The sequence below is a fragment of the Abrus precatorius genome, unplaced genomic scaffold (assembly GCF_003935025.1).
Source record: "Abrus precatorius isolate BTA unplaced genomic scaffold, Abrus_2018 Scaffold5, whole genome shotgun sequence".
Taxonomy (NCBI): Eukaryota; Viridiplantae; Streptophyta; class Magnoliopsida; order Fabales; family Fabaceae; genus Abrus; species Abrus precatorius.
Window position 1 is genome coordinate 10,988,583 of NW_020874395.1, and position 123,496 is coordinate 11,112,078.

The window sequence follows — 123,496 nt, forward strand, 5'->3', positions numbered from 1 at the left end:
TTTGACAATACTTAATAATGATTAATACATATATGCATGCAGTTTCCAGCCCTATAATCTAAATAATAATTGTATCATTCTTCTTTACAAGCAATAATTAACAATGTTTAGTTCCAAATCATTTAATTTGATTTATTTTAAAATTAAACAAAATATTATAAAACTCCTCATATATTTTATTTTCGTGACTCAGTTATCAAGAATAAAAAAAACTTTAATTCTTTGAAAATCACGAAAATTAATCTAAACCGTTGATCGAACATTAAAAAATGTTAAATTGAATCGGGTTACTACAGAAATTGCAAAGTTATTGTGAGATTGAATAAATGAAACGACGTGCGAAGAATGATGTAATTGCACAGTGAATGCCCGTTTCCAACACTGTTTAACATTACCTGAAATTTCAACGTAAACACTAGTGTTGACCCATGACTCAGTTACAAACTTAACCATTTTACACGCATGTTAGGTGATGTTACAAACCCTTTAACGTGAAAGATGTAACAAACCTTATGCTTTAATAGTATTAAAATAAATATTGATATATGATTATTCAAACTTAAATTCAAACACGCACTAAAATATTAGCAGTGGATCACTGGTCACTCCAGAGTTGATATAGTTTAATCTAGTTCTTGTTTTGCTTAACTTCGGTTTAACCTTATATTTTGATGGCACATGAAATTGGTTTAGAAGTGTGTAATTATGCCAAGCAATAGGGAATGTTCATTAAGCATCCAAGAAGTGAAAATTTGATTTTAAAATATAATTTTGAGAGTATTTTGCATGATATTTTGTGCCCGAATTGCGTTTAGTTTAAGAAGGGAGGTATTTTCTTTGCAAATTCCAATGTAGAAAAACTCTACATTGGCAGCTATTTATGCCATTTTTCCTTTTTTCTTATTTTAAACAAAATCTATTTCAAATATAGCATAAATTAATTTAAATTGACAGTTTATTTCGCATTCATGCAATTTTTTTTATGATTTCTCTAATAATCTTAAAAAATAAGTAATTAATTGTCATTCAATCAGCTTAGTTAGGTTAACTCTGATTTGCACAGCATACTTTATTCCTTTCTCATTCTCTTTTCTTTATTTTTCTTGTTTAATTTTTTTTATATAAGTTTTTTCTTCTGATATATTTAAGAGTTGAGCGTTGAAGGAAAAAAAATGAATGCTATTTTTTAAAATAAAAAATTTATAAAATATTTGTAAAAATAAAATAAAATATTAAGACATTAAAACTTAGTAAATTGAAGAATATGTACTAGAATAAACAAACTCATTCTCTTTTCTATTATTTTCCTAAACATAATTCATAAACATAATTAAGACTAAAATTTATTATTTTTTAGGACTTTTTATTCAGGTTTATTGATCTCCTTTTTTTTTTTCACATCAGCAAAATATAATGAGTATTTAACACAGGAAGGTTGGTAATTGCTTTTCTTTAGTAGCAATAATATACTAATTAGTGTGGAGCTTATTTTTTTAATTAGGTTAATGAACCAATGTTACTACAGAATAAGTTGAAGAAATCTATTAATTCAATATATTAACTTTTTAATCTATACAAAATTACACATAATAAAAATTCATATATAATTTTTTTCAAAAATTTATTGAATTAAATAAATTTAATATATTAATAGTATTAAGTTCTATACTTACATTAAAAAACTATTATTTCTTAATTTCTTATTAATATTTATTTTTGCACGGATTAAAAAAAATTGTTAATATAAAAAAGACTTTTACGTAACATAATAATTCATAGTAACTTCAAAAAAATAATTAATACTAATTTTTTTTATTCAGGTCTATACGAAATATTACTAAATATATTATTAGTTTGGTATAGTACATTTATAGTCGCTCAACATTTACTTTTGTTACTGTGACACTTAAATCTGATTTTCAATTTAATTTGAATAAAAGTATTAATTTAAAATTTGAAGTTTTTAGTAATGACAATAAAATAATTAAACTAAATAAGTACATATTATATAATAGCTATTTTGTAGAATTTTTATTGCAAATCATAACATTCAAATACAAAAGTATTTCAAAATATAAAATCTAATTTAGTTTTTGCACTATTATATATAATATTAAAAGAGACAATATCTAAGTGACAACTATACAGTGCATACAATTTTTGTTTTAATAAATTAACACTAATAGTCAAAATACAGTAAGCATTAATTTCCATTAGTGAAGCATCAATATTACTCTAATTATCATTTATGATTCATATAAGAATATAGTAACAATTAGATTATCTACAATATTTTTATAAACAAAAATATTATCATTAAAATACTTTGAGTTGCGATAATGATATTGGGAAATGATTAAACAGAATAGCTTTGGTTGGTGTCTTTGCGATAATGATATTGAAAAATTGTTTTAGTGAACAATTTTCTGTTTCAGATTTCGTTTTCCATTCGACCGTCTAACCTGAAAGATTCAACAATTTATTCTTATGCTTTAAATGAATTCCTTCATGCCTCATATATTATTGATTCGACAAAAATACCAGAAATGGCCAATGCATCACTCTGAAATTGATATACTTCAATCTAATTGTTGTTATGCTTAACTTTGATTTGATCTAACATTTTGACGGCATGTTGTGATAGTCCAAGGTTATGCTAAGCAATGGGTAGGTTCATTAAAAATTCAAGGGGTGAAAGTTTGATTTTACAAGGGCTCTTTGTCAGCTTGTTTCCTTTATTGTACATTTGTATACTTGTGCTATAAAATCTCATTAAAAAACTCTGCTTAGATTGAACAGCCCACAATAGATATTTTATTCATAATCTCCAAAGTGTTCTGAGCAAGGGATCCACTTACCTATTTCAGTAAACATGAAGCAAGGAAAGACCACAGAAATTAATCAATTCATCTACACAATGTGAATTAATAATACTTATTCAATGTCATAATTTTATTTCCCACAATGTAAAAGTGTAACTAGTACATGACCAGAACATTTCGCAGTTTGAACCAAACATTGTCAACTAAACGAAAATAGGCAAACCTATAGGATCGATAAATGAACAAAGGAGCAACCACCAGCCAGAATCCTATTACAAATCCAAATATCATGCTAACAAAAAAGCCATTCACTCCATGCCCATCACTTTCTCTGCCTTTATGATCATCATGAGGAGCTTGCCCATTCAGACTGCAATTGACTGGCAGTGGAGGACCGCATAGATTGTTGCCAATAAAGTTGGATGCTTCAAATGTTTGCAATTGAGGTCCTGTTGGAATTTCTCCCTTCAGATGATTATACGACAAGTCCAGCATGCTGAGAAAGGTCAACTTGGTCATGGATGAAGGGATTTCACCCGAAAGTTGATTCCTAGAGAAATCAATGGACAATAATGATCCCATAGAGCCAATACTTGGAGGAATATGACCACTTAATTGGTTGTGGGACAAGTTCAAAAAATATAGTCCTGACAAATTTGTGAGTTCTCTAGGTATTTCTCCTGATAATTTGTTATTTGAAAGATCAATGCTTGTTACCAAACCCAGATTGTTTCTATACCGATCTGCTCTTCCTTTCAGCCATAGAAGGACACTGACTACACAAGCATCTCCTGCCAAGTTAATTACCTGACAATAGATAAATGAATCTGTAATTCTGTTGTTTAATGCCATTGCATTCAAGTGGTTGAAACAATTAGGTATATTGCCAGACAAATTGTTTCGTGCAAGGTCCAAAACTTGAAGAAGACTCATCTCACATATTTGATTGGGAATGTGACCCCAAAAGTTGTTTGCATGAAGACAAAGAATTTTCAAATTTAAAAGCCTTTTTCCAACCCATTCGGGAATAATTCCTGTTAGTCTATTTTTCCCAAGGTGCAAGGATATTAACATAGTATTGTTCTTCAAGCTGGAAGGAAATTCTCCAGAGAGCGTGTTGTTACTAACTTTCAAAGCCTCTAGCCAAACTAACGAACCCATCGATGGGGGCAAGTTCCCAACAAAATGGTTGCTTTGTAAATTTATGACTTTTAAAGCTGGCCACAATGTCCAACAATTTGGTATTTCCCCTGATAAATTATTTGATGCAAGGTTGAGAAATTCTAAAGATAGCTTTGGGCTGTCTAGGTTATTACACAGGAAATCAGTCATCGATCCTGAGAATTTATTGCCTGAAAGATCTAACCATTGCACCGTTGTAGAAAGACAAGGTAATTTTCCATGTAAGTGATTCGAGCTTAGATCTAAAGATTCAATAGATATTGGTTTCTTCAATGTATTTGCAAGCTCACCATGGATATTATTACCAGAGAGGTTCAAATAATGAGCCTGAGAAAATGGTTCCCAAAACCAAGTGGGAATAGAATCTGAGATCCCTGCGTTAGAGATTTCCAGATATTCAAGATATTTTTGTGACTGAATCCACGATGGAAATTTGGGACCCAAGTTCCATGAGCTCAGTATCAATTCAACAACTTGAAATGTAGGACGCCAATTAGGAGCCACTTTTAAAGAGAAGTTGTTCCCTCTTGCATGAAATTTCTGTAAATTCGTAAGATTTGCAAGATCATCTTCCTTCACAGCTCCTTGAAAACGATTGTGACCAATAAAAAGAAATGACAATTTAGAGAGCGATCCAAGACTTTCAAATGGATTTCCATTGAATTGATTGTTGGACAGATCAAGAACCCTTAATGATGAGAGTTTTCCAAATGATCGAGGGAGTGCACCGTGAATTGAGTTGACGGAAAAGTCCAATAGCTCAATATTTTTGAACATCCCAATTTGATCTGTGAGATAGCCTGAGAGATGAGAACTTCCAACTTCAAGAGTTGTGAGTCCGTGGGAAATACATGGAGCCATAATTTCCAAGATTTCACTAACTCGTTGTTTGAGTTTGAGATGTGAGAAACCAACTTCCCTTATGTCGCAGAGATTACCCAAAGAAGTTGGAATTATTCCTTCAATCTGATTTTCAGAGAAATCAAGTTCAACCAGAGAAGTCAAATTTCCCAAGGCATCAGAAATATTTCCACACAAGTTGTTGAATGCAAGGTCTAAGAACTTGAGATGACGAAAACTATATATCCAATCAGGTAAAGAAGATGAGAATGAATTGGTATGCAAGGCAAGATTTTCAAGAAGCGTGAGGTTTTGAAGGCCATCAGGAATTGGACCGTTGAAGTAATTATCACTTAATTGAAGAGAAACAAGTCTCCTCATTCCAAATATCCACTTTGGGACAACAGAAGAATACTGGGTCAAGGAAAGGTCGAGAGTGAGAAGAGATGAAAAGTTGAGTAAGGATGGTTGATCATGATCATAAGGATGGAGAATACATTCTGCTAAGTGTAGGTCCGTCAAAGAAGGAAGAGCACTCAGAGTTTGTAGCCAATCAAATGATTTGGATAGGTTTGCACCTTCCAAATCAACATACTGAAGATTGGAAAGACCCGATAGCCAACGAAGATTTTCAGCGAACAGAAGTCCAGAGAAATTACTTGCAAGGCGAAGATGAACCAAATTTGTGAGGTTTCCAATTTGGTAAGGAATTTCTCCACTAATGGCATTCGATCCAAGGTCGAGGTAAAGCAAACTTGTGAGGTTCCCAAATTGAGGAGGAATCTTCCCATTGAATCCGGCATGAGAGAGGTTGAGGTACGTTAAGGAGGTCATTGCCCCAATGAAAGTTGGAATTTGCATACCTCCAAAGTCATTGCCGCTTAAGTCCAAGTAATTCAAATGCTTCAAATCAACCAAACATGGATTTATCTCTCCACCAAACCTCGACTTCACAAAAGCATCATATCCGACATCGTCGTACTCATCAGAGGGAGGTGAAATACTGAGGTGAAGCTCAACAACATGGGCAGTTATATTACTGCACACAACTCCTAACCACTCACAGCAATTGGTATTAGCAGTTGCATTCCAAGAAGAGAGCCTGTTTGAAGGATCAATGAGATGATCCTTCAACTTCACAAGTGTTTCACTCTCACTTGGTATGCACACTACATCTCTCGATGCCTTGCAAATTACTATAGGAAACGTCAACAAGGCAAGACAGACAAGGTTAAGTACAGAAGAATTCATGATCACACAATGCATTTCATACCATGTTATTTAAGTGATTCTTGCTTCTGCGTATTAAACCTCCTTTCAAATATTTATATTCGCTGGTGCCGTGCCTTTTTTATTTTTAATTTCTTCCTCCTTTTTCTTTAAGTAATTTTATTATTGAACAATATTCTTGGACTGTGAATTTTTATATATATTTTTATCTCTCTCACTGTTTAAAATTCTTGTACTAAATTATTAAAAATTTGTCACGACAAGAAGTTATCAACTTAAATAGCCATGTGCATGATCGCAACATAATTTTAGTCCAAAATTTGAAATACTGTTTAATATATTTATACTTAAGTAAAGAATTTGCAATAAAACTATGGAGATGACTTTGAACATTCCTTAACCCAATTTTTTAGCTGGGTCTGTGCTTACCCTCCTTCAATACAATCTTTATCTTCGAATGGGTGCAGTCTTAATTATCTTCTTGACAAGCAATAATTAACATGCTTAGTTCCAAATCATTTAATTTCATTTTTCTTTTAAAATTAACAAAATATTATAGAACTCCTTGTATATTTTATTTTCGTGACTCAGTTATCAAGAATAATAAAAAAAAAACTTTAATTCTTTGAAATTCATGAAAATTAATCTTAACTGTTGATCGAATATTAAAAAATGTTAAATTGAATTGGGTTACTACAGAAATTGCAAAGTTATTTTGAGATTGAATAAATGAAACGTGCGAAAGAATGATGTAATTGCACATCAAATTGTATTCTACATGCATAGTGATGAATGCCGTTTCCAAGTCCAACACTGTTTTGGGAAGTTATGTATAGGTAATTCACTTTTCCGTTACCTGAAATTTCAACGTAAACACTAGGGTTGACCAATGACCTGGTTACAAACTTAACCATTTTACACGCATGTTAGTTGATGTTACAGACCCTTTAACTTAAAAATTTGATTTTAAAATATAATTTTAAGAGTATTTTGCATGAGACATTATGTATTTTGTGCCCGACGTATAGTTTAAGTAGGCACAGGTATTTTGTTTGCAAATTCCAATTGGAAAAAGGTAGCATCGTAGAAAAATTCATTTATGAGCTTGGCTCTTGATTTGACATCCATAAATGGTTTGAGTGTTGTTATTTCATTGACCGAAATTAACGTGTATTAAGTGAAAAAATCTTCTGATCTTAATTCCCTGTGACACATTTTGGCATTTTTCTTATTTTAAATAAAATCTATTTCAAATATAGCATAAATTAATTTTAATTGACAGTTTATTTTGCATTCATTCAACTTTATTTTTATGATTTCTCTAATAATCTGAAAAAATAAGTAATTAATTGCCATTCAATCAGCTTAGTTAGGTTAACTCTAATTTGCACGGCATACGTTATCCCTTTCTCATTCTCTTTTCTTTATTTTTCTTGTTTTATTTTTTTATATAAGTTTTTTCTTCTAATATATTTAAGATTTGAGCATTGAAGGAAAAAAAAATGAATGCTATTTTTTAAAATGAAAAGTTATAAAATATTTGTAAAAATAAAATAAAATATTAAGACATTAAAACTTAATAAATTGAAGAATATGTACTATAATAAGAAATTCATCCTCTGTTCTATATTTTGTCGCTGGATTGTATTAGTTGTTGTCTGGATTGAAGATACATATTTTAGAAGTCTATTATAAAAACAATGAAATAAGATTCATGATGATGTGAGTGTTGTTGTTATTGCAGCAAATCCAACGGCGATAAAAAAAAAAAAAAAAAAAAAAAACGACATGACCAACTGATTATAATTCATTTCTAATGTCATCTAACATATATAGAACAACAACTTGTTATCCCAAAACAAATTGCGTCAGGCTTTCGAAATTGAAAGAATGAAACAAAGTGAATGCATAAGGCAATGAGCCATTTAACTTATTTTTACAAATAAAGATGGGAAAGGGCAACAAGATTGTCTAACCTGACACTAACTTAATGTAATATGATGAAAGTTTTATTTTGCACAATATAGAATAGTATTGAAAAAAAATGAAACATGGTGCAAGAGTAAGAGAATAAATGGGCCATATAACCTATTTTACCAAGACAAAGATAGGAAAGTCCGTATTAAATTTGATCAGCCAAGTAATATTGTGAATCAATAGCTTCATCATTATTTGATAATTTTAACTTGCAGAAATATAAAATACTAATTACCATATTACAAAGATTATAATTTAGACCACACATAATTAATAATACAAAAATAGACATAGCTCCATGATTTATACATGAATGAAGGAGCAACCACAGCCCAGAATCCCACCATAAATCCAAATGCCATACTCGCAAAAAACCAATTCACTTCATGTCCATCCCTCTCATTGCCATTTTGATCAATATTAGGAATTTTCCCATTTGAACTGCAGTTGATGGGCAACGGCTTGCCACATAGATTATTGTCTCACAAAGTTTGATATGGTTGTGGGGATTTCACCAGAAAGTTGATTCCTTGAAAAATCAATAGATTGCAATGAGCGCATACTACCAATGCTTTGTGGAATATGACCTGTTCATTCATTGTGAGACAAGTTCAAAAAATTCAATCCATCCAGATTTGTGATTTCTCTGGGTATTTCTCCTGTTAATTTGTTATCTGAGAGATCAATGCTTGTTATCAAACCGAGAATATTTCTATACTCGTCTCCCCTTCCTTTCAGCCACAGAAGCATGCTCAGAAAACTAATTCCAGAACTGTTTACTGATAAACAATAGACAGATGCATCAGTACTTCTGTTTGGCAGCTTCATGGCATTCAAGTTATTGAAACAATTTGGGATATTGCCCGATAAACTATTGTTTGCAAGGTCCAAAACCCTGAACAGTTGTTATTCTAAATTATATTTTTTTAAAGTATTATCCATAATGATATTTACTGTGATTTTTCTTCTAATTTTTCTTATGCACCAAAGTTTAAAATTTGTAGCATCAAACTCTAATTTTTTTATTCATCTCATTTTGTTCCTTAAAATTATATATTGTTAATCTTTCTACAAATTATGATTTTCATAACTTACAAAATCTTCTCTATCAAGTGCAATATTTTCTAAACAAACTTAAACAAACACTTTTAAATTAACTTTTAGTTTATTTAATATTATACTTGAACCATACAATACATTAATTTCAAATAATGACTTTAATGCCACGTCAAAATTACCCTACTAAAAAATTTGCTTCATTTTGTACTTGGAAGGTGGCGAGAAAAGGGGATTAACAAATCATCCAATAGTTGAATAAGCTATTGACTAAAATTACGGTCTGTCCAGATAAGGGGAGAGTTCTAGAGTTTTGAATTGTAAAGAACAGTTGTGTATGCATGCACTAAGTAATGTCTTTGCAACTGTAAATTCACCTTGGATTAACTTTCTACTGTTGATATGAATATATGATGATCACACGACGTAAATGCAGTTTTCTAAATGGCATCTCTATGGTAAATATTGTTACCCCAAAGAAAAATAATTTGCAAAAATAAAAAATATTAACTCACTTAAGAACAAGTAAAGAAACCAAACAATAAATTATAAATTATATTATACAAGCATTGTTAATATTTACATCTCCGAACTAAATAACAGCAGCAAAATATACACGATATATAGGTATGCCGACTACTCTCTTCAATTTTCAGTTGTTACATTTTCTAATGCTGAGTGTAATTTTGCTGAAAACTTCAAGTATACTTAGCACTTGTTTGTTGATAAATGTACACGTTGAATAACAGTAAAATAGTTCTTAAATTAAGTTCTCAAAATATTATTCTTTAAAGATTATTTTTAATATCAAAACTATTGTAATTTAATTATTTAAATTTAAATACTGTGTAATGAAAATAAAGAGAAAGTAATTAAAAGGCAAAGAAACAATGTAACTTCTAACAAAAAACTATTTGAAATAAACTTTAGAATTTGTTGCTTCACCTGTCATAACCTTTTTTTGGGAAAGATTCATGACATACTAGTGCAATTTATCATGTATAAAATTTTTGTATTTTAGAAAGATATGAGATTTATTCTACAAAATTATTGAAAAAATCACATATCTCATCTGCTCACATATCACCGTACGGTCATCGCAGTACACATACAAGTACAACAAATGCAAAGGTGAACTTATACAATAAACAATCATATTCATAAAATTGATAGAAATGTAATACATGTATATACAACTTAATACGTCAAAATGCTCAGCAAAACTGTAACACCTTAAATTTAATTTCAATAAATAATGATTTCACAAATTCGAATAATCAATTTTTATAAAATACTTCGAAATAAGGAAAGGGTTACGAATTAATATCTAATGACTGCTATAAGACTAGTTCAGTTACAACAATTTTAAAATAAAAGTTAAGTCCTATAGCAGTCCATCCATCCCTTCATTGAGTCCGATACTGATCGTCTTGATTATCTAAAAAATAAATGTAAGGGTGAGTACTCTACACTACCCAAAAACACATAGTCAACATAGAGTCTCACCTCTAGCACATTTTCAAAACATTAACAAATACAATCACAGGCAGCATTATCACATAGTTCATGTCCATTTAACATTGATGCACTCACAGCATCGGCAGCATTTCACATTTATAAGTACAATACACAAACATGTGCATACGCACACCAGCCACACCCACTGTGGCACTGTGATCACAGATTAACACCATAAATGGTCGTCGGTTACCCTCGCCTCACGGATACCACGTGGGCAGTCACGGGTTGCTCAGCAAAGGTAGTGGTTAGAGGTCTAGTCAGGAAGAGAGTGTGTGGCTCATGGTGCACCCGTTCCGCAGTCGGTGTCACAACCACTCCTTCTTCCCCAAGATATTTCTACCGTCCTCATCTTCCACACTCCAGTGTATCGCTAAATCATTCACAGCATATTACAACGGCGCTAACACGCCTATTCACACATATTTCATTAACACATGCAATAATCATGCTTGCACACGGCACATAGCCTATATTCAATTCGTATTACATGGCACATAGCCCATATTTTATCCACAACAATATTAATTCACCAATCAAAGGCATTCCATCACACACAATCACCCACACGGAGTCTAACTATTCCAGCACATATCATATTATACACTAATTTTTATCAACACACAATTCCTACTTTCTATTTTAGCCACATTGCATTATTCATTGAAATACACAAGAATTACAATACATTGGGATATAGTAGAGTCTCCTCTTACCTCGAATCGAAGTCTCACTTGCTAAATTCGCCAAGAAACGCTCTCCCTCATGGATTTCATCCTAAACACACGGAAAAAGCCTATGAGAACCCAGGGAATCCACGAAAATAGGGAAAGAGGAAGAAAAACTGAAACCCTAACCATTTAAACTCACCTCCAAGCATTTCCCACTTAAATCCAACCTTCAATCAAGCTCCTGAACGACTTTGGAGGCAATGTAATTAGTGGAAAAGGGTTTGGGAATGAAAAGATCGAAGGGATTTCAAAGGGAGAGGGAGAAATAACTCTCCCCGAACTCTAACCCCTTTTAAATCCTTTTCTGGTCGCGACATTCTCGCTACAACAAGATATTCTCGCTGCAGCGAGGTACACGCCATCACACTGCAGCAAAAATCTCAGACTAAACTGCACTCTGATTTCTACAGAATCTCGCTACAGCAAGACTGCACCCAGAAATGCACCCCAAACTGTTGCTTTGTCACTACAGCGAGATGTCTCTCGCTACAGCGAGAAGGCGATAGTTCTGGTCCTTCCTCGCAGGGCCCTCTCGCTACAATGAGAATCTTCTCACTACAGCGAGGACAGCCCAGTGTTACACCCTGCCCTTAGGCACTTAGCCCATTTTCAGCCCTATCCAGTCATTCATACACATATATATACACATATCCATAACATATATCCAAAAATACACACATACATATGCATTTAGATTTATATAAATAATAACAAGTAATATTACAAAATTCGGGGCGTTACAAAAACAGCACAGCAATATTAGCCAATCAATGCAGCATGTTCAACCCATTCCCAGCACATCCAATATATCAGTTTATCTTCTGATTTGAGAGCGACCCATCTCGATATCTGCATCCAGACAAAACACAACTCAGCTTTTATCGTTACACCTCTAACTATCTAAATATGTAACTCACATCTTATCATTACATGTCTAACTATGTAAACATGTAACTTGGCTCTTATCGTTACATGTCTAACTATGTAAACATGTAACTTGGCTCTTATCATTATGCGTTTAACCACCTAAACACGTAACTCAGCTCTAGAATGATACAAATTCACACAAGACAATACAACAATATATAAAGTATTTCAGCACAGCATTTCACAACACTTATCAACCATTCTTAGCAATGCAGCCATAGATATTTCTACAACAAAGTCAAGCATTTCAGTACATATTACACATTTTCTCAGCATGTTATGTTCCACCACAACATTCAAATATTCATCTCAAACGGAGATCATTTCCTACTCTTCACAAAACAACATAGATTCCATTCAGTCAAACATACTCTAATTTCTACCATAAGATTTGTTCATACAATAAAATCTTCCCAACTAAGATGAAATTATCTATATAAACATCTCGGCATCTATTGAATGAATAAGGTCAGCTCAGGTAAGCTCTCCTTACTTGGAATGAGTTTCTAATATTGTACTTCTCATGAGTCCCAAGGAGATAAATCTAATGTTCAAATATGTAGTACAACTTAAACAATTCAGATCTACTCAAAATGACATGGTATAAAACTCTTGAGAAAGAGAAAATAAGGAACAAGAAGAAAAGACGGAGAACTAGGCTCTGAGAACTCACTTAGATATTGATGAGATAGATGTTTACACTTGGATCAGGAAGAAATTCGGCTTCAAGAAAGCTGTTTTTCTAAAGGAAGGAGGTGAGAGAAAAAAGAGAAAATGAGAGAGGAAGGCTATCTGATAAAAAATGAATGTTTCTCCAAGTTGGGGTTCCTTAAATACCTCTCCAGGCCTGTGCGCTCTTAGTTGAGCGAGCCAACTCTCGCTTGGGCGAACTTATCCTCGTTTGGGTAAACAAACCAGACAGTGGAACCTCTCAAATTTCTGCTACTCTCACTTGAGCAAGAGACATCTTGCCTGATCGAGCTACACCTTGCCTGAGCGAAATTGGGTTCAAAGAACTATCCATTTTTCCTACGATTCCTTGCTTGAACGAGCTTCTCTTGCCTGAGCAAGGTCGCTCCTTGCTTGAACGAGATCCCTTGTCACTTGGGTGAGGGGACCATTTGGGCGATTCTATCTGATCTCGCTTGAGCGAGAACGCTCTAGAATGCCTAATTCTGCACGACTGTTCTCGCTTGAGCAAGAAATCCTGCATCCAAAGCTCTATTTTTCATAAAATAAGGCAAAATAATGAGGGTTTTTGCAGCGAAAAGGGCTCTACTATACTCACACATTAAAACACACATATAAAAAACTGAATATCCAATCAAAACTCTCGCTACTAGTTTTATTCAACAAACAACCAAACGACACTACAACACACAACTTTCATCCAATAACCACATAGCTCACTCATTCACATTCCAACGTATGAAATTTCATATAGTCCAAGTACATGTAGCATAACTTAATAGAAATAATACTATTATAACTATAATTCTTCCCCTAAAAATAAATTTTCGTCCCTAAAAATTCACTAATCCGGGAAAAGATAAGGGTATTGTTCCCTCATCCAGTTCTTTAACTCCCACGTCGCATAGTTGGTAACCAAATTCCAAATGACTTTCACTAGTTGGATGGTCTGCCTTTAAGTTCCTTCACTTTAGTGTCTTCAATACATGTAGACAAAAGCTCGGCTGATAAGTCATCTCATATCTGTATAACATCAAGCTCAATTACAGGAAAACGATTTTAGAATATACTCTCTCAGCTGTGACACATGAAAGGTATTATGAAGTCTTGCGAATTGATACAGTAAAGCTAACCCGTAAGCTACTAGTCCTCTGCAACATAGTACTGGATATGGCCTTATGTGTCAACCTCTTACTTTCACAATGTATCCAACACCCGTGGTTTATAACAGTCCCAAGAACATGTGATCAACCAGCCTCCAATTCCAAAAGCCTTCGGCATCGATCCACACATAACTTTTGGTAACTCTAAGTCATTTTTTTAGCTTTCTTTCATAAGCTCAATCTTGCTCTGTGGTTTTTTGAAGTATCTCAGGTCCAAATATCAATAAATCTCATCTTGGAATTAACAAATGAATATTTGGTATGTCTTGCCACATAAGACCTCAAAAAAGCCATGTCTAAACTTGCATGGTAGCTATTGTTGTAAGTGAACTCTGCTAAAGAAAACATATCTTTCCAATCCCCTTGTGATATAGAGTAACATAAGATCACAGCAGATCTTCCAAGATTTGAATAATCTGCTTGGGTTAGTCATCTGTCTAGGGTAGTGTGCTGCACTCCACCTCAAATGAATATAATGTCCATAGTTCCTTGGAAGCTCTGCCAAAATTGCGGAGTGAAATAAAAGTCTCGGTCAAAAAGGATATTAGAAGGTTCTCCATGTCGCTTAACGATTTCCCTGACACGTAGTCTAGCAAGTTTCTCCAAAGTATTCATCATGCTGACCGACAATAAAAGCGTACACTTACCCAAATAGCTTCATGAGTTCTAGCAGTCTTGGGCAGATGAAATACAGAATCTTTGAATTAAAACTTCGCAAGTGAACTCTGACACTCTAACTTTACCTCTTCATAAGTGAAACAGGTATTATCAAATTTCCCTATCTCACCTCTCATGCTCGGCCACTAGAACACATGCCATAGGTCCTAATACATTCTTATCACTTTAGGTTGAATGTTTAGGCTGCCCCTAAGTTCTTCATCCAAGGTCTTTCTCTTTAACTTAGCACCTCTAGTATTATCAATTCGAGCTTAGTATCTAAGAATGTTATCAGCAACTCTGCTAAAGTTTATTGCTGGGTCCGTACCCTAAAAGCACAATCTACCCTTACTGGGATTCCACAGTTGTTTGTCCTAATCTTATGTTAAAATTCGCCAGTCACAACAATCTTGCCACACTGATCTTCCCAGGAGATAAGGCCATGTGTAGGTTCAAGTCTTGAACTCATTCCATTAGAATGAATTCACAAACTCTTAAGGAGAAAGCATGAACCACACTCTTAGTCGAGGTATCTGTCATCATATTTACTTTGCCAGGACGGTACTAAAGTTGGAACTTGTAATATTTGAGAAATCTAGTCTAATACCTTCGTCTTATATTCAATTCTCTCTACTTAACAAGTATTTCCATACCTTTGTGATGACTGCAATCATCAAATTATCTTCCATAAAGGTAATACTCCCATATCTTTTGAGCAAAAATCAATGTGGTTAACTCAAAGTTATACATAAATGTTTTGCTTAAGAGTTTTCAACTGGCGTGATATGTAAGCTACTACTCTCCAATCTTGTATTAAGACAATCATCCATCTAAAACGGTTGTCCTCAGCAAATCAATCGTGTCAAAAAAGAAAAAAGAAAAAACAAGCTCTACAACTTCTTTTATAAAATTTGGGTAATATTCCACTGAACCCATGAAACTATGAATCTTCGTATTGTCCTCAACCCCTCCCATGGTAACACTAACTCCACCTTCTAAGGGTCAACTGCAATTCTTTTAGTGGAGATCACATGACCATGGAACTTCACCTTTCCAAGCCAAAATGTACTCTTAGATACTTAACATACAATTGTCTTTCCTTCAAAATTCTTAACGTAATTCTCAATTGTTTCGCGTGCTTCTCTGGCGAACTAGAATAGATAAGGGTGTCATCAATTATAATTCCTACAACTGATCTAGGAAAGGTCTATGGCTTCGATTCATGTGATTCACAAACAATATTGGGGATTTGATGACTCCAAAAGGTATCACCACATGCTCACAACTGCTTCACTGAGTATGGAAAATTGTTTATGATATGTCCTCATCCTTAATTTGAATCTAATGGCACCCAAATTTTATATCATTCTTGGAGAACTTAACACCTCTCAACTGATTCACCAGATCATCAATCTACGGCAACAGGTACTTGTCTTTAATGGTCAGCTTACTTTACTGGTGGTAGTCAACATAGAACTTATAACTCTTATCCTTTTGCTTTATCCGAAAAACTAATACTCCCCAAGATAATACATTCTGTGTAACATCCCTAATATATACAAAAAGACTCACTTAGGTGCCTCACCTTTTATACACGTGATAGCTTATATGTATGCTTAGGTAGATAATTTACATGTGGTGAATAAGAGAGTTAACGTGCACAACCCATTTGCACTTAATAAATGATCTTAGTATTCATGCATACAATGTATATATTTGTTGTATTGGTATACGACAATGGTCATAAACTATAAATCATACATATATATATGTGTGTATAGACACTCGACAACTCTTATCATTCATAAGAACACATGAAAATCTTTTTCTTTCTCAAACATAAACCATGGTTTGAAAATAACACCATAATAAGTAAATGCGTAAATAATTATTTAATACAAATTAATCTTATTGTCTATAAAAAAAATACAATAATTGATACTTATAGAACACAAGGTACAACTCAAAATAGTTTTTAACTCTATTTAAGCCTAAGAGCAGTCCCAACACTATAACTATACAAAGACAAAGCTCACAAAAGAAAACAATTAGAGGGAGTGAATCCCTCTATAGAATTCGACCATATGCCTTCAAGGACTCAATGAGTTGGACTCAAGGTGTTTGGAGGCATTACATAATCCAAAAGACATTACATTGAAAAGTAACGGGGGCATTAAATAATCCAAAAAGCATTCATTTATATGCAAAAGTACTATAGGAGAAGTGGTCCTCCCAGGTGGCTTCATTAAGCTTACTGTAATCGATACACATTCTCCACCCAGTTACCTTTCTGACGGCAATGAGCTCCTGCTTCTCATTCTGTATGATTGTTGATGAGGACATCCAGGCCCAGGCCCAGGCCCAGGCCGAAGCTGGATTGAATGGAAAAGGGAAATTCAAATTGAACAAAAATTAAAGTGTGAGATTTTCTCTCAAGGCTAGGGTTCTTCCTTGCTTCTAGGTCTTATCAAGAATTCGCATTCTTGTGACGATCAACTTAGGCTTATCAAACAATTAGGTTTGTGGCACCTATCCTTTGTTATTTCTTTTTCTAATCCTTTGTTTTTATATCAAATACAATGAGAAATCTTAATCTGACTTAGGGTTTAAAAATATGAAAAGTTTCATGATAATCCTAAAATTTCATTCATAATTAACTCAGATCATATCTCTTAAAATACAACTCCTTTTTTGGTGATTCTTGATCCAAAATTGCAGTTTAAAACGTGAACTTTCTTCTCATTTTGGAAACACTATAATACAAATTTTGTAGTGTGAGATACAACCCAATTTTATTCTGTCTGCAGCTACATAATTGTGTTCTTGTTCTTGTTTATCTTCTTTGCTCAAGTCAATTCTGTCCTCCCCAATTTCTAGAGTTCAAGGTATACATTAAAACCCTAATTTCCTCTTTTAATTTGAGTGTTCCTAGTCCTAGTTAGGTCCTTTTTTCTAAGGGGTTTGAGAAACCTCATCAATTGTGGTCCCTCCTTTCTTTGGTACAACCTGTACAGGACTCACCCAAGGGCTATCAGAGATTGGAAATATGATATCAGTATCTAACAACTTAATTACCTCATTTTTCACTACTTCTTTTATATTGGGATTTCATCACCTTTGGGGTTGCACTTTTGGCTTGAACTCTTCCTCCAGGTGAATTCTATAAGTGTATATGCAAGGGCTGATGCCCTTGATATTATTAATGTTCCAGCCGAAAGCCTCCTTGTTCTCCCGCAGCACTCTCAGAAGCTTCTCTTCCATGCTATCTGTCAGATTGGCAGAAATAATTAAGGGTAAGTCAACTGTACAAAAACCTAAAATTCTGTGCTCCAAAATATAATAATAAAAGTGCAATAAAAGATTATGTCTTTTTTTTAAAAAATTATGCTTTTATATGCTCTGTCAGGCTCATGTCTCTATAATAAAAAATGTATGTACCCACAAATATGTACTGTAGCAATTCAACTTCTGTTCGTTAATTCCAATTGCACATTTTCTTCCAAATCTTTCAAAATTCAAATGCCAACTATAACATCCTTTTTTTTATGTAAATAATTTTCTTTAATAATGTATATTACTAGAAATATAATTAAGGAAATTCATAAAAACTTATACAACTTTGGAGAAATGGTACAATATGGGAATATAAACTAATAACATTTGACAGATTCGTAAGCTTTACGAAATTAAAAATTTCACTGTCAATGAAATAAAGATACATAAATAGATTTATACATCTATTACATTAAACTAGTTATATCTGAGTAGTTCTTTCTCATAAATTCTTGACGAGTATGACTCTAGAACGGATCAACCATCTCCATCTATTTTCTTTCATTACCTGAAAAATATTAGTAAGGGTGAGTATTTCTTGCCACATTAAATCTCTCCTATTATAGATTATCTTAAATGAAACTAAAGTTATGGCCTAACATTCTATTCTAACTCGTTACCAATAATAAACAACTTACATTACCAACCATCATATCAAAGCACAAGACAACCATCATGTCAAAGCATATACAACAATTTAATCATTCTTGGCCCATGCCTATGACATACATTTCTATATTAACATGTATGTTATAATACATGTATCATATTGTCTCAATTAATATGTCACAAAATGTGTCCTAGTTGCACCTGTCGATGTACTCCAATATATATATATATATATATATTATAATCATACAAATTCTATACTATTTCACATCTATAACACCTTCATATTTATCATACTTTTATAGTCATTGCCCTTAGGATACCTTGAGGACTTCATAACATAGATAGTTGTTGGTTAGCCGCAGTAACACGGATACACGTGTGCTGACTCGACCTCTTTTAGCCAAAGTATAGTCAAGAGTTTTGTCATGAAATGAGGGTGTGGCCTGTGAATGCTCTTATTTTTAGCAAATCATTGTGCACTCATTTATAGTTAGCATTCACCATCCTCATTTTCCTAAGATTTCTCAAATCTTCTTCGAACTCTATACTCTCAATGTATCTCTGTAACTATCTATACTTATTCTCTTTCTCTTTCTCAATATTTCTCATTTTTCAGTTTCATATTCTTTCTATCGATCAGCATGTCATAATACGTGAGTTAGTGGTTTATATATATATATATATATATATTGTAATCACACTTTTCAAGTTATTTTGACCCATGCATCATAATCATGCATCTCATTCTTTCTCAGTCATATTCTATTTTCTCTTTCATATATTACATACTTTCGTAATAAATCAACATTTCAATTATTCATGTGAATTTACCTAATTTGGACATATATCCGCTATCAAATTATATCTATACTCATTGCATCATGCCAATCTAACATAAAAAATTATCACACAATATCACACCATACAATCAGTACAATATGCCGAAGGTCAAACACCTTCAGACTCAGTTCAATTCGTACAATCTCAATATGGTCTTCAAATCTAAAGTTCAGTATTTTGTGTATTTAATTACTTAACTCGTATACATCCTAGGTAACTTAGTCCTAAAACTTCTTAAGGTTTTAACCTATAACTTTTTCTAAGAATCTGATTTCATTAATTTCAAATAAACCCAAAACCTTTCTTTATACCAAAAATACACTTTCACCATATGATTTCATAAAAATTTATAGATTATTACTAAAATAGGTTTCTCAGTTTCTCACAGGGTCACTATATATATAAAACTAAGGCTCAAAAATGAGTTCTTTGAGAGATTTAATAGAGAAGTTCTATGATATCAACGAAAATATGGTCCACAAGATGAAGTTTTCTAAGTATTTCAAGATAGATATCTTAATATGAGAAGAAAACTAAAGGAAAGGAAAAAAAAACTAGAGATCTTAGCTCTGAAAAACTTACTTGGATTCGAATGAAATGATGTTTGAGCTCAGATCTAGAAGAGATTCAAAGTTTGAAAAAGTTCTCCCTTGAGAGAGGAAGGAGAAAGAACAGAGAAAACAAAAAGAGAAGATTATTTGGTGAGAAATAAATGTTTTTGAAGCTAGAGTTCCTTACATATCCTTACAAACTCGCGCGACCTCACTTGAGTGATAAGATTCTCACTTGAGCGAGATCCACCCTTGCCTGGACGAGACAACCAGACAGCAAAACTACTTATCTTTCTGATATTCTTTCTTGAGCGAAATACAATCTCGCCTGAGCAAGCTCTACCTAGCTTGAGCGAGATCGAGTCTATAGTGCACCCTATATTTCCTGTGACTCCTTATCTAGGCAAGCTGCTCCCAGCCTGAGCGAGACCCCTTTCTCGCTTGAGCAAGAGAGTTCCAAAATGCTTTATTCTAGAAATTCCTACCTTACTTAGCAAGATCTACCTCGCTTGAGCGAGATCTACCTCGCTCGGCTTGAGCGAGATCTATCTTGCTTGAGCAAAATACTTTTTTATCCAAATTTCTATTTTTCCTATACAAGAGTAACAAAATTGAGGGTGTTACACCAATCATCAATATTTGAATAATTCATCAAATTTTTAGCAATCACATATTTCATTGAATATTCTAATTAATTATATTAACTTATAAATTTAATTCAATGAAAAGAATAAAAAAGCTTTTAACTTTCTCTATGAGTCAATGACTCATCAAAGTACTCTGTAGGTAAACCATACAAAGTTATTAACATAAAAAGTGTTTATTGGTTCTCCAATTCCATGGCAGCAGTTGTAGCAGGAGGCAAAACTTTATTGAAATCATGAAGAAGACCACTTATACAACCTAAATAGGTTGACAGAGTGCCATTAAGTTTTCAAGCTGCAAACATTCATAAGTATTTGACATGTTCTATATAGACTATGTTTGTCATTAGTGTAAAGTGACTTGGCTTGTGACCAAATTGATTCACACGTATTATGAGAGCAAAAAATTTGCTTAATAGATAGATGAATAGTAGACTTGATGACATTACAAAGTTGACATCAATCTTACTTCATTTAGTACGTTAAGTTGCATTCATAATTTCTTCTGCAGTAGTGAGATGATTAAGATAATCTTGACTTTTGAGACAAAGTTTGATGTCAGAGGCTCAAAGATTAGAGTTACTATCATCCAACTTGTGAGTAGACAACAAAGCAGTGACAATGTTGGTGAATATCCAAGCTTCAGGTTTAGCAAGAGTTGGAGTCACCATAGATCAGCTTAGAACACAACCAAACAATGAAAAAATAGGGTAAACAACACAAGTCAAAAATCAAATAGAGAAAATAATTATAGACCCAAAACCAGCTCAGAAAAGTGAGTCTAGCTAACAAAGAAAGCGGTTAGAAAGTTGCTGATCGCATAATAGGCAAAAGTTTATTAAAATCATGAAGAAGACCACTCATATAGCCCAAATAGGCTGACATAGTATCATTAAGTTTCCAAGCGGCAACCAACCATGAGTGTTTAACATGTTCTATATAGACTTTGTTTGTCATTAGTATAAAGTGATTTGAATACTTGTGACCAAACTAATTCACACATATTATAGGAGTGAAAAATCTACCTAACAAATAGATTAATAGTGGACTTGATGACACTGCAAAATTAAGCATAAATTGTACTCTGTAATACATTAATTAAATTTTCAAATAAATAAATTTCACAAAATTGGGAATAATTCAGCTAGTTCCTAACACATAGTTTCAATAACATCTTTCAAAATAAGGATGGATTACAATTTGAAACAAGTAATTACTACAGGATTTAATTAATATATTTTAGTTCTAAAAATAAATATTTTAAGCCCTATAGCATTATCATCCATCCCTTCACTAAGTGTGATACTGATCGTCTTAGTCACAAATAAGGATGGATTACAATTTGAAACAAGTAATTGCTACAGGACTTAATTAATATATTTCAGTTCCAAAATAAATATTTTAAGCCCTATAGCAGTATCATCCATTCTTTTACTAAGCTGGATATTAATCATCTTGGTCACCTGAAAAATAAATGTAAGTGTGAATACTCTACACAATCACACACACATAAACAAGTATAGAGTCTCAATTTACCCATTCCACACATTTTCTAACATATTTTAAATCATGCATCAACAAGTACAAGACATTAATTTTAACATTTTATTCTCAATCACAAATAGGTGTGCTCACTGTACTATCAAACATTCATTATACAACACTTATGTGCACTAACTGCATGCTAACCACGCTCATTGTGGCACTATGATCACAGTTTCCTCAGCCCTCAACCTTAAATACTTACTCAGTTCACATCATGAATAGTCACCAGATAACTCCTGCCCCATAGATACTACTTGTGCGATACTGAGCCCCCAAAGCAAAGGTGTTAGTCAAAGGCTGAGTCATAAGGAGAGTGTGTAGACTGTGGTGCACTCATGCTCACTGTTGGTGTCACCACCACTCTCTCTTCCTCGAGGTATTTCTACCGCCTCCATCTTCCACACTCCAGTGTATTGCTAAACTAGTCATAGTTTTCTAACATTTCAAACATCATCACAATCACATCCAACATGTCATTCACACATATTTTCAACCATTCAAATTATTTTGCATAAAGCGATGGCATGCTAACACATAATTTCACCACGATCTCAATCACATCACAATATTCACTTTCATACATGGCACGTAGACCCACATTCAATTACATCACACTCAAACATCCAATTTTCATAGAGAGCCTACCATAGTCAAGCCATTTCATCACACACATGTTCAATATTCATTTCATTATGCTCAATAAAAAATCTTCTATCAAAACACGCCTCTCTCTAAATTTCATCTCAACCACATTATATTATCTATCAATATAAATGGATTAAAGACACAACGAGATAGGGTAGAATCTCCACTTACCTCAAATCGAAGACCCAATACAATCTAACGATAGAAAATGTCTCCCACGCAATATCTCAACCTAAATACATAGAGGAAATCTATGAAAAATCGAGAAATCAAGAAGAGGAACAAAAAATCGAAAACCCTAACTCACAAACTTACCCCCAAACACCCTAAACTCATTTTCAACTTTTAATCTAGCTTCCAAACGGCTTTAGAAACAATTTAATCGAAAAGAATGAGTTGATGGCGGAAAGAATTGAAAGAGAGATGAGTGAAAGGGCGAGAAATGAAGTTTCTCGAACCCTAAACCCTTCAAATACTCTCTGAGTCACAACACTCTTGCTTCAATAAAACTGAATCCAGAAATGCAACTACAACCAATATTTTCAATCAATTCTACCACATCTAATCTCTCAATACATAACCAACATCCATAATTATACATACATACATACATATATATATATATTTCATCTATACATATTCACATCATCATACTCATTAAATACCCAAAATTCACAATTTATATTAGTATATAAAATATCATTACAAAATTTAAGACGTTACGTACTCCATTTAGTATGTTCAATTGCATCCACAATTTCTTCTTTAGTAGTAAGATGGTAGAAATAATCTTGACTTTTGAGACAATTTGATATTAGAAGCCCAAAAATCATAGTTACTGTCATCCAACTTATCAATAGACAACAAAGTAGTGACAGCAAGGACTAATTCTTAATTTACCCATTTTATAAGGACTAATTCTCAACAAAAATATTTGTAAAAACTGATTACAAAAATGTCTATATTTATTAAGACCAAAAATATAATTAAGCCAAAAAAAATATTACACATGGACCCATAGAGAAAGGACAAATTAAAATTTCCTTCTTGTTAAGCTCTGAATACCATGTTAAGATAAGAAAAAATGTGAAAAAAAAATTACATGTATTTTAACTACACCACAAAATATATATTTATATTAATAGTAATAATAATAATCAACTACAAAATTAAGAACAAGTATATAATTACTTAATTACTATAATTACATAAATATTATTTCCCTAAATAACATATTTATGTATATTTAACATTACTTAAATTTACTTCACGTGGTACCTGGAAGTTGGCGGAAAAAAAAGAGACAAGAAAAGAGCAATAACAAAACATCCAAATCCAATAGATTACTTAAAGTATTGAATAACATCTCTACAGTAAAAATATTGCTCTCGCCAAAGAAAAATAGTTTACTTGCACAAAAATAAATGAAATAATAAAATAACTCATTTAAGCACAGGTAAAGAAACAAAATAAAATCATATTATACAAGCGTTGGTAATATTTACATCCCCGAACTAAATAACAGCAGCAAAATATACATAATGTATGATATACAAGGTATACTAACTACTTCTGTGTTGAGTTGCTACATCAAAATCTGCTGACTTTGGCTAAGAGGAAAGGGTTCTTAAGGCTGGCATTGTAAAGAACTGTGACAAATGTGTAACATGGAGAGAGAGGGTACACAAAAAAATTAAATGAAGATATTGAGCTGCTTTTTATTTTCCTTCCTCGACAATTTACACAGGCAAAAAGAGCGGTAGCTCCAATTTATGGCCCACTTTGATTAGCATTGGGCTGTAGTGGAAACTCTTCAAAATTTCCAGAATGGAAACAAATTAAACCGTAACCTACTTCATATTAGCCCGATGCAGGATCCGTCCACAGCCCCACGCTTTACCTTTCCCTTTCTCCATAGCAGACAGTAAAACATGTAACAAGTTGGCTGCATCTTCAGGGTATGCTAGTTCCAAGTTTGTCTGAGGAAGTGGAAGATGAGTTGCATAATGGTTCCAACGCACAGCTTTGGTTCTGCCAACGCTGCCTCTCTTGGGAGAATGTTGACTTTTCCTCAATAAGGAATCTGGCCTACTACCAACTATGTGTACCACCCCTTGACTACAGTCAGCATGTATTATACTCTCCAATCCAATCTCCCATTCAATTATCCACTCCAAATCAGCAGGGATGCCACAAAATTCAGGCTTGCCCAAGTTTATCAGACTTGGACTGAAAACAACAAGCACAAATCTTTCTGTCAAAACAACGAACTTACCAGCTTCTTTAAGGGCTTTGCAAACCACTAACTTCTCATCGTTGAACTTTAAGCCATCTTCAGCTTCCACAAGTACAGATGTTCCAACTGCTTCTTCCCATGAATAAGGTCTTAGAGGAAATTCACGGCATAGTGGCCTTCGAAACCGGACCCTAAAGCGTTGTGATCTTAATTGGCCAGGTTTACTACGGTTTCTAATACTGAGTGCAGTTTTGCCAGTAACTTCAAGTATACTAGCAGCAGGTTTAGCCACAAGTCCTGTAATCCCTAAAGCAACTCCTGCGGTAAAGAAAGAAGAAAAAGAAAGCAGTAAGTTGAAAGCAAAGTGACTATTCCTTCCCAAGCAATCATTGCCAATAACTATTCTTAAATTCCCTTCAAATTTGTAAGAAACTACAAAACAATTCATTCAAGTTGATTCACCAGAGAGGACACCAGGAAGACCATGCCTCTCAGCTCCTCTTACAGGTGACTGGAGAAGACCTGTGAGTCCCTATAAATAACATAGGAGAGGAGAAAAGACATTAATAATACGAACATATAAAAAATATTCACATAATAACGTTCATAAAAATATTAATGCATTGAAAGCATTATTAAATCTAGTAGTGGACAGGCAGAAAACAAAATTCAAACAAATGCATTAATACAAATTCAAGTTAGGTTAAGCATTACACTAGGATTAAAATGTGTTAGGACCCAAGGTGCAGTTATAGACCACTTAGTAGATGGTAGAAGGCATGGGCCAATCAGAACTATACATCAAGATTTGCTAAAAAATATTAAACAAACTTTCACAGAAATGGTCTGGAAACATCATTTATCGACACATCAAAAGTGGCAAGAAGCCTGCAGCATTAGTCAACCCAAAAGGTATTACTACAAACTCATAATACCCATCATGAGTGTGAAATGTGAAAAGCCATTTTGTGATATCCTCTTCTCTTATTCTAAAGTGAGAGTTGTGAAAATGAAAATGTAAGATGGATGAGTGATGAGTGATTACACAAGAAATGTTACAATAAGAAATGACCACATACAAAAAATTATTGGAGTATCACCAATTATGAAAAGAAGGCTACTGCAGACACCAATGAAGAGAGTGGATGACATGACCGAGTCCAGTGAAAATGGGTAGAAAGAGACCTAGAAGAACTTGGAAAAAATTATTGAAAGAGATCTTACGGTTAATAATATCTTAGAGAATTTAGTTTTTAACCGAGTACAACATCATGTAATCCATGTAGTCAACCTCATCAAATAGGATAAGAATTGATTGTTATTGCCTCTTCTCTTATTCTGATCTAGGGGTATCAAAATTTGAGGTCAAACTTTAGAAAATGGGATGTTCCATGCAACTTATCCACTATGGGCATAGGAAAACCCCTATACCATGTAAATACCCTTCTAATTTCATAGTGTGGGTCTTATAATTTATAAACTATTATCAGATAAACCAAAGAGCTCTATTGTCTTACTTTCTAGTCTCCTTCTGTACCTTCACCTTCTACCTCTGCGGCAACAATTTAACATGCTGTCAATGTATCATTTTCATCCAAAATTAACGGCCTAAACTGTTTTACAGGACAAGAATGAAGGGGTGGAATTTCTCACCTCAGCCAAAACAGAGACCTTTTGCTTGGTGCTCCATTAGCCAAGGGTAAGAAAGGTGATGGACCACTGGTTTTTTATGTCAAAAATCTATGTCGGTTCCACTCATTTCAATGCTGGCAGAGCCACTGAAAAGGCTGTTGTCAAATGTGAGATTCTCAATCACATGCTCTATTCTGATTCCAAACACCCATATTCTCTCCTTAAACCAATAGTTTCTTGTAACCCAATTCTTGCTTTGTCGTTTTGATTCAAAACACCCATATCAAAATAAAGCCATTTTTTGTTGCTTAAAAGAAAATCTCTTACTAGCAATTGTTGAAGTAGTGCCAAACATAATCAAAGGACAAATAGAAGATTTTAATTTTCATCAGTTCTAGATGTATATTATAAATGAACATTTCTATTTTGATTATGGAATGATATCAAGCTCACAACTTTTATTTATAATTTTGGTCTTTTTTTATTGGAGAATAATTGTATCCTGATTTTGCTTTGAATTCTCTACCTTTGTTAAAAAGAACAAGAGCCATAACCTTTCAAGTCTACGTTGGGTCTAAGCCAACTGGATCCCGTTAAAGACATATCAAAGGAAAAGGGGTAGAATAAGAAGAATGAGCCAGGAGGCCGTTATGCTAGATTCTAACAGACTAACAAATTAGCATACGTGGCAAGGAGAAGGGGGGCGGGGGGAGAGGAAAGCAGCAGGGAGAGAGAGGGATTATATAGAGGTTGAACATTTGGCAAAAGGCAGGAATTATCTGGGAGGTCATTGGGTGTGCCTGCTGCCATAGGAAAGGTTCCATTTTGTCAGTTTCTGTTATTTCATCCTTCTATTTGTACTATCAGGGTATTCCCTGAGGTTTCTGTGTTAATTCCATAAATACACTCAGTTCCTGTCAGTCTATTTCAGTTTTTAACTGATGTTCCTCATGTCCACAGATTGAGCTTTTAAAATTATATATTTGTTATATTTGTTTTCTTGCTCTTGTAGGAACCTACATAGGTAAAGCATCAGCCAACCCATCAAATCTAGTGGGAGCAGAAGTGGGGCATGGAAGAGGCAGGTTTGGAAGCAGCAAAAAAGTTGATTTTAATTGCTTGAGAAATGTCCCTAAATTTTTGGCAGAAGAGAACTTGCATGAAATGAAAGAAATGTGTATTTAGTCAAGATGCTGCACAGCGAATCACAACTATCCTACATCCTCTTGTTTAGAACATCAATGGCCATTGAATTATTCTTTAGACAATGTTGATTGTTGTCATGAGTGAATCTCCTAAAATGTCTGATTTAACTTTTATTCATAAGAAAGGGAGAAACAATGACTGGACTCGAGATCACGTGGTCAAAGAATCTAAAACCACGTCAAATGCACATGAATGGTTTTATGCTAATCACTAACACACCCTCCTTTGGTTTTAAAGCATATATAATGCATAGTTCAGCTTATATTTGGTTAATGTCAAATTTTCTTTTGATTTAGTAGAATGGGACGACAAAGATCAAACTCAATTACTTGGTTATAAAATCTCTGATACCATGTCATTTCTAAATGCTTTTGCCTATTTTCCCAGAGGACAACCTGCACTATGAAAAGGGGAGAGACAATAAAAGCAGCACACATTTTTTGCGAAGATTAAAATATGAAATGATACCTCCAAGACTTCATTTATTACACCTTTGCTATCAGAAGCAACAAATGCCTGGTGTTTTTCCATCTTAGAAACTGCTTGGTCATCATATGTAAATGCAACAATACCCTAGGAAAAAAAAAAAAAAAAACAGCTACCAATGATTAAAAAAAGTTAATCCTACTAATCAAACTACAATTAAATCAAAGCATAAAACACCTTGCGTGCAGCTTTACTGAATTGAGAAGCCGCATCACTAATTGCATACACAGTGTTGCTTAAAAGACTAGTGGTGCCTTGAGCCATGCCCAAAATAAGTCCAGTAGGGCTCTGCACAAATTGAACCAATAATTTAAACTAGTTTGTTACATGATCATATTAAATGTCAATAAATAAGGGCCAACTTAGGACTTTTACCTGCATAATGCTCTTTGCAGGCACAGACAAGAAATCTCTGATGCCAAGCCCCATGCTCCTTGCAAAACCCAAGGGATTACCAATGACACCAGCCGAACCAAACAACTTCAAATTTAGGAAACAGTTCAAGGTTGTTAGATGTGGCAATTGTTTGTTTAACACTAAGCATTTAGCCACAATAGCAAGTAATAAATCAAGAAAGATTAGCTCAATATGTTTCCTTCATAGATAACAATATCATATAGCAACACGTAGTGGCCAATGCAGAGGAATAGCACATTGCAGGATGACTACTATTTAGAAGTTTTATATACAAATTAAATAATTTATACTATATATATAAATGCTCAAAAGTTTATTAAAAATACTCCAAATCCATGGTATTCAAAATTTAAAATAACAAACTCATAGTTTTAAGAAAAAAATAAAAGTAAATAACAATAAAAGTAAAAAATTCCCCAAAAAATGCTTTTTTTGAGAGCAACAATGAGTTTTTTTTCGAAAAGTTTCACTCTAACACCGCTATAGCAGAAGTAGAACTGCTATTTTTCCTGTTATTGTGGCCACTATTTAAGAACACTGCTATTTAAATTTTGAAGCAGCCTATGACCACTTTGCTCCACAGGTACAGTGCTGCTATTGATATCTATGGTCTCCTTTTAACCTTACTAGTGAATTAGTAAATATATAAAGGAGAAGATTGAAATATTTTCAAATATAAATTTCGAATCCCAATTCAAATTTATAAAGAAAAGAATTACATTAGCAAATGAAGCATAAACAACTCTCTTCTTTGAAGTATCACGGTGTTGGACACAATTTTTATACCAACACTTTCCAGACACTTGTTTGATATTGGACATGCCAAGTTAAGTGTCTAATTACAAATGTATTTTTTAGCAGCTAGGACACCTGAGCCAACACCTCTATATGGCTTGGACACTTGAGTTGAATATAATATAAAATACATTTGTTTTAGAGGAATATATAAAAATTAGCATGTTGGTTTACGAGTATACCTTTTTCGAAAGATATAATTTTATCTTCTTGTTTTGGGATTTTCGGTAAAGAAACCAAGTCTTTACAATGTAAATAATGCCTTTTCATATTCTTTTGTGAGGCTTTATTATTATTATTATTATGGTGTCCGGTAGCTGTCAAAAGTGTTCATGCTTTATAAATAACAATAGTGCGTCAATTGAAAAAATGATCATGTTACAAAATTCAATATAGACATTTGACAAGAGTTTGATGATTTTCGGCATGCATGCAAAATCAACATTTCTAGCCTGAATAGTTAAGAAACACTAGTTTGAGATATAAATCAACTTTTTACCTTGTAAGTCTCATGAAGTAGCTGGCGGTTGTAATGCCTAATTAAAATCTCCTGAATGGATTCCCAACTGGCCATATGATGTGCAATAGTTAAATCCTTTAGATAAATATGTGCTCCCTCAACATCAGCAAGAGCCATAATACCTCTCTGTTATTATTAATAATAAGTAGTTAAATAAACATTTTTAAAGGTGAGTTGATTATGCATTTTACATATGCGAATATTTTAGAGCTAGACACCTACTAGTGACCCAACATCAAGACTAGAAAGACTCCAATATCTTATTAGAAATGGACTATGGCCAAGTCCACACGATAATTTAGCTAAGACGGGGTGGGTAGAACTGCCCAAGTCTAATAAGGATTATTTTGGTCATATTCCCAACTGGTGTGGACAGATTGACAAACCAAAACTCTCATTTGTACTCCTGCAGTGCAATACTATTTCCAAAAGAAAAATGGAATACCCAACATAAAGACTAGAGAGACTCTGATATCATATTAGAAACGGATTATGCCTAACTCAATTCCAAAATTTAAGAGGGTGGGGAGAACTGCCCAAGTCTAATAAGGCTTGTGGATTGGCAAACCCCAACTCTCATTTGTACGCCTGCAGTGCAATACTATTTCCCAAAGAAAAATGGAATACCCAACATCAAGACTAGATAGAAGGACTGATATCATATTAGAAATGGACTATGCCTAACTCAACTCCAAAATTTAAGAGAGGGGGTGGGGAGAATTGCCCAAGTCTATAAGGATTAAATTGGTGATATTCCCAACTGATGTGTGCACAGATTGACAAATCCAAACTCTCATTTGTACTCTTGCAGTGAAATATTAATTCCAAAAGAAAAAATGGAATACCACTTACATGGATAAGAAATTCCTTGGATGTGAGGATCCTATTGTGATGCATCCAAGGGGCACTAGAAAAACTGCATGTGGATAATTTATGTCATCTGTCTGTGAATTGTATGCATAAAAAACTGAAAACAGCTGTCGGAATAAACATAAGAATGAGCAAGTGACCTTAAAGTCAATTTAATAGGTGCCAATTCAAGCATTTCAATATAAATTTTCTTCTGGGTTCTGGCCAACAGATAAATTTCCTGCCATGGGGCTCCAATTGGAATGATCGAAGGCAAAGACACAATTCTTTTAGATTTTCCATTAAACCTGGGAGCAATACTTAGCGGACATTGATCAGCAGTTAATCTGAAATTCTCCCTAGTTTGAACACATGAGGATGATTCCTTTAGTGATATTCCATCATAGTGATCTGAAGATGGCATGATTCCATATTGCAGCCCTGAAGTGACATTTGTAAAAAACTCAAATAAGCTTAATATGACTTCTTGTTCAATCTCAAGATGAAAATCTTCGACCCTGCAAGCATTAAGCATAATATGATGAGAATTGATCTCAAGTACATAACACCAGAAAAGAAAAATTAACAGTAAGATGCAACAAACTTAGAAAATAGAAACCTCAATTTTATGTATTCAAATGAAATAAATGAAATGTCTTTCTTCCTCCATTTTGATATTTCTAGGCAGAACACAGGAACAGAAGAGCTGCTCATCTGATTTAATTTTTCAATTCTTGTTCTTGTAACATCATCCCTGGATTTCATACTATCATCATGGCAGGATCTGTATCCACTATCAAATGACATTATAACTGGATATGGAGTAGAGCGCAACTGGTTATCAATTTGTATGAATGATATCACTAAAGAAAGACATTGCCGATCAGAACTTTGCAGTAGATTCATCTGTACATCCTTAATACAGGCAAAAAGCAATTCCTACAAAATAAAAGTATGAATAACAAATCCAAGAAATAGAAGAGATCCACCAAAAAAGTGTTAGACAGCTCACAGCTCAATTACCTGTGGGTATGAATCAATCAAAGAAATCCCAATATATGGAACAGAAATTGATATTTTCTCCTTGTAGTCTGAAGCCCTAAATAGATTGTGATCGTATAACCTTTTCTCTGCAGCAAGTGAGGCACTTGATTTCTTCACATCATCAAGGATATGGTAATTTGAATCAAGAACACTAAGGACCTGAAAGGGAAAATAAATCCATGAGAGCAAGAAATGTGAATTTTCAAGTCCGATACAGGAAATCAAACTACAATTGAGTCACCTTTGTTGCTCCCTCCGCATGCACTGATAAATAGAAAGTCCTTTCAGGCTTCTGAAATCATTATTTGCATAAAGCCACCATTAGATATCAAGGAACCTAGACTTAAGTGTAAAAATTTTGTTCTATCAATTCTACAGACTTCAACTTGTGTTTAGGCAAAGCAAAAATACTTATGAATATCACTCATGTCAACAGAAGCAGCTCCTTATCGCATGTCAAATCAGTAACCCAAATGTCTCTTCCAATTACTAAAAAAGAGTTTCTTAGCAACAGTTCTTTGATCTGATTTATTCATCATCGTTAAAAGATATTGCAAACAGAGGGAGAAAAAAGCTGAAGGAAAACTCATTTTAGCCACAGGTAATGCATTATAATTTTATATACATCATGTATTCTTAAATACAAGATTGCATTTCCATGATAGTTAATGGCCTGCAATTATACAGATTATTAAATTACGATTGATGACAAACACATGAATCGGCCATGATTTATGGTTAATCTTGATTTCTTAATTCAATTCTTGGTGTTCTTAATTCTTATGAACTTGTTAGACCCCTTATTTACATTACTTTAAATGTAAGGGAAGAACTGAAAGGTGAATCTCACCATTGGAACTCCCAATCTTGAATCTAAAATTCTAAACCATTAAAGTAGGCTAAGTTTCTAGAGGAATTACCAAATCATCATAAAATTTAATGGGTTTGATTAGATTTAATTATCATGAAAATAGTAGTTAGTCTAATTAAATATGTTATTGTATTGTAAAAGAAATAATTGCCTTAGGATAATACACCTTCAAGATAAATCAAGAATTAATAAAAGATCAATCTTAGTTAAGTTCATCAATTTTAATTTGGGGAAAACTAATTCTAAAAGTTTGTTAGAATAACTATTCAACAATATGATGTTAACAAAGTCGTTTTAATGGGGTCTTAGGTGAGAAAGTCTACACACAACAGCCTCTTGGTTTTTTGTCTATAGACAAACCTCTCGTGTGCAAATTACAAAAGACTATTTATGGCCTTACAAGCCCCAGAGCGTGGTTTGAACATCTTCAAGCTGCACTACTTGGTTTTGGGTTCATTTTTCGTGTAAATAAAGTCTTTTTGTCTTGGTATATGTCGATGACATAATTGTTACAGGCAATTCAGAACCTCTAATACAGCAAGTAATATCTCAATTAAATGGCTCATTGCTCTTGTCTCAAATCAAATACATTAGAGATCTACTCTCCAAAGCTCACATGACTGTTGCCAAGGTTATAGTCACTCCTACGGTGGGTAACAACAACTAACCAAATATGGTGTAAATTATGTATCAGACCCTACCCTGTATCGCTTCATAGTTGATGCCATGCTACGTAACCATCACAAGACCTAAAATCAATTTTGTAACAAAGGCTGTCAATTTCTCAATCAACATCTAGAAGAGCATTGGAAGGCAGTGAAAAGAATTCTCACATACCTCAAAGACAATAAAACCTATGGCTAGCTACTTCAGCCAGAACAACAAACCTTTTTCATTAACATCCTTTTATGATACAGATTGGGTGTATAATCCTAATGATCCGAGGTCAACTTCACGATCTTACATGTATTTTAGCCTGAATCTTGTCTCCAGGTAGTCAAGAAAACAGAATCTTGTAGGCCTGAGAATCGTAGTCTTGCAAACACTGCAGCAGAACCCATCTGGTTTCAGTCACTTCTATTTGAAATAAAGGTTGTTCCACCTCTGATGATCTATTGTGATAATCTTAGTCTGATATCTCTAAATCACGATCCTGAACTCCACTCTTGCACAAACATAGATATCTTCTTTGTAAGAAAAAAGGCTCTCAACAAGTTTCTTTATTCATTATTGTTAAAATGTTCCACATTGGTTAGGAATAAAGTTAAAATACTCCTTAAAAAGCCTAAGGTAGTCCCAGTGTTATCAATAGTGGATTGTGAAAAATTGCGAAAAAACAAAAAATTGCAATGACATATAGCAGATAGCATTGCGGACAAATAGCGGAAGTCACATAGCGGTTGAAATATAAAAAATTTAGTAATGCAGTAAGCTACATAAAATTTAAAAAGATGGTAAACAAAAAAAGATGACATAGGATTGATTCAAGTCAAAAGTTCAATTGTTCAAACTTCAAAATAAAATACTGAAAACACTAAACAAAGACAAAACAAATTCATTCATTCAGTCATTCTCATTGTCAGATAGTGAAGCATATCCTTCAACTTCTTCTAAATCTTCAAAATTAATATCTTGATTGTCTTCTAATTCTTTTTCTGATTCTTCCAAGACTGCAGTATCTTCAACTTCAACCATAAGCTCTTTTCCATTTTTGGATGAAGATGCACTTGCCAAACCTTTCTTTGTCTTAGATGCAGCCCCAACAACATTAAGTGGTCCCTTTCTTTTCTGAAATATTTGCTAGTATATGTTATAAGCTCTCCAGCTCCTAAAGCTCTATAAACATCTTCCCAAATAAAGACATTATCATTGTCATCCTCAAAGACCCTCTCATTCTCAGCATCATCTTCATCACCATCCATCTTCCCAACTAACCATTCATTACACTCATCAATATCATTGAGTGAGATTAGATCAATCTCATCCCTAAAATTGTATCTTCTAAGCAATGCTTGATTATATTTGACATACACTAAGTCATGTAGTCTTTTATGCTCAAGGCTATTCCTTTTCTTAGAATGTATCTGTAACAATAAGTTCAATAAAAATTAACAAAATTCTCCAATTGACTAAGTATAAAAACTATTATCTACTAAGAAAATTGTTAATTAGTAAATTACTTGCTCAAACACACACCAGTTGCGTTCACATCCTGATACATTACATGTCAAGCTCAAGATCTTTATAGCCAATTGCTGTAAATTTGGAGTTGATAGTCCGTACATTCGCCACTATTGTGCTACAAATTCAAAAAAATATTTTGCAATAATGCACGTAATGAAGGTTACAATTTAGAATAATAGAGAAAACTTCATAAAGTTTCTCACCTAGTGCAATTGTGTTCCTTTGTGAAATTGCAAATTTATTTCTAAACATACCACCAGCAGCTTTATAAACCAATAGCTCTTCAAGAATCTTTTGTTTCACTTCCAAAGTAAGCCCCAACCTCTCAATGCATACATACAACCCATTTGTCACCTCAAAATCAAATTCAATTGAGGGATTGTTGTAGAAGAATTTTGAATTTAGGAAGTAACCAGCCGCATGTAATGGGCGATGAAGTTGGCAACTCCACCTCTTATCAATAATTTCAAAAACCTCCTTATATTTGCTTTCATTGTTCTCAAAAGATCTCATAATAGTTTCTTTAGCCATTTCCATTGCGTCATCAATATAACCCATGGCTGGTTTTTTCTCACTATCAACATGGCAAAGCACACGCACAAGAGGAGCCATGACCTTAAGTGTGTACACAACATTATTCCAAAAAGTAGGCATGAGTACAGTTTTTGTTGCTTCTCTTACACTAGCTGTAAGCATGTCATGAAAACTTTGCAACTTAATCATGTTGAAGGATAAGCCAGCTTGATACCAAAGTCGAGCAATGTATTGATGAACTCTTGTAGTAGCCTCCTTGTCACATGCTTCCCTTATGTTTGCTTGTCTTAGTTTATCCTTCTTTTCTTAATTATAGTTTCAGGCCTTTTGAAATAAAGATCAATAGGACCCTTAGAAGCACTCTTTTTTCCAATAGCATTATTAGACACTATTTCTCTAAACTCTTCATCAAGAGCACGTTCTTCATCACTATCACCAAATTCATCAAGATTATTGCACATCCGTTGAAATGCTTCACTATCTTGCTTCTTCTTATCTTTCAAATATTCCCATAATTCTTCTCTGACCTCTTTTGGACATATGGTGCAAGCTGCAACATTACCTTTTTTTCTCATCAAGTGTTCTTTGGCTCGGGTAATTCCTCCTTTCGTGACCTTACCACAAAAATTGCAAACAAAACTATTGGTGTCATTTCCTTGTGCTGGATGACAATATTTCCATCCTAGGTCAGTCCTAGAACCAACTCTAGAAGAATTTGACGATTCTTCACTTGCCATACTACGAAAAATAAAAAAAGAGAAAACTGCAGCAGTAGTTATCTACTGTACTCGCCGGAGACAACAGTGCACGTTGGGGACTCATCGGGAGCAATATTGGTTGCTACAGATGATGGCTGCAGGAAGAGCACTGCACAGGGGTGTGAAATAGATGGCACTGTTATACACTGTTTTTGTATTCAAAACAGAGGTGCTGATCTGAAGGAAGAGGGAAGAGCAAGAATCAAAAATACTTACAGGAGACTTGCTGGAGGCAACAGTAGTTGCTGGAGATAAGAGACAGACAAGAAGAACAAAATGGGTTGAACGAAATGGACTGCAATATTGCTCTTCTTTTTGTTCAGAAAACAGAGTAGGTAAAAAACCGTAAAAGAACAGAAAAAAATACTGTTCATCTTCATAAGCAAGTGAGAAGTGATGGGTAAAAAAAAAATATATTTAACAGTAGTCACGTGGGGTAACGTGACTATTCAGACCTCTTATTAAACAAAAAAACAAAAACCAAACCTTCTGAATCTGCTATTTCCACTTTATTCACGCTTTCCGCTACATGAATAGCATCCGCGATTTCGGAAATGGCAAAACCGCAAAGCAATAGCTTTTTCATAGCGGCAAGCCCAAATTCCGCTCCGCAAAAATGTTATAATAGGGCAATAACCGCTATTTGATAACACTAGGTAGTCGTCCTCATATGAACTAACTTTTGAAAGTGAATTAGGCCCCAGTTTCTTAACATGATATAAGAGTCTATCTAGGTTAAATGTTGGGCTGCCCACAGATGTCCAGTCTTGTTGGTCCACCCGTGCATATGTCTAATCCTATAAATTTCACGCACCAGATGTCCAGTAACTCAGGGTGTTTAAGAAGTTGAACAGTTCACCCTAGGGTTATATGAGGGAATTTTAGTGCATGTGTGTAGTACAAATCTGTTATTGTTATTCTGTTAAATGATAGTTGTGTAACTGAATTAGGTCCAACAGTTGGTCTTTTCCTTTGTGTATTTTTCTATAAATAGAAGAAGTCTTTGATCTGAATTGTACTCGAGTTTATTTTCACAAAATCAAAGTTTCTACTTTCTCTCAACTGTTTTTTTCTTCTCTATTCACTGCTCATGGATTCTAATAGATTTAGAGGGTCTAACTTGATCTATGATAAATAGTCTCCATATTTCCTAATAATAATTTGTTTTCTTGTTAGGATTGAGTCTAGTATTTGAATCATGTATCAACACAGTTTGGTGGGTGCTTTTTTGTAATACATCATTATTACACACGTATCAACCATAGTCATTAATCACAGATACCAACGCTACCAACTGACCCAAAAATCAATATAGCAGGATGACTGTTATTTTAAAATTGTTGTATAATGCTCAAGAAATACTCAATGAATAATATTTTGAAGTTGTTAGGGGTGATAGTATAACATGGCTGGCCAGAACGTCTATGCAATGTGGTTAAAATGACCGCAAAAGCACATGGCCAGAAAGCAGTAAGCGATGACAATGGGTGGTTACTGATAAGACTATATTAGAGAGAAGATGTGGTCTTACTGATCTGTTCTATTGAGAAGATGGCAGTACTTCACTTCTGATAAGAACCTTGGAATATCATGATTTGTTTCCATTATTCAATTTGGTACATACAATTAATCTACTATTATTTTATGATAACCTGCCATCTGCCATACTATTATTTTTAGTTATTCAAATTGGTCATACTATTATTTTTAGTTATTCAATTGGTCATACTATTATTTTATTATGAATAAAATTGAGTGTGACTCAAGTCCCATGCCTTGCAAAGAGATGATATCATCTCTGGCAAAGATGAGTGCACAGAGATGTCCCACGGAGAATAGAGACAAAGGGTATCGACATTGTGTTGAATTGTACATATTTTAGGTATAGAGGGAGAGAATAGGGAAGGAAGAGACACTGAATAATATTTTACTCCAGTACCATGATGTACTCCAATAGGATGTAATCTGATGATAACATAATATAATACCTTCTATACTACTAATCCAAATTTAATAATGGAAACAAATCATGAGATATTCTAAAAGGAAATAGAGAAACTAGTACTAAGAGATATTCTCTAAGATACCCTAAAACATTCTAGAATAAAATTTAAATATTGTTGGATACTTTAAATAATTCTAATATATAATGAGATATTCAACATACACTCATTGTTTAGAAATTAAGAGAGACCATCACCAAAGATTTTGTAACAAGCGAAGATGTAAGAAACAAGCATAACATGAACACAACTTTTTAATTAGGAAAATTTAAAATGTTATACCTCAGAGGTTGGTGGCAAGTAGACAGGCATGTATTCTTTAACATCATCAAGGGCATATGATCCCAAAACTCGCTCTCCAGGTACCTTCAATTATGGTAACCAGTTTTAGGTCGTGTAATTTGAAGTTTCCATTTCGCTAATAGAAAAAAGTTTTACCTCCACAATAAGACGATGAGGATAGCAGGGTTCATCCCAGGTGTAAAGGTAAGATGCGTAGGAGTGAATGACTGTATCAAACATTTCACACCTCTGCTGATATATTCTCAATCTCTAGAAATTAGCAAGCAAAACACATTAAATTTCAATCAACAACAGATTAAGCATGGTCTGAAAGGCTGAAATTCTTTTCAAGCATGGCTTTAGTAACTGTACAAGGTATGTACAACCAGTACATTCACGATTTATCAATTATCGTCCATCATTGCAATATAAACTGGCATTTGTCAAGGAACAATTGGTGCTTTGTCTTCAAAATGAATGAAACGACTTTTGAATTGGGTTTTATAAATTAAAATTAATTTTACATTTAATATGAAGTAATCATCCAATATTGATTTTAGTATGTACTGGTACATATTTTTTCTAAAATTAACAATTTTATTTTTTGCTCGAAGAAGTATCTTTCATGGACTTGAGATAGAAAAATAATTAGGGTAAAAACTGTATATTCTTTCTTGTGATTCAGAGGTTCTTATAAGGGAAATCTGTACAAAACTAGATCCCTTGATTATAGGGATTGACTAGGTAATTACAGCAGAATCCTAATTACATTATTTACATAATCAATTAGATTTCTATATAAAAGGAAAGAAGGTAAATATGGAAATACAAATATTCTCAACACTCCCCCTCAAGCTGGTGCATATATATCATATGCATCAAGCTTGTTACAAATGTATGTTATCCTTGGACCTCGAAGTGCTTTGGTAAGCATGTCAGCTAATTGATCATTAGAGTTTACAAACGACGTAACAATCTCACCAGAAAGAATCTTTTGACGAATGAAATGGTAGTCAATCTCTATATGCTTGGTCCGTTCATGAAAGACAGGGTTAGAGGCAATATGTAAGGCTGCTTGGTTATCACAAATAAGTCTCATAGGTCCTACCTCACAAAACTTTAACTCAGCAATAAGCTGTTTTAGCCATACAAGTTCACATGAGGTATTGGCCATTGCTCGATATTCAGCTTCAGCACTTGATCTAGCAACAACATTCTGCTTTTTACTCTTCCAAGCAATTAGGTTGCCTCCAATCAATACACAATATCCTGAAGTTGATCGTCTATCGCTTGGACAGCCAGCCCAATCCGCATCTGTGTATGCAACAATATCAATATGGTCTCTGTTTTCATAGACTAATCCTTTTCCAGGGGAACCTTTAATGTATCTCAGGATTCGAATCACTGCATCTCAGTGACTATCACGAGGGGAGTTAAGAAATTGGCTTATAACACTGACCGGAAAAGATATGTCTGGCCTAGTCATAGTAAGATAATTCAATTTTCCAACTAGTCTTCGGTATTGATTTGGATCTGAATACAACTCTCCCTGATCCGGCATAAGTTTGACATTTGGATCCATAGGGGTATCAACTGGCTTACAACCTAACATTCCTGTTTCCTTCAAAATATCAAGAGCATATTTTCTTTGAGATATGGCGACACCAGTTTTTGATTGAGCTACTTCAATCCCAAGGAAATATCGCAATCGACCTAAGTCCTTAGTTTGAAAATGTTGAAACAAATGCTGCTTGAGCCGGATGATACCATTATAATCATTGCCTGTGATAACAATATCATCCACATAGACAACAAGATAAATGCACTGGTTAGTAGAAGAATGTTTATAAAACACAGAATGGTCTGCCTCACTACGAGTCATTCCAAACTGTTGGAGAACTGTACTAAATCTCCCAAACCATGCTCAAGGACTTTGTTTAAGGCCATATAGAGCCTTACGTAACTTGCAAACAAATCCTTGGGACTCCCCCTGAGCAACAAAACCGGGAGGTTGCTCCATATAAATCTCTTCTGCTAGATCACCATGGAGAAATACATTTTTGATATCGAGTTGGTAGAGAGGCCAGCAACGTGTGGCAGCTATGGATAAGAAGAGGCGAACTGAAGTCATTTTTGCAACAAGTGAGAAGGTGTCGCCATAATCAAGGCCGAAAGTTTGTGTATAGCCTTTAGCGACTAATCGGGCTTTAAGCCGATCAATTTGTCCATTTGGACCCACCTTAATGGCAAACACCCAACGACAACCGACAGTAGATTTCCCAAGAGGAGATGGAACAAGTGTCCAAGTCTGGTTAGACTCTAAGGCCTGCATCTCATCAATCATAGCCTGTCGCCACCCTGGATGAGAAAGTGCTTCCTGGACTGTTTTAGGAATAGTAACAGAGGAAATAGCAGACACGAAGGCACAATGGGAAGAGGATAAACGATGATAACTCAAGAAATTATAAATGGGATGAGGATTTCAAGTTGAACGTGTACCTTTGCGAAGGGCTACTGGCAAATCAGCAGGTGTGTCAGATGGATCCGGAGTAGGTAGAGCAACTGGCGTAGGAGATGGGCTGCCTGAATCTTCCAAAAATACGTCTTCTAGCGAGACAGGGCGAGGTCTACGCTGGTATGTAGCCAGGGGACGAGGAATAGTAGGTGAAGAGGGATTAGGAGGTTCTGGCACATCAGAGATTGAGGGATTAGTGACAAGGGGAATATAGTAAGGAATGGGAAGAACTTGAGAAACTGAGTTTGAAGAGACTGATGTGGTGAAATATGGTGTGTCTTCAAAGAAAGTGACATCGGCTGACGTATAGAAGCGATGACTGGATGGAAAATAACACCTGTATCCTTTCTGCACTCGAGAGTAACCCAAAAAGAGACACTTAACAGCACGAGCAGATAATTTGTCAAGTCCTGGAGTGAGATCATGGACAAAACAAGTGGAACCAAAAACACGTGGGGGAACCTTAAACAGAGAGTCATTAGGGAATAAAAGTGAATGAGGTACTTTGTTATTTAAAGCAGAGGATGGCATCCTATTTATTAAAAAGGTTGCTGTAAGGACAGCATCACCCCAAAATTTTAAAGGTACATTAGCATGTAACAAAAGAGTTCGAGCAGTTTCAATAATATGACGATGTTTTCTTTCTGCAATGCCATTTTGTTGTGGGGTGTGTGGACAAGTGGATTGATGCAACATGCCATGAGAAGTCATAAAATGATTAAAAGGTGCAGAAAAATATTCTTTGGCATTGTCACTGCGCAAGATTCGAATAGAACGACCAAACTGTATTTGAATTTCATTGCAAAAATTCTGAAAAATTGTAAATAATTCTGAACGTTCTTTCATTAAGAAAATCCAAGTACATCTTGAGTAGTCATCAATAAAAATAACAAAGTACCTATGTCCTAAGATAGAATTAACACGACTCGGACCCCACACATCTGAATGGACAAGATCAAATGGAGATTTTGCTTGACCATGGACAGCACTTGGAAAGGAGGCTCGAATGTGTTTACCTAATTGGCATGACTCACACTCCATAGACTGTAAATGAGAGAGGTGAGGAACCATGTGCTTCAATTTATTTAGACCTGGATGACCTAGGCGACAATGCAAGAGAAGGGGGGGATCTGCAACAGTGCAGACAACTGAGGTAGTGGGCTGAAAATAATAAAGACCATGCAATTCAAATCCTACTCCAATCGTCTGTCCCGTACTCCGGTCCTGTAGAGAGAAAGATTCAGCAGTAAATGTTATAGAACAGTTATGAGTGCGAGTAAGTTGACTTACTGAGACTAAATTAAAGGGGCAACCAGGTACAAGAAGAACAGAATTCAAGGATAAATTAGGAAGAGGAGTAGTTCGTCCAATGCCAATGGCATTAGCTTTTGAGCCATCAGCAAGGGTGATGCGGTGTGCTGTTTTAGGTTGTGACAGTTTTGAGAAAAGAGAAGGATTACCAGCTATGTGGTCAGAAGCCCCAGAATCTAATATCCAGGGTCCAACAGACGACGAATGAGAGAAGCAAATTGTAGAGTTACCAGATTGAGTAGTGGCAGAGGAAGATTGTTGTGATGCTATCTTCAGCTAGAGGTACTCCTTGTACTCCATATCTGACAGAATATTTTGGTTGTCTCCTTCATGGTCAATTTGCTTTTTCACAGCGGAAGGCTGAGAATACGTCACATTGGCTGATTTCTCGGGAAACCCAATCAAAGAATAACACTTATCTTGAGTGTGGCCCACACGTTTACAATAGGAGCACTGTGGACGATTTCCAAAACTGAGACCTCCTCTTCCACCACCTCGACCACGACTTCGACCTCCACGGCTGATCACATTAGAGAAGAATGCAGAAGACTCCAAACTTAGTTGGGAACCATTTCCTATCATAGTTTCCGGAGAGGGAACACGCAGCAGACGATCAATGAGATTCTCTGCTGTAGGTACATTGGAATTTGTCAAAATTTGGTTCCGAACAGATTCAAAATCTTTGTGAAGGCCATGAAGGATGAAGACCATGCACATGTTATCAATCTTGTCTAAGACTTTTTGAAGGTCATCACCTGTCAAGACCAATTTTACTTCATCAATGGTGGACTGTGCTCTGTTCAAATATGATGGGAGATCATGATCTGTCATTTTAAGTGCAGCTAAATTATGTACAACATCATAGAGACGCTGAACATCATTTGAATAGACACTACGAGCTTTCTTCCATATATCGTAACATGTCTTATAAGTGCGAAAGTGGACTAACAACTTCGGATCAATGGACTGCCATAGAAGTGAAACTAACTGATAATCAGCCTTCTTCCACTGATCTCGTTCAGTGGAATTAATGTCACTTGTCGTCTTAGTCAAATGGTCAGAGAGACCTTGACCCAAAAACCATATTTCCACTGCAGCTTGCCAATCCATATAATTTTTTCCATTAAGTTTCTCTGAAGTTATGGATGGATTTCTAGAGAAGACAAAAGATACTGGATTTTTGTTTAAGGGTTCAATGCTGTCAGGGGTAGAAGACTTAGTTGGGTCAGAATCCATGACTAAGCTTGGTGAGAGTCGGAGGAGACTAAACACAGCTCACCAACAGGGAAAAGGACACCCAGAACAGACAGAGGGTGTGCCGACGAACTGAACGGGACCAGCAGCGAGACGAATGGAGTCGTGTAGGGCGGCGCGTGGCCTTCACGCGCCGACAGTCTGGTTTTCTGGTAAGCGGGCGTGGCGGCGCGTGGAACACCGGGAGATGATGGCGATCGGTGGGACAGCCGATCGGAAGCTTCTCGAGCTAGTGCCGAAGTCTCAGGCCAAACGGTGGCCGGACGTCGGGACAACTAGGGTCGGCAGTACTGTGCAGTACTGTAGATGATTTTATCAGGCCCACAGAAAGTGAGCTCTGATACCAACTTGAGATAGAAAAATAATTAGGGTAAAAACTGTATATTCTTGCTTGTGATTCAGAGGTTCTTATAAGGGAAATCTGTACAAAACTAGATCCCTTGATTATAGGGATTGACTAGGTAATTACAGCAGAATCCTAATTACATTATTTACATAATCAATTAGATTTCTATATAAAAGGAAAGAAGGTAAATATGGAAATACAAATATTCTCAACACATGGAAATATTTGCTTAAATCAGCACGGCACAACCAACATAGAATGGAGAAAATAAAAATTTCTCAAATAATTTTCATTAACTAAAAATTAGAAAGTGCATTTAAACATACTAAAATAGATGCATTCAAATGAAAATTTAGGGAAAACTCTACATAAGAAACAAAAAAGGGGAAACAATCAGAAATCTGATTATAAAAGCAGTAACTCTTTAGGTATCAGGCGGCAGTTCAAATATTTTGCAGTTCCAATACTGCAGTAATGCAAGTGAAAAACTAGAGACTAACCTCCTTTGAGAAATTATCAATTCTGTATGGCATATACCCCGTATCATCATCTGACAAAAGAATCAAGTTGGTCCCTGAGTTTCCTTTGATGTTTCCAACTATTTTTTCACCTCCCATTGATATGTCAGCATTTTGCACTTCAACTCGTATCATGTTTGAAGTGCCAAAAACAAAGTTCCTCATTTTTAGTTGTGTATCACCCAAGTGATCTGGTAAAAAGCTACCAGACCACTGCCATCCAGATTCATTATAACAAATTGAAACAAGCAGCTCCCTACATTGCATGTTAGAATACAAACAGTATGAACAAAGCGGAAGAATGAGATAAAGAAAAGATAAAATGTTATAAGCTATAAAAAATGTGCCAGAATGTAACCTTCTTTGCTATCAGTGGCAACTACACTTGTCCAAGATAAACACACAATACAAATATCCAAAATAAATACCTTGTTGTATCTGTCCAGTGAAGATGAGCATGTTCTCCTATTCCTAAATAGAACATGACATCAGTACCCTTCTGCTTATAAGATATTTCCTTGCTGCATGCATTGCTGATCACATATCTGCATATTTAGACAACATCAATTAAAGGACAGAACTACAGCAATATAAACAATTATATAAATAATTATATATATCTGTCTAGAAACCTGTTATCCTAAAAGTGTTTAGGACAAGGAAAAAAATTGCTTTAACCTAGAGCACACATCCTCATATGAACATCATTTGAATGGCAGAGTGAATAAAGCAGGCCCATACACTTACATTTTACAAAAGTTTAATTAAATTGAAAGTATGATCAGACTCGAAACCATTTTCATCAAAGAGACTTTAGTGCCATGTTAAGGAACCAACCACATCCAAACGTTATGCCTTTAAGGGGAGGTCCAGAAATAGATTTCATCAATAACAATATCTATGAAGACCAATATATTACCTAGGCTGGAACGTGATTGCATTTGTCCTCCCAGCATATTGTTCAGCAACTGAGTTAGATGTCATAGCTAGAATGAATGCAGAATTCGAAGCCAACTGAGGAACAAGGATAGTACTTGAACCACTTGGTGGTAGCAGAGAAAATGGATTTGACCACAAAGAATATGGCAATTGTTCCTTAACATCTTGAGGAAAACATCTACTAACTTTTACAAAAACATCATTTACAGAGGAATCAGGGCTTGGAGAATAAATGAATGGCTGAACCTTTTCATGCTCATTATTACCAGAACCTGAAACCTTCCAAGTGGACTGGATCCTTGAGTTCAGAATACTCTTCAATCTTCTTGAAGAAGAATTTTGAAATATAGAATCACTTCTTTGATGCCTTCGCAAATTTTCATGGTAATTATCAAAGAATATAGAGTTCCTTAGAAAACTAAAAGGGTTTGCACTGCTATCCTCTCTGCAGGAAATGGTATGATTCTTCATATAACCCTTTCGGTTGCAAGGAACTTCAGCACGTAATTCATGACTGGTAAGCAAAGAAAGACCATCCTTTTTATAAGAAAATGTTTCATTTTCACTTACGTCAAAATAAGAAGGGATGACATAACCCCTTTCATTGGTTTCACCAGTGGCTTCCGTTACACACAGGGGAAAACCTATACAGTTATAAAAAATAAAGGGAACAAAAAAGATAAGTTCCCTACTACCAGAATATGCATCCATCACCTTCTCCACAGTAACATACAGAGGGCCTACAAGTGAGAGAAAGAGAATACTTTTCAGGATGCGTCCACAAAACAATACAATAAGACAAAATTTTACAAATAAATTGATTACCATTTGAATTATTTGGTTCAAATATCAAGGTTTCAGATAATGAAAACTTGGTTTCACTGAACTTCGCCAATGAGCAGAAAGTTTCTAAACGAGGAAATTTTAAATTAGAACATTTAAATCCATCAATGCTGATCTCCAGTCCTAGGTCATGCGAGGGATCAATATGATACACGGAAGTTTCCACCTAAAAGGGAAAATATGTTGTTAAGTCTTTAGACTATTGCACCACTGTTGTGAACAGATGTAACACTTGCGCACACACCAAAAGAAAAAAAGGAAAAACAAACAAACTATCACAAACCTCTGAAACTCTCACAGTATGATCTACCCCACCACTCTCGCTGATCAACAAAATTTCCTTAGGAAGATAATTGTTAATTAATAGTGGAGCACTAAGGATCAAGTGATGAATATATCGCTTCTTTAAATCATCTGCAGGGACATTATTTTTCGACCAGCCAGATGATGTTAAGCTGATATTCTTAACCGATAGACAACACCGAAATGGCCGACTACTTGGGTGAGAGGGATAGCACATGAAAGATTTAAAATTGCCAACTTTACTATTTACTGAAAGAAGATTTGAGAGGTTATGAGCTTCACTCCACAAGTAAGAGTTCCCCATTGGCCGCCACCTGACACAACCAGCTTCAGCCAAATGCAGTGGAAGTGGAAACTGTTGACCAGGTTGTATTGGACCTAATATCTGAAGTAATAAAATGATACATCATTCAAGTAATATTAACAATTGAAATTGTGGAAGAGCAGGAGAAAACATGTACCGTTGGTGACACACCAAATGGAATATCAAACCGCAGCTCAAGAGGTGTAGTGGTTGCATTTAAAAGTACAACCTGTATATCAAAAAGTTAACTTACAAGGAGAAAAAAATGGATGGAGTAGATGGGAAGAAATAACAAATTGGTACATACAGTTGAATATATTCGTATTAACTTGCTATAGCGCAGAACTGAAACATCAAATACAACAGGTACAACAAAAGTAGGGCCTGTATATATTCTACCATCCTCGATGTTTTCATTGTATGTCTTGGATAAATTAACCTCAAAGCATGTCAGTCCCACTAAATCCATTGAAATTGGATCAGATGATCTAGAAGTTCCTTCAAGCTGCACAGTAATGTAATGATGAGCAAAGCCATTTGACCGTTGATCATTTAGACTATCAGAAGAATAAGAAGGCCTGAAACGTAAGAGCTTCTGTTCATCATTTTCATTCACGTATATTGGAATTGAAGAACCTGGCTGCACATATTTTGCATGATTCTCATCAGAATCAGAGTGTTCATTAGGATTGACAGGGCCATGATATACACGATATATAAGAGGCACAGAAGTTAGGTTTTGTAGAATATAAGGAGCACCATATTTTCTGGCACACGTGTATTCAGCACAAGGTGAACGTGAAAGTGTGTTGCCTTCGTGATCTTCTAATCCCATTAAACCCATGGCATCAAAGAACATCTCAGTAACACGTGATAGACACTGCAAAAGACACAGATCACAGATAAAATTTGGGTAAAGCTTCATGTATAAACAGACAAAACTCAAGGTAGAGAATGATAAATACTAGTATATTTAAAACCATCAAACAATGCAGAAACTGTAGAGAATTAAGACTGAAATCCAATTTCACACAGTAAAAAGCCTTTGAAACCTAAGCCAAAATAAAAGATGAAAAACAGAAGTCCCCATGTTAACTTGTAATCTTATTCTGAGCACATAACAGAAGTATAATGTAGGGACCACAACTATCCCTTTTAGCCAATTTATTCAATCATTCAAAGGAAAAAAAATCAGTTTAAGAGAAAACAAATAAAAAGCACAATGTGCCAATAAATTATATTTTATACTTTAAAGCAGAATAACAAAAACACAATTGAACTATTATATTCATAGGGCTAATGGATAAGCCAATACTTCAAAATAGTTTTCCATTATCATAGATAAGTATTAACCACGGTGTTATAAGAACATCAAAATGATCACCCACCAAATAAAAGAATCCAGTCTAGTTATTTCCTTAGGACACATAAGCTGACAGAAAAAAGATATGTCAGAGAGTCATATCAAATAATAGGTTTCTATAAAAGGAAAAACAGAGAGAGAGAGAACAAATATTCATATACCTCCACTAAAGACTCTGTAATATTAATGTTCAGCTGAGTTGTAGATTTGAGAATGATATCTGTTGAAACGGACCTGTTCGGCAGAATACTTGTTTCCTGTTCCCTGACTAAAGTCAAAAGAAACTGCCAAGGCTCAATAAAAGGCTCCCACGACACCTTGAATTTTGCAGCAAACAACCACATCAGCAATTCGTTAATGCAAGAGAAATAAAATAATAGCCATGCTATGTATCAGGCTGGAAAAAACAAAGGAAATTTCATTAAATACACCTTTTCAATGTTGTTGTAGTTTACTTGGAGATTGCCATCGACAGAACATTCTATGTGCTTTCCACTTGCAATTGTATGAAACAGGATGTTTCTGACAATAATCTCAAACTGAGGTCCATTATAGCTCCACTAAAAACATGAAATAAATTAATAAGAAAAAAAAAAGATGAGGAATCAAAAACACTTTGTCAGAAAGTCATAAGGTTTGCTATTTCCCCCTACTCTTTGATGAATATACTAAAGTATCAACTCAGTCCTACACTCACATAGGCAAGACACTGGCCTTTCAATTCCTACCTCTTTTAAGGAAATGGTATAAGTGCTCAATTGATTGCTATCAAGTGTCATTTCCTCCTACTAGTAAAGACCTATGTTGGAAACGCAGGTTCAACATATTCCCCATGTGAAGTGTTATGGCAAACTAGAATTCTAGACTAATATATCATCAACAACAAAAAATCCCTCCTCTGAGAAAAGACTGAAACAGATTTGATAGTAGATTGGAACGTTGACAGCACACTCATGAAACCAAAAGGCCTGACAAGGTATGCATAAGAGTCTTATCGTATGAAAGAATGTTAGAATGATAAACCCAAAACCAGAAAAATAAAATAAATTAGTAATTGATGAACAAAATGTTAAATGTCAGCAAAACGTACTATAAAGTACTTTGAATATAAAATACTATCAAAATACCTTTCCATCTGTCAGTAGAATAGAAACTTTCCGTATCCTGAATTTGCAATTAATACCACTAGTTGAATATTGAGAAGTTCCTGATTTGGGAACATCAAATTTTACAGCACCCCATAAATGAAAAGCAGGATGCGAAATCCATACACTTGAATGATCACACATTATCTCCACATTGAGTTCAATGATGTTTGTATGGTTCTTACACAGTACAGCATCCACTTGAACCTGAATTACATCAAGCAGTGGCCAAGATGTGTGCCTTCCATTCTCAACTATCATTATTTCACTGCTTAATTTTTCTAAATTGGACCTCAGTTGCATATCTCTGCCTCTTAAGACTAATTCAAAATCATTCATGTTCAAAGAAACAGTAAGAAATTTTGCATCTTTTTCTTCAACCATATCCAAAGATACACTTAAAGGTGTCCCATTGTGACCTTCTGCATGCTGAAATTCCACACATGGTTCTTCGCTAGCCCAAACAGGGATGTGAAATGAAATACAAACATTTTCCGACCTTATAATTAATAAGACATCATTCTCAATCTCTTGAGACGTAAAAGGCGCTGAGGTGCTTTCAGAATCACTGGAAACATTTATTTTTTTTACGGAGCTAGAAGCATAGACATACAAACTATTCCTTGTTGGATTCACAGGAGTTCTTTCCATGTGTACACAGAAATGATTAAGGAAATTAACCACCTCAGTCCACTCAGCCAAATGAAGCCAAAAATCAAGAGATGAAAGATAAAGTCTGAGTTCATTCCAGCCTTCAATAGATTGAGAAAAAGAGATACCAAGTACTGATGTGGAAAAGGATGTCGGTGTGCATTTTGCTAAGACAGAATCATGTGGAGAGAAAAACACTAATGTAGAGAAGCCCAAATCTAACCATACCAAAGAATCATTTATTATGGATGCAGAACAGATAAACCTTAAATCACCCTTGGTTATTAATTCCACAAAATCTTCTTTTCTATGACAGAACCTTATCAATAAAGACTGAGTGCAACATTTAACTTCTGTTGATATAATAGTTGAGGCTGTCATAGTTTGGGTTGCCTCTAGGCTTCTTTTTGAATGAAGAAATTGCAGAACATCGGATTTGAAACACTTCGATTGATCATCAACTGAGGAGAGTTCCTCAATAACATCTCTTATGGCCATACATCCATCAAAAAAGTAGCTATCTGTTTGTTAAAAGAAAAATTCATTATTACAATTACATGATTCAAGAATATTAATATAGAAGTAGTGAAGTACATGAATATGAAAAAAAAAAAAATGGTAATACCTTCAGCAATAATTTGACAACTGGTGATGCTTGTCATGAAACATATTGATGAAGTGTTTTTCCAATTAGACTCACCTCCACATGGAACTCTCACCCAAATATCAGCATTTATGGGTGCAATTAGGGCACTTGTTATAAATTCTGTATTCCATTCAATTGTTGCTAAACCAAGCATATCATTCTTGCTTAGAAGGAACGATATGAACAAGTCTCGCCCAAACACATTTAAACAATTATTTCTTTTGGCAAGCTTATGAATAGGAACTGAAGCTTCAAGAGGGATGTTCTTTAATACATCATCAAAACCAGAATTCTCATTGAAACTACAATAAAGCTGCGGCATTTCAATCTTTATAAACTGATGTTCATTACATTTCACTGGAAAAATAAGGTTAGAGTCCAAGATTTCAAACTTATAACTAACTTTCATTTCATTTTTTAAATCAATATCACTTTTCTCTTCAGAGGAAAACCTATCAGTCAAAGTGCCACCCCAATCAGATAATGAGAAGTAACCAATGATAATGGACAGATATTCAGAAGGTAACATGCAATAGACATGCTGAATACCGATGCTTACTTCCAAATCAGCAGTTGAAGATATATTTTGTCCTTTCCTGACCCGTACATTTACAATAGGAGATAAATTTGCTGCAGAGGGACCCCATAGATAATCTTGAAAATTTCGAGGCCCCCAAGATGTTGTGAGAGTCAATCCCTCAAAAGAAGACAATATATCCACACTGTCTTCACAAACTAATAGAGAAGACTTAGATGTAGGCACCATGATTGTTCCAATAATGCATGATGAGTCATGAAAATGCATTCTTATTCCATTCAGAAGCAATTCAGTTGAAAAAATATTTAAGGTGCTCTCGATCCCAGATTCTTGAAAAAATCCACAATCAGATTTGGATTTTGCTGGAGAGACTTGGAAAAATTTGGACCCTCTTCTCATATTTATTTTGGAACTTTTGATTTTACCATCCCTCAGGGTAAAATATTTTCTCCAGTCGGGAATGGCATACATGAGTGCACTCTCCAGATTACCAAGCAAACCAAAATTGTAAATTGTTACAAAAGGAAAACGATCCAATGGAATGCATGCAGAATCAGTGGCACCAAATTCAAAATAATTTGAGAAGCCAAACTTCTGTAACCCAAAACTTGAGAAAATTTGTGAAATGTCAACAGAATTACTAGTAGAGGATTTCTCAAAACTGCTACTATAGACAGATAATTTATCAAAAAATCCATTAAGCAGTCCAGCAATATGTGGGTAGAAGTGGATATCAGCATTACTTAGGTAAATAAAAAACTTATGACCAACTAACTCAGTTCTGGGAGATTCATAATGCATAGCAAAACATGCCTCAGCAAATATAGCTGCATCAGAATATTGATCAAACTCAATATTTGGTCCAGGAACAGAGTCTTCCCCAACTGCAGCACCAGGAGAGGATGAATTCCCTCTTAAAAGCAAAATATGGCTGTCTTTTTCCTCTTTCATTTTATAAGCACAGATCATTAAAGACTTCACACAGACAAAAAACTCCTGAAATTCTGTAGAAGCGGCCCTGCAAATAGTAACACAAAACATGAAGAATTGGTTTAAGTGAACATCAATATTCAAAATAAGGAATTGGGGGCTGGGGTAATGATAAGCAATAAGACAAGTTTCCATATTCATCCGAACAATTGGCAAATACACAAACCAATCTAATGAACGCACTGTAATGGAACTCAAAAATCTTGTTAGAGTTGAATTCCTAAATCACGTATGTGATTAGGTGTTCTACTCTGCTTTCAGAATAGATTGGATGAATCCAAACACCATACACTGGTCCTTTTCATAACCCAAAAATACGATCCTAGCACTCATCTCTTTTAAATACCACAAATAAGCATTATAAAGACTTGTACAAGAACGGCCCCACCATGCAGAATGGATTAGGTGAACAAAGTACAAGTTCAATTATCACCACTTGATAAAATGGAGAGTAGTTTTTCAAATTGCACATCTGAAGTCAAAATGTAAACAACAGTCCCCATGGAAACAGGCAACTAGAGGGATATCTGAACATACCTTACAACAATTTCTTGCATGGAAACCATGAGCTCTGAGCTGTTTTCTCCACTATTTTCAAGATCAACTTCCAGATCAACTGAATCAAGTTTTGAAACAATGGATATGCCAAAAGTAGAATATGTTGGCACAACTGAAACAAAAGCGGGAGGATAAGGACAGTTCAAGACTTCAGATTCACCTCTTACATCCAATGTGCCCAGATGAGTCATCAATTCTATTAATGCACCATATATTGAAGGAGAGAAGTGTGCTTTAAGAGATTCTATGAGTACATAAGCCTGAAATTCAGAAGTATTAAGCAAGGTTGGTAAAAATCAAGTTTCAAGTTTGGAATAGAAGAGTGGTGTCGTAGGTGCGGCGGATTGTAACACGACTCATAAGAGTCAACTAAAATGCTAAAATATATTTAAACACATACATGCAAAAAAAAAAAAATAGCATAAAGAAGAAAAATAACGCTTATATCATGACAAACATTTGATAAAACTAAAATTAAATATACATAAAGTCTTAATAGTCAATACAACGTAAAAGTCATCACAAAGTCTCATAACATAAATTTTTTACTAAACAAAAATAATGCATAACTGAAGCATAAAAGAAACTTGACACTTTAACAACAAAACAGAGCCCACAGTGGGGTGTAGTGTAGCAAACACCCAATAACTTGCTGTTTTTGATAAAAAAAAAAACAGCACACTACTAAATCACACACAAACAGAGAACTAGAGCAGAAAAGAGAAGGAAGAAATACAACTGCAGCACTGCAGAGTGGGAGACAAGTATGATCAAGTTATTTAAATAGATATATATGAAGAGCTAATCACCTCTAACTGCTTCAAAATGGACTCGTCTGGGACCACACAAAATGCCAATAAGAATGACGTGCTAAATTTCTCAAGAATAGAAACCTTTTGTAACTGGTCAGAATTCATCATGGTGATCTGCAGTAACAAGCAGCTATCCAATAGTTACCACAATCAAAAGGATGGATAACAACTGTATAAATCAAGCAAGAATCATACTTGAGTAAGAGCCCAACCTTAAAATCATTAAGCGCAACATTAAAATACTGATATAGATCTTGAACTCGGATGCCTAAACAAATACCAGATGAGGACATTGAATTTAAAAAGCTCTCCATAGAGTAGGGTTGTTTCCCAACTTTTGAAGAGAAAGACTCAAGACCAATTGTAGTTTTAAAGCATAGAGACCTTGACTGCATTACCTGTGGAAATAACATCAGTAAGCAGCATAATGAAGAAAAGAAAACAAATAAGAACTAAAATGCAATATAAAAATGTCAATGAAAAAATTCTCAAGGGAATGAGGTTAATAAATAAGTAAAACTGCAGCCTGTAGCCATATCTCTAGCACCACATAATGTTTTCTTCATGAAAAAACTATTGAAAAATTCACCATTTGAAATATGAGAGATTTATTTTTCCAAACTATATTAATAACAGTGATTTACTTCAAATTTGAAGCCCTCTAACCACTTTGTCTCTTGATTATTGAGATATGTGCAGATCAAGCATGGAAAATGTTTCTCATCCATTTTTTGCATAAAGATTGGGTCTGCCCACAGTTCATAAGAACTTTTGCTGCTGATTTTAGAGGATTTGGCACCAATATAAATGCTTAAAGGCTATGGGTTGTTCTAATATTGTAGTTCTTTGGTGTATCAAGTCGAAAGAAATGCTAGAACTTTTGTTGGTTGATTGTTGACACTAGAGTTCATTTGGAATAAGTTGTTACACTCAACTTTAGGAGTGTTCTGCAAATAGTCTTTCTAGGGGTTGTCTTTGGTTGATCTAAAGAGAGTTTGGCATGCTGTGTTAAATGTTGTGTGTTAACCTTTTTCTGCACTCCAATAAAATACACTAAATTACAGCATAAACAACACATTCCTACAATTTTGGCTCCTTTATGACAAATCATTATACCAAACCAATAAAAAATGCCTCAGAAGTTGAAGAACACACCCAATGCTAGCCATGGACCACAAAAAGGTTGTTCCAAAGGAAAGTAGCTGATTCATAATGAAAGATACATGGCATAACTCTTTATTTTGAGTTAAGTTAATTTGTCCATTGAGGTCATCAAACCATAATGAACACAAATAAAACACATAGTTAGGAATAAAGAGGAGTTACCAAGTTGCTATACAATGATGCTGCATTTCTCCAAGGAAAATTAACAGAAACATCAGCAATAGTCACATCCCACATAACGCTCTTACGGTTTAAAAATATATATCTGCAGATTAGACCCACAGTTACCTTTATTGTTTGAGATCATTTGACATAAAAAAAATGTTAATTGTGAAAGCACAACTTACTCTGCTTTGGATAAGAGCCGAATATTGTCATCTTCAATTCCATTCAGAGACAACAGAACCTGCACTTTGACGGAAACAACAGATATTTAACATCTTTTAGCACCAAAATACAAATACAAGAATATATTATCCTTGGATGGGAACTACAATAAGATCGATAAAATATAGACACTTCTTTCATAGACTACAGCCCTCCATGTCTATGCTGTTCTATCTTATAGAGCGCAATGGGGTCATTTAAACCATGTAGCCGACCCCAACTAGGGTGATAAACTTTAATTGTTATTGATGTAACCAAAATGCAAAAATTTACTACATAAGTGGTACTGTACAGCATTGTGAATGCAAAGTTACCCTAACTTGATTAGTTCATATGTTTTCAGCTAGTTCAATATCTTGTCAATGAATCAGTAGTAGTTTGTAACAGAATCTGTTAGCTTCTAAGAGAGTAACTTCCAATCATAACAATTGCCACCAACTGTTGTAGGCTTGTAGCCGTGTATAAATATTGTAAGCCACTTGAACATTAACCGAAAATAGAAAACAGCTTTACTATAAATGCTCTACAATTCCCACATCAGCTACCAATTTTACTTTCCCCCACTTCCTTGCATTTTCTTTTTCTTGTGATATGATATCAGAGCTGAGTGAACCTAAATGACGATACCACCATCAAACATTCTTCAAAATTCGTGAGAAGATAACCCTACCACTACCTTAGTTCATGTCACTTCTACTTTGCAACAATATCTTTTTCTCACACGATAGAATCATTTTGATTTGGAGGCAGTAAAGTGAAGCTGTCATTAACGCCACAGACTCCATGGGTTAATGATGAATCCAGAAATTCCACACATGTCCTGACTGAAAAAGAGTAGGATATTGAGATCATCCATGTGTAGTATCACTGTTACAAGATCAAATATTTTTTTTCACAATAAGCACTCATGCAATCTCCCCAATCCCATATCAATCATCGGGATGCAGTGGTACAGATTCTCATTAAAATACAAAAAGCTGGTTATTGTGATGCAGATTGGCAGGATCTCCAATTGATATAAGTCGGCATGCAATTCATATAAGCCACTTATGCAAACTCAAATACCAACCATGGAATTGTATCTTTGTTGGCAGAAATATTATCTTAGGAAAGTGACAAGTAAAATGTTGCACAGTCTAGTGCAAAAGCTGAATATAGCCACTTTAAAGTTAATTTGGACTAAGGAACTTCAAGAATTGAAGTTAGGAGAACGGACATAACCAATAAATGGAAGATATGTTGAGATAATCAAGCAGCTCTGCGTATAGTTTCTAATCCTGTTTCAAGAAAGAACTGAGCATATAGAATTTGATTGTCATCTAGTCAAAGAGAAAGTCCATTCTAAGGAAGTCACCATAGAGACTTTTAGTTCAAATCACCAAAGAACAAATAGCTCATCTTAACAAAGGCACTTATAATATTTGGGTTGATTGATTTTTAGGACACAACTTAAGGGAGAGGGTTGAGAGAGTGCACTACACATGCAATTAATGTGACGGTGGGTCCTATGCATTTTATCAGTCTACATTGCATTGCAAGCCTAATTTGCCAAAGTCCCTCAGGGGACCTCAAATTCAGTTTATGTGTTCAAAGCTTGGAGCATTTGAGTTGTACGCTCCAGCTAGAGAGGAATGTTAGAAATAGCAGTAAGTAATTTTCAATTTCATGTCCATAGATAATATTATTCATGTACTTAAGGAGTAGAAACATTATTTATAGACTTGTAAATGTAAGTTGTAATTATTTCTTAGTGTAAATAAATATCCAGTCTGCTTGCTGTTATTTGCTCAAAAAGAACAGACTAGTATACAATGGACATCACCAAAGAACAAATAGCTCATCTTAACAAAGGCACTTATAAGATTTGGGTTGATTGATTTTTATGACACAACTTAAGGGAGAGGGTTGAGAGAGTGCACTACACATGCAATTAATGTGACGGTGGGTCCTATGCATTTTATCAGTCTACATTGCATTGCAAGCCTAATTTGCTAAAAAAAAAATAGAGTCCTGCACCTACAATCAATACAGTTTCCTCAAACAACTTCCCATCTTACGAAGGTAAAAGAAGATAAAACAATCCCATGTCAGATTGAAATATCATTGCCAGCCAGAAAAGCAATATTAAAAGCAAGGAGCAGGGAGCAGGAAGCAGGAAGCAGGAAGCAGGGGAGCACAATAATAAAAACAGGACATCGATAAAAATATTGCATACCCTTTCATTATGAAATTTGAAGGATGTAAAGACATCATAAAACTCCAACAGATTTGATAAAATGTTTGCATCAAATGTCACTTTAAGTGGTTGAAGCATTCCCTGTTAACATAAATTTGGAAAAGAAAAGTCATATAACATGACATTTCTGCTTTAACTTCGCATGCCAACATAAGCATATCAATGCTAGAAACTCACTACGCAGAACTTGTTATCAGTGACACGCAGTCAAATACCTTTACTGACATATCCACATCTCTGTGAGATGAAAAATTTACTTGAATGCTGCATGAATGATCCACAACATCCTGTATATTGCTTTTCACAATGGGCTGCAAATCAAAGAATAACCTTATCAGTATCAATAGAAGTGAAGAAATAATAATAATAAGAGTTTTGTTAATCTCAGCCCTTAAAGCTGAGAATAAGCAGCTAATAATAGTAAAATTTTATTTAAAAAAAAACAATATTTCTTCTATTTTTTTTAACTTCAATATAATAACTGTACTTTTTTTCATAAAAAATTTCTATTTGTAGATGTTAAATTCAGCTCTAAAGGCTAAGGTTAACAAAATCTTAATAACAATAATAAAAGTAATAATAATAATAATGATGATGATGGAAAAAAAAACACTATCTATGATAATACTTGAGACAGAAAAATAATTAGGGTAAAAACTATCTTTCCTTTCTTGTCATTCAGAGGTTCTTATAAGAGAAATCTGTACAAAACTAGATCCCTTGATTATAGGGATTGACTATGTAAATACAGCAGAATCCTAATTACATTATTTACATAATCAACTAGATTTCTATATAAAAGGAAAGAAGGTAAATATGGAAATACAAATATTCTTAACACTCCCCCTCAAGCTGGTGCATATATATCATATGCATCAAGCTTGTTACAAATGTATGTTATCCTTGGACCTCGAAGTGCCTTGGTAAGCATGTCAGCTAATTGATCATTAAAGTTCACAAACGATGTAACAATCTCACCAAAAAGAACCTTTTGACGAATGAAATGGCAATCAATCTCTATATGCTTGGTCCGTTCATGAAAGACAGGATTAGAGGCAATATGTAAGGCTGCCTGGTTATCACAAATAAGTCTCATAGGTCCTACCTCACAAAACTTTAACTCAGCAATAAGCTGTTTTAGCCATACAAGTTCACGAGGTATTGGCCATTGCTCGATATTCAGCTTCAGCACTTGATCTAGCAACAACATTCTGCTTTTTACTCTTCCAAGCAATTAGGTTGCCTCCAATCAATACACAATATCCTGAAGTTGATCATCTATCACTTGGGCAGCCAGCCCAATCCGCATCTGTGTATGCAACAATATCAATATGTTCTCTGTTTTCATAGACTAATCCTTTTCCAGGGGAACCTTTGATGTATCTCAGGATTCGAATCACTGCATCCCAGTGACTATCACGAGGGGAGTTAAAAAATTGGCTTATAACACTGACCGGAAAAGATATGTCTGGCCTAGTCATAGTGAGATAATTCAATTTTCTGAATAGTCTTCGGTATTGATTTGGATTTGAATACAACTCCCCTTGATCCGGCATAAGTTTGACATTTGGATCCATAGGGGTATCAACTGGCTTACAATCCAACATTCCTGTTTCCTTCAAAATATCAAGAGCATATTTTCTTTGAGATATGGCAACCCCAGTTTTTGATTGAGCTACTTCAATCCCAAGGAAATATCGCAATCGACCCAAGTCCTTAGTTTGAAAATGTTGAAACAAATATTGCTTGAGTCAGATGATACCCTCATGATCATTGCCTGTGATAACAATATCATCTACATAGACAACAAGATAAATGCACTGGTTAGTAGAAGAATGTTTATAAAACACAGAATGGTCTGCCTCACTACGAGTCATCCCAAACTGTTGGAGAACTGTACTAAATCTCCCAAACCATGCTCGAGGACTTTGTTTAAGGCCATATAGAGCCTTACATAACTTGCAAACAAATCCTTGGGACTCCACCTGAGCAACAAAACCGGGAGGTTGCTCCATATAAATCTCTTCTGCTAAATCACCATGGAGAAATGCATTTTTGATATCGAGTTGGTAGAGGGGCCAGCAACGTGTGGCAGCCATGGATAAGAAGAGGCGAACTGAAGTCATTTTTGCAACAAGTGAGAAGGTGTCGCCATAATCAAGGCCGAAAGTCTGTGTATAGCCTTTAGCGACTAATCGGGCTTTAAGCTGATCAATTTGTCCATCGGGACCCACCTTAATGGCAAACACCCAACGACAACCAACAATAGATTTCCCAAGAGGAGATGGAACAAGTGTCCAGGTCTGGTTGGATTCTAAGGCCTGCATCTCATCAATCATAGCCTGTCGCCACCCTGGATGAGAAAGTGCTTCCTGGACTGTTTTAGGAATAGTAACAAAGGAAATAGCAGACACGAAGGCACAATGGGAAGAGGATAAACGATGATAACTCAAGAAATTATAAATGGGATGAGGATTTCGAGTTGAACGTGTACCTTTGCGAAGGGCTACTGGCAAATCAGCAGGTGTGTCAGATGAATCCGGAGTAGGTAGAGCAATTGGCGTAGGAGATGGGCTTCCTGAATCTTTCAAAACTACGTCTTCTAGCAAAACAGGACGAGGTCTACGTTGGTATGTAGCCAGGGGACGAGGAATAGCAGGTGAAAAGGGATTAGGAGGTTCTGGCACATCAGAGATTGAGGTTATGGATGGATTTCCAGAGAAGACAAAGGATACAGGATTTTTGTTTAAGGGTTCAGTGCTGTCAGGGGTAGAAGACTTGGTTGGGTCAGAATCCATGACTAAGCTTGGTGAGAATCGGAGGAGACTAAACACAGCTTACCAACAGGGAAAAGGACACCCAGAACAGATAGAGGGTGTGCCGACGAGCTGAACGGGACCAGCGGCGAGACGAATGGAGTGCGTAGGACGGCACGTGGCCTTCACACACCGACGGTCTGGTTTTCTGGTAAGCGTGCGTGACAGCGCGTGGGACACCGAGAGACGACGGCGATCGGTGGGACAGCCGATCGGAAGCTTCTCGAGCTAGTGCCGAAGTCTCAGGCCAAACGGTGGCCGGACGTCGGGACAACTAGGCGCGGCAGTACTGTGCAGTACTGTAGATGATTTTATCAGGCCCATAGAAAGTGAGTTCTGATACCAACTTGAGACAGAAAAATAATTAGGGTAAAAACTATCTTTTCTTTCTTGTCATTCAGAGGTTCTTATAAGAGAAATCTGTACAAAACTGGATCCCTTGATTATAGGGATTGACTAGGTAAATACAGCAGAATCCTAATTACATTATTTACATAATCAATTAGATTTCTATATAAAAGGAAATAAGGTAAATAAGAAAATACAAATATTCTCAATAATAATAATAATAATAATAATAATAATAATAAGGTATCCACGGGATGTACACTTAGGAATCAAACAAGGTGGATGAAACAGAAAAATGTTTCAAATGACATTTGTGACTGAGGCTATTATTAAAACTTGAAGAAAAACTCTACCCAACATCTATCAAACTAACAATCCTCTTTGGCTGTAAATGTTGGGAGTAAAATGCCAACATCTAATCCCTCATAGTCAAAATTGAGATTCTACATAGGATCGGAGAAGAGGTCAAAGATCATAACTCGTAGGATCGGAACACTAATTGTAAAATCCTACAAAATTGTATGTATGCATATAAAATTGTATAAATAGGAAGAAAACAAAGAAATTAAAGAACCTTAAACATAATCCAAAGCAAATAAAAAAATACTTGAAAAGTACAAATTTTAAAGGATGAATCTAAAACAAACACATGATCTAAATCAAAGTACAATTTTTTTATATTTGTTTTATCATATCTAAAATATTTTGATAATCAAAAATATCATAATCAGTTTCATCTTCATTTGGTTCATCATCTTTTTCACATATAAATTGTCTATATTAAGAACATTACCAACATCTTGATTTGAACCTTGGTCTAAATCCAAGTCCTCATTTTCATTTAGGGCATTAGCATCCTCCAAATTGTCTTCTAGGCCCAAAACTTCAAAGTTTCGTCTATCATTATTTTCCACTATCTACTCATTGTCAAATGGAATATCATCTCCATTTATGTCAAGATATTTCACTCTCCTAGCTATCCTTTTTTTGGCCAATTTTGAGTTTTCCATAAAGTACAAAATCATTTATTGTATTTTGCTTCAAACAATTTCTTTTTCTAATATACACCTAAACAAATAATAATATATTAGATTATAATTTAAGAGAAAAATAGTTGACTAGTATATAAATTTAGAAAAAAAAGATCTCTACTAATTATCTCAAAGGCACTCTAGTTACGTTCACCCCCCAAAAGAACTACATGTCAACTTTAATGTTCGAATAGCAAATCTTTGAAGCTTAGGATCCTCATCTCCATAAGACACCCACTAATTAGATGGCAAACGCATATCAATAGTGATTCTAGCCATGTGAAGACCAAAATTACCAGCTTGCTTTCTAAGTAAATCAAATTGACAAATAATCATATAGCCTACGCTTAACTTCAAGATCAGCCTTAAATTTAGAAGTATAAAGTTTTTTAGGGGTTGTTTAGGAAGGAGAGTTTTAGAGAGGAAGGAGAAAGGAAGACAAATTTTATATTTTAAAAAAAATATATTTAAAATCAATATTTATTCAAAATAAAATATAAAAATTAATATATTCACATAAATTTAATGTATTAATCATGCATTTATTATCATAAGTTATATATAATAATTATAATTTAAGATTAAAAAATATGACTTTCTCTCTTTTCCCCTCTAAAACCCCCCTTCCAAACATACTCTTAGCATGAAGAAAATAGCTTGCAGCATGCAAAAGCCTATGAAATTGTTTGTCCCATCTTTCATTTATGATATTCCATATAGGTACAAAACTAATAAAGAGCAAAGCGTAAAGAAGAAAATAAATTGAATTAATTAACAAGATTCAATATGCAATACAATCACAATTCACAAAATATCCACTAATTTAATTTGATAATAGTTACCTTTTCTTAACCCCATTGAAAACAGTTTGAATATTCTTTTTATCTTGATTCATTCCCTCATAAATAAAGCTCATAGTTTCCTCATCTAAATCAACCATTAGAAGTAATACTTAGCCTCACCAAATCTTTGCCTTTGGTTAAATTTTGCAATGAAGAAATAAGACCCATCCTTAAATAAATGTAAGTTGTAATTTTTTTACCTTTTGCAATTGTCTCTTCATGAATGAGTATCTCCTCAAAATCCTCCAACATCAAATCAATGCAATGTGTCACACAAATAGTCCAATACAAGTATTTCCTTTTCTCCATCAAAATCTCCCCTATAGCTTTGTAATTTGTTGCATTACTAGTCACAACTTGGACTACATTTTTCTCACCAATATCTTCCAAAACATCAAACATTTTAAAAATTTTATCAGTTGTTTTTTCTATGAGATGCATCTGATCCATGGACTTCAAAAAGAATGTTCTTTTAAGACTATTTACCAATAAATTCAATATTGTTCTCCTTGTCAGTCCACACATCACTCATTAATGTGTATTCAAGAGTATTCTATTCAGCTTTATGTTCTTCCAACCTCTCCCTTGTCAACTTTATTTCTTTCTTTAAATACTTTACTCTAATCTGATGAAAGTTCGGTAGTTTAAATATGGGATCATGACTAGCAATTAAATCACACGAAACATGAAATTCACCACTTCTTGCCACACTGAATGGTATGGCATTATTATAAAAAAACCTTCAAATTGCTTGGCATGTCTCCTCTTGTATAGTCATGTTGAACATGTTGATTGTTGCTTGGGTGGTTGCACCCTTTTCCACAAAATATTTCCTCCTCTAGACACATCATTCTCACTAGATTTTCTTTTATTTCCACTACTTGTATCTAAAGTCTTCCTCTCAATCGCCCAGACACCACCATAGTCAGCACTAGAATTTTATTTTTTATTCAATTTTTCTTGCATACTTACAAGTCTGTCCTACATTTCTTTCCTCAACTCATCCAGAATAGATTTGCATGCTCCAAGTGATACTTCAGCAAATAAGCACATCCGCTTACTAACTTTTGACAATATTTGCATTGAATTCTTCTTGCACCTTCAATTGCAATCCCATGTTATCATGCTACATCACTCTTGTTTCCTAGTGCATTATTTGGTACTGGCTTAGAAGGAGCTTGACTAGAACTAGAACTACCAATTGCAATTTACTTTGGAGTTGAAGTCATTATGTCAAAATAAAAAGCACAACAACCACCAAACAACTCTCACAAACACAAGCACTGACAGAGCAACAGAGCAGAACTAACCCACCCATAGAGCAGCAGAGCAAAAGATAAAGAATACAAATAGAGTAAAGAGAAAACAAGGCCGTGCTACAGTATGAACATGCTAGAGCAGACAAGGATGCCAGCGCAAAGCAAAGTTATAAGAGCAGACAAGGTCACCAAAGCAAAGCACAGTCGCCGAAGCAGAATGAGGTCACTAGAACAGAGCACTATCACTGGAGCAAAACAGGATTGTTGAAGTGGAACAAAATCGCAGAGCAGAGGAAACCTTTAGGAAAGCAAGTTTTGAATCGATTTTAGGGTTTCAATAGGTTTACAGCAAACCAGGTCACAAAGTGGGTTGCGAGTCATTGGGTAAAAAAATGGGTTTTTTAACATGGGGTGATCATCCATGCTTACCAATTTCACAGTCTAGCATAGCAATCCCACCCGATCTCGCTGGTTCGCAAGATTTTAAAACCGTGCTATTTTATAAGACAGCACATGATTTTGACTACCATGCAAAAATGAGAAGGTTATGGAGGTTGAGTGGATATAGAAGACAATTTAAAATTGGGACAGTTGAATTCAGGAGAAAGTTGGAATAACAACTAGTAAGGAAAAGAGAGCAAAGAAAATCTCCAAAATTGATTTGCATTACATGTTCAATAAGGAAGAAATTCTAAGAATGATACATACCCCTCCAATATGCAGAATGATTTCCCTGTTGTTTGGATCAACCATTTTCCCAGATTTAAATTTGGATATAACAATTCCACGTTCCTTGTAGATATTAGACTCAACAATTCCACCTTCAACAATTATTTCCGCAAATTCTTTCCGATGCATCCTAGAAAACGAAGAGAAAGTTGGCTAAATAATAATAATAATTAGTTGACTACTAAACAATAATAATATATGGATACATGCTATATTTTAAAATGCAGATAACAATCAGTACAAAGAGATAGAGATCAGTAAATGTGAGATTTAGTAGCATCTTAAAAATTGAGTTTTTTTCCTTAATAAAAGTCACTGCAATGGTATAAAAAATGTGAATTGATAGAAATCATGAACCACAAATAAACTGACAGAAAGAATAAGAAAATGGGGTAGGGCATAGAAAATTAAACAGGGAGGATTTATTACTATAAAATTGTAACAGAATGAACATCTTAGCAGTTTATCTTAAATCTATGGTTAGAGAGGTCACTCAGATTCCTGACTGAGTTCAAACTGAATTCTAACAATTCTAACCGCCTGCAGATAGGCTAACAGCTGGGCAAACTACATTACATAAAAGAACATAAACAGTATAGCACATGGTGCAGTACTGCACTATTGAATTGAATATTACTCTAAAATGAATAAGGTGACAACCTAGAAACCATTCCCTTAGCATATAGACAAAAAGATTCTCCTAAAATGCATGTGAACAGAGAACAGAACATAATACTTGCTACATAGAGTTGCAGAAATCTGGTGAATCTCAAGCTTGAATGAAAATATGCACAATTCATGCTTTAAAGCAACATCAACGCTGGATGAAACTAGAGGATGAAATTCAGTTGCTTCAGATATATCCTGCAATAAACCAGCAAACATTAATTGAAAAATGTCATTCCATAATAAAAATAACATGTGCTTGTTTGGTCCAGATTTTGGCTTTTGTAAAAGGAAATTTAAACAATGCAGTATGTGATGTTCATAATTCATTTTTGTTTGGTCATATCCTGAGTTAACAGAACAGCAAAGCAAACAAATTCTCTACAGCACACATAAGGGGATACTCATTCTTTTGAATTAGGATTAATACTTCAAAATTTTTACTTTATATTGATAGTTGCTACCCACTGATTATTTTGCAATCTAAACTATCTGTAACTCTGAAACCTATGCCAGCTGTTTGCTCCATCGACCTCCACTGAAAGTACATCAACATTATCCCCCTTGAGAGCAAAATAGAAACACCTACAGAAATTCATGCACCGATACCTTTGCAGTACTCCTTTCATTAAATCCCTAACACAAGCAAGATGCCAACTCACTCCCTGATTGGATACACTTTGGAGCAGTGCCCCATGGTTTAAACCTTGCAACAGTCTTGCCTTGTGGTGGTGGTCTTACCCATCTCAAAGGGACACAAAACTGAATGAATTCTTGCAGTTCTATGTTCATCAACCATGTCAAGTATGAGCTTAACATTCCACAGTTACTAGGAAATTAATTTCACTAATGCTTTCAACTCACAAAACTTGGTCCTAAACAGAGGGAAAATGTCAAGAGCAGTAAACACAGCACATCTAGCACCTTGGAACTTGGTGCCAACATACTGAGTATCATAATAATTGTTTGAAATGATGTCATGCAATTAGTGCAATACAGCAAATGATATTACCGATCACAATTGTATTTAATCTTTCATGCATTAAAATATCAGTATGCTGAGTGCAACCAAATCAAGCAATTCATAGTTGCATTCTTGATCAACTCCAAAGTTTCATAGCTTAAACTCAAGCAGGTATTAAAGTGGACTTGATTTCACCTCTTCTAGTGCTGTAGGTTTCATCTGGATGGCCAGCATCCCAAAATTCTAAAAGTCAGTCACTGTCATTCGTAAAGTCTTACAGATCAGAGAACCCAGTTCACTTTTCATTACTGTCAAGCGTGGGTGTAGAGTGGAACAACTGCCATGAGGCAGTTGTTGCTAGGAGTTTCAGATTATTATGACAGTAAGTTTCAGAAAGAGTGTTGTAACTTCCATGAGGCGGTCTTGTTAGGAGTATGACAATTATTATGACAATAACTTTCAGAATGCAGAGTGCAATAACTGCTGTGAGGAAGTTATTGTTATTGTTAGGCAATATGGCAGTTTTTAAAGCGTTATTGTTATACAACATACAAGTTAGGAAGTGGGGAGGTAGATTTCGTACGTGTAATATTCTGAACTTCAGAGCACAGTCTCTTGTAAGACATTTTGTGGGAGCTTCATGCTCTGGATGAGCTTAGCTCAATATTTACTAAATAAATTAACTGTTATTGTTGTAGTATTCTATCAAAATTGGTGCCATTCAAATAGCCAGCCACCACTGTTGTCAAATGGTGGTCATGGCAGCGCCATGGTGGATGTCAGTGGCTGTTTTCACCCAAATTGCCACAACCATGAAGGAAAATGGCAGATATAGACCATGGTGGCTTTTACTCATCTGCCGACCATGGCAGAAACTGCGGCCATGGTGGGAAATGTTGGATTTCAAGGAAAAAAGTGAATTGGGCCTCTGACCCAACCTGGTCCAGAATGAACCGCAAAAAGAAAAACCCTAAAACCTAGGTTTGTGTTGCATTTCATTGTCGCAGCCATCGCAGACACTAGCAGTGGAACTGGAAATTGCTTTTCATCGACCCAAAAATTTCCTAAATTTTTAACGTTGCAGAACCATTTATGGGGGGTATTTTGGGGTTTTTGGGTTTAAAAAAACAGGTTGGGGGCCTCCTCGCATTTTTGCACCTCCTTTTCTCTAACCTTTTAGTCTTGTGCAATTCATCAACCCACTGCTCTCTAGGGGCTTTCCAGCGAGTTGCTGGTGTTTCCCGGCCAGTTTCTGGTGTTTCTAGCAAACCACTGTTCTTTTACCTATGTCTTGTATTTTCGGCTAAAAGCTCTGATTTTCGCTTTGTTTTGCTATTTTTTGGCAAGTTGTTGTCCTCTCATTGTCCCTTTCTTCTTTTGTTCTCATCTTTTCTATTTTTTTATTGGTTTTATTTTCCAGCTATTTTGTTCTTTTATTTATTTATTTATTTTGTACAGATCTCTCCTCATTCAATTCTAATTTTATTTGGTTTTCAATGTTTTATTACCTTAGAGACTTTGAGTTAGATGCTTAAACTTGTTTATTTCCTTGACTTATATTTATTGTCTAAACCTCTTCATTTCAGCTTTCCTTGACATTCCCTCTTTTTTTCTCAAACCATTTTCCCTTTCTTGGTTTTATTCTGTGTCTTCGTGTTTATATTATTTCAATACTGCCATGCTTCCGCCATGGCATCAACCATAACTTTATGGCAGTTTTTTGACTGTCCACCATGACCTACCTTCCACCATTGATAACATTGTTAGCCACTACTCTTTCTTTACTAGTGGCAGTTTGCTCCAATTGAATTCTACAATATACTGGTCCAAACAATACAGCATCTGGTTACCCTCCACATAACAAGCATGCTAACTTTTTCTATCAAATCAAAGTGTGAGTATTAAACAGCCTCTATTTTATTACCAAGATATCTTCAAATACATTCAAAGTCCAAACTTAGTGTTTAACTGTATGTGTTGGGAACTCTAGAATTTGAATATCTCTCTAGTTTAGGAGAAGAGAATGATTTCTTTCTTCATTATTCAATTAAAGAATTATAGTGAGAATAAATAGGCAGAGGCAGAATCAATTATAGAGATTCTCTCACCCAAACATATTACAAAATAAATTAAATAAGTGAAAACAAGGAAAAGATCAAATCAGAATCAGAGACAAATTCAAACCTGATTTTATCTATCCTAACTTTCTAAAATAAAGTACTTACACAATCTCATCACTCCCCTCCAACATATATATATATATATATCCAACATGCACACTTACAAGAAACTCAAAGTTAGGTCTAAACAACCCTTTAGTAAAAATGGTATGTCAACTGTTGTGATGTTGGAAAAAAACGGCATGCAAATAACTCCATCAACTTTTTCCTAAGGTGTCTATCAATTTCCACATGCTTGGTCCAATCATGCTGGACAAGGTTCTGAGATATACTTATGGCAGCCTGGTTATCACAATATAGTTTCATAGGGAGAGTCAGAGGAAGCTGCAATTCTTCAAGGATTGTTTTCAACCACAATTTTACACACTCCTTGTTCCATGGCTCTACATTTAGCTTCAAAACTACTCCTTCAACCTACAGTTTGATTTTTGCTTCTCCACGTGACAAAGTTCCACCACACAAAGGTACAATACCTAAATGTTGACTTTCTGTCTATAACCAAGCCAGCCCAGTCAGCATCAGAGTAGATCTCAATTGTTTGTTGTTCAGTCTTCTTAGAAAATAGCCATTCACCAGAAGCATTTTTCAAGTATCTAAGAATTCTGCAGACAGCATTGAGGTGTTCTTCACAAGGAGAGTGCATAAATTTACTTACCAAACTCACAGCAAATGCAATGTCAGGACATGTATGAGATAGATAAATCAATCTTCCTACTAACCTTTGGTACCACAAAGTCTCAACCGTTGCACTTTCCTAGTTATTTCCAAGCTTCTGATTAGGATCAATTGGAGTTTTAGCTTGTTTACATCCAATTGGATTCTTATTTTGTATTTATTTTGTATTGAATTAAGTTTTGAATTGTGTTTAAGATGGTTTGGTCATGTGCAAAAAAGAACTTTGGATGCGCCAATAAAAAGAGTGGATTGCATGACTCTCTGTCCAGTAAAGGGTCGAGGGAGACCCAAAATAACCTTAAACAAAGTTATTAAAGAGACCTTTCGATTAACTAGATTTTTGAAAATTTGGTTTTTGACCAAGTTCAATGGCATCATGTGATCCATGTTGATTACCTCACCTAGTGAGATAAGGCCTGGTTGTTGTTGTTCTTGTTCTTGTTCAGTACACCTGGCTATTTTTAATGAAAGGACATTCTGAATTACTGTTAAACTTTACATCCTTCTGCACTGAAACTCAGTTAAGTAAAACAAGTAAAGTCTTTTGCCATCTTTTATGGACATTTTAGATCAGATTATGTGCCCATTAACCCAGAGGAACTGCTGGAGATTCTTGGAGCAAACTCAATCTTCGTCAAAAACACCAAACAGGTTATTCCAGAAAAGGAAAACTGCCAAGCTATGCCAAACAAAGGAGCTCCAGTTTCAGACAATAATCAGAAGATAATGCAGCTAGAGGACATCAAACTGGAAGTAAATTATTTCTGTTCATACTATTTTAAAACAAAGTCCATACAAAGGATTTTCCTTAGAGGGAGCAATTAATTTCAAAATAGACTTGTCTAAAAGGAAAAATAAGGAAATGATGAAAAAGAAAATAGGATTAGCAGGAAAATAAAGACAATGTATCAAGAGACCAAATCCAATCTGGATTAGAGGAAAGATAAATTGAATCAAGTAACAACATAGGGACTCCCCATCATTCACATTTCTAAAGTGAAAATCTAGGAAAATTTTTTAAACTGAATTAATGGATCTTTGTGTGAAGAAGAGAGATGAAAGAGTCTTGGAATAGCATCAGAAAGAGGAACATTACCCACCCAAAGGTCACATTACCACAGCCATCAACCAAACCCAAGGAAATAAGAGATGGAAAAGAAGCATAATGTTGAATTTTGGTAGACTGAGTTTTAGGAAAATTTGACTGAAGAGAGAGAATTGTTTAGATCAGAATGGTCTCCATTAGTTCAAAGAGAAAACAATTGTATATCATATAGTCAGGTGAATCCTAACTATCTATCTAGCAAATGCTGTCAGAAAACAGTTATTTGTTACAATTGAAATATTAATATTTATCAATTAAGGATTTGTACTCATAACATGTCACCTTGAGATATGAATTTATGAGGTTAGATGTGTATCTTCAACTGCTGATTTGGCATCCCACCCATTAGACCAAAAACCATAAATTACTCTGGATAACCTGAAGCTATAAATAAGCTGCTGTAGAGGAAAGAGCGAAAACAATGTTTTTTCAATCCAAATTTCTAAGTCCCAAATCTCCTTTTCTAAGTCTATAGCAAATACCCCAATAAACAAGATGGTCTCTAATCTATTAAACCCATTAACCTCTGACCAAAGAAAATCCCTCATGACTCATGAGTTTTGCAATCATTTAAGCAACTGCCACTGGAATAAGAAAAATAGACAGCAAAACAGGATACTAGATAGAGATCACTGAATTAGATACCAAAAAGCTTGGGCCACCTAGTAATCATTCTCATGACAGACTTGCAAAATGAAATGAATATTACCAGCAAAATGAATTACTAGATAATTAAGAGACCACAGGAGAATTTGATAACTGGCCAAAAAAAGTAGTAGTTAAAATCTGATCATCCACATAAACACCCGCCAAACCACTTTTAGTAAGGTTAATCATTAACCCAAAAGCCATTTTCAAATAACCTAAGAATTGAAAGGAAAATAATAATGAATTCAATTCTAAGAACAATACAGTATCATCTAGAAATTGAAAGGGAGAAATCAAAACATCCACAGAACCCAATTTAATTCCTTCAAAAAGTCATCTATTGTCAAAATCCCTGCAAAACAAATGGCTAAGAACATCCACCAGTAGGAGGCAAGTCATCTCTCATCTTAGACCTACTTCAAGTTCTCCTTCTCATAGTCAACCTGATTTGTTCTCTGCCTCATTATCTTCCCCTTCTGCTTCACTTCTCCTCCTCATTCACACCCTCCTCCCTTGGCTGATGCCACTGATCCAACTCCAGGTCCTTCGATTCATCCCCAGATCACACATGCCATGCAGTCAAGAGCAAAGTCTGGCATTGTTAAGCCAAGAATTCATCCTACTACACTCCTAACACATCCTCAACCAATCACAGTCAAGCAAGCAACGACAGATTCTAAGTGGCCTGCTGTAATGCAAGATGAATTTGATGCACTTATCAGAAACAATACATGCTGGTTTCCTGCTCTCCAAACAGACAACCTACAGGCTGCAAATGGGTTTATTGTATAAAGGAAAAATCCCGATGGCTCAATAATTAACACATATAAAGCCAGGCCGATAACTAAAGGTTCTTACCAAAGAGCTGATTTTGAATTTTCTGAAACTTTCTCTCCAGTTGTGAAACCAGTAACAGTAAGGACTATCCTTGCAATTGCCATTTCCAAACAGTCTATATTCAACAGATAGATGTAAATAATGCTTCCCCTAATGGCTTCTTAGAAGACATTAACATGCAGCAGCTGCCATCCTCTTCTGTTCAATCCTCCGTTCTCCATTCTGTCTCTGTATCCCTTGATTCCCTTCTTTGTTCCTTCCTTTCAGTGTTGGACTTGGATAGCAGACTCCATTGTGAAACAGGTCTTTCCTTTTCATCTCGTGTGTGTAAATTTTCATATTCTGACTTTTAATCATTTATTATGAACACAACTTTTTGGGTATTTTTTACTTTTCACTTTTCAGCATTTACATGTGCAATATAAATCACTTAGCATAAATCTCAAAACATCATAATAGCAATCATCCCACTACCTACCTGTCTTCCCACTATAGCAGTTTTGCAGTCAGTTGCTCCATAGTCCATGCTGCTATACAAGATTGATAACTACTGGCCAACCCACAATATAACGTGATAGTTTAATAACAAAGCACAGGTACCTTAACATCATATGACACAACCCCAGAAAATTGACTTGAATCATCAGTTCCACCAGCACCAAGCATACCACGAGAAAGCCAATTCAACCATCCCCGAGATTTGACTGCATGTTCTTCATTGCATGACTTCTCTGTAGGAATATCAGTGTGAATCTTGCCATTGTTAGGAGTAGAACACCTTGAAAGAAATTCCTGTAAGAACATAAAAACAAAAAGTGAAAATTACACATCTCAAAGTGCATTGCTTCAAGATAAAAGTTGATAAAAATATGCCAATCCAATAAAGAACACAACACCAAACAAGTGAATTCTTAGTTTTCATTAAATAGCTAATATCACACTCACCCGCATCTCATATTCTGAAGCAGATCGATAATTTAAAATATCATCGAGATCTGATTCTTTCTCCATTTGCTCCAAATCTCGAAGAACATCATCATCAACTGGCTAATAAACAGAAATCCAATAATCATCAGGACAGTACTAAATTATATGGCTAAATTATATGGCAGAGATTGAAAAAGATTTATAATACCCATATCATAGTAATCCTAATTACAGCTATTACACTATTTCATCAGCATTTACAATGAATATAAGTCATATTCAATTCAAGGGCTTCTTGAAGATTTAATCAACACATCTGTCAAGAAGTAATTTAAATTAACAAATCAACTGGTGATGTCTCAACATAAGATTACTATAATAAAATTGCAATCTATCTTAATGTGATTGGTCATTTCATGAAACACTAGATTCAAGACATTTAAGACAACCTCATTTGTCACCACAGTTGCTTGAACCAGTAATCCTGTAGCCTTTGTTTCTCAGTCCTCATCCCCATGGACCTTGGATCCTTGATTCTATTGTATCTAATTAATGTCAAGTAACAAATCTCATACTGTTGTATATCTTATCTGACTTATTCACCAAATGTTGCGTTCAAACATGTCCCATCCCTAACCTTATTTATATTTTGTTGTTTATGTTCCTACATGTCCTTTCAATTTAACTTCAATGAGCAAACTTACTCTGCACATGACCTTACTCAGTTATCTTTTCTAACAATTTTATTCTGGTCCAAGATAGGCATACTAAATGGACAATTGGAGTAGAACATCAGTCTCGAAGATTCTATCATTCCTCACCTCCAGTTGCTTGTGCTGCTGTGGAGCCTCAAGCCATTGTACACCAGCATTCAAATCACGGTGTCTTAATAAAATATATCTCATGATTCCTAATTTTTTTAAAATATTGTCTTCTTAATGAGAGTTTTGTTAGTTACAAAAGCAGACTCGATGTCAAACATTCCCCACCTACTCTAAAAATCCAGCATAGGCAATCTAAGATGATGTCAAACAATCAAATTACACCAAGGGTTCCAATGGAGCAAAATATACAATATTGGCATATCTGACTGCTTGTTGTACAACTTGTTGTCAAGCTCTAATACTTTCAAAACATGCAACTTAAGATTTTATGATTCATCCATGATCACAGCACAGCTTGTTGCAATGGTCACACTCAAGACAAGACTTGCATGACCAATGCTCTGGGACACGAGGTGCAAAGAGATCAACCAAAAGGATGAGGCATATCAGAATCAGGGCAACTTGGTTGGGATCTAGAGTACAGTGGCCAGTAGTGCTCAGCATGTGCAAAGTGGTTCAGTCTAAACACTTATTGTTGTCAGCAAAATATTCCAAAGACAAACCACTGATGACTAGTACAACACCCAAGCCTTATCTCACAAGGTAAGGTCGGCTACATGGATCAAACAACACCATTGAGCTCAGTCAAATCTGGTTAATCCAAAGGTCTCGTTTAATATGACCAATAGCATGAAAAAAATTGTTCTGTTACTCAAGTTCCTTCGGCCAATGTCACTACAAGTGCCAGCAATGACATGAGAGCCAGAAGTCTACTTTTGAGGAAGGATTAAATGATGGATAGAGTGCAGAGAGGCAAGCCCATCAGTGCAAGTAGTAGCCAGAACAGAGCCTCGATACACGGCTTGGGGTGGCAGCAGGCAGAAAGATCCGAAGAGTTCTCCCAGACAGTGGGGAAAGTGTTGATAAGCCATGGCTCAAGACTTCAAATGGCAAGCCAGTCTAGAAAGGACACATCAATTGGATGTGTCATCCTCAGTCAGAAATCTCCACGAATGACAGTGTATGCTTGTTTGAAAAATCACAAATATGGTTTCAAAAAAAAAAAAAAAATTGGCAGCCATTGGGTCCACCAATAGCTATGGAATAAGTTGCAGTTTGTCAAGCTCTAATGCTATCTTCAGGAATGAAATCATGGATGACATATGACAAAATCAATATGTCTAATCTTCAAGACAAAGCTGAGATATTTAGAAGAAAAAAATAATTGCATGTCACAGCTATAGTGATTACCATAACATGTTATTGGGTTATCCTATGCAATGAATTGAGACACTATCATCACATACCTTCAAACCCCATGTAAACATTAAAGGTATTTCTTGCAAATATAAAGGCAAATATATGAAGGATATTATTAGGCTTAAATATGATTTAAGTCCTTGAAAATAAAAACGATTTTTTGTCTTAGTCCCTAAGAAAATTTTATTTTGACTTTGTTCTCTACATGTAACAAAATCAATATGGCTTTAGTCCCTTGCTAGGGAATAATAGCATATTCTTTATAAATTTTAGGGACATAAAATGAATAAAACTTTTTACAAGGACTAAAACCAAAACACATTATACTTTTGAAGTCCAAAAATATATTTAAGCCACATTATAAACATATAGATCAAAATGTGTATGTTTTCAAAAAAAAAATGAGAAAAGAAACCACCTGCTCATGTTGGAGAAAATCCAACTTAGTCTTGTACAAGTTCATATATTTCCGTCGGTAACTTCTGCATCCAGGAAACTAAATGAATTACTGGACAAGGTAGATGAATGTCGAGGTGTGACTGCTTAAGAACACAAATCATAAGGAAATCAAGTATACCCTCTTTTTTCTTTTGGTGTCCTCTAAGCGACAAGAAGGAAGAAGAAAATTTTAAAGAAGGGTAGAAGTATAACACAAAATAAGCACAACATACAAATCTGACAGACAGGTCTGAGTCCATTGTTGTCCTTAGCCATACATATGGGCTTGATCAAGGGTCTAACAATTCGTTCTGAAAAAGTTGCTTTTCATACTTGCAGTTGGTATTAGAATTTCTCACATGCAAAGAGATTGGACAGCTCTTCTGCACAAAGTAGTGTTATAGGACTTTTGTTTTTGCAAATTATTTTGGCTTTCTTTTTACTGGTCCAATTATTGCTTATCCTCCATCTTTCTCTACTCCTTTCTCTTTCTATTTCTAAAACAACTTTTATATAAACAATCACAAAATTAATCATAGAAGGCAGGTGCTTTTTCATTTTTATGGATTGAAGAATATATTCTGTGTAGCACAAAAAGTCCATACACAAAAAAAGAACAAGATGCAGAAACTGTCCAGCCTCTGTGACTATCAGAAAGGACATCTCCCAAGTCCCATGAGCAAAACAACAAAGAAAAGCCACAAACACATTCCAATTCTGTAACAAAATTAAGGGTAAACCAACACCCTTAAAAGTTTGAATATTCTCCAACCAGATATACACACTATCACAAACTTTTAGCCCCCTTTTCTCATAAGAACCATTAGAGTAGACTCTCAAATTTAGTGCTCCGAAGATTTTTATAATTGAAGTCTCACATCAACTATAGATATTGCCCAAATTCAACATGGTATTCAAAGCCTATTGTAGAGCCGATATTGGACCACCACCCTTGACTGAAGAAAAAAAATTCGACCCCCATGAATTTTCCCATTGGAATTAACGTTTCCCTATGGATTTCCCGGTACAACTTACCCAGTCCCACAGCTTTCTACCTGGTCTCGTGGCTTATTTAGTGCTATAATAAAACAAAAAAAAGTCCTATAATTTCCACTCTATAAATGTCCAGTTTTGAGCGTACAGAGGTGTGTTGAAGTCCCAAATCAATTCCAGATATGGTTAAATAAGAGGTTATAAATGCTAAAGCAATTCTCACCTTACAAGCTAGCTTTTGGGGTTGAGTTTGGCTTAAAGCCCAAATTCAAAATTTATCACTAAATTTATTCCTTAAAGATCTAAATCTCATTCTTATAGAGGACTGAACTAGAGACAAAAAAAGGACAAAATTGATAGATGTTTTATACTCTTGAGAGCTGATTTGATGACAAAAATCACAGGTGGCGTACTGTCCACTAACTTGGTCTGCACATGAAACACATTGGGAGACTGGTGCCAGGCCTAGAAGGCATAAATCAGCAGCAGAAATAATCAAGCTGCACTTCATATTTGGTTGAACCCAGCTTTTATGAAAGAATCAAACATTTATAGATTTTCACTTTATCAGGGAGAAAGTTCTTTCCAAGGAAATTGCCATTAAGTTTGTTAATTCAAATGATCAACTCACTGATATTCTTACAAAGTCTCTTTGAAATCATCAAATTTAGTTCAACTCACTTGTGCACACAATTTGTAAGCTAGAGCTTGAAGGGAAATGTTGGAAAGTTTCTCCTATTTAAGGATAATATCTTTTATATAGGGATTGTATTAGTCTGATTTGTATTCTGATTTATTTGTGTAGTTGTATTTCCTGATTTACTTTATTCCATTAACAGTGTTTGTAAATCTTCTATGTATAATAGAGCTTGCTGAGGCTATTTTATTCAAGCAATTCAGAAAATCCTTTGTCCATCTTAAGTGTTAAGAACAATCAAAGAATAAAATAAAGACGAAAAGAAATTCTTCAAAACCACAACCCCACCAAAGTGAAGCTTACATTGAATATTATAGAAAGAGAAATATTCCCAATTTCAATTCCACTCTATTGAGAAAAATCAACTTTTCATGAACTTACAATCGATCTCCGAGGAATCTCCATGATGTTTTCTTTAGTTTCCTCCGAACATCCGATAGGACTGATTCCTGTGCATAGTGCCACCAAATTATCTGCCAACCTTCACATTTTCTTGGTAAAAGACAATGCCAGGGACGAAAACGACCATACCTATATAAATAATGATGAAAATATTTCAAAAAAAATGTACTTTTTAGATAAAAGCAACAATTTCATTTCACGCGTTAGACTTCAAAGAAAAGTGATTTTTTCCCACTTAATAATCATGGAAGGGAAAAGAAACAAACTAATTACATTTGAATAATCAAGGATTTTCATAAGCCATAGAGTAATTAATACAAGGATAAGTATTTACAAAATTCTTGTCTTAATCTATTAACTATAACAACTAACAAGTTAACACTGAAAGTCCGAAACTAATTTTAGCTCTATCAAGGAATTGAAAAATCCAGTCACTGATACAAGTATTAAGTGTTTAATCCTTCTGTTAAACTATTATGTTTAACAACTGAAAGTCTGAAACCAATTTTAGCTCTAACTCAGTTAGCATACTAGAATGAATGGTGCAAGTCATCCATGATCAGTGCTAAAATTGGTTATAGCTTTAAGTACACAGGAATTATATACTTGGTGGAACTGCAAAGTCTTCCTAGATCAACATTTTTGCATCTTATAACAAACGACGAGCCTAAATCAATGAAGGGTATTGCACGGTCAACATAATAATTAAAGGAGAAGTCAATGATATGGAAGCGACAGGTTCTTCATAGCAGAGTGAGGAACTTCTCTGTTGATGCATTTCTTCAATGTTTTTAAGATAGAAAAAAATGGTTCATAAAGAAACATAATTAAGTGAAAAGAAAATAATTGCCACATTTGATTCCTTGCTCTGTGTTTCATCTTATTTCATCTTATATATATCAACGATTCAATATTATTTTGCTTCAACAGCATCTACACATTCATGCATCAAGCATAAGTATGTCCCCAAGGCACTTCTTTAACAGAGCAAAAATAATTGTTACAAGTTTCTGACAATGAACTTACTTTTCTCTTAATCTACAAGTGCAGATATAATCCCACACAAGAAACATGTGTTGTAACTGAACCTCATCTAAGGATATAACCTGATAAATAGAGACAATATCAGAATAATATATAAGCAATGTAGACAGGACAGCAAAAAGAAAAACAGCAATACATCTGTTAAATTGGCAAAATCCATAAGCAAGAGTACCAACCAAACCACTCAATTCAGCAGTGATGGAATACTGAGGAGCATTGTCATCAAGCTTTTGTGATCTGTTATCCTAGAAAAAAGAATGTAATGCAAAGCTTAAGTAGGATAAAAAACTTCCCATGATCTGAATAATAATTAATAGGAATGTCCACCACAATGATATTGATAGAAAGGCAATTTTAAAAAATTTTAGTATTAAATCACACCAGATTAAAGAAATTACAGAAATTTCTTGCTGTCCCAGAGTTCAGAAACTTCTACAGAGATTATCTGTGTCTAGAAGGTTACCAAAAACATGACATAACTGTCCCTATTTTTTCCCACACAAATACTAACAAAAATACATAACTATTCCCCACAGAAATTGTCAAAGGGAAGTTATTAAAACTGCAGCTGTTGTTAAAACTATGTCCTAACATGGCAGTTACCAAAACTGCAGTAATAATTAAAACTATGTCCTATATTTCCTAGAATAAATTTTCCAAATAATTGGTCTTTGTTGGCGAGGTCTGAATCCTGATTCCTATCAGCTATGCATAAAAATAATAAATCAAAACCCAAATAAATGAGCAAGGGGAATGCAATACAACTTTACAGTGCAATTAATGGAAATATGCAGTACATACTCAAGGAGGTTACAGTGTCTGCAAAAAGTAAAAATTGTTATAAGAAGAGTTACAGACTACAGTTACTATAGAAAAAGAAATTTTATTGACAGAAGAGTACAAAGAAAGAGGATAAGATTTCCTCAAAAGGAAATCACAACAAACAGAACACCATAGATTATGTGTGTGTGTGTGTGTGTGTGTGTGAAAGAGAAAGATTGATAGGGAAAGTAAGGATTCTACTAAAGGTGTCCATACCGAAAGAATTAAGGTTATATCACACGGTGCCAATATAGAATTGTGATGTTTTCCTTCTGATGTAATATCGCTTGCTGAGTAGGAGTTACATATACTGTTTGTAATTAACAAGTCCAACTCTAGTGAACTATGAAACATTCTGGAATAAAATTCCAGTCCTTTGACTTCTACAATTTTACATTCATGGCCCACTCTCACCCTTCCATTTGAAGACCTGAAATATAAGAAGAGAGAAGTCAAATATAAGCTGACACATAAATTGAAATCTCAAATCATATTGTTCGATTGTTTAAGCAAGTTTCAATTAATTTGGATTTGTTCACTTACAATCTCCTGCAGGGTACATAAAACTTGAAACATGACAGAAACATTGCAAACACAATACCATTAACAATACTGACAAAACTTATGACTGAATTTGTATTTCAATGCACGTAAAATGGTGAGCATTAGAAACATTAATTGTAATGGGGTGCAGGTAAAAATGTAATATACACTAGTTAATTAAACCAAGAGAAGGTATAAAAATAAGCACCAACAAAAAAGGTGTTTTGGTCCTTTTGTGTGGGTCTATAGATGAGGCCAACTTTTGAACCAAATATTCAAGAGAGTCCACAAAGAAATCATGAAATGAAGACAACCATCCCAACTTTCAAACAAATATTCCACAGCCCATGAAGGGATCCAATTAACCTCTGTTCATAAATCTTCAACCAAAAAAAAAAAAAAATCCCTACTATAAGATGAAAGTAAGAGAGGTTTACCCAATAAGATTTTGCTTCATAGTCAAGCTACTAAACTTCAAACCAAACATAATATGTCCCTGCAGAAACATAGCAAAAATACACACGTGTCATTCAAAAGTCCTTAATACTGACCTTAAAATATGTAGATTTTTTTGCAATTTGCAAGCATTGGAATCTTAGGCAATTTTAAGGGAAAGATAAAGATAAACATACCAGATCGTTCTGCACATCACTGTATAAGACATGAAAATTCCTTATATCTACTTGAATGCTGTCAAGGATCTGAAAGAAGAATAGGGCATTAAGGTTACTGGTATCAAAATCAAAAATCCAGATAAAGCAGAAGTCGTGCCAAGTACGAGTTTCCTTTTTATAAAGAAATTCATTGAGAAAGAAAAGATATATATTACACAGATAGGTGTAGACAAATATCTTCCACGACTACTAAAACAAAACTACAAAGAACCAGAAAAACAGAACTCAATAGTAAGTAACATTGCATAATGGCAGTCCAATCTTTTTACAAATCAGAAATCACTATTTATCTATTTCCTCATCTTTTAGGCACCAAGGTCCAAAAATATAAAAAATGAAACAAAGCATATTTTAACCGTGTATGTGCATGTGTAGTACATGCATAAGAAAAAAAAAAAACAACAATTTTATCCAACACAATTATACCAGCAGTTAAACTTCTACCGTTCTATGCCAATACCTAACAACTTTAAGCTTTACAAAAGATAGTCTTGGCATGGTATTAGAGTCTCTACAGTTAAAGAAATCAAGTTTCATTACAGGAGCTTGGTCATCAACACCAATGAAGAATATGATTGGATAGACACAAAGAAACCAGCCCAGGCAGAAACAAAAATAATACCTAGCCAAAATGATCCTACCTTTGCAGTGACATGAGAAATAAATGATTGCCCAGCATGACTACCTGTAGACAAGAGCTATTAATAAAAACCAAATACACAAAAATTTCAATAAAACAGCATTTTGCTCCAACCCTAATAATAGGTTGACCAGTACATAGATTATTACAGGACTACAGGTCAAAAGATGAAATTAATCTTGTGGAAGACTATAAAAAAATTTCATTATAAAGGAGAGAAAAGTATAAAACCAGTGGAGGATGTCTCCTCTATAGTAAAGATGCAACAGAGTAAAATATATTTATTTTCTCCTAAATCATACGGTTTTATAGGTAACCAAAACCAAATAAAATAGCGATATACAGTAAAGGAATTGAGTCCCCATTTCTTCTTTGACAACATAAGTATTAATCATTATTTGTTCCTCTCCTCCCTTCTGTTTAAGATGGGAAGAAAGTGACTAGGGGAAGATAGGTTTTATATCAATGAAGAAATTGAAGTCCCTTCAGAAAAGGTCAAAGGAGTGGGGGGCTGGACTGTCTTGAGATTTGAAAACTGAAGCTTAACCAAAGAGGAATCCTTACAAAATATTGGTTGCTAAGATGTGTTAGAATTGGGAAGGAATCTTATCATGGCACAAAAAATGGAGAGCAGGTCAATGTTTGTAGTTAAGTAATGAATAAACTCCCACTTAGAGGGATTTGAAGATGGTAGATGTACAGACAACTTTGATTCCTAGCAGAACAGAAGTAAGGGGAGCGACAGTTTTATCAAGGGAGCTGGGGATTATGGATTGGATCATATAGCAGAACAGAATAAAATTATTTTAATAAGGAGGTAAAGCCCTCTTGAGGCCGTCCAAGGTTCTAAATTGATTCCTCCTCTCTCAAATCAAGGTTTGCTAAAATCCAAAGCCTATTGGGAGTTTGATAAGGTAAAGCTACAGGCCCAATGTTTCAATTTGCTTTCTTCCCAAGAAATGACTATATATATGTAAACATAAATCCCAATTCTGCTGGATAACACCTTAAATTGAAATTAAATAACTTACCACACACACGTTTGGATAATTTTCCCAACTCAGCTGCTGCTAGCTTGGCCTTTTTTCCAGCAAACTCTCTTTTTTCGACAGCATCAGCACTCCACTATTACAACATAGAATTGTTAATAAACTGTACAATGTAGTAGTACATAACAAAATAATTTGCTGCAAATGATATGACAGAATCTAAAATTTCTTTGCTCTTTGTTATTTTCATTAATGGTGAGAATTCATCTGATTAGGTTGTCAAAGTTAGAGCTTTTGAAATGGAAGCATAGTTTAACACACAAGCAATTGAATTAAGAAGTACCTCTTGATCACCTCGCTGTGATGCAGAAATAAAAACGTCCTCCAAAATTATTATAATGGGGTCCCAAGGCCTTTTCCATGGAATTTTGATGCTTAACTTCCCAACTCGACCTAGCAAAAAAGTTCAAGCTTTGTTAAGAAAGAGAAAAAAGGAGTCCCTCTGCAGAATAATTTTACCATCCAACTCTAACAATCAACCAATTCATCAAAAAAAAAAAAAAACAGAAACATAAAGTAGAATTATAAATTGAAGGACTGTGATGTGGAGTAAGAAAAGAGGTCTAGCTTTTTGTGAAAATGTTCTGCATTAGCTATTCTGTTTTGCATCAAGTTGGAGAGCAATGCTCGGGTCTTTCAAGGTCTTCTGATATCTGTCGAAGTGATGTGGGAAAGGATACAGTTTTGGCTATTATACACTGTTACTCTTTACTTCTGTTTTTCTGGTTCATTCCCTTATAATAGTTTTCTTGTGGAGGAAATATTATCTTTGTACATCTCTTCTTTCTTAATAAATTTCCCTGTCTGTCAAATAAAAAAAATTGTATATAGAAGAACTTGGTTAAATGTTTGTAAGAGGATCAGGATGAGTCTGCTATACCTTGCTTTAGTGCAAATGGAAGCTGGAGGTAATCAAATGCATCAAGTATCAGCTCCACATTCTCCAATAGCACTTCCTCTAAGCAACAATAAATGATCAACTCCAAAATCAGTTCGCCAAAAACATTATTCAAAAGAAGAAATATTTATAATTTTAAATATTTAATTTTACACTCCTTAAGATTAGTATGTGTATAATCAAAGTACACAATGGAAAGAATTAAACAGAAATGCATACCTACTAATTCTCAAATGTTCATAAGGTTTTTAAAAAAATCCACAAAAAATAATTACATTCGGGAATCTTTATATTTTCAACATTGGAAAAATGGCACAGTGCATTGCCATTAAAATTGGTTCACAAACTAATAGTATTAACACAAGTAATCATCAATTTTTGTCCTTCAAATATACAACATACAAGTGTTACCAGTTTGGTCCTCCAATAATAATAGTTATACACATTTTGTTGGCTTAAATTAACTTCTGCAAGAGTAAGGGGCAGCAGCAATGGTATTAATGTAAACTACAGTGTGAAATGAAATTTGTGGCTCAGTTACAATTTACAAGTAAAAGTCTAAAGCCTCAATTTACAGTTTAGTTCAATGAGCTGTCAAACTGCAATTAAACCAACCCAACATGGTAAGTTCATTTTAGTTTATTTTTGGCAAATTAATATTTTTTTTTCCCTAAAGCTCTCTAAAAATGCTGCAAAAAAAATATTAGTATAACATCAAAATAAAGTAATTCAAAGTTCAAACATGCACTTGGATGCTCCCAAAGGTAAGTATTATAACAGTAGAGAGGATAATAACTACAGAAGAACTACTACTGAGTCACATACCAAGCCTAATCTTCAGCTGCTCTTTCTGGATATCTTTAAAATATCGGCCCAGATAGCCTAGAAGCAACTGATGAACCAGTCCTTCAAACATTGCTGAAGAATTATCTTCGCAGTTGCAACATTATATTTTATTTAGTTCTGCTGAAATAAATTGCCAGGTTAGCAAAATAAAATAAAAGTAGGAAAATGCACCTACTCCCCCTCCCAGCAGCAATCTCCCTCCTAGAAAGCACAAAATTGAAAAAAGGAAATAAGGAATATTACAAAAACCAAAGCAATTCAAGGTAAAAATAGGTGTAGTTTTGGAAAAACTAACCTTTCACTTGCTTAACAGTGTTCAAAAAGTCATTCATGAGTAACCCACTGTCCCATTCATTAACTAAAAAATAAAATTGAGTAATGAGTAGTTAATTTTTCGCAACAAAAAACCTTTACCGTGGACTAATTTCTTGCAACTTTCCTAAAAAAATTCACCGCTCCAATAAAAAGGAAATCAAACTGTAGTCGTTTTTTTATCACCCAATCCAAGTTTTGCAATCCCATATACATATTAAGAGCCCCTTCTTAAGCAACGGATAATTAATTTCATTATAAAACACCCTCCAGGACTGCCATATCAGCAACTTCATGTTTCTAATCAAAATTCAATATCATACACTCCCCTTTAATAGAACGAGTCCAGCGTATTCTTTGCTACACTTCTTTCACAGAACCTCATGAACTCAAACCAAAACTTAGGCACTAATAAAGGGCAGCTTAACTCAGCCAACAACAAAAACATTTAATTAAAAATTTTGTTCCTACACATGACACTTTTTTACATTTTAATCCTTAAAAGAAAACATCCTACATTTTGGTCCCTATGGAAAGACATTTATAAATTGGTCCCTACCATTTATGACCTTCATAAGAGTGTTAGATTTGGTCTCTATACAGGATAATTTTTCTGTTTTAGCCCCTACCAAAAAAAAAAAATTGTCTCGTCTTTTTTTTATTATAGTACCTGCATTAAACTGAAAAATAATACCATTATAACTTTGGCAAATGTCAAGAACCGATATGTGAGCATTTTTTCATGTGAAGTTTTCTTAAATTAGGATTAAAACCAAAAAATGTAAGTCTCAGTTGCATTGCAGAGACCAAAAAAAAACAAAAAACTACAACACAAAACACTAAATGAAACACACAAAAATCAACACATCACTACTGGCTTATATCTTGAACGTCACCTATAGACATTCACAATCAGAATGCATCGGTAGCAATTTAGCAAGAACACCAGTGGTAGCACCTGAACCGTTTTAGCAAACCACAAAACCTCCTTAATTTCTAAACTCAACTATTTCACATTTTAACGTAAATGAAAGAGAATGACCGAGAACACAGTAAATCGCACGGCACGAAGCAATAGAAAATCATCTTGGGAACCTCACCAGAAGACTCAGCGGCGGCGGGAAGCGATAACCGGTCGGAGGAAGAGGAACCCTCCGGCACGGCGATGGCAGTTGGAAATGGAGAAGGTGGTGGTGAGCGATAAGTGATAGGGTTTCAAATCGAATCGAACGCAGCGTTATCTCTCTTCTCGTTTTTTACAGTGACTCGAGGGAGAATCGTCGAGAGCTGAGGGAGAAAAGAGGGGGTTTTCATTTAGCTATCAAGTTCCCAGAATATTTCAGGCTATGACACGAGAGCCTTCAAGTTCTGGTGATGGTTACTGGGAATTAGCATTATGAATTAGGAAACAAACCTGTGTGATCTATGGGTTTTGTTTATTTTTTTAATTAAAAAAATTTTAAATTATATTTTAAATTATTACAAATTTTACATTATAAAAAATCATAATACATTTTTTATTGTTTTTAAAATGAATTAATTTAAATTAAATAGTATATACTTTATTACTTTAATAAATATATATTTATATTATTTGATGGATAGTAAAATTATTAATTATGATAAATTTTAAAAAACTTAAATGCGTTAAGTAATTTATTAAATATGCATTTACAATTGCATGAGTTTATTTATATTTTTTATTAAATTATTTTTAAAAATAATATTTTGAATATAAAGAAATACATTTAAAAAAATTCTAATATATTTTTTATATATCGTTAGTTCAAAAATAAATCAGTATACAAAATAATGCATATACATGTGGTGCATATATAATATGATATTTTAGTTATTTTTTATGAATTTAATTAATCATGTATTAATTATAATTTAAATTATACATATAACATTTAATATAAATATAAATATGAAGAATAATAAATAATGAATTTTAGTGAATTATATGTAAATATAAAGATTAAAAATTAATTAAATATCCATGTGAATAGCACAAATTTGTTTAACATTTTTATTGAATTATTAATATCATTATATTAATTGTAGTTTATTATTTTTTACAAAATATGTCTAATCAATTGTTACTGTTGTTTTTCAAAATTATTTTTTAAAAATATCATTAATTATGAAATAAATATATTAATCTATATTTTATTTATCATAGTAGTTATTTTTTATTTTTAAATTAATTTTTATAAATTAAATTTAGTTAATTTTTGTTATTTTTATATTTTTAGAATAACTTTTAGGAAAAATAGTTACAAATTTAATATAAAAATTTATTTGATTTTATCATATTAATTTTAATATTTGTTTTATAAATTTAAATAATTTAAAAAAATATGTCTAATCAATTGTCAATATTTTTTTCTAATTATGTTAGAAATATCAATAATTATATAACAAATATATTCATCTTTCATTATTTAGTTTGTTATTACTTTTTATAAATCTTAATAATTACTTTATTATAAATACATTATGTATATCATAATTGTTATAAAAATTATGAAAATTTAATAATATTAATTTTTAATAATTAAAATTTATTTATTAATAACATGTATAAAATATTTTTATATATATATATATATATATATATATATATATATATACGGGTATGGAGCGGGGTAGATACCCATACCCGCACCCATCTCCACTAAAATTTACGAGTTTTTACCCACATCTATACTCGTATAGTGGGTAAATACCCAATCTATTGTGGGTAAATTTTGTGGGTACCCATCGGGTACTTTAACCATTGTCATCCCTATATACAGGATTATCACTGACAAATAACTTATGTATTTAGTTTTGCTTATTATTTTTAAGACTTTTAGTTTAGAAAATTATTATATTAAGATACATTTAACATTTATGATTTTTAAATATTTATTTTTTATCTATATTTGTACCTTATTCAGTATTATTATACTACTTATGTAAAGTTATATAAATATATTTTTCTTTATAAATATTTTTTTTCAAAAAATTATGAATAATAGATACAAAATAAGTATGCGAATATTCAGAAATTACATATACGGGATTAATATTCATATCATATCATATGTATATGAGACTGGGTATGGGAATGTGTATTACATTAGCCTAGCCTACCCATTGCCATCCCAAGTTTCTATATACGTCCTGCATTTCTGTCATGCTGACATATGTCTTCCCTGCTCTGTTAGAGACTTATTTCCTTTTAGGCCTGATACATTACTGCGCCTGTTATTCACTTGCTGGCTGTCGGGATTTGTTTATTTTTATTCATAATTTCATCTTCTTCCACTCTTTCCAAATACCAAACGCTCGTACCTTCTATTAAATACCTTGTTACAGCGAAATAGGAATGTGATTTGATGAAGGGCTTGAAACCAGAGAGGGAAGACCCTTGAAATTTCCTCCGAATGGAATGACTGTCCCTGAAATCATGTGATTGTCTTGTCCAAGAGCCGATTCATTGCTTGTATCATGCAAAATTTGCAGCCACAGATGTTTCTGATGGCAAGCTTGATTCATCAGTCTTTCCATTAACAGCTGAAACACAATTATCACTACCACCAATAGCTCTTGTCATGGAGTTTTGATATCCCGCTGACTGACCAATTCCAAATCTAGAATTTATTTTGGCTAAAGAATCTTTAGCAAATCTCACCCCTTTATCACTATCCAAATATTTATTGGTCCCTGTGAAAGAATTATTTGATTGTCTTCCAGTGTCATTATTACTACTACAGGGAGCATCAGTAAAACCAAATTGTTTTAGCATGATAGACTCGCCATCTTTCATCATATTTTCACTAGCTTTTATCTTTTCCTTGGGTTGATTATCAAATTGTGAAAATGGTAAACCCTTGGCCTTGTTGTTGGTTTCTGATCTAGCTTTAGGAGCATCCGAAGCACTAGTGATTGCAAACATATAGCTCTTGGGTTTTAGCTGGGGCTGTTCTTCACCAGTTCAGTATTCTGTAACCCTTCCTTCCTGTTGAGGTCTGCATCTCTAATCATCTACTTCAGACGGTCCAATTTGGAGGACTCGCAAGGGCACTAAGCGGTGGTGGTGCTATAAATGGAACCAAATATCCTGTCTGAGGTGGTTTACCAAGCCCCAGCTCTATATTAGAGGAAGTTGCATCAATGCCCACAAGACCAACCTTTGCATTGTTCTTTATGATGCATTCATTGTCCTTCAGAAGGCTTGTTGGAATTTGTGAAGGAGAGTGGACAGTTGGCAAGTTTCACTTGCCTTTTTAGAGAATCAAAGAAACGAGGTATAGGTTGGCAACCGTCATCCAGTTGAGTTCCAATAAAATTTGGTGTTTTTTGTGTCCCAAAGACTTCAGCTGGTAAGATTCAGAAATTTGAATTGAGGGTCAAGGCTAAGGCTTTTGTAGTATCCGAGAATCTACAGCAAAAGAATAACAAGGAGTCTAGCATAGTGAAGCAAAATAATATTGAATAATAACAATAATGTGCATGTTTTGACGGTGTCTCGTCTTTTGAAGTTTCAAAGTTCTATTTATAGTCTCTGTTTATTTCATAGAATGCAGAGAGAATATTATGTGTGCACATGACATTATGAGCTAATCGGTTATATTTAGATGGTCATAATTTTAAGGAATCCAAAGCATTAGTTTCATGTTCCAACTACTTCGGCTTATTTTTTGGCAGAATGCTAAATATATAAAATAACCTTTTCACCTTGTTCTGTTTTGTTGAAGGATTCCGTTATTACAGACGAAAAGAATTTTTGTATCCTAAGAAAAGGGTATTCTTCCGCTCCATCCATTGCTTCAGCACTTCAAGTTGTTGAGATCTGCTATCCACCTTCACAACATTTGTTCTTTGTGCGCTATATCTGGACACCATCCATGGTGAAAGCTAGCCTCGTACTGAGTATGTCAGCACCGCATGTTGTGGCCATAATAGTATTATTGCCACTTGATATCATCTATTTGGTAATTCATGCAGTAAAGGTCTGCAAACATCGTTGAAGTAAAACTTCAATGTTCATTGAAGAAGACCACCAACAACATATATGAACCAGAGTCTAACCTTGGTCAGAGCTGTGAGTAATTTACAATACAGGCCCTTTATTTTTAAGACATAAAATGCAATAGATTAGTAACTCTCTATTCATCTAAATTAGTGCTTAGTCTTACTATTGAAATGAATAAAGATAACTACAACAGAAACATAGACCAACCATAACTATATAAAACTCCACTACAAATTTTCAATAGTATTATTCCTGTACCTATGCATATGTAATAGTCATAGTTGCAGTAAAAATAAGAGTTGATAGTTATCTTCTTTAGATTAGTTTTAAAACTTCACACTAGACTTGTTGCTATTTTATTTTTGACAGTCATAGTTATGCAGAGTTTGTAGGAAGTCACATTCATTCACTATTATTATTATTATTATTATTATTATTATTATTATTATTATTATTATTATTATTATTTTGTGATTACAAAGAAATGAAAGAATTGTAAACAAGGGTGCAGCTATGAACATGATATGAGTCTTCACCTGCGTCGTATAATTTTCACAACAACAAAATGACAAGAATAAACAAAAGTAAAAAATCCTAAAATTCCTCGAGTGCCAAATAACCATGCCGAGTATTGATTGTCCACTGATAGGAAGCTATAACTCATCAACAAGCAAGTAAACACCAATCCTGGTATCTTAACGAAACTACCCTGCTGCACTTTCAAGCTTTCACAAGATAAATTTTCGTAAGTCTGCACAATTCACATCAAGTTCATGAGTCATACAGTGAACACTCAGCCTTATCTCGTGGCGTGCGTCCAGCTCTCAGTTATTGCACCAAACACTTCGTCATATGCGGTGGGTCTCGTAGTCCACTTCCGATATATTTTTATATTACTGTTCCAATGTAAAAGATGAATTGCAAAAAATTTTCAAGGACTTGTACATTCCTGCTTCTTCACATTCAGCTTGCAAGTGTTAAAATTTTAGTTATTTATCTTCTAAAAACTTTTGCTTGTATTAAGGAAGAAATTCCCTTTTTTGCTGTTTTAAAAGGACTCTCTTTTATTAATCAGCAAGACGCTAATATTAAACAACACCCGCTATGCATGCATAATATTTTGGAGACACTTATCTTAATGTTTTCGTTGGGTAAGCTTTTCTCTTTGTCCTCCATTACACTAGTTGTGCTTACTATATAACTCCTCCATTGAGAAAGATCCTCAAGCCTCCTAGCATTGCAACTCCTAACGCGTCATTGGTGTGTCCGCTCTTACGCATATCTTCATTATTTCCTGTAGCCTCTTTTTCCATTTCTAGGTGCAGCGTCTCCTGCAACTTGGCCTTCTTCTTGCTGTGTCCGAACTTAGTCCTTGCAGAGCTGGGAGCTGGGGTGTCATGTCTTCGTTCTTGGGAAGGTTTCTTTGCATGTCGTGTCTCATGAAAACTGCTGCTTGTCATGGATGCCGCTACCCTGGTCTGTGCTTGGGAGTCTTAAGGCTCCACTATGCTATCGTTCATATTTCCATGGAAGCTTCCTTGTGTTTTTTGGGTTGGCCTCATTACAATTTTGCCCTTAATATTCTAATTGGTCCTCACAATGTTTTTTATCTCTCTTTTTCCTTTTTATTATATGTTCATCACATTTATTATTTTTTCTTCTTCGTATTTTTTCCTTCCATTTCTTACTTCTCTCTGCAAATTGCATATTTGCATGCCCATGGTTAAATAATTATTTTTCATTTTTGTTACCCTTAATGATCTATCGGATTCAAATACAATTATTTTTTTAATAAAAATAATAATTGTAATCTAAATCAAATAATTATTTTTCATAACTTTTGTCACTCTTTGATAACTTTGACAGCTAAGCATGACGGACATGAACTTCAAATAGACTGTATGCATCATAACGTATTTATATTACATGTAAATACTAAAAAATAGGTTTTTTTTTTTCTATGCATATTTTAAAAGATATTTTTGAAAGATAAAATACGAAGTCATATAAAGTAAAAACAAAAAGAAATTAATTTAATGTCTCACCCTATTTAAATATTATTATTTCAGATAGTTGTGCTATGTTATTTTGTTATAATATTATACTTTTATACGTCATAATTTTTTAAGAATTTTTTCTTACTTTTAAGACTTTTACTTGACAAAATTTTTGGATAATAATTATTATAAAATATAATTTTACTTAATGTATATCATCATGCTCGTTTCCTGATAAAAGAAAAAATTATCATGCTTACGTATCATATTGTATTTTATATTCGTATATATAGATCCATAATGCAACATATATAGTTACACAATAATTATCAGGTGTTTCAAAGGGGGACAAAAGTAGAGCATATAAATCTGTTAATTTTAGTCCATTTTTGAAAAAAAAAATAATGATCTGAGGTTTCAAGTCTGAAAGTTCAGAATAATTGAGAGGTCTGGTTTATAGTATTAAGTATTCCTATTTGAAATTATTTGAGCAGCACTTCTGCACTTGGGTCATAAATCACCTGAAGCTCAAGCTTTTAATCAACGTGGTGGCTCTGGCAATTCCTCTACGAGTCCTTCTGGTAGTGATTCTTTTAAAATCGTGTTCATTTTTTGTTTTTGGTTATTTTAATTGTATTTTAGTTTATCTGTAATTTTAGTTTTCTACTTTAAATTGCTTACTTTTATCCTCACAACTTTGTAATTAATCAAAATAAGTTTTTCACTCAATATTTAATATAATAATTAACAAAAATATTATAAAGATGTGATATATTATTGATTAGTATAGATTAAAAAAAACATATAAAATAAAAAAGATTCATTATATTTTGCATTTTTTTTATTTATATTTAAATATTTTATACATTTTTTCAGCTACAAATCAATGATAGGCACACTTTTGAGTTTTAATAGTTTGTTTATTATTAGATAAAATTTTGAGGTGAGAACTTAATTAAAATCAAAGAAAGTAAAATTACACATAAGTTAAAGAATTAAGTTTGTCTAAGTAATCTCAAGAAAAAAAATTAACTTTGTCTTAGGTAAATTAATGAAATTTTGTCAATAAAAAGCTAAATAAAAATTATATTTTTAATACAATATCTAAAAATTGATACAAATTAATGAGATATAACTTGGAAAAGTATAATACTATGGCCTACAAAAGAAAAATTTAACATAAAAAAAGTAATTTTTTACGAAACAATTAATGAAGTTTGCTGCGATATTAAGTTTTGCATTTATTGATTATGTGTGCCATTTTGTGTATTCAGCTCAAGGAAATTCACAAAATGGGAAAAACCAGGAGATTGATAAAAGGGCCACAACATAGAACGGTGCCTCTCACAAGGGAAAGAGATTATTAGAAAGTTTGGTTGTAATTTGGTTTGTTTGAGCTTAGCTCAACTACTACTAATATCTATTATCCTTTTAGTGTATCATGTTGAAAACTTGCAATGTATTTTAAACCGTTGATGCTATTGGGTTTCAAAATCTTAAATCATTGTAGTTTTTAGTTGGTGTTGTTTTGGATTGATTTTTATGAGCATTTTGTGTGTGTCTCTCTCACACACGTACATTTAGAGTGAATTATAGGCATAGCTTTTAAGGTGAGGTGTGAGGAAATCCATAACCATAAGGGTAGTGTCATAAATTAAACCATTAATCGGTCATGATTTCCAAAAGTTAATAAATTATGATTTATCAAGTGAAGATGTTTTAAATTAATAAAATGACGCCATTCAATGTTTTTATAAAAGAATTTGCAAAGTACTCTTGACGGAATGGGAATGAAGAACATAGCAATTAGCAAAGTATGGAAAAGGGGGAAAAGGAAGTTGTGGACTGATTTAGATGCTGCAGAAACCAATGCAAACTCCAATAATTCCAAACTAAATTCATTCACAAGAATTCTTACGCTGTATTTAAAAAAACGTGAGCTTGAAATTTATAATTGTGAAAAATTTTAGACCTTTAATTGAAAATTTATAAGCTATATAAGTAATTTATGAAATTAAATTATTTGAAAAATTAAGTATATAACTAACTTATTTATGTTAAATGACTTAAAAAAATATGTAATATAATTAAAATTATATATAATTTATTTTAACACATCTTATTAATAAAAATGATATTATTAATTTTTAAATAATAACTTAAATTTATTTTTAAAATTATTAACTTTAACATGTTATATTAATAAAGATTACATGAATTGATTTTAAATAATTTATTTTATTGTTTTAAAAATATTATTATTTATTTAATTTATTTTTATCTAACAAAATATACTATTAATTATTATTAATAAAAGATGAAAAAATAGAGAAAAGAAAAAAGAAAGAGAAAAGAAAAATGACAATAAAATTAATATACTAGATTTTAATTATGTAAATGATAAATTGTCCTCTCAAAAAATAAAGAATAAAAATGTAATCAAAATGTTGGTACTTAACTTTTAAAAGTTAAATATTTTTTAAAGTAACTTCTTAAAAAAATCAGCTTTCAAAAGTTATAAGCTGTTTTTATTATGTATTTTTTAAGTAGTTCTACAAACTTGAGCTATATCTTTATCTTGTGCAATACAAATCTTCCATGATCGCAGCTAATTTTAATGTTAATCATTATATTGCTAGTCTATAGTCTATTTATAGTAGAAGAGGATGACCCATATGGTTGATGTGGCTAAAGTATGGTGTAATTATGAATCTCTTAGTCATTCACCAATACATCAAGAACTTTTCTAACAAATGAAAGCAAGTAGACAAAAAGAACACACCATATGCACAGATTAGAAGGTATACCTTTCTACATACATTATTAGTGGCCAGAATAGCACCTTGGGATGCCTCTCGCTTCTTAGCAGCTAAGCTCATAATTTAGCAAGTAACCTTCTTACCTTCAAAACTATGGTCACATAAATCAAATCTTTCAAGTGGTAAAGAAAATGAAAACAAGCATGCCTCCATGTTCTGTTGAAGAAAATAACACTGCAAACACCCCAAAATCCTGCTGCAAATCCAACTCCCATTCCTATATAAAACTCTGATGTTTCGAAGAAATTTTCATGTCCAACATAAGCACTATCCAGTACCTTTTCATTGCTTGTGCAATTACTAGTCACAGGAGGACCACAAAGTTCAGGATTACCTGTATAGCTAAGTGCTTCAAAGCTCTGAAGTTGAGTGCTTGTGGGAATTCTGCCTGATAAGTTGTTGTATGATATGTTCAGGAAACTGAGAAAGGACAAATCAGATAAGCTTTGGGGAATTTCACCAGAAATGTGGTTTAGTGAGAGATCAAGGGCCTCTAACAATTTCATGCTTCCCATGTCTTTTGGTATTTCTCCAGATAGATGGTTTTTAGACAAGTTCAAAAACCTTAAAGCAGTTAGCTTGGAAATTTCAGAAGGAATAGCTCCAAACAGCTTATTACTTGAAAGGTCAATCATTCTTACAAGTATCAAGTTGTCTTTGTACTCTAGCTCATCTCCTTTGGGAACTAAGACAAGACTTTCTTTGTAGTTGTTATAGTTGAAGTCAAAGCCATAGGAATATCCTAAAGGGTTAGAATAGAAGTCATCTTCACCTGCCATTGCCTTCATGTTATCCAAACAATTTGGAACGGATCCTGAGAGGCTATTGTTGGCAAGATCCAGCACAATAAGGGAAGAAAGTTGACACATCTTTTGAGTAATAATCCCTTTGAACTTATTGGATCTTAGACGAAGAACCATTAGAAATTGCATTTCCCACATCCAAGCTGGTAGTGTGTCAGAAAGTTGGTTATTACCCATGTCAATGAACTTCAGCATGGAGCAATTTTGAAGAGTTGAAGGAATATATCCAGAAAAGTTGTTGTTGTCTAACAACAAAGACACAAGTTCAGATAAATACCCAACAGAGTTTGGAATTTCACCGGACAAATTGTTTCTACCCAAGTTCAAATGCATTAAAGCTTGCCAATGCATCCAACAGTGACCAAGATCACCAGATAAGACATTATTTGAAACATCAAGCACAGTTAACTTATTTGTACCATTCATTCTTTCACATAAAAAGGAAGAAATTGGTCCATAAATTGAGTTATTTGCAATATTCAACACTTCAACATTTGCAGACACACTTGGGAATCTACCCTTGAATAGATTAGAACTCAGATTTATGATGCTCGAGTTAAGGAAGGCATTTGATAGGTCTCCACTAATGAGATTGTTAGATAGATCCAGGAATTCAATTTGCAAACTCCATTTCCAAAACCAACTTGGAACCATGTCTGAAATACCTGCCTTGGACATTGCCAACACCTTGATGGAACTTTGCATTTGTAGCCATGCTGGGAACCTAGGCCCTACTCCACAGGAGCTGAGTAAAATATATTCAAGTTGAAAAGGAGGAACCCAACTCGAGTTGACACTGAGAAACAGGTTTGTTGAAGACAAACGTAGTTCCTTTAATTTTGAAAGTTTTGCAAGATTTAATTCCTGTATTGATCCTTCCAGCAAATTAGATGAAAGGTCTAATGTTACTAAATTTGAGCGAATTCCAAGACTTACAGGCATACCACCAGTCAGAGAATTAGCTGCAATATTTAATGCCTCCAGGTTTTTGAGGAATCCAAAACTCTTAGGAATAGTTCCATTGAGTTGGTTATGAAAAAGATTTAGCTTCCTCAAGGATGATAAATTTGCGAATGATGAGGGAATAGGACAAATAAAGGTATTATTACTGAGATCTAGAACTTCAAGATGCTTAAGCTGGCCTAATGAATTTGGCAGTGCTCCACTGAGTTGGTTGCCCTGCAGGTCTAGAGTTTTTATGTTCTGAAGGCTTGATATGATTTGTGGGATTTCTCCCTGTAGAAAATTGCTGCGCATATCCAATTGGACAAGAGTAGTACTGAGGTTTGAAAGCCATGAAGGGATTTCTTGATTGAGATTGTTATTTGAAAAATCAAGAACTTGGAGGTGTGTGAAGTTGGTTTTCTCTTTTGGTGGTCTTAAATTATCAATTTGACAGTTCTCCAAGTGTAATTCTTCAAGAAAAGGAACTGTGCCTAGTACTTGAAGCCAAGCAGCTTCTTTATGAATGTCTACACCACCCAAATCAAGGTACTCTAAGGAGGAAAGCCTTGATATCCAATTAAGGTTATCAATATGAAGAGCATAATTGTACCCAAGATTAAGGTATTGCAGGTTTGATAGATTCCCTACCTGAGGAGGGATTAGTCCCTTGAACCCACTGATGCTAAGGTCCAAGTATCTTAGGCTCTCCATTGAGCCAAGGAAGTTTGGTATTGGAGTATGAACAAAATAATTAGAACTCAAGTCCAAAAGCATCAAAGATTTTAGTTCTAGCAAGGAAGGACTAATCTCACCGCTCAACTCCCTATAGGGAGTGTCCACAGGTGTGCTAAGATTCAGTTCCATGACTTCACCAGTGATGTTGTTGCAATGAACCCCTAGCCATGTACAACAATCCCCTTCATCAGACCATGATGAGAACCTGTTTGAAGGGTCTTCTAGTCCATGCTTGAATCTGAGGAGTGCGTTTCTTTCTTTCTCGCTGCAAGTTTTGTTAAACCCTTCTGCATTGCATGCATAGAAGTGGATAGTTGTTACAATGGACAAAATCAAGAGCAGAATTTTAGTTGCATATGGCACTGCCATGAGAAAGCAGTAAGACTAGTGAAAAGGTTTAGATCCACTGTTATCTTGTGCTAAGTAGGTATTGCCTATGCTTATTTTATTCATGGACTAATTTCATGCTTGGTTCATGTTAAAATGCAGGTGGATCCCGTTTACTTCAGCACTACCAGCAGTAAATTCTGGGTTAGATTTCTAACTTGTCTCTAAACTCGCACGAAGTTAAAAATATGAGCATGTAATAAGACTAGACAAGGTACAGTTCCTTGTTGTCTCCAATTCAAATAACTTATTCATCAAAATTAATAAAAACCAGTTATATATTATAAATTTATAATAGTCAAATATAATAAATCAGCAAATATATCCACTTATCCGAATAACGAGTGAGTTTTCTTGTTAACACAAATTCTATCATAAATAAATGTATAAAAAATTAATGATTAATGCATATAAAAATGAGTTTTTATTGCTTAGAATTTGGATAAAAAATATTTAAACCTATAAAAAAAAAACTCAGTAATTTTTTATGTACCACAAAACTTAACAATGATCTACATGGAGGTACTAGAACAATTTCTCTCCATATTTGTTTTAGTCAGTGATAACATATAGGAATGGAAATAGGTTAAGTTATGTTAGACTTTGTATAAATAAGTTTGGTCTGGTAAATAAATTTGGCTTGGTCTATTACTTATTGTAAATTTTTTATTAAGCCTAGTTTAACCTTCTTAAAAATCTGATTTGTTCTATTAGTCTTTTTAATGACCTACTTCATATTGAGACATTCAATACGTCATTAAATTTTCTTATATATAGGTTATTAAGTCATCTAAATATATATGTATTTTTAAAAGTTATATATCTAAATAAACTATTAAAAATGATTCAACATTTTAAATATGTAAAACAAAATTATATATTCATATTTATCACTTTTGAACCATATATTTAATTTAAATAAATAAATCACTACACATATAAAAAAATATAATAAAATAAATATTAATTTATAAATCATTAAATAAATGTAATAGCATAAAATCTTAAATATTAAATCAACAAACATAATATAATTAAATAAATTTTAGACCTAAAAAATTAACAAATACAACAAACAAAAATCTAAAAAATACAAGCAATAATATTTTTTTTATAGTAAATGAAAAACAACAAATATATCATCTGCTTTAAAGAGATCTCTTCATATTGTTCATCAACCTTCAAAATAAAAAAAAAATATTATTAGAATAAAAATACTTTAAAAATAATAATTACAAATATTTCTTAAAAATACTTTTAGAGTAATCTTTGATTTTCTCGTCAAATCATACATGTGATGAAACCAATCTCCACCACAAATTAATGTTTCAATAAAATCCTTTTTCAAACGAAAATAATATTTATTAAGAGAACAATATTTATTAATAACTCTATCTCTAGTACTAAACATAAATTCTAATTCTACAGTTGAAATTTAATATATTATAATTTTTATAAAATATTATTTAATATATTATTATAAATTTTAAATAAGTCATTTTCATAAGTTTACTTGATTTCTTTTAAGCTAAAGTCTGGGCTATTTCCATCTAATCAAATGGCTCAGTTTCAAAGTTTGAATCTAATGCTACGTTGACCTCGGTCTTCCATTTTTGTAGCATTATTTATGGTGAAAAGAAACCAAATTTCAAGTTAAAAGATATGCCATATAAGAACTGATTGGTGTTTTGAAAATGTCAATTCAAAATATAATGAATGAACATGGTTTAGTGGTAGGCAAGAATGGGACTTTCAGCAAGTTGGGGAATAGGGTGTGATTTGTAACTTAACAGAGTGACACTTAGTTTTAGACCAATCCCATCCTCACAATGCTTCTTTCCATCATCATATTTCAATTTATGACTTGCTCCCATTGCTGAATTGGGAACTGCCCAAAAACATCATTTTAGGATGGCGTCAAATTAACTCCGCTGTCTCAGTTTTTTTTTACTAATTTCGTTTTTATACACTAGTACGCTGTTAACATTTATTTAATATTTTTATTTTATTTTCTCATTCTCTCCAGCTAACTAAGTATTTGCTCTAAACTTGATTAGAATTAAAAAAAATTAACATAATTTTGATTAGCTTTTCACGTTTTTTTTATGTCAATGAAGTCTTTTATTTTTAAAACTATACAAATTTGTTATCTATTAATCTTCTATCCAAATTTTTGAAGAGTTTGTAATGGAATTAAATCGTGAAAGAATTTTAAAATTTTGAAAGTAAAAAATTTAGTAAAAACTTAATAAAATTTGAATTTTTTTTTAGCATTTATTAGATTAGTGATTGAATAAGAAAACTTTTAATTTTTTAATAGAATTTTAAATTTTAGTTGGTTAGTTCTGAGTAGAAGATAATTTAATTGGTTTAACTAGTAAAACAAGTATCATCTCTTTCAAGAATAAAATTTTTGTCAGAACTAATTTTGCATGTATAGGAGGCGAGACTCAAGAGCAACATTGTGGATTATGCCATGTGTCAGGAAAGGAGGAAGTATTTCTCCCTACAAAGGTTAACTAATATGCCTGCAAAAGAGTTTATTTGTCTTGGCATATGACACTAATATTTTCTTTTTATCCTTTAGGAAATAAGATGTGGTATATCATTTTTTTCAATATAGAAGACTATATAAGTAGTAGAATCAAATAAAATTTTTACATCTTCCTCACTGAGTCATGCACTTTGAAACAATATTAGGTTAGTAAATTAAATATTTTTAATTGAATTAATTATATTATTGAAATTAGTAATGTAATTTTTATAAATGTATTAATTAAAAAATAAAGAGTTGGTGTTGAATTAATTATTTTGTTGTTATATTCATTAATTTGATTTATATAAATTTATTCTTGTAAATGCATGATGTATATTAGAATGGTAAAATTTATAAAAGAAATGAACTGTTACTTTTAAAGACCACAAAAAATGATTAAGATAAAACGTAAAATAATTTTAGACATTTTAAAAATAAAAATTCATGTAAAACTTAAATTGATATGCTAGTCATGCTATTTGTGGATAGATTTCACAATTTTTGATTGATGCAAGTATTCAACAGGACACAATTTTGGTTATATATGATAATAAAGATATCGATTGCATGATAATGCAAGTCAACAACACAATCAAAAAATTGCAGTTGAATTATATATTGATGTTGTCTTTGGTGAGACATTTTTTGTTTCATCATAATCAATTGATTTAAATTTATCACTTGCATGTGATAATGTTAGTGATAAGGATCAATGTGCAGTTCGAACAAGTATAATTCTTGTTTGGTTGATTAATATTCTTATACAATTGTGTAAAATATATGTTTGCATGATGAAAAATATATAAATTCAAGAAGTGATAGTAATGAAAATCAAGATAAAGGAGGAATTTTGTTAGATAATTCTTCTTATATTATATTGATTTGGAGGGTAACATTTTTTATTTCATTTTGAATATACTGAAAAATGAACAAGAATGAAGAGGTATGAATGTCTTTTTAATATTTTAATGTATTTATTTATTAACATTATGATAAATAATACTAATTATACTCACATAATTATAGTGCAATTGATGTTGAAACTTCATTTTTTAGAATGTAAGTTTACATAATAGTTATATTAATTGAGAACATCATAATTAAGAAATAAAAAATTTAGATTTACTTTACAGTAATTCATATAAGAAAGGATATGTATTATATATTTGACAATTGTTTGACTCTAAAGAGGATATTAAGATGGTTATGAAACATTTTGTTATAAGAAAGACGTCAAAGTTATTTGTGATTGAGTCAAAATCAATGAAATCGCATTTCAAGTGTCTGAAACATAAATATGAATGATCTTGAAGAGAGAAACAACATTGCTAAAAAAATTTTAACAAATGGAAAATTATAAGATGAGATGGTATGCATACATGTGTAAATTCAATTATTTCTCAAGATTACTAGAAGTTGGATTCAAAATTTATTTACACATGCATTCTAGGCATGTGATATTTAAATTCTACTAAGTAATTTTAAAAATACAACATAATGAGTAGTGTTGCAACATCTAACAAAATTTGATTCCTTACTTGTTAGTGGGTTAAACAAGAACAATTAGTGTCAATTTTATTAATTCAACAAAGAATCATTGGTCAATTTAGTTATAATGTTTCATAAAAAAAAATATGAAAAGTGAAATAATAACCTATTCAATGAATCAATACTAAATTATTTTTTTCCTAGTTATCTGTTGTTTAAAATATAAAATTAAAATTTTTACTGTCACTTCCTATAGGGGTAATACTTATCCAACTTCTAATATATGTACTAAGTAAAATAAGTATTGCCTTTGTAGGAACTGATACACGTTTCAAAATAAATTGTATCACACCTATTTAGCATTGACGTGGTAAAAGTAAATTCAAACAAAATAATAATTTGGATTTAGTATTATATATTGTTTTTACACTTCATTTTTTTTGTGAAATATTTTATTTCAGCTTTCCTTCCTCACATTATCCTTTTCCTCTCTTTTTTTTTTTCCTTTTTTGTCTTCATCTTTTTATTCATTTTTTTCGTCATCTTCTTTCTCTCTTTTGTCTCTTTAAAACTACACACAATTGAGTGATAATATTGTTAACACTCAAAGATAAAGGCAACACCTTGTTGGCCACAATGAAGGTGAGAAATTGCTAATAAGTGATGAGTTTAATGAGTTGAAATATTGAAAGTTCAGTATAGAGTGAAATTTAAAGGCTTTCTAAAAGAGATGTGATAAGTGGTGATGAGCGATGAAAATCTATTAGGTAGGTAGTAAGTAATAGGTGGCAACATCTTCTTTTCATTGTATGGGATTTTAAAGAAGAAAAAAGGAAAAGGAAGAAAAAAAATAAAAAGATAAAGAAAAAAAAGCTAAAATTAGAAATATGTGAAAAAAAATAAACAATACATAAATAGAATATGTAACAAAAATAAAATAAAATATTCTAATAGAGGTGGTGTTTTTAATAAAAATAATATATTTAAAACATTTTTAAATATTAGAAGATGAAAATAAATTATAAAGTTAGAGAATAAAATTAAAATTTATTTAAATTGAAAAATAAAAATACTAAATTTATCAATATAAAAAATTATACTTTTTGTGATAACTTATATTTTATTAAAAAAATATTGAAAGTTAAAGATGAACTATATGACTTATTAGTTTTTATTATAAAACGTAATTGTGGTTTACAAGTTTTATTTTTTTAATTAAATAAAAAAAATAGTAATATATAAGAGATAAAATTTACTATATTTTTGAAAAAAAATTAAAAATTAAACCCAATTTAGAAAATTGCATCAATTTACGTCGATACAATAAAAAAAAAAAAATCCTTTTACGTTACTTCAAAATAGCCAGAAGACAGAATTTAGTAAGTCAAATTTTAGATAAAAGAAAATCAATAAAAGATTAAATTAGCTAAAAAAATCTTAAAAGACTAAAATTATAAATTATCCAAAATAAAGAATACAATTAAGCCAAGTTTTTAATTTCACTTCAAATTCTGTTTTAACAAAAAGAAAATAATTTTACGAAATCAACATCCCTCAAAATAAAATTTATAAAACGTTCCCCAACCAACTGAATAGACCAAGTCAACAAGTGCGCCTTGTGGCGAGGGTTGATGGGATAGTAACCAGTGTTTGTGGAAGAAGAACCTTTGTCTTTAAGAAGTCCACTTTTCAGTATGCACTACTTTGACTCTTTCTTTGTTAGTAACCACATACAATACCAAAATAGAGTAAAACATTGCTATAGTTCCTTGTTATTTGTATTTAATTATCGATTTAACAGGTGGTTATGTCATTAATTGTTGAGTTTAACACTGTTTTCATTTAGCAGGTGGCTGTATTTCCATTCGAATTTAGTGAAATGAAAGTTAGAATTTCATTTTCACATACAAACATGTTTTTTTCTAAATCAGAACATTACATAACCTTCAAATAAAATCATGGTACAACGTTACAAACATTTCATTCGTAGCACCACAACTTAATAGTTTCTACTCATTCTACCCTACTCTGTATAATTAATTACTCTTCCTAAATATGGTTCCATAGCTTATATACATTCCATTCATTCATCACTATATATCAACATTGAGAAAAGAGCTTTCTGTGGCCAATACCGCAGTGCTAGGCTAACACAAATGCTACTGTTATTAATAGCAATGATATTGATCAGCCATGCAATGGGGGATTCTGCACAAGAGAAACAGATTTGTGTAGAACAACTCACAGGTGTTTCAACATGTCTACCATATTTGGGTGGCGACGCCAAATCGCCGACGCCGGATTGTTGCAATGGTCTCATACAAGCCATTAAGAACAATAAGAAGTGCTTATGCATTATTCTCAAGGATAGGGATGACCCTGACCTTGGCCTAAAAATTAACATCACTAATGCTCTTGGCCTTCCTTCTCTTTGCAAAGCACCTGATAATGTCTCTCAGTGTCCTGGTAAGTTTTAGCGTTCTTTCCAAACATGTTTCATTAAAGAACACAAGAGGGTCATGTTTCATTTCCTGCAATGGTCAACAAAGTCCTGTACTAAAATTTTCAAGCCTTTGTTTTTCGCTTGATAACTTGAAATAATAACATGTTTTAAATAAGAAGGGTATCTAAATCTGCCAATTTTAGTCTATTTCTGAAGCTATGATCTTTGAGTTTTCAAGTCTAAAAGTTCAAAAAATTTGGGGTCTGATTTTAATTTTAAGAATGTCTATTTGAAATTATTTGCGCAGCACTTCTCCACTTGGATCCAAAATCACCTGAAGCTCAAGCTTTTAATCAAATGGGTCAGAACACCAATGGTGGCCTTATCAGTCCTCACAGTCCTTCTGGTATTTCATCCTTTCAAGAAGAATATCCACTTCTTGTTTCTATTTTTCACTTTGGTTTTTGAGTTTCAATGGTGCAGTATTGAAATTTACATTTATTTATAGAACAAAATTTAGGTACTGCTTGTTATGTGTTATTATTAGCGCATTTTACCAACTAAAAATAGAGTTTTATTTTAATAAATAATTTACTTTTAATATTATCACATATTATTAAAGTAAAACTCTGATTTTTATTTATTTTTTGGTGTTAAGCTGAAGGTAGTTCCCAGAATGGTAAAAACCAAGGGACAGGTGAAAAAGCTACAGCAAAGAATGGTGCATCTTATAAGGGAAAGAAATTGTTAGAAAGTTTGGTTGCAATTACATGGCTTTTAATTTAGTTTTTATCATCTTAATTAGCTCAAACGCTACCAGTTATTATCCCATCCACATGTCAGGTTGAAAGCTTTACAGTTAATACAACTGTTACACCCACAACATTTAACAATCTCTTTCTTTTGTCTCAAATAAGTAATAATCACTTGTCACTGCATAATGGAAATTGAAATCTTAATATTTTTTGGTGTGAGTTATGAACGATCCAACTCAAAATCGAAGTTAAAAAGAGAGAACACTAAGAGGGGAAAAAATTAAATTTAAAGGAGATATCTAATTTACAGGGTCCAATTTTTTTTAAAGGCCAAGATTCAAATTTTTCTCGTACTCCATGATAATATATCATTTGTGAAAAAATAAAGTTATAGATTGGTCTCCACGTACCGTTATTGAATTTATAATGATAATAATATATTTTTTAAAATGGAGTAAAATAAAGTATATTTTTTGTTTAAAAGGTATAGGTATTAAATAAAAAATGGAGTTAAATATAGAAATTAAATAGGTTAAATATAGAAATTAAATTTAATACTATTATATCTTCGATAACGAAAAAGTGTGATCTATAAATGGTTTTCCATTAAGGATTAAAGTATCATGCAGAGACTAAAATAAAAAAGAAATATTAAATGTCAAAATTAAATTTATAATTATATTATTAAAACTCCTTATTAGGTCTTTCCAATATATGTGTGCGTAAACATATTAGGCCTAATATGACCGTAAGTCCATATTTTTTGTTTATTTAATATTCTCCTTTCTTTTATTCAGAATTTTAATTTTGAAAACTTTCAAAATTTTAATTTAAAAACATTTATAAATTATCTTTTTAAAATGTGTTAAACTCCCTTTCAAAAATTAAATTATAGAGATAGTTTATAAAATACTTCACAATTTAGTATCTAAAAATAACAAACAAAGAGTCATGGAAATACGAATAAAAAAAAATGAGAGGTGGGAAAATAAAATCTCTTAAAATAAGAGAGTTGAGATAACACTAAGATCTTTAATTGATTCCTATTATGGAAGTAAATCCACGAACAGTCGTAGTCCATAAGCCCATATTGAGAAAACACTTTCCCAAAACTGAAGGAAAGTGTTCAGACCAAAAAACAAAGAGAAGTAAAGTGTGTGTTCTGATTGAAATTATTAAATTTAGTTGTTTTTCTCCCTGTGCTTTCACTAATGGCTGCGCCTATGCATTAACAGTAATCAAAACCTTACAAAGTATCATGATCCGACACTTGTGAATTGGTACATCAAATGATGGTGACATTGGTAAAATTTGAGTAACTACACAACTTATTTTTTTTTTTTTATAAAACATAAGATTGAACAATTTAATTGTTAAATTATTTTATATTATTTTTATAATTATATATATTAAAATTTATATTTTAATAATTTTTGGGGATATATTATCTAAAATTTAATATTTAATTATATTTTTAAAAATATTATACGTTAAAATAAAGCAATATGTTAAAATATTTATTTATTTTACTTTTATATAAAATTTTATAAAACTAATCTCTCAGTGAATAAAGTATTCTAGGCAGAATTTATATAATTAAAACTTTTAATTTATAATTGATTTTAGAATTAAATGACGTAAGAGTATATATAATTTAGGCTTATAGAATCTGATCCTTTTTTATGCACACACAGTACGTAAATTTGTATCTTAGTTATTATTTAATTAGGTAATAAAAGGGTTAGCTTGTTATCAACTTCAAACTTTTATTAGGACAGGCATAAAAATACTTTGTAACTAAATTATGAGTAAAATGTTTTCTGAAACTAAATTGTTAATTTAATTAGTGTTTTTTATTAATATATTTTTTGTTTAGATTTAATTAAATATAATTGTAATTGGTCAACATTTCTTTTGTTGTGGCATTCCCATTTCAAAGGTAACAAGCTTCAACATTGTAAAATTAACAGAACAAATATTTTTTCTCGTAGAGTCTAAAATCCATAATTCATAAAAAAATGATACAGTTTATTTAGCCAACTATGAGATAAGGGTGTAATCTATTTATCTCCCAAAAAGAACCCTACATATATATGTGTGTGGATGGGGTCTAAAATAATCCATGATTGACTCATTTGAATAAGGGAAAAATATACATTAAGATTTCGTATTTTGCCTCTCCCAGAAACTTTTCTCCCATGACTCAACTTGTTGAATTGAAACTTCTTTTCTCTTTAATTGAGCAAGCAAAGATGGAGGGTCATAAGGAGGAGGCATGGAGCAGGGATTGGTGTTTGAAGGACCCTTCACCAATGATTCCATCATAAACTTCTTTTCTACCCCTTCTGCTCCACAAACCATTGACTCCACACATAGTTCAGTAGCATTAGCACTAATAGAGGGTTTGTATGTAAAGAGTTTGGCATAAGAATTTAGGAGATGAAACATGTAGTCATACACATAATCCATCTTTAACTCTTCTTGAATGAAATTACTTGCTGCCTTCCCAATACTATGTGCCTGATGGATTCCAAAACCAGCAATGAAACAAGATCAAGTTAATCTATTTAGCAAGTTATTTGACTTATTTCTTTCCTCCAAAAGGGTGGACATAAGTAATTAATTCTTGTTTGTCATTTTGTCTATGCACATATTTTAGCATACAGTATATGGATTATGCAGTTTATGTAAAGGATGAAACATGCTATGCTTCTTGAACAATGTTTTCATATTATATCTTAAAAGATTTTAAGAAAATGAAGTGCTTGTAAAATTCACTACTAAGGGTACATTTGAAAATACAGTTTTATTAAGTGCTTATTTAATAATTTTTTATATATAATAGTTTATGTCATGAATTTAATTATAATTTTTAAAAATAAGCTAAATAGAATTTATTCTGATGAATTATATTAAAACATTTATTGAGATAGGTTAAAAATATTTTGTAAAAATTCTAAACTATTTTCCATTATCTTTGACTAATGCTATGGAAGATTAAGCTTTGTAAGAATTATATTATAGCATTGAAGGTTACCCTTTGGTTGTGACTGTTTCCCCAATCCACAGCAAACTTAATGGACTTGCACTTGTCATCTTCCTTAATGGGCCAATAGTGGTGCACTGGAATTAATCCTCTTGTGAAAAAATCATGGTAATGGGGTTTCACTAATAAAGTCACAGAATCGCATGCCAAAATGTACTTTTCACTGACTGACCAAGCAGAACCTTCAATGTACACCTTGTATCTGCACGCATCATTATATTTATAAGGGATAAAAATAAATAAATATTAAAATAAATTAACTTATTTTATAAGTTGAAATTAACTTTTTTTTTAAAAAAATCTAAATTTTAATTTCTTTAAAATTTGAGAAATATGTTATTTTCAATTTATTTCATAAATTTTTATTAATTTTTCATATCAATTTTCTTCTATAAATATTTATCTAGAAACATACTAAAATTGGACCGTATTCAATATAAAAAATATATATTACTATAGAAAAAAATATAACAAGCTAGAGTTCAAACTTTGTCCCTTTCGTGATCCAGATAGAATGTAGAGTTTGAATGCTATACCTATGAGTGCATTGGCTTGCCAAGTCTGATTTCTTGTACCCCTCTTGTGATTCTCGTCCCCAATCCTGGAACAAAGTTTTCATTTGTTAAGAGGCTTGCTGTAATTTTCATTATTCTAAGAATATCATTTATATAACTTTTTTTATAATTGTATTAGCAGATGAGAAAACCATGGCTATTATATAGAAAAACTACAATCTACTTATATAATTTTTTTAAAAAAAATTGTTAAGGGGATTTGGGCAAGTTTGTAGCTTATAATCAAAATTTGAATTATCTCATATTATTAAGTAACATAATCTGATTTTTTTAGAGAAAGAAACATTTTTATCAAATAAAGATTTATCATGATTAGTTATTGAACCCACTAATTTAATTTAATTTAATTTAATAAAAAAATTTATTTTTCTGAAACATAATCATATCATGTTACTCAAACCACCTGAAAAGATCAAAATCCTCCCTCACAAACTAAGATCAAAACTAACAAGCGAAAGCCAATAAATAGTTTAAATGCACAAACTTTAAAGCTTACACAAAAATAAGGAAATTTTCAAAACATATTTAGAACAAAGCTAAGAAGATTGATACCTGGGCATATAAACGAGCATTCCAATCTTGTGTGTCAGAAACATTGCATTTCATGAGATCTTGTCTTGTTTCAGCAACAGCAGGATTACCCTTCCAGTAAGCATAAGGCTCTCTGTTCAGCCATGGTATCCTCGCAGTACCCTCTTTCAACTCTCCCAACAAAATCTCCCATGGCTTTACATTTACCTCAGGCCTAACCAGAGACACATTAATATGTCATCAATATTATTTTCTTTTCATTTTTTTAAGGTCACAATTTTGAATCATTGACAATCAAACTCTTAACCAATTGATCTTTCACAAATTAAAAGGAACCAAACTTATAAATTTAATCTCTTCCACAAAATAATATACTATATACCAAGTCACCGCAGGCCATAACGATCATACTAAAACATCACTTTACTTAATTATCTGTTTATATATGTATAATATTACATCTTATCCATCACTATTTCAATTCAGTTTTTATTTTCTATACATAAATTTTCTACTACAACACATAACTTTATTTTAAACTACAGTAAGAAAACAGTGTAATAATGTATTATATGTGAAGTTTATGGCGAGAGCCTGCGTATGAAAAAGTTTAAAACCTAAATTTGTCGGGTTTGTCATAAGCTCAACACTATTGTGATTTTCACATGCTGAAAGAACTAAAAACAATGCAAGTTAGGGATTGAAACTAGAATTATAGTTCAACCTAATAATAAGAGCAATAATAGAGAAAAGTAAAATGGACTTACCATCCCCAGAAGGACCAATCAGGGAAGACAATATCTAAGGTAGCATCATTGCCACAATAACGAAAGAGAGGTGGTGGAACCTCAGCATTAGACCCATCTGCTGAAACTACAGGCCAATCAACACAATCAAACATGAGCTCTAAATCAGGCACCATTCCAGGATACTTCCTTAATAATTGTAGAATCCCCCACAACGTGAAAACATCCCTCGTTTGAAAAGCTTTTTCATATGTCTCTAAATAAGCTTTACCCTTCAAAATTACTAACTTGAAATTAGCAGTTGCTTTTGCCTTCTCTACCATCTCTCTTGTTATGCCCTTGTGGCTCCATGGCCTCAAGTCCTCGTGGATCCAACGGAAGAATTCTGGACACGTGGCACTTTGTAAACGGTCTTGATCTGAGAATGTTGGATATTTGTTGGTGGGACATTTTCCTGTGAGATTGTGTGCATTGCAGTTCAATGGGATCTCTATTTGCTTCAAGAGTTCGTTTGGTCGAATGCCATATGTTTTGGTGGATAGTGTTGATTTGGTAGATGAAGCTCCAGAAATAATCGGCTACATGCAACACAAAATGACCACAAACAACATAGAATGTGAGTAGAGCAATTCTTGGACACCATTATTAGTAATACCAAATTTTTTAATATTGCCAATACATATTATGCGATATTCTTTATACTGACTTATTTCTAATTGAGTGAAATTTTATGTTAATTTCATTAGAAAATCTAGCTCTACTTCCTATTAGTGGAGTTACTCTGAAATTTTATCAAATAAAAAAAAAAGATGTTACAAAATATATCACTAAAAATTTTCCCTCACATAGATAGGGGCATCCCATTAGCAGAGCTTCATTGTATCCATAGGAGCCATGCCCCACTCCTCCCCCTCCCAATGCTCTAAGTGTTACTACTTTTACAATAAAATTAATTACTTGAAAAAAAACTAAAACATTTAGTATTTAAACTCTAATCAACATGTTATCATGTTAATTATTTTGTCTATATAGAATTGAATAGTAAAACAGCAGAATAATACTAGTAGTCAAAGAAAGTATCATATTAAAACAACAACGGATCACGCACGTAACTTGAGTTGATCTAGAAAAAGTACGCGTATACAACATGAATCGATGCGAAGCTAAGCGTAAGAGTTACTTGAATGCTTTGAATAGGTTAGGAAAGGTGGAGAAATGAGAATAGCTGGGTGCGGTGGGATTCTAACCTCGCAATAGTGCCGTTGAAATAGGATAATTTAATTCACAAATAAAATAATTTAATAATGTGTGACAAAGTGATGGGTCCAAATTAATTTACGTGCATGAAACAGGTGTCGCAGAATTGGAAGATTCGGGATTTCTGAAAGTCAAGAGTTGGTCCCTGTTTACAACCTTCGAATTTCTCTGTCCGGTTAACCGACACTCGCGGCGCTGGTTGCTGTTACCGCTGTTACCGCTGTTACTGAAGAATCATCCAATTTAATATCTTATTTTAGTTAATAAAATTATGTTAAAATTTAATATATTGGTGGTAAATCTCATAATTTAAGAACAACTCTTCAATCAATTTTAATAATAACTAAAAGAAAAAACGAATGTTCAAAAATAAAATGACCTATGTTTTTTATATGTTAGTCATAATGTAGTATTTACAAGAACTCTTTAATCAATTTTAATAATTATTAAAAAATAAATCCTAGAAAGATTTAACAATCTTATAATAGACGAATTAACCAAAAAAAAAGATAGAGAATAAAATTTAAAAATAAATTTAAAAAATCATTAATTTTACTTTCTTTGTTTTTTTTTTTTATCGAAGTCCAACATGTTGGAGACTATAATTTTCCAATGTGTAAAGATTATTAAAACAAAGTGTCACTTTCAACAGAATTTTTTATATATAAAACCAAAAATTGAATCTGTATTAACATGTTTAGGAGACATATTATTTACTAATTGTATCAAATTTTATAGGTAAAAAAATTAAAAATATATTTGTTTTTTATTTTAAAAATTTAATATTCATATTTTTATTAATCCAAATAACGAAAATAATAATAGTAATATATTTTAGCAACTTTGAATATATTTTTAACATACTTTTATTATTAATTAAAAAAATGTGATAGAAAACATTTATTAGAAATTATATCACTACCGGTCGAGTCCAAATAATATCTAGCTCTCTCAATTCTTATGAAACGCATCGCTTTCCAATTATTATACTTTGAATGATTTTATTCAATCGCTTTCTTTGCCTTTACCTATCTCAGAACCCACAGGGGGAAACACAGATGAACTCCACGTTATGTTTCCTTCAATAATGTGACTGTGCTTGTTTGTTTTCTTATACCATTTTCAATTATTTAATTTCCTATTTCTCTTCAATTAATAATCAAATATATTTTTTGCAATATTCAATAGTATATATTTTAATTTCTTTTAAAAATGATTTCAATAACTCAAATACCAAATCAGTTCAATCACTTTTAAAATAACAAATCAAAATCAATTCTTATAATATACATAATTTTTAAAATTTTGATCATGAGTAATTTATGTTAGGTAAATTTTAAATATATAATGTATATTAAGTCTAAATTGTAAAAATAAAAACTATATGATGTGTCTTACAATAGTCATTTTAAAATAATATATTAATATAAAACTATTATTACATTATAAAAATACTAATTTAAGTCAAGAACAAGAAGTCATATATTTCAATACGAATTATTAAGAACATACTTTTAAAATGTTGTGGGTTATCTAATCAAGCTAGTAAATCAACCAGAATGTGACACAAATTCAATACATTAGGTTTAATTTTCAAAATTCAAATCCTTATTCAATGATCTCCCACTCGAGTCAAATTGTTTGGTGGAGAGAGATATTGAGCAACCCTAACCATAAGGTATCCCTGAAAGTTTCTTTTTTCCTTTTTTTTTTTTTATTATAATTTTGGTAGCGTGAGTTAAACCTACCACATTTATGTCTTTGTTTCAACTAAGTTATACCTAAATAGCCGACATTCCTTGTTCATGTAAACTCTTTTTATCTATCAGAAACTGTCACCATGTCATCTTCATATTTCATATTATTGAATATATTTAATTAATGTATAATTATGTTATAAATTTTAAACATGTTTGTGTAACCTAGTGTTTCTAAATTGAGTGATCATAAACCACGGAAAATCCTAAAAAAGAGACTAGTTATTATTAAATTGGCAAAAATGGTTAGAAACATTATTTACAGATCAAGATTTCGAAATTAATCTTAAAAATACCCTATTGGAATTTCGTTCATTTTTTACACATTAAACCTATATATATGTAACTTCTAAGGAATGGACCAGAACCAGACACTGAGGTGGTTAAATAATTGGACTTATATGCCACTACATTCTATATGCAATTAATATCTTTATACGTAGCGAATTACCATTTTAACGTGGGAACAATTAATGGGTAAAAAGGTTATGTGAGACATGCATTTACAGCCACATCAACCAAGTAGTGGGCTAATTGTCGTTTTTTCAACCATGCATGCCATGGGCCAAGAGAATTCCCTTTGTGTGTGTGTGTGTTTCAGACAACTATAACATGTAAAACAAACTAGAAGCAACAAACAACGATAAAAGTAGCAAACACATTGAGCCAATCAACGTTAGAGGCAAAGGGATAACATAAGAACAATACTCACATGTGTGTCCAGCATGCGCGTGTAGACCAACGCGCCGACGATGAGGACGACGGGGAAGACTAGGACCACGGTGGATCTCGACAACGATTTCATGAATGGCCTCAAGATTTCGTCCTTGAAATGACGAAAAAGCCCCGATCCGTAATTCTCTTGCTCCTGCGCGAGCACAACGTTGTTCTCTCTCATGCTCTGTTTCTATCACTTTGTTAATGATTTTTTCTCGTTCCACCCATACCCTTTTAAGATTTTGAGCTTCTTGCGAATGAAAAGACCCAAAGATGCAAACTTTGGAATGGTTCTTCAATTGGGTCGGTGAGTTTTGGCCAATTGGATGTGTCTCTGTGTTGCAAAATCGAAGACCTCAACACCCTTTGTTCTGTTTTTTGTTTTTGTTTTGAGCAATGGTAGCTGAAGAAGAAGAAGAAAGAGGAATTCCGGTGAGCGCATGATGCTTAATTATAGAAGAGATCACAATTACTAACACAAAAGACAGATAAGAATGAACCTGTGAATTTTGGTTGTGTTGAGAAGAATGAGGCTATGAATCTAAAAAAGATGTCTAACTTTACTGCAAAAAATTAAGGGTCCATAGATCATAGATTTAAAAAGATGGAAAATGAAAAAGGGAAAGACAGATAGAGATAGAGAGAGAGAGAGAGAGAAAGAAAAGGGGCAAGTGTCAATGCAGAATGGAGACGAGGAAACCTTTTGAACGTTGAATCTCGTGAGTATACAGCGGCATGACTCTTGTCTCAGTTTGCGGTTATTTTTTATTGTTTATTTTGAGCAATGAATTATGAAGCCAAATGAGTTAAAAGTTTAAAAGGATTTTTCTTAACATTTAAGGTGAGACATTTTTTCTATTTTAAGAAGTACTTTTAAAATATCTATATATAAAAGATAAAAGTTTTAAAAATATTGAAAATTATAGCATTTAAAGTACAAAAAAAATCTATAATAATATATAAATTCAAAATATTCGAACAATGAAACTGAATGAAAGATGAGACAAGGAGAGAGGATTTCCATGTGTTGGATACGATAGCGTTGGAAATGAACACTTGAAAGGCACAATTTAGGAAAAGTAGGAAAAGTTGGAGAACTCAGGGGTGCAGTGGACTCTGCTGATATTGGGAATTTAGTTATTGCGTCAACCAGCTATTCCTCCTTTCACCATTTTCCTTAATCTGACAATTTTTCTATACCCCTTTAAGAGTAACGTTAAGAATCACTCAATACACATATGTTATATTTTAAGAGCGTTTCCCAATCTTAGAATTGCCCAAATTCTGCAAGCGTTGATCTCATTTTCACCCACAATTCTTGACTACTTTTGTTAAATAAACTGGGCTGAAAATCTACCAATTGATCAACAAGGAATAATCAAACTTACAGGTTATGGATACAGTTCACATGTATGTTATTGATCATTTTATAGGAGGTATTGTGTTCAAATTTCACAATCTTGTATTGTCTACATTTTTATTATATTTCTTCTATTAATAAAAGTATAATACTGAAAATATTTTAACATTTCTTCAAAAGCACGATTATATATGGACAATGATTGGGTTTAAACTGTAGACTTTTTAGCTAAACGTCTCAATGATAATTTACGTTATCTCCCTTACGTCATGTCACGTGACATGTTTTAATTTAATAAATTGAAAAAACTAATTTGAAATTAAAATATTACTTTAAATATTAAAAAGCTTATGGAACTAAAACATACTCTTCTCTGTATATAATATATTAAACAAAAATACTCTTCTCTCTTTTAAACGTCTCTATTTTAATTACATATTTTTTTTAACTTTTCTCTATGACTAATGCTCAAACTTTAAAATTATTATAATTTAGGTATTTTCATCAGTTCTATTTTGTCTAAAATTTTCAAATACTATGAACTAAATATATCAAATGGTTTTAAATCTTCTTCTCCTCGAAACTTATCAATTAAAACATTATATTGCACATAAAATTTTAAAATTAAAAAATATTATCAATTCTGTTTGAATTTCTAATCAATAAAGTAGAAAATATGAATTTAATGTAAAAAAGTAATAAACATTTGGTTGTAATGATAACAATTAAAATATTTAATTATAAGTTATTTTAAATTAACCTTGGCAAATTATATGAAAAAACCTTAATAGATAAATTTAAAATAATAAATCATGATACTGAGTACTTTTTATATTTGTAAGATTAAAAAAAAAATAGCTTTATTGTTGAGAGAGAACGAAAATTATTTAGATTATTTGTATGCTTAAAAAAGTATAGTTAAGATATTATATTTCGAATCATCTAATAATTTTTCGTTTTTAACATATTTGTAAATATAGAAATCATCTTCGAAAATGGTACGTCGTGTAATTATGTAATAATTGTTTTTGGAAATTTCCAGATTTATGAGTACGAAGATTTGAGTTTTGTCTTGCATCCCTTATTGGACTTCACTTACATGTGTGATGTCAGACAGTAGTTGATGGCGATTTGTAAGGGATTTGATTTCTTTTATATTTTTGGACCAAAAAGAAATTCTTTTATATTCTTTTACATGTTATGAGAAAACACATTAAATTTGTTATTATTTGTATGTGTTTCATAAATTTATTTTTATATTTATCTATTTCATGGTATAAAATAATGAATAGATCCAAATCTTTTTGTAAACCATGTTTCTGAAAAAATAAAGAACTTGAGACTCTTAAACAGTTTTCAATCTATTTGCCAAAAAAAACAAAAACAGTTTTGAATATATAGGTTTGTTCACTTTTAATCTATTTGATGCTTTTTAGTAAAAAAAAAAATTTGTTTGTAAAATCACATCTGAGTGGACGTAAACAATTGTAATTTTTAGAGTTAAAAAGTTTATATTAAATTTGACTGTAAATTTTCTTTAGAGAAATTTCTAATCATAAATTACTTTACTCTAAACCTACCTTTAATTGAAATTAATCTAAAATCAAGTTTGCAAAATTTTTACTTAAAAATTCATAATACTTAAACACAACTTTTAAATTTTTCGATATTTCACAACAAAGAACAAAAATATTTTTTCGAGAGTTAAGATTTGCTAATAACATACGTTAAACTTCAACGTTTACATCTTTTCATAACTTTTCATTAAATATAAAATTAATCAATTCAACTCTTGCATTGAATATTTGTATCCACTAGATCGTTATTAGAATTTATACAAAATAAAATGAATAGGTTTGTATTACTTTTTTTCAACAGATAATATATTTTTAAAATATACGTAAATATTAAATTTTAAATAACATACCTACAAACAATTTTGTATTTTATGAAAAGATTTGTTAAGAAGCATAAACATTCAAGTTTAACACCCTGTGACGTTAAATCTTGACTATTCTTTTAATTACTCCTTGATGATATTTGGAATGGTCCAATGATATTAGTGTTGGAATGGAATTGTGGCACTTCAAATGAAGTTGTACCATGACAACCGACATTTAGTTTCTTTTTTAAAATTCTCAAAATTAACTTTGCAGAAAGAAAAAAAAAAGGTTGAAATTCTTAACTTTCACTGTATGAATTAATTCTAAGTAAGGAATGCACAAAGCCTAGAAAAACATGTATAAATTTATACTTTAAAAGTGATTTACTTTGTTATTCATATCAAATTCAATTATAAACTCACTTTAAATATCATTCTTGAATACAAGTTATTTTTTAAAATCCAACTCTTTCAAAATTATAAACGAGAAAGACCTTAAATATTACTATTATTAAATAGGTATGAAATGTTGCATTAGACTAATCAACAAATCGTAGTTAACCCATTCTATTTATATTTAAAAACCGGTTAAAAAATATGCAAACGTAAATTCAATGTAAGAGTTACAATTGAAAATGCTAAAACAAACGAAAATTCATATACATTTAAACGTGAAACTAAATGATGCATTTTCAAGCAAAAAGACCCTTGGACCCAAAAAAACAAAAACAAAAAGGTACCCTACCAAAAACTAGCTAGGAAGAAATAAAAGGCCTGAAAAGCAGCCAGCCAAGTGAAGCTACTTTTTAAGGCACTTCAACTTTTTGTTTATCAATAGAGATAGTTATTATACAGGTGGACAAACGCACCCTAAATTTCTGAAATGATGAGCCAACCTCAGCGCATGCTTCTTGTTGAAACTTATATCAAGATAACCAAAAGGAATAGGCTTAAAAGCGCACACACGATAGATTATCCATCAACAAGTTATTATCATGCTCACACTATAATGACAGCTATTGATTGCTATGCTTTTAAATATCACAAGCATAAGTGATTCTAGCTTATCTCAATGAAAAGAATTTCTTTTACTCGGTATATTTAATATTTCCATTACTAACAAATGAGGAAAAACAACAGGAGATAAATGAAAAGGGAAAATTGAAACCCCCCCATTACTTCTTTTTCCCTGCTTTTCCTTCCTTTCTCCTTACAACTTCATCAGCATATTTGACACCCTTACCTTTGTATGGTTCTGGAGGTCTCCAATTCCTAATAGAAGCAGCAAATTGGCCAATCTCAGACTTGTCATAACCACTAACTGTGATTCTTGTGTTTTCTTCCACCTTCACTTTGAGGCCATCAGGAATTGTCATCTTAACAGGATGAGAAAATCCAAGATTCAACACTATTTCGTTTCCTTCTACCATGGCACGATACCCCACACCAACAAGTTGAAGTTTCTTTTCAAAACCTTTAGATACTCCAACCACCAGGTTGTCTGTAAGCGTCCTAATGGCATTGATTTGCAAACCACATAAGACTCAAGCAAGAATACAATTGAAACATAATTAGAATTGATACTTTTATGAATCCAAATTGTGATGCACTGCTCAATGATTCTACTCATACATGAAAAACCTTCATACATGAAATGGAATGATGATGATAACAATAACAATACTAACAATAATAACAGCATTATGTCAAGGAAGCGATACCAAGAGTTCAATTCCCCACCAACAAACAAAAAGTGAATGAAGAGTATCTATAAAATGTGGATAGTTTAGAGGCTATTCACAAATTCAGGCATAAGTCTATTTTAAACCCTTTGGGATACTACTATATCTCAAGCTCAATAACAATGATCAATCTCTGAAAATAGCAAGAGTTCATTGTAAAGTACTGAAAGCGAGATCAATGTTCTCACTGCAGGTTTGAAAAGCAGCAAAAAGCACACAAGTTTTTCATCAAAATACATACATGCCAAGAAAGGGAGGGAAAAGAGCAAGGGGACCATGAAAATGGAAGTCTTCATTAAGAAATTAATGGAAGCTTATCCCAAAATAGGATTAGTTACTTTCATTTCTTTTTTTGTTTTTGGGAAAAGCTCGTAATGACTGCTTCTTGTGTTAAGGACTAGGAAAAGAATGAGAACAAGAACTCTCATGTTGTGTTTGGATAAAGTAATTTAAAATTCCTACATTGTATGAATTTTGATAATAAGAAAAAGTATTTTTAAAATACTGCAAAATTTTAAATAGATATCTTTTATGTAAAATAAAAAGAAGTTTAAATGACTTTCTTAAGAGAGAATTTAAAAATCTCTCTACTGTTCTTAACCTTTTATATTTATCATTCATAGTTCTTCTCATACTTGACTATCACTTTAAACATTCTCTCATTATTTATTTCATATTTTCAAGAATTTTGAAATTCTCCATCCAAACACAATGTCAGGGTTCCAATAATGAAGAATTCTCTGAATTCAAAAGCATAACACTTGGGATTCTAAACAGAATATTCCTTTTAAATCAGTATCAAAACTGAATAACTTAGGTGCCCGAAGAGGTATTTATAATTCACATGTAATAAAACTCAGATAAAAGGGCGACTCAGTGCATGAAGCTCCCACCTAGTGGGTTTGGGGAGGGTAGATCTATGCTGCCTAACTCCACAATCAGAGAGGCTATTTTTAGGATTTGAATCTGTGACTTCTAAGAGACAAGGAAATAACATTACCACTGTGCCAAGACTCACTCTCGTAATACAAAAATCTAATCAGCTAATAGTTTCATAAAAACAAGTTATCAAAGATAGAATCAAGATCACAAAATCCATAAATAATATAATTATCATAAACCACTAAATTATCATGATTTAAAAATAACATACCCAATTTACGGGCTCATTCAATTCAACATCACTGTTTTACTGTCTTAACTCTTAAGCAACTTTTAATGATAATGGCTAACATCTATGTCAAATAATATTGTCATGACTAATGGGAAAGAAACACCAACCAATGAATAAGAGGTTATACATTAACAACTATCATTATGCCACAAACATTAACAACATCTCTTGTTTCCTATAATCAAATAAAATGTTTTCGTCCAATTTCTTTTCAGTCCGTTATGAAAATAATTTTGAACAAACAAAACATAGGTGAAGGCAATAGCATGTATTGAAATGAAAATAAACCTAATCTAAAAAAATTCAGTAAAATGAAGTACCTAAAAAGCCCATGCATTTGATTGGCCCTTCTGGTTTCAACTGCTTTTCTAACCCTTAGAGTCCCTGACTCTTGCCTCTCAACTATCACTTCTCGAGGATATTTTAATCCAAGTTCTCCAAGAGGACCTTTCACTTGTATATCCTGTCCTTCCAATTTGATTGTAACATTGGATGGCACAACAATTGGTTGCTTTCCAATTCTTGATTCCTTAGATTCTGTAGTCTTTCTAACAAAACCAACATTGGAAGCAGGAATACTAGAAACTCTGAGCCTATTAGTCTCACCCCAGAAGACAGACTTCAAATTACTGAAATAGGAAAGCAAACAACTAATGAGATTTCTCAAATCTACAGAATATTTGCTTTGAATTAACGAGCTTTCCACCAACTAAGAAATTATACCAAGTATCAAACATATTATGATCACATTAAAAGGACAGAGAAAAACCAAAGCCAAGAGCGTTTGAAATAGATTTAGAAGCTGTCTACCCCTCCTAATCCTTGTGGTCAATGTTAAAATACAATTTGAGAAAGTAAAGTGAAACGTCCTCCTAGAACATAACACGCAACTCACATTAAGATGTTCGTATTAAAGCAACCAATGAATTAGCCACAAACAATGGTATCCCAAAGCCCTTTTTTATTTCATTTTAAACCCATGAATATATTCCCCAAGTATGCTCATTGAACTTCTCTGCAAGCCTGAACATGTCGCTTGCAATATGGAAAACAGATTCAGAGTTATTATTCTTCAAACATTAACAATGCTACTAACAAGCATTTCATCAAATATCCTCGCTACATCATCAATTTCGTTGGTAAACTGACTGAGAAAGTTCCACTGCTTCCTCTATTTGCTCCCAGCAAGAAACACAAGATTATCATTATCTACAAGCAAGTCATCTTAACTATCAGATACAATTGAAGACACACAAATTATTTGAGCCAGCATATAATCCTTTAGACCCAATTATGATTTAGAAGAAAGTAATTCACATGTTGAAACAGACAGAGAGTTCACAGTATTATTGGATTTCGTCAAAGTTTGGGAGTTTGTGTGATGTTTCTTCAAATAGGAGCTAAATCCCGTAATGGGTGTTTTTTCTTTCATCGTGATGCAACACCTTACAACCATGTAACCATAATTGAGCAACGGTGAAGTGCAATGTAACACAGGGAAAGAAGAAAGTGAGGTAGCATAATTGAAGCAAAGAAGTGGAAGAGAGAAAGTTAGGGTGTTGACCTGATATGGAAAGAAGAGGTAACGGAGGAAGCCATTGTTACAAGGTTTTCAGAAAATGCAAAGTTTCTCAGTTCCACCAAAGAAGAAACAAAAGCCTTATCCAAGGAGCAACTTGTTATCTGCTACCGTGGCGTCATGGTAATTCAAAATTATGAGTTTTATTATTATTTTTTTTTTACGTTTTTGGTCAATAAATATTATGAGTTTTATACCAAGAAATGTCGATGACACTGAACTATATACCATTTGGGCCTAAAAGCCCAATACCAATTTCATTTAAGCTTTAGCAATCTTTGTTGACACAAAAAAAAACACATCAGTAATCTTTCAGATGAAAATGAAACTTGGAAATAAAACATTGTTAAAAATATTCAAAATGAAACAATGGAGGCCATATCTGTTTGTCATTTATAATTTATCGATTTTTTAATGTTAATTTAAAAGTCCAAATAATAAATGAGATATTCTATAATTTTTAATATAAATTTTTATTATATATCTTATAAAATATATTAAAAATTTAATAATTCATAGTTTGTAATCTATATAATCTATCTATATATAATATACTAAACCTAATCTATCTCTGCACACAAGGCACGAAGAGATTTTTTTAAAAGTTTTTTAAAATAATAAATTCTACAATATCTTTTAATTTTAATTTTTTAATAATAAATGAGAAAATTAGTTTAATTGTATTAATTTTTCTAATTACTAATTGATAAAAAATTTAAAATTTTCATAATAGAAATTTTTCTTTTCACCTTAAACAGTTAATCAAAATATGATCAAGGTTTCAATGAATAATTTAAAAATAATTATCCAAAGAAATTATAAAGTAATAATTAATATTTCTTTTTAAAAAAATTTTAATAATAAATAATTTTTTAAATTAAAGATATAATAAAATAATTTAAATAAAAAATAATAAATAGTTTAAACTAAATATTTAGTCATATTTTATATTGTATACTTTTTAATCAGACTTAGAACAGAAATTTTTTTTATAATTACTCTAACAGTATATAATAAAAATAAAATAAAATATCTTAAATAAAAATAATAATATTTACTAATTATTATAGTATATCTTATAATTTCTTTTAAAAAAATTTTAATAATAAATTTTTTTTAATTAGAGATATAATAAAATAATTTAAATAAAAAATAATAAATAATTTGAACTAATATTAAATTATATTTTATATTATATGCTTCCTTGATTAGACTTAATATGAGAAATTTTTTTCTATAATTACTCTAATGGTGCATAATTAAAAATAAAATTTAAAATAAAATAAAATAAAAATAAAATATCTTAAACAAGAATAATAATATTTACTAATTATTATAGTATATCTTATAATTCTTTTTAAAAAATTTCTAATAATAAAAAAATATTTAAATTATAAATATAATAAAACAATTTAAATAAAAATAATAAATAATTTAAACTAAATATTAAATTATATTTTATATTATATGCTTCTTAATCAGGCTTAATACAAGATAATTTTTTCTTATAATTACTTTAATAATTGAACAAACTTCTTAAATTCACATAAAGCTGTGAAGAAGGTTTACAGTGATTATCCATCAAATATAAACATATTATTTTGCATGAATGATAGTCCTTTAATAACAAATTGTACAAATTAAATTATTAGTTGAGAATAATTCTAGAAAATATTTTTAAAATTATAGACAATTATTTTTAAAATATAGTAAATATTATTATTCTTATTTAAGGTATTCTATTTTTATTTTATTTTATTTTTAATTATACATTTTTAGAGTAATTATAAGAAAAAAATTCTCTCGTACTAAATCTAATTAGGAAATATATAATTTAATATTTAGTTCAAATAATTTATTGTTTTTTATTTCAATTATTTTATTGTATATCTAATTTGAAGTTTTTTTATTATTAGAAAGTTTTCAAAAAGAAATACTAACTATTACTTCATAATTTTCCTAGACAATTATTTTTTATTTTATTGCATCTCTAATTTGAAAATTTTTTATTATTAAAAAGTTTTCAAAAATAATTATAAGGTGTACTATAATAATTAGTAGATATTATTATTTTTGTTTAAGTTATTTGATTTGATTTAATTTTATTTTTAATTATGCACTGTTAGAGTAATTATAAAAAAAAAAATCTTTCGTATTAAACTTGATTAGGAAATATATAATATAAAACATGATTTAATATTTATTTTAATTATTTTTTATTTTTTATTTAAATTATTTTATTATATCTCTAATTCAAAAAAAAATTATTATTAAAAAGTTTTCAAAAAAATATTAACTATTATTCCATAATTTCTCTGAATAATTATTTTTAAAATATTTATTAAAATCTTGACCATATTTTGTTTGAGGTGAAAAGAGAAATTTCTATTATAAAAATTTTAAATTTGTTGTCAATTAGTAATTAAAGGAATTAATACAATTAAACTAATTTACTCATTTATTATTAAAAAAATTAAAACTAAAGAATATTATAAAATTTATTATTTTTAAAAATTCTTAGAAAAACTTCCTTATATGTGGCTTAGATTTAGTAAATTATACAGATAGATAGTTTACCCGTTTAACCATAATAGTTATTTTATTTACATTTTACGTCGGATGTGTAGTCATTGTTTTGATTTATACGTACGTGCTTAGATCCTTTATGTGAAGCACAAACACTGCCTGCAATTTTCATTTCATTTTACGGAGTTCAATTTAATACAAAACCGGTAGCAAAAATTATATTACAAAACACCTGTTAACATTCTATTTGATAATAACTAATGGTCTTAATCGAGCAGAGTCATGATGCTATCTAGTTGCAATGTGACGATCAAATTTGGTTCTAATGGTAGCTGACGCTTGCAATAGGTTGTTCATTAGAAAAATCTACGAAAACACTTTGATTGTCTTCTATCTTGGTGTTTCCTTCAGTCAAAACTCGTCCAAATCTTACCCAACAACCTATTACCCATCAAATTCTATGTGCCACACAATCGAAATCAGCTTTTGTTTTGTGATCTTCAGTTAGCTTTGGTTCCCAAAACCATCTAGTACTCCCCCTCCTTAGTTAACACTCTACTTGATCTTCAAATATTAGTATATTAGATATTATTTTTAG

At 32.7% G+C, this 123,496-nt stretch overlaps 6 protein-coding genes across 6 annotated transcripts in view; 1 reads left to right on the forward strand and 5 right to left on the reverse strand.

The window, feature by feature from the left end:
- Positions 1–6,095, reverse strand: part of LOC113866659 (receptor-like protein EIX2) — a 15,635-nt gene extending 9,540 nt beyond the window's left edge. The window contains exons 1-2 of the mRNA XM_027501466.1: positions 4,920–6,095; positions 2,991–4,763 (exon numbers count right to left, since the gene is read on the reverse strand). Of these exons, the coding sequence (XP_027357267.1) occupies positions 2,991–4,763; positions 4,920–6,095 (2,949 nt within the window). The remainder of the gene's footprint in view (positions 1–2,990; positions 4,764–4,919) is intronic.
- Positions 6,096–24,391: 18,296 nt separating this feature from the next.
- Positions 24,392–83,876, reverse strand: LOC113866515. Its single transcript, XM_027501339.1, has 48 exons — positions 83,740–83,876; positions 82,897–82,974; positions 82,300–82,409; positions 81,999–82,092; positions 80,969–81,012; positions 80,286–80,354; positions 80,091–80,149; positions 79,327–79,540; positions 78,465–78,533; positions 78,271–78,350; positions 77,224–77,373; positions 75,133–75,196; positions 72,649–72,750; positions 72,304–72,495; positions 65,365–65,492; positions 64,608–64,758; positions 57,819–57,914; positions 57,583–57,684; positions 55,328–55,386; positions 55,143–55,245; positions 54,029–54,214; positions 53,814–53,930; positions 52,984–53,264; positions 50,898–52,474; positions 49,604–50,793; positions 48,908–49,036; positions 48,638–48,793; positions 47,421–47,993; positions 47,271–47,342; positions 46,790–47,194; positions 46,489–46,672; positions 46,083–46,403; positions 45,644–45,935; positions 45,153–45,245; positions 44,707–44,980; positions 38,937–39,050; positions 38,781–38,864; positions 32,390–32,440; positions 32,128–32,307; positions 31,724–32,043; positions 31,266–31,622; positions 31,108–31,171; positions 30,235–30,381; positions 28,899–29,003; positions 28,701–28,811; positions 28,506–28,610; positions 25,662–25,731; positions 24,392–25,517 (listed from the first exon to the last, which is right to left on the reverse strand). Exons 1-48 carry the CDS (start codon positions 83,828–83,830, stop codon positions 24,814–24,816), a joined length of 10,317 nt encoding a protein of 3,438 aa, XP_027357140.1. The 5' UTR covers positions 83,831–83,876; the 3' UTR covers positions 24,392–24,813.
- A 10,094-nt stretch (positions 83,877–93,970) lies between these two features.
- On the reverse strand, positions 93,971–96,766 carry LOC113866660 (receptor-like protein EIX2). Its single transcript, XM_027501467.1, has one exon. It carries the CDS (start codon positions 96,764–96,766, stop codon positions 93,971–93,973), a length of 2,796 nt encoding a protein of 931 aa, XP_027357268.1.
- A 6,219-nt stretch (positions 96,767–102,985) lies between these two features.
- On the forward strand, positions 102,986–103,719 carry LOC113866661 (protein YLS3-like). The gene is made up of 2 exons (XM_027501468.1): positions 102,986–103,274; positions 103,559–103,719. The coding sequence occupies exons 1-2, from the start codon at positions 102,986–102,988 to the stop codon at positions 103,717–103,719; spliced, it is 450 nt and encodes a 149-aa protein (XP_027357269.1).
- A 2,223-nt stretch (positions 103,720–105,942) lies between these two features.
- Positions 105,943–113,372, reverse strand: LOC113867452 (O-glucosyltransferase rumi homolog). Its single transcript, XM_027502795.1, has 7 exons — positions 113,136–113,372; positions 112,631–113,038; positions 108,926–109,482; positions 108,180–108,372; positions 107,589–107,653; positions 107,044–107,254; positions 105,943–106,526 (listed from the first exon to the last, which is right to left on the reverse strand). Exons 2-7 carry the CDS (start codon positions 112,814–112,816, stop codon positions 106,164–106,166), a joined length of 1,575 nt encoding a protein of 524 aa, XP_027358596.1. The 5' UTR covers positions 112,817–113,038; positions 113,136–113,372; the 3' UTR covers positions 105,943–106,163.
- Positions 113,373–116,416: 3,044 nt separating this feature from the next.
- LOC113867498 (50S ribosomal protein L6, chloroplastic) lies at positions 116,417–120,491 on the reverse strand. The gene is made up of 3 exons (XM_027502863.1): positions 120,358–120,491; positions 119,114–119,422; positions 116,417–117,389 (listed from the first exon to the last, which is right to left on the reverse strand). The coding sequence occupies exons 1-3, from the start codon at positions 120,390–120,392 to the stop codon at positions 117,053–117,055; spliced, it is 681 nt and encodes a 226-aa protein (XP_027358664.1). The 5' UTR covers positions 120,393–120,491; the 3' UTR covers positions 116,417–117,052.
- Positions 120,492–123,496: the final 3,005 nt, after the last annotated feature.

What these genes read in the sequence shown, in the direction of transcription:
- LOC113866515 (XM_027501339.1), bottom strand. Translation starts at nt 83,830, where the DNA reads ATGTTTGAAGGACTGGTTCATCAGTTGCTTCTAGGCTATCTGGGCCGA. An exon ending in CCATTTTGAAGCAGTTAGAG is followed by an intron (nt 53,265 to 53,813) that starts GTGATTAGCTCT and finishes TCTGAATTTCAG; the next exon opens with GCTTATGTACTCATAGAATC. An exon ending in TTCTACTGACAGATGGAAAG is followed by an intron (nt 49,037 to 49,603) that starts GTATTTTGATAG and finishes TCATGTTTTTAG; the next exon opens with TGGAGCTATAATGGACCTCA.
- LOC113866660 (XM_027501467.1), bottom strand. Translation starts at nt 96,766, where the DNA reads ATGGCAGTGCCATATGCAACTAAAATTCTGCTCTTGATTTTGTCCATT.
- LOC113866661 (XM_027501468.1), top strand. Translation starts at nt 102,986, where the DNA reads ATGATATTGATCAGCCATGCAATGGGGGATTCTGCACAAGAGAAACAG. An exon ending in TAATGTCTCTCAGTGTCCTG is followed by an intron (nt 103,275 to 103,558) that starts GTAAGTTTTAGC and finishes TTATTTGCGCAG; the next exon opens with CACTTCTCCACTTGGATCCA.
- LOC113867452 (XM_027502795.1), bottom strand. Translation starts at nt 112,816, where the DNA reads ATGAGAGAGAACAACGTTGTGCTCGCGCAGGAGCAAGAGAATTACGGA. An exon ending in CGCGCATGCTGGACACACAT is followed by an intron (nt 109,483 to 112,630) that starts GTGAGTATTGTT and finishes TGTTGCATGTAG; the next exon opens with CCGATTATTTCTGGAGCTTC. An exon ending in GATTGGTCCTTCTGGGGATG is followed by an intron (nt 108,373 to 108,925) that starts GTAAGTCCATTT and finishes GTCTCTGGTTAG; the next exon opens with GCCTGAGGTAAATGTAAAGC.
- LOC113867498 (XM_027502863.1), bottom strand. Translation starts at nt 120,392, where the DNA reads ATGGCTTCCTCCGTTACCTCTTCTTTCCATATCAG. An exon ending in ACCTCTTCTTTCCATATCAG is followed by an intron (nt 119,423 to 120,357) that starts GTCAACACCCTA and finishes TTCCTATTTCAG; the next exon opens with TAATTTGAAGTCTGTCTTCT. An exon ending in CAAATGCATGGGCTTTTTAG is followed by an intron (nt 117,390 to 119,113) that starts GTACTTCATTTT and finishes CAATGCCATTAG; the next exon opens with GACGCTTACAGACAACCTGG.